General features: G+C 52.1%; 1 protein-coding gene across 2 annotated transcripts; it reads right to left on the reverse strand.

The window, feature by feature from the left end:
* Positions 1 to 28197: 28197 nt before the first annotated feature.
* MN1 (MN1 proto-oncogene, transcriptional regulator) lies at positions 28198 to 120134 on the reverse strand. Of its 2 annotated transcripts, none has more exons than XM_082065893.1 (2): positions 116544 to 120134; positions 28198 to 30060 (listed from the first exon to the last, which is right to left on the reverse strand). In XM_082065893.1, exons 1-2 carry the CDS (start codon positions 119971 to 119973, stop codon positions 29882 to 29884), a joined length of 3609 nt encoding a protein of 1202 aa, XP_081922019.1. In that variant the 5' UTR covers positions 119974 to 120134; the 3' UTR covers positions 28198 to 29881. The 2 variants fall into 2 exon arrangements, with proteins under 2 accessions (XP_081922019.1, XP_081922018.1); XM_082065892.1 differs by lacking the exon at positions 28198 to 30060 and adding an exon at positions 83266 to 88465.
* Between the last annotated feature and the right edge of the window lie 1762 nt (positions 120135 to 121896).

Genomic DNA, 121896 nt, shown 5'->3' on the forward strand with positions numbered 1-121896 from the left:
TACAAAAATACACACAGCACCCCACGCTGTGTAACCAGAGCACAAACCACTTCCACCGAGCGCAGCCCAGCGTTACAAATCACACCCGGCTGCACTTCCCAGGCAACAAACGCCAACAGCCAGCAGAGTGGCACAGGGACAGCCACAGGGATGGCCACCACCATGGGGACAGCCACCACCACAGGGACAGCCAGGCCAAGCCCGGCCCTGCCGCTCGCCGCCTGCTCACTCCCAGTGTCCTAGTTTAGAGAATTCCTGATGGACTGGCCATTTCTCCGCTTCCTTTCCCATTACCGCTGATTGCCAAAATATTTGTGCAGTGAGGGAATTCGCCTGCCGGAGCAGAAGGAGGGAGCTCGGCTCACACTGACCCCACGGCAGGAGTGGGGCTGGTCCCAGTGGGAATCCCAAGCTCCCCAGGGGGCACTTGGCCAGCTCTGCCCCCTGCATGGGGGTCCGGCCTCCCCGGGACAGCGGGAGCCGCCTGAAGCCACCAGAATGTTTCCACTTTCCCTGAGCGCACTAGGAAATTTCTGGAGAAAAACTATTTTAGCAAAATATGCTAAATGCCTCCAGATCGATGCCTGTGAGTAGGAAAAATCAAATAGCTTTGCCATCGTAAACCGCAGAAGGATGGCAAACAGAGGAGTCCAGGGAGCAGCGGGACAAACAGGAAAGACTTGGAAATTTCCAGGGTATTGTTTGAAACTCAAGACAGAACATTCTGATCTACTTTTACTGTTTTGATGTTACACTTCATGTTTTAAAACACTCTGTGCCTTTACAGAAACACTGCAAAGACGTCGAAAGAATTCAAACACACCAAATGCTCTTTATTTGGCTCTCCCCAGTTATTTCTGATTAGCAACATTTTCATCGGAACAGGAATGAGGCATTTAAAGGCAGATGTGCAGCGTCACTCCACCGGTTACACAGCCAGCACAAGGACAAGTGTCCAGCTGTCACAGGGGGGGCCCCGTGCCCAGGGACCCCCAGCACAGCAGCAACACACTGGGGCACATGTGTTTATGGGAACAAGCACCAACTTCCCAAAAGAATAGTGACTCATTTTCCATAGAAAGACCATGAGACAGGTTGGTTGTTGCTGGCTTGCGGGACGCCAGGAAGAAGAGACCCAGCACACCCACAGCTGGAGGGGATTTGGGGGTGCAAAGGCACTTTGAGGGACCAAGCAGCAGCCAGAACCTGCCCAGAGCATCACCCTGCCCGTAACTGGTCCTGCAACGCCCTGAGCTGCCCAGGGCTGCGGGCAACCCCCAGCAGCTCCCCAGCAGCCACCCCCCGGCTCACACACAAAATCTCATCCGCAGCACCATTTCCACAGCTCCTGCGCAGGGCTCTGTTTGTCCCTGCTGGCACACGGCTGGTCCCTGGCCCCGGCGAGGCTTTGAGCCCTCCAAGGGCTTCAGATCTGAGGACACCGTGGGTCATGGCTCTGTTGCAAACATGTGTCCTGGACACTTGTGATGATTTTGGCAACAGAAACGGCTTAAATATTTGTTCAAGAGTAGTGAGTGTCTTTGTCTGTCAAGCACAGAGAGACTTTTCTTCTGCGTCTGCTTAGCCATTTATACTTCTTTGTTGCTGCCAGTTGGAAGCTGCAGTTTGCAAACCAGGCCCTCCCAGAGCAGAATGAATTTTAATTCAGGCAGAGGAGGGTGTTGCCGAGCCCAAGCCCTCAGATTCAGTTTTACAATACATGCTCGCTGCTCTCTCCCCCAGCAGACCCTGATGGCAGGTTCACACTGACCTGGGTCCCAGCCGGGCTCTCCACCACCACCATTCCCACGCATCCAGCATTGTGAGTGCATAACATAAGCTTCACTCCTGGCTCAAATTTTAAACAAATGGACGTTTCACTGTGACAGCTAAGGGAGGCAGGTCAGACTTGTTCATCTATTGAGTTAGATAGTCATAGTGTTTGAAAGTATTATTACGGTCCCAGGAACATGCTCTAGTGGCACACCACCAGGTTCAGGGGAAAGGAGAGTGCAAAAATCCCCTAATGCGGTCACTGCACGTGTCCACCTCCCTGGGCTGGAGAAGAGAACACTAGGAAGGCAGAGGTGGCAGACAGGCCATCCTACAAGGCATCTCATCACAACATGCTTTACTATACTGGGGGAAAACACAGGCTTTTCAAAGACACACACAGCCCTGAAGACGACATCCCACCATCAACCAGCCAATGCTCCCTTTAAGTGACAATGTCACCGGATGAGCTTCTCCCGCAGCCACTGTGGGCAGGGAGGGCAGCAGGAGGCTGGAGCCAGGCAGGACACGACAATTATTTGTACATTCTACATTCTGGGCAGTTTTACTTTTTATTGTCTAGCCCTTGAAGCAGATATCTGTACTGTCAAAATATAAAATCTCCTAACAATAAAAATACTTTGCAGAGACATTCCTGTGCGAAACGCCCTGGCAGTTGCAGCGAGCTGAGGGTCAGACCTGTCCCCGGTCCCTCCCTGGAGCTGCACTGAGCGATTAGTCTCAAGTGAAAATCAACCACAGAAGTTCAGATTTTTTTTCCCTTCCACTTCCACAGATCACCTTCTGCTCCGAACATGGAAAACATATGGCAGACAGGTCCTATCCCCTGCCAAGAAATTCCTGCTTGATGAGATCTCTGTAGCTATCACTTAGGCTACATGGGCTTCCAGCAAGGGAGTTCACTTTCTGCTTCAGACAAACTCTCCAAGCAACCTGGGGAGGAAGAGCAGGGTCTGAGGTGCCAGAATTTGTGCTGTAGCTGTTGCATGTTGAGAGTAATCACCCTCAGAGGGAATATTGTTGTGCTCAGATCTCCCTCCCTGGGCCGGCAGCTGACGGAGGCTGTGGCGCTCGCCCTGCTCCACGCTGCTGCCAGCAACAAGGGACACCGCGGATGGAGGAGGGATCGGTGTTAAACCCACTTCTCCACCCCAAGGGAACGCACAGAGAGAGATTTCCCCTACTCCAGGGAGCTCACCCTGCAAAAAGCAAGTGGTTATCCCCATGCATGGTCCAGGCTTTGGAAATACTGAGAATTTTACCACCGCCGACCGGCAACAGTCACACAAGCAGCCAGGTTTGTAGAGAAATAAAACCCAAAATTCAGCTACATGTTGGGAGGCTTCACCTAAGTACTGGGCAAATCCATAAAATAAGCCTAAGACAGGGATGGTTGCAAGAGGGGGGAAAGTGTTATCCAAGCACCCCAAGTCATTTGGCCAGGACACAGGCCCCACATGGCTGGTCTCTGTGGAGCCCAAAGCCCGCAATGCCAGCGCTACCCCTGCATCAGCTCCTCCTGGGGTACAAGTAGCATTTCTCACGCTGGGTTTTCTCCTGAAACAAGTGCTGACGTGGGAAGAAGTGCTGTGGATGGAGTAATCACTGGCATGAGTGATTGCCTGGTGAAAAGGACAGGGTCTGATGCATGGAGAGGCTGGTATCAGGGGATCAGTGTCTCTGCACAGGTACCAGCTCTTATCTACACCTCTGTCTTGTCAGCAGGGTGCTGGTGATGTGCATCCATTTGTCAGCAAGAAAATGATTTGCAAATACAAGTGCTGGCAAGAAGAAATCATGAAGGAAAGTGGTAACAAATGAAGACACGGCCCCTCCTCAGCCACATCCTCGGCCTGAACCCGAGTCCTGCCTCGCTGTCGACAGCTCGGGCTGCCGGCACGGGGAGAGCAGAGCCAGGATGGGGACACCGCGGCAAGGTCAAGGAAGGGCTGCTGGTTCAGAGACCCGCAGTCTGAGGGGGATGCCCATGAGGTGAGATACTGGACCCCAGCTCCATTTCCCTTGGGGACACCCAGGACACCGAAACCAGCAGCAATGGCTCCCCAAGAGCAAAAGCAGAGGGAGCAGCGCCTGTCCCTCACAACAGCAATACTGGGGTCCAGCCCGAGGCCACACCAATAGCAACCAGTGCCCCAGCACCACCGAGCCCCTGCCCGCCACCCCTCCGCTGTCACCCTCAGACCTTCCAGTGACTCAGAGCTTTGCTGGACCACCCCATCCCCAGGGGCTGGGGATCCCCCCCTTGCTTTCTCAGGGATTATCTTGCATTCAGCTCCTTGGTGATGCGTTGCATTGGCTAGTGACCACTGAACCAGGAGAGTCACAGCTCTGCCTTCGCTGCCCGCAATACCCATCTCCATGTCATCTGCAGACACTACCAGCAAAGGTTTCTATCATCACTGTTAAATCACACATTAAATCACATCAGAATGCTCCTGGGGAGCGCTGCAGAGAGCAACACTGCCATTAATGACCATACTTTGAAATCTGTTATTAAGACAATTTTTAATCCACATAATATGTGCTATTAGCTACAGGTTCTATGGGCAAAATGTCAAACACCTTCAAAAAACTGAAACACACAGCACCAACTGCATTATGCTCCCTAACCAGGCTGACAATTTGATCGTACTGGACTATTCATACTTTTTCCCCATCAAGAGCTACCTGTCCCTGCCTTGCACAGTACTGCCAGATCAGCAAGGGAATGCATGCATGATGTCTGGCCACTGTTGTAATTAACTGCTTGTTCCTGCAAGGAACATTTTGTTTCTGCTCCCAGGCTGGTCTCTGCTTTCCCAAGTGGACAGGATCTCCCTGGGCTGTGGGGCTGTCACAGTCCCCATGTCCCCTCCTGCACAGTGTGCTGGCCATGGCTGTCAGGCAGCTGCGTGGAGCAGCCCTGGAGTGGCTGATGGCAGCGAGAACTTGGGCTGGTTTTGGGGGCTTGGGGGGCAGGACTGGGCGGCAGTTGCCCCCCACGCTGGCACGGGCCAGCGGCAGCTCTGGGGTGCCGCAGTGCCAGCCGCAGCCCCCTCCCCATCCCGGCAGGACCACGTTTGCTGAAGAGCTGGGAAGAAAATCAATGAACATGGTGCGGTCAAAACAGATTCCGGCAGAGCCTGCGCCATCCTGAAGTGAATATTACTTGGGACTAAATTGTTTTCCTTATCTAGCAGTTTGTCCTAAGGAGCTGGACTTAGCCTCCCAGCGAACCCAATAAGTCTTTCGGTTTGACTGGAAACTCCACATTTTTCCTTTTTAGAAAAATGTCACAGACATTCCTCCGTTTCATTACTCTCTGCTGCTTCTCCTTTCCCTCCTATTAAAGCTCCAGCAAGGGGAGGCTGAGCTGAGCGCCAGCCCGGAGCTGGACACTGGCCCAGACTGTCTGGACGTGGCTCAACAGTGGAAAGACCTATTGTTTTGCTTGGCAGCCTACTGGTATTTTTCCTTATGCCCAGAAAGGCTGCGCCAATTTACAGCCCGTGACCTGGGGAGGGGGAGGAAGAGCCAGACTTGCGTCCCACCCTTTTCCCCTCCAGTAATCTCAGTCCGTGGAGGCCCCGCACACCCTCCCACCGAGCAGGGAGCATCGTCCTGGAAATTAACTCCTATAGCCAGAGCAGCAGTCCTCCCCCAGGTATCCTGGGGTTTATCATTGGGCAGGGATCTGATCCTGAACATAACCCCAGGGAGAGGGTCCAGGTCACCTCCCCAGGCCCTTCCCATGCTCGCGGATGCCCTGGGGGATGGTTGGCACGTCCTGCTCCTGCCCGGACACGAATCCCCCCGGCGCAGCCCCCTGATGCTATCTCGGTGGGACGAGCAGGAAGCACGGGGCTGTGGGAAAACTAAACAAGGAAGCGAGCCGAGGTTTCTCACACCACCGAGCAGCTTTGCTCCCTTCTCACTGAAACCGCTGGGCACAAGTTCAGGTCAGGAATTGCCTTATCACAAATTGTTTCTTCCAGTCCTCGATACCATCAGCAGCTTCCACTGTCCTGCTCCTGCAGTGTCCCCGGGCTGAGCCGCAGCCCCGCGCTGGGGTGGCTGCAGAACGGCTCCCACGAGCCCCACATCTGCACAGGGACAAGGCTCGTCCCTAATTGTCACGTCCCGGTGTGCTGCAGGACCCCTTCCCACTCCATATGGGTTGTGTATCCAAGTCAGGGGATCTTCAGGCAGTTTCCTCAACAGAACCAGCACAAGAGCTCATCCCCTCCTCACCACCTGAGCCTGCACCATTGATCTGCCCAGCCAGCTGTCGGCAGCAGGAGCTGGGGGAGCTGACACATATATGCCAAGTCTGCCAATATCCCAAACCCCAGGAAAACTCTTTCTGGGGCATCAGAATGGGGAAAAACTCAACATTTCATCAAGGACTTGCTCCCAAACCCTCCAAGACTCTCCCCCACCCCAACTCATGAATCACCATTTACCTTCCTAAGGCAGAATCACTGCAGCGCTTTGGAAAACTATAAAGTCCTCCGCTTCAGCAACAAATCACCTCCCCCAGACTAGGGGAGGCTTCTAGGCCTGCCCCTTATTCATCAGGAGGGACAATGCTCAAAAAAGGGAAAAGTAAAGCAGAGGGCTCATTTAGTTCATGCATCCCTCCAGCTTTTCACATTAATTACTTCTCTTTCCTCCCAGGCCTCTGCTTTCCAAACGCTGTGCACCACAAGCCAGGCTGCGCTCTGGGGGCAGCACGGACGGCAAAGCCGTGTCCCCGCTGTCCTGCGGCTCACACCAGTAGCTGTTCACAAAATCTGGGTTTAAAGGTGAGCTGAAAAGCAAGAGTGAACCTGAGCTATGTCTAACTGCACGTGTTCCCGCCTTGTCCTGTCCCAGGCTCTCCCGGTGTCTCGTGCCTGTCGCAGCTCTTGGCAGGGTGTTCCCTGTGACCCACAGCATCTGTGCTTCTCTGGTCCTCTTGGATTTTTCAAGGACAGAGTGGGAGCAGATAATCCAGACTAGGGGATGGTAGGGCAATTGTATGAACAAAGCTTACCATGCAAGTGTTCTGTTTGATTTTATACTGGAAATGGTCCTGGATATAGCACATGCAAACTGACGACAGCAAAGCAGCACTGGCAGACAGAGCAGACTGCCCTGAGGCTTAAGATGAGGGCTGAGTCCGAATCTCTGCCTGTGGCTGCATCCAGCAACCACTCTGGTCCTCAGACGCTGCCTCCCAGTGCCGCGATCTTTGGGAACCTCTATCGGGGAACACTTTCTACAACACAAAGGCAAACGTGGCAGATCTTTCAAACCTGCCAAGTATTTACCAGGATGATGACAAACACCAATTATCACTCAGGTTCTGTGCTCCATCTACCATATTTCTACAAGCTGCACAAAAAACCCCAAACAGGCTCAGACAGACTTCCATGACCGCAGATATGGATGGAAAGGGAAGCCAAGCAACAACGGAGCTAATCAGAAAGGAAATGGCCCTTGTAACTCAGCCAAGTCAAACTCCGATTGTCTCTTGGATTTAAAGTGCTGCTGAAGCAGGAAAGCTTTTTAAGAGCACACGCAATAATTGTCTTGCAAATGGGACAGTGCTGGGCTTTCCTCCTCAGCTTTGGAAAAGACATAGCAGGACGCAATAGGTGGCTGTCAAGGTCACAGAGCGGTGATTCCGCACCCAGTAGAATGCTCATCTGTCACCTCAATAACGCAGGGTCCCTCCAGGGTCCCTGAAGCCCCTGCCCACAGTCCCCAAGCCCCAGCGACACGCTCCAGACAGGGCAGGACACACCAGCAGGTTGCGTGTCAGCTCTTGGGGGTTCCATCTCCCCCCGTTCGCTTCTGTCATTCTTTAAGAGGCGATTATTCATCCTTCTGGACTCTCCGTCATACCTCATGGCAGCAGGGCTGCAAAGCTGCTCTTGGCATCCCCATCTGTATTATTGCTGGCCAGGAACGCAGCTTCCAGTCTGGCCCCTGCCCCTGCCTGCGACTCCTGAGAGCGGAGGCTCCTGCTGGGGACTGCTCCAGCTGTGGTGCAGAAAGAACGGAGGGATTGTTTGTTCAAACCTTTCTATTGCCAGTTATTTTGATACCACGAGTCACCCCTGCGACAGGGAGGGAGAGGCCTCCCTTGCCCTTCAAAGGATATCCACGCTTTGTCGGGAGGTTGCTGGGTGCCAAAGCAGACCTCACGGAAAGCGAGCCGAGGGCTGCTCCTCTAATCAGGGAGGTCCTTCCTGACTCCTTTTCAAAGGATTTTCCAAGGAAACTGGATGTATTGGCAGCAATCTGGACAACTTGCATGAGAAATCTCACTGGCTTTGCAGGCAGACATCTCAGCAAGATGAAAGATGTCAGACACTTCTCGTCCTCATAGCAAATTCCCTTCCAATGATTCAGTTCTGCCTACAAGGTATGGACAAGCCCAGAAGAGTTGAGCACACTTCCAGCTGCAAGCCCCAAGTCTTTCATCACCATTGCAGGTGAAATTATACCTACAAACCCCCCACAGCTGTGGAGCTGCTCAGGGGACACTGCTGCCACACAAGCTCTGGTCCCAGGCAGCCCCTTGGGTGGCAAACAGTAGGCACCTGGGGGACCCAGGGATTGTCCCATCTGAGCTTCCCTGGGCAGCCACCGAGCCAAGCGAATGGGCCTGTGCAGGAGGGGACACAGGGAGCTAGCCCCGGGTGATGACAGGATTAAGCACTTTGAAACAGGGAAAGAAAAAGTCCCACCTTACACCAGGTTTGCAGCTGAAGCCTTGCTTTGCCACAGCGCTTGGTCTGCTCAGCGCAGGCAGGAGAGGAAGATGGGGGTGGCACTGAGCACCCAGCCCAGAGCCAGGAGCCCACCCTGCTGCGGGTGGTCTCCTCATCCAGCTCGCAATGTGGTGTTGCTCCCCAGGGAGCCCCCTGCTCAGTACAGTCCACGGCTGCACCGCACCCTCCGTGCACCGGCTCGGGGCCACAGGGCACAGACAGCACCCGGCTGCCTTCACCCATGGGGCAGGGGAAACCAGCCGGCTCCTGACACACCAGGCACTGGAACAGCCTACTGTGAGCTCCCTGTTCCTGCCACGCAAAGGGTTAAGGGCTGAGAGGAGAGCATCCAGGCAGAACACGGAGGAGGAAGAGGAGAGTGCGCATGCAGAACACCGAGGAGGAGAGCATTGGGAGCACGCAGGCAGAACACACGGCGCCGGGAGCGTGTCTGACCCTGCGCAGCCGCCAGTGACCCCGTGGTGCCGCGACCCCAGCACAGGGCAAGGCGCCGCCAGCACGAACATGCTCATTTGGTGTAATTGCTTCAGAAACGGGACAAATAAGGAAGCAGCAGAGAAGTCCATGACACCAGGTATGAGTACGCCTCAGCCTCACAGACCAGCTAACTCAACTACCAGCAACCTGCCCTGCAGCCAGGTGCTCAGACACCCCGAGGGAGATGTGTCTGGGGCTGGGCTCTCAACAGCCAAACCACACCATCCCATCTGCTGCAGCCGCCAAGGGGGCTCTCCCAGGGACCAGCTACCAGTTTGGCCAGTTACAAAGGATCTCATCCCCTTTGGAAGAGCCAACACCACAGAGTTTGCTCTCACCCACCAGCCGAGCTTTGCCCATCTCCAAGGGGTGAGACCCTTGCGCTGAGTAACCAGGATCTGCCCTGGCCTGACACCGAAGCACCATGTCCTGCTCAGGAGCCCCCCCAGGGCTGCGCTCCCCTAGGGCAGGTCTGACCGAGCGGGCTGAGCTGAGCGCTGGGCTCTTACACCTCCGTCACCTGCAAAACCAGCTCCCCTGCTCATCACCCCCAAGTAGCAGCTCCCTCAGGAACAAAGGATCTTGCTATTTGCATATGGGCAGCCCCAGTTTTTTGTCCAGCTGTTCTGGGAGGTCAGATGTAGCTTTCAGAAAAACAACTAGCACAGAGAAATGCTGTAAGTTTGTTCATATGTATATCTAGGAAAAATTGTGATTTTCAACATCAAAGATCAAATAATATTCTGGTTACAGCTAATTACACACCCCACAAATACATCAAAGGGAGCAGTGTTGTTCCAAGATCCTTTTTCTTTGATTTACAGTGTGCATTGAGGTTTCACGCCCAGCTTTATCATAGGCTGCATTATCTTCTTGCCATTATTTAAAGGTGATCTGCACAGGGTGTGACTTCAGTGTCTGGGGAGAAACACTGACGGGTGAACTCAGCCACCTACGTGGTACCACGCACAGGCCAGCCAGCTAATGGCTTTGAACGCCAACAAAAGATGTGCTTTCACAGGCTCCTCGAAATTTATGCCAGAAGGCATCAGTAGATCATACTGTCTCATTTCCAATATACCACAGGCTTTTCTGTTTTAACCAGTTTGCCCTGTATTAAGCCAAATAGCTTCTTCAGCCAAGACACCTTTCAGAGAAGCATTAATCTTGGTTTGAAGATGTCAGTTTGGAACATCTGCCACTTCCCTTGGACTTTCCTTCCAGCAGTTAATCCCCACCACTGTGGAAGTACTTACACCTCCCATTAAATCAACTCCGTCTGCTTTGTGATAAGCTGAGCAGCCCGAGCTTTGAGAGTTGCACCAAAAGATGTATTTCCACAGCAGATCCACCTGCCCGAGGCATTTTCCCCCAGACTCCTTCAACACTACTCTGGACTACGAGATGTCTAGATCTTCCCAGCCGGCACCAACCCTCAACTAGACATGAGCGGCAGCAGAACAGCACTGGCTGGCATCAGGCATTGGAGGACTCCGGGGCTGGAATGCAACACAAGGCCATGGGATGAGTTTCCTATGTCAGAGGCAGAACAGCGCTATGTGCAACCCTCGCTGTGCCCATTCCACAGGCGTGAAGACAGGCTGGTCAGAAAAACACACTCCTGCTCCCTCACCTCCCCACGGCGCTGGCACCAGCTCCATGCACCTCCCCCACAGCGGAGGGTCTGCCCTGCTCAGCCCCCTGGTGCAGCCACAAACCAGAGTGCAGAGCGAGAGATGGCTGAAGACCGAGGCAGGACCATGCACCCATCACATCGGGTGTTCCTAAGCTCACACCCAGTGGGCGATGAGCCGGGTCTGTGCGGTGGCCAGGCCGCTGGCCCCACACTGGGGCACACAGAGCCAGGGTGGCCACTGGCACCTTCTGCCCAGCTCCTGCCGCCCCGGCTCAGCAGCTCACACACAGTCCCACAGGAAGGGTGAACTGTTTGATTTAAAAGAATTATGAGGGCTCTGCAGAAATGATTTGTTACCTATTAAGGCGGAAGTCAATTAAGGCAATTGGTACAGGTTAAAGAAAAGATGGCCTAAGAAATTCCTAATTGAGAGAAAAAAAAATACAAAGAATGGCCTTTCAGAAGCCCTGCATTAACCAAAGGGACTGAGATGCTGTGAGGTTCCCTTGCATTTATGATCAGGAGGAACACAGAACTCCAGAGGCTTGCTGTCCAGATGAATGGCTAAAAGAAGGATATTGCATATCATCACTTGACTCTCGACTGCTTTAATTTTCCTCCATTTCCATTTTCTCCCATTCACTGTGTCAGCTCTATCTGGACTCTGACACTCATAGGTGAGTTTTCATGCACAAGCAACATATAACAGCACTCAACCTTTCACATCCACCCATCCAAACAACCAACATCCATCATTGCAATTCCAGACACACATTTATATCCAGCTCAGGAAACCCCCAAGCTAAAAATATTTGGAGGCTGGAAATATCCTCAGACATCAATCACGTCTGCTCGCCCAGGTCCCGCTCTGCCTGCGCGTGTTCCAGCGGCTGCTCTCAGCCCTCCCGCGGGAAGAAGCATCAGCCCCAGAGCCCTCCCGAGGAGCCTGAGGCTGCAGAGGCACCGGCCAGCGCTGGGAACAGGGCAGCAACAGCCAGAGAGTCGAACAGAGACAGAAAGGTGGAAGCACCGCTGGGGAGAGACATCCTGACCATACCCAGCAGAGCTGCGAGAAAGGCTGGAGAGCCCAGGGGTGTGGTGGGACCAGGACCCCAGAGAGGATCCCGCATATCAGAGGTGTCTGGAGCAGGACAGAAGCACAGGACAGCCGTGCAGAATGTCCCACGTGCCAGCAGAGCAACATTGCAAAGAAATCACTGCATGGTGCTGGATGAGCTCCTGGTGCAGCTCAGCCTCCACCCTGGGGAGGGTGACAATGCTGTCCACAAGCAACCAGGAGTTCCTCCATCCCCAGTGCCCGGGAGGAGGACAGCTATCCCACCCACCCCTCCAGAAGCAGCTGCCCTTGTCCCACCAGCATGATGCCAGGCTTCAGTGAGCAGCAAAGACATTTGTACCTCACCAACTGCTGTGTGAGCGGGTGGTTGCACCTTAAGCTCCCCTACCATCCCTCCAAACCACCTGCTGAACTCTCTCCCATCACCTGTGGCCTCCCGCTCCTGCCCTGAAGAGCTCTGCTCCACACCTGCCAGCACAGACACCCATTACAGGACCCACGGCCCTTTGCAGGAACCGCTCTCATGTGCCGCACACTTCAGATGCGGCTAAATCACTTGCATACTATGAAGGATGCCTTCCTTGGTGACATTTTTAACAGTGTTTTTAAGGAGCATATTTCCCAGCTGGAAATGAGAATCCATCAGGCAATAGCATATATCGTAGGTCCTGGTCAGTAAGTGGAAAGAATTGGGGTTTATGGCTCAATAAATCATAGAACTTTCAATTAGATGAGTAGCTTAATTACTCTGCTGGATTTAGCATCCTACCTCTTTTGTAAGATCATATTCTTTTAATGGCAACACAGCAGTTACACAAGAGTCTGACAAATTATGCTTCATTCCCTTCTATTCAGCATCCAAACTAAAGCAGATGGGACACTACATCTTAAATTCATGAAATTACTCTTAACATACAACTTCCTTTGACTTTCTGTAGATTATTCAAAATCAATGGCATCCCACGAAATTCCCTTTTCTGCTGGGCAGAGGATTTGCTTCACTTTTGTGATTCTCTCTAAAAAAATAAAAGCACACTGAATAGAAGTGATATATGCACGTACTTACGGGTATTGGCGTGCTTCAGTGGGACCGGACTGCTGATACTTAGAGTCCCACTCAGAGCAGCCAGAGACAACCTATAGCTAATATGCCCTATAACTAATCGTGCACATTTCAAACACCTGGAACCTCCTGCTACCAGTTTCTGGTGTAACTGGCCACCTCCTCCAGTTCAGAACCAGCACAGCACAGGCTGCCAGCTGTGTAGGCTGCTCTCAGTAACAATTCAGTTTTCAACATCTCCTCGGGACTGAGCTGTTCTCCAGTCCTGGCACTGCTGTGTCTCAGGGCAGGTTACTGCTACTGCCCATGGGGGGTGATCATTTCCTCTGTTATCCAGCATTATTTGCATGGGATCAAGACACTTTACAAGGTGTAAGTGGAGATATTAGAGACCTTCAAGAGATCAAACCACACATAACTTCAGCAGCCTTCAGAAAATAAAAATCTCTGCAAAGCATTAGCAAAGCTTGCATTCAGCACAGCAGAGACCAACGACATTCCCATGTCCAGAGGAAGGTGATCTACATTTCTGTCAGGGAATTTGCACATTTACAGATCGCCGCAGTGCTGGGCCCAAGAAGGAGAGGAACACGCTGGCTGCACAGCCCCCAGCAGCCCTCCCAAACACCGATGTGTCTGCCTGAGATGTTTGCCAACACACAAACTCATCATTTACACCCACGTAAATATTGCTAAAGAGCTGGAGATAAACAAACGCAGCTTTTGACACAAAATAGACCAGACACTTCTCATGCAGCCGAGTGCTAAAGGCCTGACAGGCAGCAAGCGGGAGCGGGACCCACCAGCAGAACCAGCCCAGCCACAGGCCAGAGCTTCAGCAGAACATCAACAAGGGGCTTGGGGAAAAGACAGACTGTCGGAAATTTTCCAGAAGGATCTGCTGGCTCTTTGAATCTATACAATTTTACTAGGGGAAAAGCTCTGGGTTGCAAGCAGCATCTCTGTGGGTCGGGGCAGCAGAGCACACCCTGGGCACAGGGAAGGGGTCCCTAGCAAATGCTGCTCCCTTCTACCCTGGAGTGTTCCCTGCACACTGCTGCCTGGTTTTATTTAACTGCTGATGGGTGCCAAGGACACACCACTGGCACAAACAAGGCTGCAAGGCCCCACTTGACTTTACATGCCCCACTCCGGGGTACTGGAGAGCTCTGGGCACATGGCAAAGCAAACAGCAAGAGCAATCTCCAGGAGACTGGCAAGGAACAGAGCACCTGAACCTGGGTAACACCAAAAGATGGTGAGCTGCAGGGATTTAAATCAGCTGGGAATGCTGACAGGCAGGTGCACAGTGCCTAGAGGAGCTCAGGCTTTGCATCTGGGTGTCCAGAACCACTTGCTGCACCTGAACATCTTGACCTGTGGTTGTGGCCCATCCCTCCACACCATCAGCCAAGAGGAGCAGCCCAAGAACATCTGGGGTGCATGAGCCACAGGGGAAGCTTTGGCAACCGGTGCAACATGCATGTTTACCTTATCTTCACTTCTGAAAACTCTGGGTTTTAATTAAAAGCCAGCCCTTCCCATATACTAAACACACTACTTGATGCATGAAGAGTGATGACCCTTCTTTCCTCACTTTCTTCCCATTGCACCTCATGAGTTATAGATCTTTCACACTCATAAAAGATAATCAACCTTCATGGGTGAAATAGCCTCTATTTATACCACAGCAGCAGCAGGATTGATAGACTGTGCAATTAAAACAGAAGCTGCAGCAGAAGGGCTGGGCACAATTCTATTCAAGGGACAATCCGGTATTTAGGTATTTTTATCTCTTGGGTAGAAGCCCAAGAGTCAAAGCTTTAATGCCAAAGCTCAGCCGTGCCACTCTCCGAGCATCAGCAAGGCGGGAGGTCAGCACCGGTCCCACGTTCCCGTGGGTTTTGTCACCGATGCATTGGCAGTGACCCCGTGTCCCTGTGCCCGCAGCTCCCTCCGCACAGCGCTCAGCGTTCGCCTGCAAACGCCCCGAGCTCCCGGGGGCTGCTCCCGGCGCCATGAAAACCCGAGGCTTTCTGCCTCATTTCCCACCCAGGGACGGGTTTTGCCAGCAGCAGGACACTCCACATGCTGCAAACACGTGTGGCCACGACAGCTGCTCCAGGTCCTTCCCGCGGCGTGTCCCCGGGTCCCCCCGCTGCCCGGGGGTTCCGGCCGCTCCCCCCATCCCCGGCATCTCCGCCGCGGGGGCATTATTTACCTTGCTAATTTCAGAGGGAGGCGTTTTAATTGCTTTAAATTACTGCTGGAAAAACTGGAGTGGTCAACAATCAATCAGGCTGATTTACCACCCCGTGCCCACCCGCTGCGAGCCGGCAATCAGCTGCCGCCACGAGATCTATTATTGATGAACTTTGCAGAGCTGCTAATTAGCTAAGAGCGCACGTCCCCAGCGTCGCTGCGCCGGCGGAGCAGCGGCGGGTGCCCCGGCACCGTGTTGGTCGCAGCTGCCCAGGACAGGGGGACCCACACGGCACAGGGGACAACCCGCCGAGGGGCTGCCACAAGCCAGCGCCGGCTCAGCCCCCCCGGCCGGGCTCCCAGCATTTCTCACCGCCATTAGCACATCATCCGAAAGAAATCTTCTTTTGAATTGGGCTGTGAGGCAGGAAAACCCCCTTTGCGCACCCGGCATTTATCTCCTGTACCATTACGTGGAACAGCATTAGTGTTACCAGGAACGCGTTAATTGCTGCTGGTGCGGGAGCTGCAGGGCTGGGGGCACCGGGGGCTGCTCTGCTCGGGCACTGCACCAGACCCCGCAGCGATGGGGACCGGGGCTGCTCACGGGTCACTCGGATCCGCGCCCGCTGGGTCGGAGCCCTCCTGTGACCGCGGGACACCCGGAGCATCCCCGGGGCCGGGTACCCGTTTCGAGTGGCAGCGGGGGACAGGCCAGCACAGGGGTGAGGGGCCGCAAGTTCCACCGCGCTGCTGGCCCCAGCGACGGGTCAACTTGGGAGGTGGGAGAGTGGAGAAGGCTGCACCTTCCCCAAAACACAGGGGACATCTGAGCGGGGGGGGGGGGGGGGGGGCGGGTAAAGCTGCCTGAGGAGCCAAGTCTGCGGGTACGGACATTTAATTTAAACAGAAGCAGCGAGGGAAGGGGGTGACATTGCAATTCTGCACGGGAAAACGTAGTTCCTATCCCCTGCCAGGAGCGTCTTGGTGGCAATGGGTGCTTGCGCGCCAGTCATCCATCAGCCACTGATCTCATCCTTGATTTTCATGGACATCTTTGATTTTTCATCATAAATTCTCCTTGTTCTTCACTGGAGACTGACAGGGATTTTAAGTACAGAATGAAATGGAGAATATTAAAGTGGCCGCTATTCTATTGTGCCTGTCAGTTGTTTCACTTTAAATGCTGTCCTTATTAATGATAACACCATAACACTTTCAGACCCTCAGCTAAGGCCTTCAAGGACGTTGATTAAATGCAGCTTCCCCTGTAAGACCTTCTCTTTTCCTCAGGTTCCCCCTCATTTCAAAGAAGAGGCAGCAGACACACAAGGGTACCGTCAGTGCCATTCAAGGTCACTGCCCAAGCTGCTGCCAGGGCCGCAAGGGGGGCGAGAGGCAGCGTGGGGGCAGCCAGGGCTCTGCAGCACTGGCTGTGTGTCCCCCAGCCGGTGGGATGGGGCAGCACATCCCTCCCACCCCACCACAGGGACAAGGACCTTACCCCAGAAAACTCCTCATGGGGCCAAGTCCTGACAGGAGCTCCTTGCTGTGATCCCGGGAGCCCAAGGAGCAGGTCCAGCCCCTGGGTGCAGCAGCTCTGCCCGTGGATGCCCAGGCAGCCCTGCCTGCAGCTCCATCCTTGCTGCCAGGGAGGCCAAAGGCAACAGCTCCCCTTCCACACCAGGGAGAAAGCTGCTTTATCATCCTCTCCTTCTCATAATCCCATCAAAGCACTCCTGCCCGGTGGCTCCTTCTCACCCGGGGTGCTGCTCGGTGCCTCTTCCGCAGGCACCCACACAGCACCTGTGCCAGCCACCTCTCTCTGGCGAACTCAGACGCAATTTTTTATCTCCAGACGTAAAGCAGCAGTGCCCTGCAGCTCCTCCACTAACAGGTGATTAAAAGTGCATAAAGATTTACTCATTTCCCCTTCCTGGTGTCAGTAAGCAACATGAAAAATAAATATTCCAAGCACTCAAATATTAAGACTCCAGATTCACAGAGGAAAATGACGACTCCAGGCTACGAGGCAGAGGTTTCCAGCCAGCTGCAGGAGGGGACGATTTGCTAATTCTGCTTCACAACCAGTTGCTTCATGCTGCTGCAACAGCCTCCATGCTTTTTTGTCAAAGATGCTCTACCCACCAGCTGTCAGCAAGGCAGAGCCGCTCCACGCCGGGGAGGGTCCCCAGCATGGGGCTGACCTGCTCTCCCATGGATCCTCCAGCCACCCACCACCTGCACAGACACTGTGATCTATCGGGGCACAAGCACCAGTGACTGAGCACTCTGCTCCTTCCGGGGACAGGGCTGGACATGGAGAGGTGCCCTCCCAGGCGAGGAGGTTTCTGGTCCAGGTGCAGGGGCCAAGAGGTCCCAGCTGCAGCCCCAGCCATGGCACAGGGCTGGGATACCCCCCAGGCTGCAGGCAGGTTGTTCTGGGTACAGGAGAAGAGCTCCAGTCTGTACATGGATGCTCACAGTTTGCACAGCATTCCTGACCTGCCTCCAGCACCACTCAGCTGTGCTCCACATCTCGCAGCCGGGCTGGGACCGAGGCAGCAAACAGCCACAGGTCCAGGAAAGAGAGGGAGATGTTGCACACATCACATTTACACCTGAAAGTTCAGTTGTTTATCCAAAACTGTGCAAACTTTGTAGGCCTGGAAAGGGGGCTGCAACGCTCATGCAACCACACGTGAGCCAGAAACAGCCCCACACCGGCTGACACCATCGCTCCCAGCAGTCAAACACTTGCATGGTTATGCCCAGAGCAAGGACGGTGTATAAAGCTGGAACAGAGGCAGGAGCAGGTCCATATGCTGAGCATCCCTGTGCCTCTAGAAAGGTACGGCCTTCTGGATGATGCTGCAGTGGCGTTTCGATGATCCTTGTGGGTCCCCTTCAACTCAGGACATTCTATGATTCTACGCTCCTATCACATGTGCCTGCACATCCAGGACACTCCTGGGAGGCTGGAGAAGGGGAATCCCATCCTGAATAGCACCTTCAGCCCATGCCCAGGTCTCGTGCTGTGCAGAACCGCCCTCTGTACAACCTCTATCCAAGGAGAATAAGCTGCAGGAGCCCCAGGTTTGATGTAAATCATTGCATCCATGACCACCACATTTGGTCTGTGTGCCACGTGCCAGGAAAAAGATGCAACCACCTGCTCCTCACTGCTGCCAGTTTGTTTTCAGCTTAAGAAAAATGCTGGTTGGTAGCCAAACACAGAGAGATCACCCAGAGACATGTTTCTGCTTCCCTGCTCCCCTTGGCCAGGTGGGTCACTCCAGCCCAAGGGACAGGATAAAACCCCACAGCACCCAGAGGTGGGGGTGCAGAGCTGCCAGTGCAGCCCCTCATGGGGAGACCCCCATTCAGTAGCCCCCTCCTGCAGCCAGGACACAGCACCCAATTCAGAGCTGACCCCAGCTGCTCATCATGAACCACCCAGCAGCACCGGTGATACACCCAACAACCGCACTAACCCCTCACAGTTTATCACCATCACTCTGTTAACCCCCATGAAAATTACATTTTCATTTGTCTATTGATTTTAAAATTTTCAATTCAGAACAAACTCACTTCTTACCAGCTTCCCCCTTATCAGTCTCCCAGCACAGCCACAGAGCAGCTCCCAGCACCTCCTGGGATTTGCCTTTTCCCACCCTGGCTCCTGCTTTATAACAACACACCCTGAAAGCAACACTGCACCATTTAGCACATTAGGGCTTCCTACTCCAGTAAGAACCCATTGGTTCCAGGGCACAGCTGCTGCCAATTACCACTACTTAACTGGCACATTAAACACATAGTAAGGAATTAGGAGTTTCGGTCTGCTCTCTACTTAACAATAACAAAGTCACTTGACCTTTTTTCAGCCACCACAATGGCTGTGTAAGTGACTGTTTGACAAATGTGCTTTGTAATGGTCTCTGTTCTTTTTCATGCGGCTGGTGGAACAGTTAATATCTTGACTCACATCATTAAGACAAGTGCTCGTGATTAATTTAAGATGTCAATTAATCACGCCGAATGGACTGGTTTGTCATCACTTCCTAATGGGAAGATGTTGATTTGTCCCACAGAATTCGCAATAGGAAGGCAGCTGAAACCCCTGCTCGGCTGTGAGCACCGCCAGGACGGGAGCAGCTGCGACACCAGCCCAGCGACACACAGCGAAAACACTTCCACACACCAGCGTTCCATTTTGTTCCCATTTTAAAAATCACACCTCACTGGGAAGAGCTTGTGTATTCCTTCCAAAGTGCCAGTATTGATTTTGACTGTCGACACCTTCTCCGGGTGGGTTCATGCTGAGCTGGAGGTCCCCTGGTCCCCTTTCCTCATCGGGATCCTTCCCAGAAAGACAGAGCCGAGCATCGCCCCTGCCCGGCCGTCCTCCTCTGTGCCCCTTCCAGCCCTTCCCAGGTCACCTCGCTGTCACTAGAGTGTGGAATCAAATGTGTTTCCAGCCACCTCTTGCAGGGTGCCAGGTCCCACATTCTCTGTGCTGGAAGCCTTTAGCTCAAGGGAGAGGTCCTTCCTTATGGCACCGAATGTCTTATTCCCATACACAGATGAATGAGTTCAGGTGGGATCTTCAGAAGTGCCCAAGCCTCATGAATATAAATGAGACTCGTGCTCCCAGGTCACACACTTGGAAATCTTGCCTGAAATCCTTGTGTTACACACATTCTCGTGAGGAGGATCCTGCCCGGCAGCTCGGGCTGCAGCCGCCCCAGTTCACACGAGAAGAGCCGGTGGGATACGGGGGACAAACGGCACAGCCTGTGCTTCAGACACCACGTATCGCTGTCAGGTCAGCGTTCACCCGAAGCCAAAGGAGTTCACATGTGCAATTTTTGTAGCCATGCTTTCTCTCACATGTATGAATATCTCTTCCTGTTTAAGGTGTCCAGTGCATACTGCACTCTAATTTTACGTTGTATTGTTTGGAGACAAAAAAAGCCAGGTCCAGTCTTTAGGAACCCCACACGTTCCTTCTTTCTAGCTTAGACAGCAAGGATTGGGAAAATCTTTGATTTTAGCCTGGCAAAGAAGACAATCAAATCTGTCCTTGGTGTCTTTTTATAGCAACAAGACATGTGCAGCGATGATTCAGAAATGTAGCTCCAAAAATCGCCTGTGCTGCTTTTTACTAGTTCCCCTGAGCTACACAGCGATCCTGTGCAGAACCCTCCTTGCTCGGAGCCCCCAGACCAGGAGCTGCTCTGGGCTTCGTTTGAAAAAAGTCAATGTGCAAGTGTGTGGAACTGTAGTGAAAGGGAAGGGAGCTGCCTCGTCACAGCACGGCGCTACAGCGCGGTGCTATAGCACTACGGCATGGTGCAATGGCACTATGGCATGGTGCTATGGCACAGCGCTACAGCACTATGGCACGGCACAGCGACAGCACACACCTGCCCCGTGCACCATGAGCCCTTCCCAGGTGCCCAAGCTGATTTTTTATCTTTGCCTTTTATAAATGACTCTGCTTTAAACTCCGTCCGAGAGCTGTGTGCTTGCTTTAACCAGCAGGAATTCCCTTTTTACACGTATTAGCAGCAGCAGGTCTCCTGTTTGGGTGTTCTCATGGATGGATGTGTTGATGAACTTTCACCCACAACTAGTTGTTAATATAACACAAACCCCTCTGCTGAGCCTGCTGATGGGATGTAGAATGTCAGGAGTGAGTGCTTCCCACAGACAACTAATCAACAAGTTTCCCAGAAGGAGGGAAAAAGCACCATTCTGATGGAAATAGGAAGCAGGGGCCAAGCGCTGCAGTTTCTTCTTGTTGCTGGAGGAACCGGCCTCGGGACCACACCACAGTGTGTTTGCATGTACTGTACCCCTGCCCTGAGTGGGCTCCTTGTCTGCGCTCCTGCACGCTGGGTTACAGCGAGGGTGCGTTACAGTGAGGACGTGTGTGTGTTACAGCGAGGATGTGTGTTAAAGCCGGGATGTGTGTTAAAGCCAGCGTTACCTCATAAAACCAATGTTATCCCATAAAGCCAGCATTATCTGGGTGGGGGGGCTTAAGGAGCTCCTGTGCTGGGAGGGCGGCAGGGCACGCAGCCCCTGCACACCCCCGGAGCCTCTGTCTCCTCTGGCACCAGCCTTTAACTTTTATTGACAATTAATAGCGCAGGAAGGAGCCCGGCCACCGAGGCAAAGAAAAACCCAGGGCTGTTTCACAGCACCATTGTTTAGATATTCCTGAAACAGCTAAACAAAACTGCCAGCTTCTTGCAGATATAAAGAAATACTTCAGACTTTTCAGCAGATCTGCTCTGCAAGACCATCCGTGACCAGATTCGCAGTCACTGACGTTGCCTAAGACCAAACTGCCGGGGAATCCTCCTCTCCCGATCACAGCGGGCACTGAGACTCAAGAGACAGCTAATGCCTGCAAACATCCTGCCTTACTCCAAGGGGCTATTTCCTTGGCTGCACTTTTCCAGGATGTTTCTGGGTCACTTGCCACCGTATGAGGCATTACCTGGACTCGTGTGAGCTGTGTCACCCCTAATCAGTCTCACACTGTGGCAATAGAGTCCAAGTGGAGACAGAATTTTTCTTCCACCTCGGAGTCTGTGAGCAAAAGGGCTGCTGGAGTGGGAGACTGAGCATCACCTGCCTCCGGCTCCCGTGCAGCTCCCAGCAATGCGTAAAACTCCAGGCTGTAAGTTCACAACACATATTAATCATGTAACAAAGAAGTCACTTGGGAGGTTAGAAAATAAAAGCAAGGATGGAAAAAAATAAACTGGAAGTGTGGTGCAGATGAAAAAGCCCACAGAAAGCGCACAGAGACATATAATTGGGCTCTATCACACTGCTTCAAGGTCTCGTAAAGCCAGCCATCAGAACAGCTTCATCTTTCCCTTTTCACTTGTTTTTTCACCCTGCAGCCTCACAGAGCAGTGGGGGCTGGCTGGCACCTCAGCCCCCGGCTGGGCTCGGCTCTGCCGGCCCCGCAGATTGTCGTGTGGGCGCTCGGCACGCTGCAGCTCTGAATGGAGACCTGGAGCACATGTGCTCCAGGGTTCCACCGGCTTGCTCCTTGCCTTGCTGCTGGCACCGCTGCATGGGCAGTGGCTGCACATGTGGCTCCCTGTCGTTGCTCCAAAACAGCTCTAACAGGATTTTGTCCTCACACCGACACGTGCAGCATCTGCTCTTCTTTAGCACCTCTGGAACGAGCCACGTTTCCCCGTGCAGGCAGGTATGTCTGCAGGAGCAGAACGGGCTCCTTGTACAGCTGAGGCCCATGAAATCCTGCTCTCCATCACAGCCTGTGACCGTGCTCCTCTTCCCAGAGCCACGGGAAACATGGACTCTTTTCCTACAAGTTCCCATGAAATCACAAAAATGCTGGGCGTGTGGGGGAAGGAAGGGCTGTCTTTCCCATCTATTCACTGCCTCCCATGGTGGAGGTTTTAAAACAACTGTCCCCTGTCCATGTGCAATTCATTGCCCACAGCCACAGGATGGGTCCTGCCTGACGGCTGGGCCATGGGGCGGCTGCGCTGGGTACCCCATGGTGTCAGGAGCCCATTTCTAATGGGGCGACCCCAAGTGAGTTGGATGAACTCTCCTGCACACACAAGACGAGCCCAGCTCAGCAGGAGCAGGCACAGCGCAGCCTGTGCGCGCTGGGATTTCTCCATGGCATTCGCTGGCCAAAGCTCCATGACAAAAACGTCAAATCTGGAATTTTAACCCATAACAAACCCATGAAATCTCAGCTGCATTTCCATGAAAACATACAGCCCCTTTCCTAGACATGCCTGGGGTCACGCTGCAGGAGGCCAGTGCCTCGGTGCCAGCACCTCCAGCAGAGTCACAGGGTTGTAGCAACTGGTGCCAATGGGGAAACTGGTCTTATTGGGCAGCCAGGTAGAGGTGGCACAGCCCTTCCCACCACTCAGAAATCTTCCCAAGGGTCATCTCCAGCCATCACGTACGTGCACACACAAATATGCATGTTGGTCCCTTTGTCGGCAGGAAAATTGTTTCTATTTGTACCAGCACAGAGGGGAACCATGAGGTGGGAAATGCTCTCCATCAGCACAGCCCCTACAGCAAACCCACTGCAGGAGATGGGCAGAGACCCTGCCCCAGCACAACGACACTCTGCACACCATCCTCTTGCACTGACAAGGAAGGATTTCGGCATGAAATCACAGATTGTGAGACTACGCCGCAGACAGCCGTGTAAAAACAAAATCTCCAATAATTAATTTTCTCCCATTAAAATTACTCTTGCAATTGATTCAAAAAAGCAAAGTTGTAGTAAGAAAAAATATTAACCTATTTATTATGTCTCAAGCCTCTTAGAATAAAAGTAATCGCATGTAATGAGCATCTGGAGAGCGCCCGGCGAGCGGCAGCAGCAGGAGAGCCCAGGCGTGCCCACCTCACCCATTTATGAGCCACTCCGCTTTTTTATTTACTCGTTTCCCTTCGCCAGAGGCTGGAGGTTCAGCCTGTCACCTCCGGCAGCGTCCAGGGAAGCAGCGGAGAGCGTGGCCCTGGGAAGAGGCAGCTCCGCGGCACCGCTCTGATCTAACCGGCAGTGACACGGCGGCTCGGGGTGCCCGTCTGCGCCCACCCCCTTCTTCGGTGCTTCTGGACATTTGATTTGCAGCGCTGCAACGAGAAGGAAAGCTGCAGCCTAACCCTGGCCGTGGTGGGCAGGCTGCAGGAGGCTCTTTTGTTGCCCAAAGCAGAGGAGCGCTAACCCCAGAGACCACCTCCTTATTCTGATCGGGGATCAACTGACCACTTGCTCCCGTTGGTTCCCCCTGAGACCAGCGGCCTCCAGCTCTGAATGCACAGCAGTCACTCCTCATTTCCAAATGCAAATCAGGTCTGTGAAAGGCCTTGCTTTGAAACCAATATTATTCCCTGGGGTCCCGACCCTCCCCGCCACATCCCTCACCCCAGCCTCTCTCTGACTCCGCGCTCTGCCTTCCCAAAGGAACAAAGGTTACGGGGAATAAAAGCAGAGCGATCGCCATCTGGGAATCATCAAGCAGGAGCCCGAGGGGAAGGAGCAGGCTGCGGAGACCCGGTTGACCCCCCGGCCCACCGCTGTGCGTGCCTCGGCCCCGCCGAACCCCGAGAGCCTGGCAAGGGCTGCAGGGACTTAGCGGTACCTGCTGGGGCACGGCACAAGGGGTACCACACCGAGCCGGCCATGGAGGCTGCACCACACCCGCACCTCGCCAAATGGGGCTGGAGGACAGCACGGTGCCGTTCACCTCCTTGCACCCCAGTGCAGCCGACCTGCACCCAGAGCCCGGCACAGGCAGCCCAGGGCAGCTGTGGGTGGCAGTGGCTGCAGCAGGACCAGAAAGTGCCCGGCAGCTCCGTCCTGCCCCAACCACATCACACAACCCGCTGCCAGCACCGCTGCAGCCCCGGCAGCTCGACAGGCTGCGCTCCTCAAGACACGCACCCTTGGTGCTGGGGGTCCCCTGGGTACGAGGGGACAGATCTGCGGGTGGTGGGGATGGGAACACAGGGACATCCCACAGTGTCCCCTCGCAGGCGGCCGTGCCCCTGAATGGGGCGGCTGCTCCTCCCGCCCATCAATCAATTAATCCCTTCTCTGTCCATTTCTGAGCCTGGAAATAAAACCTCCCAGTAAATCTCTGCCACAGCCGCTCTGTTTTGGTGGTGGAGGGCCCCGCATTCCTGACTTTCAGGCCGCAGCCACGTCTTCAAGAGCGGAGCCACAAGAGCTTTCTGATGGTTAATTGCTGGCACACTCTCACTGAAAACATGAAACACCCCCTGACAAGCCGTGTGATTTATTACTGCCCACTGCAAAACGGAACAAAATCAATTGGCTATTACCTCACTTAGCGAAGGCTTGTCACCGCCTGGGAGCAGGGTGTTAAAAATAAAAGCCAGGCACAGCCCGGCAGCGAGCCCCGCGCTGGGGCCGCTCCACCTGCTCCGCGGCAGATAACACCGGGGCTGCGCCGGAGACGGGCTCTGCTTTTCCTAATCATTGCCACACTGGTGCAACACCGGCTTAGTCCTGCTTCGCAGTTATTAATTATACAGACGTCATCATGAGCGCTGCATACAGTAAATTTCACAAGAGATGCAGAGCAATGACAATATTTGTTTATGACAGAAATGTATCCCGTAATTAATCAAATTCACACGATTCTTCCCTGCCCAGGCAGAGGGGACCCAGGAAGCCGCGCGGTGCCGGCCATGGCACCGGTGCTGGGAGCGGTGCCAGCCCGGCACGGGCAGGTCGTCTTTCCTGGCAGGTGGTGAACGGCCAGCGCCAGGGAAAGGGACCGTTCTGCGTGTCTGCATGCGACAGCCCTGGTTTTTCTTGGCTGTCAGCGTGTCTCGGAGAAGACAACCTCGGTGTGTCCAGCGCAGGCTGCTGAACACCCACGCTGTGCAATGCCGATGCCGCCCGCCTCCGCCTGGCATTTCCAACAAAAACCGGCAGCTTCCAAACACGCAGGGAAACCCACACGTTGCCCTAGAAAACCTACCAGACAGACGCACGCTCTAACAGAAACGCGCCTTTATTTCCCCGCTGCCAGGTCTTTTCCTCAGCAGGAAAAGGGAGGAAGCCAGAAATCGCGGCCACAGCAGCAGCCGAGGTCAGGGAGCGCTCGCCATCCGGGGCTGACACAGCTGGGGACGCTGCTGCTCACTTGGCAATTGCAATGGGTACAGTGAGAACATGTCTTTACCATCATTTAGTGCAGGGCCAGTGTCGGGGACATGTCCTGGTACACGTGGGCACAGCCTGTGGGGTGCTGGCCCTAACCAGCTGACGCACATTTGCAGGATATTTCACAAACTGAATGGTCCCTCTCTTTGCATTTCATCTCCTTTGTTTCATTCCCAAATCACTTACAGGCTCTTCCAGTCATAGTGGAGAGATGCTCCGCCCATGAAGCTCCGAACTGTGCAAAGCATAAAGAGGCTGCATTATTTATAGACTCCGGATAGATATTTCACACGCGGTCCGGCCCATTCCCAGCATTCCCTCCATTCACAGATCATTAAGTAGCACTTGCTGACATATAAGGCGATGCAAGTGGAGTGGTTAACTTTGAATATTGCCATCCAGCCCAGTGTTAAATGAGATTCAGGGAGTAATTGTCCAAAGAGAGGGGACAGCTTTTGCCCAGACAAATAGAGCTCAGCTCAGAGCATCCGCGAAAGCGCTCAGCAATAATGTTATCACAGGGGTGCTGGGCTGCACGACCCCCATGCTGTCCCACACTGCCCCGTCACCCCCGCAGTGCCTCACAGGGACACAAAGGCCACCCGGGGCCCATTAGCATCATTGTTGTGAGCCTGAAAGGGCTTTGCTCTGCACTGTGCTGGCCGCGGATCTTCCATGGGGAACAAAACCCTCCAGGATCTGGGGAGCAGCGCAGTGCGGAGCGGCCTGCCGGGCACACGCAGCGGGTCCGGGACACGCCGCACCCCAGCCTGCAGCCCGCAGCGGGTCCGGGACACGCCGCACCCCAGCCTGCAGCCAGGGACAACCCGCAGCACAGCGGCCTCCACCTCCGCGGGCAGTTTGGAGTAGCCGGGCAGAGACAATGGCAGGACGTGACTGTGGGGACATCTGTGTCTGATCCAGGAAACGTCCTGGCGTCAAAATAGAAGCACTGGGCTGTTAAAGAGAGAGAAAAAAAAAAAAAAAAGCGTGCACATGAAAAGATCTGGGATACATTCACAGACCCTAACAGGGCATTTTAGAAGAGGACAAGGATGAGATTCAGGTTCCCAGGTGGCCTTTAGGCAGGTATGATGGATTCATGTCCCCCCTTTAGTCCCCACTGCCAAAGGTTCGTCACAGAGTGGCATGGGGAGGGTTTGGTGTCAGCAGCAGAGCGTCTGCATCCCCATCCCCAGGGTGGTGGCACTGCCAGCCTGGCGTGGGCCTTCCAGGGCACAGCAGCCTTCTGCTCCCACTCACAGGGCGGCTCATTTACCTTCAGCTTGGGGACCACAGTGCTGCAGCACTTCCATTTCAGTCCATAGCACGGTGTGCTGCAGCGACAGGAACCCTGGGGCCAGTGGAAAATGGGGCGCTGAGCTCATGCATCTTATTTTAGCTCCCCATCCTTTCTGGAAGCTATCTCAGGCATGTTTTGGGAATACAGCAGGTATTTTTATGAGTGGGATTTGCAAGGGTATTTTCATCTTAGAGTTAGAGACAGCTGGGCCGGCCGCCAGGTTTAAGAAGCACAGAGGCAGAGGCAAGAAACATAAAACTAGCAAGAGGTAGGCTTCCTACTGGGGCTTATATTTAGCTGAGAGGAGCATTTGCAAATGTCCTGCTGGTGGTGCCTGTGCCAGACGGTCCCTCAGCCAGTCCAGAGGCCAACCTTGACCTGAGCTAGGAGAGGCACGGGGAACATGTCCCAGCCAATGGCACTTGTCTGGCCTGGCCCAGCTGGCACCGCCGAGACCCCAGCTGCCCTTCGGATCAACTGACACCGGCGCAGTGGCCGCGGTGGCAAGGCGGCCATGGTTGTGTGCTGGGGAGGGCTGAGCCACGGTCCCTGGCGCTGCCGAGGAGAACACGGGATGGGCAGAGCAGGCAGGAGCGGCTCGCCTCGGTGCCTCAGACAGCAAAGTGGCACTGCGCCGTGCCCCACGCGGGGGCTGTCGCGCAGAGCCAACCACGCGGGTCCCCTGTGCTGCCAGTCCCGTGGGGGACGACAGCTGACGGCCGAGGCTGCAGAGCCGGGTGAAGCGCGACCTTGCAGTGACACAGGCAGCGCCGGGGAACATGAGCCGAGCAGCTGCGCGGTGCTTGGCTGGGGGCTCAGGGGCCGGGGTGCTGGTGCCCAGAGCTGCTCCCGGCCACCCCGCCAAGACCCACAGCCAGCTCCCTTCAAAACAAAATGCCTTCCCGGGGAAAAAAAAAAGAGACAGCTTCAACCAAGAAATAGCCAAGGGCAGGTTTTGTTTTTAAAGCATTTTTATTTTGTTCAGTTTGAATTGAATTTTTATGTGATTTGTTTCACTGAAAATGGACATATTTTGAAATACCATGTGTTCCCTCCTCACTGCCCAGAGGGAGCTTGGCTGCTGACCCACAGCAGCGTGCTGGAGGGACAGGCCACAACCCCTTCCTTAGTGCCTTTACACCTTTTCTGAAGTAAAGACAGTCCTCAGAAAGGGAGAAGCCTCAAGCAAATACCCACTCCTCTCCTCTACCTGCACTGATTTTATTGCAGCTGGCAAAGAACAGGGACGATAGCTGGGGGACACAGAGTAAGAAAACCAAAATTTCCTTCCATTCTTAAGTGCAATGTCATGCTCACATCCACTGCAACCCACCACCTGCGTGGGGGTCTCAGGAGAGCACTCGCTGCATCTTCCCAAGAGCCTCCTGAGCAACCAGTACCTGCGAGACCGCAGTCCTGGCGTGGGACCGGCCAAGCCCCAGTTCCAGCATGGGTGCCTGTCCCTGCAGCACTCCCCGACACCTCCTGTGGCAGCTGCAAAACCAGGCACCCGCCTGCTGCACCGCTCAGCACCGCAGCCACGGCCACGCGGCATCGGGGACCTTGCCCCTCGAACACACCACACACGTGATGCTCCACCATTTTGGCGGCCACTCTCTGCACGTGAAATGGTGGCGGGCACAGCTGCACCGGCCGTGGCTGCCATCGCGTGCGGATCTACTGATTACATCCCAGTTGTCATGCCACTCAGTGAGAAGCGAAGCTAAATTAGAGCAACTAATTGCACCTCTCTTGAAACAATCAGGATGACAAATCAGTGGTAATCTCTTCAGTTCTAGAGGGAAGCTATTGCAGCTCGCTTACAAGGATTAATCAGCTTTTCATCAGTGTTATTATACCACCATGGCCTCAGGAGCAGCCCCGAGGCCACGCTGGCTGGGCTCACACAACCAGGACACCAAGGCTGGTGCAGAAGGCAGCACTGCGGCTGCTCCCTGCCAGCCCGTGCCCGCAGCAGCCAGGCTGCCGGCTGGGCAGCTGTCACAGCCTTTGCTCGGTGTGGCGGAGGTCCTGCCCAGCGCACCCGGTGCTGCACCATGCTGTGACAGAGGACCAGGGCTGGGCTCCCGGAGCCGCTACAGCTCTGTGCAGGCAGCCTGGGTGATGGCCAACCTGCAGGGGACACCAGGACAAAGAACAGCATGTGGCATGTCACAAGAGGGACACCAAGGCCACCTTGCCGTCACTGGACCCACCCTGACTGACTCTGCCAGCTCAGCCAAGGGCCCCGGGACCATGCGTTGCTGGGACCAGTTCTTGATACAACTCCATGGACAAGCTCACTTGCTTTTTGCAGACTCGTTTTCTTACTGTCGCAGGCCTTCTTCTGACATGACCCCCTCTGCCCAGCCAAGCAGGAACCAAATACACAAGCATGAGAGTGGAGAGGGGAGAGGCCATGGTGCTGCTGCAAAAGCTTTTTCATGCACTCAGACCAACAGCCCCCAGAGCCCTAGTTGAGAGGGCTGGAGCTCTCACGTAGCTCTGCTGTGCCCTGGAAAGACTCGGCGGAGGGCACGTGGCATTTCAGTGTCCTGTTTCAGTTTACACAACCACAGGTCACCGTGCAAGCAACCAGCTAATGGTATTCATGCAATAAAACTAGCCCTCCCAAAGCAGAACCAGCCCCCAGCACATCCCTACAAACCTATATACACCCCACCTCACTCCCTCCACCAGCACAACCATGGTGCACCTGCCTGTGGGCAAAGTCTGGATGAAATGTGTGTCCATCCTGCCCTCCATGGGGAGACTACCAGGTGTCCCGCCATCGGGCACGGTGCTGGCTCAGGTGCTGGCTCAGGTGCAGGCCAGCGTGGCTGCCAGGGAGCCAGCCCAGTGCCACAGCTCTGCAGGGGGACGTGCCCAGCTGTGCTGCAGCAGATGCTCCTTGGAGTCCTGGTGACAGTCAGCAGCAAGGTGCTGCATGGGGACACTTGCCAAAGGGGTGTCTGCGTGGCTCTGGGACAGACCACCACCTGCAAGAGATGGAGAGCAGATGAGATCAGCAAAGTTCAGCCGTGGTTACAGAAGCCCAGCTCGCAGCAGCTCCATTTGGCTTCAGACCCTGTCCTGGCTGGGTCAGGAGAGAGGCTGATGCACAGGGGCCTGGATTGGGGCCTCCTGCAGCATCTTCCACAGGAAAAGTATCAAATGAGCCCATTGCCAGGGCCTGTGCGGGGATCCCGAGGCGTGCATGGCACCACACCAGCACCCAGGGCAGGTTAGCACAGCTCTCCTGTCACAACCTTGTGCACAACAGCTCTGTGCCAGCTCAGCTACGTTACAGCACTTGGACTACACCAGAAAAACACAGTGATGCACTTGAGTTACATAGAGTTCCAGCTCTTGGAGGAGAAAGCGCTCCTGACGTTTCTCCACAGTGGGCTTTTCAGGGTATGTCATGAATGCTAAAACCATGGATGGAAAGTGTATGGGAAGGGGAAGCCAGGTGTCAGGGCCCTCCAAAACAGTTAAACTAAAACTGCTCAAAACATACAAGAAAATGGAAACCTGCCATACACGCCTGCAACCAAAAGAACTCTAGAACATATTTATATATCGTAAACATACACTAGGTAGCATATGTACTTATGATTTCACTTTTCCACTGGCATGTGTGTGTGCACACACCAAGTATAACATGTACACAGGCTACTACAGAGATATATTTTTTTTTCCCTCTGAATACCAAACCCTCTCCTACCTGAGTTTAATATTAGAGTTTGCCTTCCTGCTGCTGGGACCCTGATGCACACGGTTTACACTGTGGCACATTGAACTGCCCACAAAAGACAGCGTGACAGAGAAGCCGGTCAGAAAGCTGGATCTGCTCTGCTCCAGATGGATTCTCCGCAGATCCCCACTCACAGCTTTACTGGGGCCAAGTCAATTAGAAATGTCTGAAAGTCAAAGCATCACTCTCGCCTGTGATCTCAGGGAGTTTCCCAGTGTATTCTGTAATCAGGGCTCACAAACACAATCCTCCCCTCGTGTGCTGCTGTTGTTGCCCATAACAAAGACATTTCGGATCAAAGGAAAGGGTTAACCCCCATGCAGTCATCGCATTGAGTCTTGGAGGTCTGAGTGCTGCCAACTCCTGAAAAATGGCCACCAGGCAAGCTGCTGAGAATAATCAGAATAAGATTGGAAGGTGTCCACATCAATCAATCACTTGTTGACAGATGACTGGAAGCCCCCACTGTGACCGTGGACAGCTGACCAACTCTCGGCTTAAGCTGAAGTCTAACATTAGCCTGTTTGTTTCGTGTGGGTGGCTACTGCGTTATGACCTTAATAGTCAATCAATCTTGCAATGAGTAGTCTGTCTGGCAGAAACATTAATTATCCATACTATTCATGCATTGAAAAGCTTTATCTTCAAAAACTCAGCATCACTTAGGGAGGAATAACAGAATCCAGAGCAAGAAAAGAAGCTCAGACTCAGTTCCTAAGGGGGGAACCGGACAGCAGGGCCGAGCTCCTGGGTCCACTGCAGCCCCAGCCGCAGCCCAGGGCCGGGGACACTCGGGAAGGGACCGGCCTTGCTTTTATTCCTGGTACTGATTCAGGCAGCGCAGAGGCTGCTACTCCTGCACCAGCAACTGCTGGAGTCAGTGCCAAGAGGAAGACGAGGGGGAGAGATATAAAAGGACAACAAATACACATCAATTAAACCTTGCAAGCTGTTAGTCACACTAGTTAATAAGTTCTTTCTATCTGTAAAGTGCTCTTAGTGACAAATCCTTTAACTGGCACTCAGAGCGTTATTACAGCTTTCAAGATGCCTCTGTCTTTCATGTGCAGCTTCTTGTACACATGTGAGTGCTCCCCGTTGCGCAGTCTGTTTACACTAGTTGTGAGAAGACATCATCAAAGCAAACTGAAAGCAACACTAAATGCTTGAGAAAAACAGAATTCATTCACCGCTGCCTGTTCTGAAATCGCCTTTCAGTTTGCTTAGAGGCCGCGGTTGTGGCAAACCACAGCGGGGAGGAGACGGGAGCCAGGCCGGCACAGCCGGTGTTTGGCCACTGGAAGCAGCCGGCAGCACCGGGCAGGGACAGGAGCCCCTTCCCGCTGGTTGCGACACCTTGGTCACATCCCCAGTGACAAAAAGCGGGAGCTGCCCCCCCCTCCCACAGCCGGGGTGCAGAGTGCGGTGCTCTGTGTGCGGGTGTGCTCGGCACAGGACACGCAGCCCCACGCTGGGTGGTGGGAGCATCTCCCCAGGGAGCGGACAGCCCCCCACCTGCCGCTGCCATCCCCTTCACAGCCTCCTTCATTCCCCATCATCCACCTCTGGTCCTCCTGCGCTATTGCACCCTGGTGCTTTCATCCCAGCTGTCCCTGTGCCACGGGGACCTGGGGACAGGGCAGGCTTTCTTTCAGAGCTAAAACCAGACAGAGCTCTGAGCAAGGCGAAGGATGGAGATGAGATGCCATGCTCTGGGGATGCTCCTGGCAGCTCACCGCCCCGCAGCAGCCGCACAGTCCAGCACTCCAGCACAACATCGGGCAGAGGTGCGAGGAGCAGCACAGGGCAGAGCCACCGGAGGATGATGAGCTTGTGCAAGGACAACAGAAAGGCTCTGCAAGGATATCCCCTTCCCAACCTTCAAAATGCTCACACTGGAGAGGGGACCTGTCTCTTCTGCCCAAGACCAGGGGCTGCTCAGCAGGGTGAGGTTGCGGCAGCTTTCCAAGGACCAGCAGGTTCGGCGCCAGCCCCCAGTCCCATATTGTGGAGATCTGGCACAGGACTTTGCCACAGCAAAGCTGGAGCTGGTGAGTCAGGCTATGCCAGCAGCTCAGCAGTGCCGTGCCCTGCCAGCTCTGCTCAGCCACAACACGTTGGCTTGGCTGCCCACGCCAGCAGCTCCATATCTGTATTAAGCATCTGTGCACACTGATCACATCATTGCCGTGGCACAAGTAAGGCCACGCTAATGGCGAACAGGGCCTAGAGTTTCCCACCTCTCGTCACAGCTCCCCGTTCGCTCAGTGCCAGGACCCCGTGCCTGGCTCCACACGGTGTCCTCGCGCGGCTCCAGGGTCCCCAGGCCGAGCAGGGGGCGGCAGCCGCGGCGTGCGGGAGGCCTTAGGCTATCAGTTGCACGCAATAGCGTTCAATCTCCTGCCCCAGAAGGTCCTTGGTGCAAACTGGCCTCCTCCGGCTGGCTCAGGGCTTCACAGCCGGTGTCAAGTGGCAACTTTCTGGATTCTGACCTCATTGGAATTTGTTCCTCGGGGGGGACACGCTAGTCCATAAAGTTCCCATTAGTGCAAAAGCAGATGTAAGCACTTTGTTGGCAGAGTTGAGCAGCAGGGAACCCTGCAGTTGATCAGTTCTGCCTCGCTGGTCACTGCAGTCAACAGGAATTACTACAGAGGGTTTCTGTGCCCCCTCTCCCAAAGCCCACCCCTCTCCAAAAAGGAAGATTTAAAGAAACCAGCCAAGCTCAGGCACCGCTCCAATATAACGCAATAAATCTGCGCGCTGCATGCCGAAGGGAGCTGGCCCCATCCAGGAACAGCCAGCAGGAGAGCAGCGTGAATTTGTTTATTGTACAAAACAAATCTAACCGTGGGGACTGGACACTGCTCAAGGCGAGGAGCAAGGGGCTCCACACGGGACCATGGCGTGGGTGGGTGGCAGCTGGGACTGGCCTCTGCTGCTGCCCCCCGCCAGGACAGCAGACGCCCGGCACTTCCACAGCCAGGGAGCGTCACCTTCCCCTCCCCACGGTCACCAAGGACGCGAGGGGACGGCCAGGCCTGCCAGGACCCCGGCCACCCCACGGGATACGGGGGCTCCCTGCTCAGCCTCCACGCTCCCTCTCCATCACATTGCACCGAGCACCATCTGACCTGGTTCCAGCCAGTTTTCCTTCATGATTAACACTCTCCGGGCCCCTGCTCACCCTGTTATTCTCACCAAATTAAAGAGCAGTCCTGGATCCTCGTTAGATTTGCTCACATTTGAGCCGTGTCATGTGGTCAGTAGCCCATGGCAATACACTAAATTAAAGGCCTAATGCAGAATCCACCTACAAGCCTGACAACTAATGAATCGAGGGCTTCAGGCCCCAGAGGACCCGTGCAGGGATGAAGCCACTTCACACCGAGCCAGAGCAGAAGTGCAGTCCCTGGGCTGTCATTCAGAAATAAAGAGTTGTTTAATTTTATTCACCGCAGGACACAGAAACAACAGCATCTCTGTATCCAGCAGCTGGTTTGCCGCAGCGCCAGGCAGCGACGACCCCTCTCGGCGCCGATCCCCAGAGCGCGGTGCCTCCCGCCCATGCGCCGTAGGTGCCGACAAATAAACTCATGCTTGGTTCTGATGAACTGGGTTTGAGTTCCCAGCATGGAAAAGCTGACTCTCCTGTCTACGGTCAAAATGAATGCATCTGTCCACAGCAGCACCTTTGCCCCTCATCGGCCCCCGCGGCTCCCCGAACGGCAGGGCCGAGGTGCATGGCTGTCTATGGCACAGCACCCATGGGCACCAGCCAACACCGATCCAGGCTATGTGTGAGAAAAACAGACTGCAGCTCCCACTTCAGTCTTTTAGACCCCTCTCTCCATCCTCTGGCAGTGGCTGGGTGAGCACTGGCTGTAAACACCGGGGACAATACAGTGGCCATCAATTTTGCTGTGGAGCATTTCAGGTTGGAGCTGGCGTCTGGTAAGGTTCAGCCGGTTGCATCAGACAGCTCCGGCCCTGCAAAGGTCAGGGCTGTTTTGGTAAGGAAACGTTTGCTGAAGCCTTGCCCTTCCCCAGATGCCTGCTCTCAGCTCCACGCTTGCACACTCGTGCACACACACTCGCTCTGCTCCAGCCCACAGAAACGGGGAAGCCACACAAAGTGACGCTGCTTTGCACCACGACCACACGCGTGTCCCCAAGTCACGAACGCCACAGCAGCTGCGCAGCACTCCCAAGGCACAGAGCGGAACCTCCCGTTAGGGTTAGCGGTATTTTTTCAGTCTCTCTCACGCTGAAGCTGAGCAAGTCCCTCCACCAGTGAACAGCCAAGTGAGCCCAGTACAAAACCAGTGGTGAAAGACAACTCCTGTTCCCAGCCAACCCTTTGGTCCCCTCTGCATGCTGGCAGACTGGGAACTGCTGCTCCCCCAGCGTCCCCAAGCCCATTCACCACGGCTCCTGTGCTGGACCCACGGGTCAGCAGCCACTGCTGGAAATGGCCGTTTCCTAATTGCTGAGCAGACTCTGACGTCCAAAGATGCAAACGCAATTCTGCAACAGGCAGCTCTAATTCAGGTTCTTCATTGACAAAGGCAGCTGTTTATAGGACACTTACAAATGTGTGCACACCCTGGATGCAGGAAGGCTTTGTGTCTAAATACTGTCAGCACTATGACAACATTTTTATTACACTAGTAAATAATTTGTTTTGTTGCTGTTTAATTGGTAATCAATACAGTGCCTATGTTTAATTACATTCCCTATTTCAGAATGGTTGGGAACAGTTGGTCTTTTTTTCTCCCTACAGAGATTAGGGACTTTGCATTTAGGATTCTGGAGCATGGAGCCCGCCTATAGGAGAAAACAGACCCTTAAAAAAAACTGACACAATTAGCAGGATCATTATTAATTATAAAAAACCCACATGAGGAACGGTCAGAAGCACACTTACCCTTGGCCACCTGTAAGCAACCCATCATTCAGCTCAAACCAAATAACGCATAAGTAGTGACATACGTGTGGTGCTTGTGCAGGCACGTGTGTGTGCTCGGGCACCTCGGGCACAGCCAGAGGAAGCCCCATTTTGGGACATGAGAATGTGCGAGATCTGAACCATGTAACTCAGTGCACGAGTTATGGACAAACCCGCTCCTCGGCGGCAGAGCCCTCTCGCCAAGGGAAGCAGCAGCCGAGGGCACCGCGACACACCGGTGCTCGCTGCAGGCAGCGGCTCTGCTGCTCTGCCTGGGGGCAGGGACACGCGATCGAGCAGCGTGCGAACGGTGGGGATATAAATAACAATATCCTGCGCTGTCGCGGAGACAGCTGTGTGGTAACTCTTGCAATTACTTGCTTGTAAATGGCAACCTTTACATGTGCTTGACTAGTGACATCTTTACAGGCGCCATCTCTGGAGAGCTGCTGGTGCGGCGCGGCAGAGCTGCCTCCCAGCATGGTGCTGGTGCTCCGGCTGCCCCCAGGGCTGCCCAGCATGGGGGTCCGGCCACCCCATTCCACCGTGGGGGTCTCACTGCCCTGCTCTGCCGTGGGCAGCATCTCCAGCCCAAAGCCCCGGCAAGCCTTGGCCCAGGGGGCGGAGGTTTCGGGGCAGGCACGTGCTGCCACCACCAGCGTGTGTTTCAGATGGGATGCTCACAGATAAAAACCTCCCTCCACATCTCCCAAACACAGGCAGACCTGTGGCACAAGGAGGATGCAATGCACTCTGTGGCTGCTCTGAAACGCCCCAGCGCATCCCTGCAAAGTGACTGCCTGAGAACCCACCCCAGCAAGCACCGCGCTGCAGACACGGGACACACAAATCCACAGCCTTTAGGAGACAGGAGAATAGTCTTCAGTTACCCCAAAACACCACCCTGGGGGCTCTGCAGATGCCCGGTCGCTCGGAGCAGCCAGCGGCAGCTGGGAAGGAGCAGGCTGGGAAGCCGGTGACGGGCTGTGCCACGGGCAGGCGCGGTGATACCTCCTTATCCACTCTCCCACAGCCAATCCATCCCGCGTGGGAGGTTGGCGGAGCAAAGAGCAGCACTTGAGGCCGAGACGTGTTTATTTGATGCTGGTACACGGCCCACCCGCCCCGCATTTCTCCATCTGGACAAAGCATGACCACTTCTATAAAGCAATTTCTTTTCATCCCTAATGCAAAAGCTGCATTTTAGCATTATTTTTTTTTCCTAGACAGACTTCAATCTCATTAATTTTAAGACACTCTAAGCTCTCTTTAGTGGTCTCTAACACAATTCTCCTAACTTAAGATACACTAGATAGAAGTAGCCAATCCCATTCATAATTGTATATATGGCCAGCAATTCAAATTCACTTCCCTTGATTTAATGTCCTATTTGTATTCTATCAATAAATGAAGTTCTCGGGACCATACTTAAATGGAAGCAGCACTATGCTCTGATAGCCAAAGCCAGCAAAAAAAAAATTCATCACTAAACCAAAACGTCTTGTAGTATATGATTCCTTGACTTATTGTTCTCTCCTCTTCACTGCACTTGAATATTAAATGTTGTATTAATAGCTCACTCTTAATTATCCATGAGTAATGTACTACAGCCAGAAAATTAATGGAGGGAAGCACCACAAAAATGGAAAAAAATTCTCCCTATCCCCGATACATTTTCAAACAGCCTGTGATAGGAAGGGAGACACACACACTGCCTTGAACGTGGCCAGACAAAGGGCAGCGCTGGGGAGGGGGTCACACTGAGCCCTTGCGAACACAGGTCCTCGTCCTGGGAAGGAGATTAGGAACAGTGGTACAACAATGATGGTATAAACCACCCCAAGGGCAGCATGGCTTGGGGAATCTGCTCTTCCCTGGCAGCCTCTACAGCCCATTCTCAGCGCCAGGGCTCTCCAAGAACAGCAAGGGCTGGGCGCTCTGCAGGGCTCTGCTGTCTGGCACCCCCAGGGCTGCACGGTCGGTGTCCCCGAAAAGTGCTGCACCATGAAGCCAGGACATAGTGCTCCTGACACTGAGCGGGGATGCTGGGGACAGGCAGGGCCACCACAGCATCCACCTCCGCGGTGCTACCCTGGGGCTGCTCCAGAAGAGCGGAATGGTGAAACGTCTAATTAAATATGTGTCTCCCATTGCCGGAGCCCTGCAGCAGCCATGAATTATGCAGTGGCTCACTTATATGTCAGCAGGATCACAATATTGATGAGTTATCCTGTGTGTAATCTGATAAAAACCAAGATAAACTCAGCAAAAATTGAGTGTAATATGATCCTTTCCTTTCAATAAACAATTTCCAGTGCAGTGTCGGGAGTGTCTCCACATTCCCCTTTCCCCGGGCTCTCTCCTCACCTCGGCAGTGAGCGGCTCCCCGACACAGCCCAACACGGCACCGATAACCAGCCACGCTGGTGGCATCAACCTGGAAGCTGCGTGACAGCACGGGGTGTGTGTGAAACGCTACCTGTGGACACTGCCGTGGTGTGTGGAACTAGAGGCTGGTGCGCGCCGCAGCCTGTGCATTCCACAAGGTCTGCGTTTTGGCATTTAGATTAATGCTGGAGACAGGGAGGAAGAAGTTGCCATGTCTCACGCTGACTCCCTCCTCTCCGACTGCGCGAATGACGGATGGCAGAGCGCAACTCCCACTCGGGAACACTTTCCAGCACCCGCACAGACCCGACTCTGGCTCCCATGACAAGTCGACTGCTTTATAATCCCAGCCCAGATGCTTTTGGTACCCTGGGAACAGCCAGCAGCACAGGCTCCCGCCCTCAGCCCAAACACATCCCACAAGAAACACTATGAGGAGCGGGGAGACAGTCGGTGCTTCTGGTGACCAGCTGGAGCCAGCAGCAAAGGGGACTCCGGAGGCTGCTGGGAGCCCATACACCCACCACCAACCCAGCGCTGGTGGGTACTGGGAGAAGAGATGATTGGAAATAGGCTTGTTTGACCCTCTCCCAAGGGACGTTCACCACAGAGCACAAGAGCAAAGCTTCAGAAGCAGAGCGCCGCTATTTTTCTTTCAATATTTCAAATCAAGAGAAAGGCAGAAAAATGTAAAGAGAAAGAATCAAACTGGTGAGACAAGGGAAAGACCGGAGGAAGGTGATCTTCCCAGGAGAAACAAGAAACTGCAAAGACCGGTCAACCCTAATGACTTCAACGAATGCAAAGGCCCCAGTATCAGAGCACATCTCCAGCTCCCAGCTCATCTCTCCAGAGCTCTCTCCCGCACACAGGAGGGCAGCGGGGGGGTGAGCCCCAGCTGGAACCCCTCCCGACACCAGGGCACAGGTGGCTCCTGGGCTCTCCACGGCCACCAGCTCCTCAGCTCAGCCCCAGCCACTGCAGAAGGGATCTGGATCCAGATCTGGATCCAGCCTGTCCCCTGCCCTGAGGGCTGCTGCGCCCACGACGCGGGTGTCAGGAGCATCAGGCTGGCAGCAAGCTGGGGGGCTCCAGCTGGCCCAGCACCCTCACAGGGTCCCCAGCCCCACCAAGGAGCCCAGGGTGGGGACAGGAATGGTGCTGCCTGGAGACGCCTCATTTCACAGATGTGTCTGTCTGTGTGCAAGAGAGAAACTTTCACAGTTTTACTGCTCTTCAAATATTTTAATGCAAGCCATTTGGTGTCATATTTATAAAAAATGGATACCAGCATGAGCTACATGCACATTTGCAAACGTCTCTATATTAGTATAAATACAAGAAGCAGAAAAGCACAGTCTGACTCCTAATCCATATGGTTATTCCAAATAGATTGCATGGTCTTAAACTTTGGCTTATTAGACTGAATCTTACATATGGAAAGAATTAAAATGCTGGATTTACAGTGCAAGCTAATCAGAACATGTTTAACTTATGATGCCCCAGCAGACCCAGAAGGTCACAGCCTCCCAGACACCTGGCGTGGAACCCAATTCTGCTCTCACTGGTGTAACCCTCACCAAACCCTGGCGTTACGTGGGCTTTACTGTGGCGTGAGGGGCAGGATCCGACCTCAGCGCTCCAGTTCAAGCTGCAGAACGGAAATTCCTCATTTCCCGCTGACTAGTCCGTACACGCGCAGAGGCGACCGGGCCGAGCGTGCGCTGCGGCAGCACCGACCAACAGCGCCGGCTGTGCCGCCACCGGTCCTGTCAGAAAACACCATCAGCCGCTTGGAATACAAGGTCACTTCAGGGCTTTTACATTTGGGTGGGGTTTTGGGGGGTTGTTTTGCTTTGTTTTCCTGCAAACTAAAGAATTATCTTGATTTGCTTTCAAATACCTTGCCCCAAGATCACAAAAACTATTAAAAGCAAGGCATGACACCACTGTTAATGAAGCCAGGACTCACGGGAAGGTGGATATACATTATTTTCTTCTGCTAATTTAGTTCTGGACAAGGCCAAACTCATCCTGGGTGCTCGAATACCCACATTTCCAGCACCACAGGTATGAGCACACTGAACTCCTCTCCCAAAGAGCCTCCCTTGCAGCAGCCTGAGCCTCACCCCCGTTGTTTTTGCATGGATTTATTCCACTGATGTTGTTTCCATGTGAGTCAGTTGCCTTTTTATTGCTCCTCTAACTACAACTTTCTCCAAAGTTGTTGAATTTCTGGACTTGGAGCAATGACAAAAGAATACACTGATTCACCCGCTTTCACACTGCTCTGTCTGCTCTTGCTGTCTGACATCTCCCTACAGGGATCATTTCATACGTTGTCTCCAGCTTGCTTGTTTTTCCAGCATTCTTTTCTCTATGAAGAGCTAAATTGTTTGATTACGAGCACATTTTTAAGTAAAAGGCTCGGGGAGAAGCATTCCACCTCAGCTTCAAACTGGCCCTCTTCCAAAAGCTACCTTTGCTTCATCTCTTACATGTAAGGAAACCGTTTATTACCAGCTTGAACAAACAGGCTCGCTGCTAAAACGCTTCAGCAAGGCTGTCCTGAAACCGCGCAGTCTTCATGATGAGGTATTAACAACTGACGAGAAAATAAAGTCAATTTTTACAACCTGTCTGCACACACATCACACGGGGCTGAGAAAAAGCAGGGAAACTTTCACTCCAACGGGTCACTGTTTCCAAAGCCGGTGCGAAAGCATGAAGCTGATGGGCTTTGGAAGAGCTTCTCTGCTTCTCTGTTCGTACCAGCAGCATCTCCACTACAGAACTCGAGTTCTGAAGAGGAAAGAGAAATTAGAGAAGAGAAAGTTTTCACTGAGCACCTCTTATCCCCGCACTCTGGAATCTGCACGAAGCTGCCGAGTCTGGGAGCATTCGGCTCTGCCACAGGAGGTTATTTTCATCATCCTACTAAAAAAGTAAGATGTGGTTGCTAGTCCCTGGCCTTGCTTTGCTAAAGGAAAAAATGCAGGCTGTGTTGAGACGTATTGCTGTGGAAATCTTCTTAGAACTGTCTGTTTCTTTTTCTTACTCTGACCAAATTGAGGCAAAACTGACCTGCCAGACCATCTGAAAAGATAATTTATTGAGAAGAGCACTTTCAGTGATGCCAGCTAAGCTCCCGGTTCACCTGTGTCCCAATGGCACAGCTTCGGCCTGGGCACATCTGCTGTCTAGTTTTAATCGCCACCTCTGACAGTTACAGGAAACCCTGGAAACAGAACGGGCAAAGGGAAGCTCTGAAGGCACAGCCACAGTGGCAGAGCCTGGTGACCCTGTCCTGCCTCCAGAACCTGCCGAAAACCGCGCCTGAGCAGCAGCAGCAACTGCCCGGCTTCTCCCCATGGGTCTCCAGGCTCCCGAGCAAGTGCTGAGAGCGCAGCTGGAACCCAGAGGGTTTCCCCACCAGGGCTGTACTGCCAACCATGGTGGGAGCACCTCACCTTTGCCAGAACCATCGCCAGATTTTGCCGTCAAAAGATGCAGCGAAATTTACAAAGGCCATAGATGAATTACCACATTCCAGCCGTTCACTTCAGTACTGAAAGCAGTTCTGCAAATATCCACTAACTCTAGCATAACAAGCTCTTTCTCACTCCAGCCCCTCATTACTGAGGACCAGAAAAATACGAGGAGCACATTCTCCTTTCGGTTTTTAAGGAAATGATTAAATTGGGATCAACTTTTCATCTTTCCCACAAAAAAGTGCTCTGTCATCTCATGCCCATTCACCTACGCAAAGACAAGATGACATCCCTGGCTAAAGGCCGACAGTTCTGCACCTCCTTGTCACTTTTAACAAGAAAATAATCCTGCAGAAACACTTGAAAAACAAATCGGTGTTGACACTCCTCATCTGCTAGGTACATTTTATGAAAGGAAAGAAATACTGCATTAGCGTTTGACCTCCTCACCTTTTTGACATTGAAAGAGAATAAGCAGGGAGAGGCTCAGAGAAGCTGGTGCTGGAGTAACAAAATAATGAGCCCGGCAGTGCCCTGATGGCAGCACCGGGCAGGGCCGGGGCAGCTCGGGCACGGGAACCTGTGGGCCAGAGCTCGGAGGAGCCTTCGCCAGGAACCGCGGGAGCTGCCGGGGCACTGGGAGGCCCAGGGGCTGGTGCTGAACCACACGCTCCCTGTGCCACTCGCTTCTGGCAGCTCCGGCTGCACCAGCAGCACCTTGTAACCAGTGCCGGACCTGGCTCAGAAGAGCCCTGGAACCAGAGAGACAAACGCCCGCAGGGAGGTCCCGCTGCAGGGGCTGCGGCTCTGCCAGCTCAGCACCGCGCTGCCACCCGCCTGGCTCATTACAGAATGAGCTCAACCCACCAAGAGCTGCTTCTGCAGACAAGGGCATGAGAACTGGAGTCCCAGCCCGTAGAGCAGGATCACACAGGGCACCACCAAAAGCCTCTCAACCCTGCAAACCCCCGGGGCTCCGCACGTGGGCCGCAGTCCCTCTGTGTGGGTGAGCCCGTGTCCTTCCTGCAGGACCCTGCTCCATCCTCACGCCACAGCGCTGAGCGCACTCATGGGAACAGAGAGCTCTGTCCTGCTCTGACTGCTCGTGAACACCCTGCACGCTTCCAGCTTCTGATCCCCGCAGGAACCAGAGGGCTCCTCAGCTCCCAGCTGCTGCCTTCGCTCTGGGCACGCTGCATTTCACCAAATAAGTCACGCTAACCCCACCTCCTCTCCCCAAGCAGAGGCTACCAAGAAATAAAACTGAGCTTTGTCTTCTAAACAGCCAGACACTTTGCCACGAATGTGCTACCAGCACAGGCGCTTGCCCTTTGCACACACCATTCGGATGACTTTCCACGTACGCGGGCACCAGATGGTCTCACTGCTTCCCCAGTACGGCTGGGCAGGGTTTTGCACAAGTCCTTGCCTGTAGGAGGTGGGGGCACTCCGAGGAACGCGCAGAAATATTTTCCCACCGGTAGCTGTCGGCCTGAGCTAATGCAACATGACACGTATCTGGCGATGAACAATGCGCTGACATTCAGAGCCTGCTCGCCATGTCCCAGACCGCGCCGGTGCCACCGCAGCGTGATCGTGGGCAGGGGGATGCGCTTCCCCTCTGAGCTCGTTTTGAGCAGCCCTTTGAGGAGCCGGTGCTGGGGCAGACCTGGCGCTCCCTCTGCCAGACCGCTCTGTAACAGGCAGCGCGGTGCCCGTGGCAATGTCAGCAGGGAGCAGGGCAGAGCAAGGCAGCGCTGCCCCAACAAGGAGGCTCCTGCAGAGCCACTCTCATTAATGTCCAGAAACACTGGCAGCTTCACATCCTGCAAAGACAAACCAGCCCCTACCACATCTACTGTCATCCCTGGATAAGGTGCTGCTAAACACAGGAGGAGTTGGCCATGTGTGCCGCACATCCCCAGCCAAAAGACACCCCTCCCACCAACAGGTGACTGAGCAGCAGCTCCAGGAGCCACCATCACGACGTATGTGGCCAGGACAGCAGCTGGGGAACCTCGGGACAGCTGCAGGTGGGGAAGCACAGGGAGCAGGACAGGGAGTGTGGCTCGGGTGCCGAAACCCTGGTGCCCGCCCCTGCTCAGCTTACACAAGAGCGTTACACAACACGGCACCGCGGCAGGTTTCGTCAGGACAGGATGGGCACACCTCGAAACCCTGGAGCGGGCAGCGTGCTGGGCCAGCAAACCCACCACTGGTCACACCTGCCCCACTGACCCTTTCGGGTGGCTCCTGGGGGAAGGTGGCACAGCCCGGCATGGCACTCCTGAACGCCAGGACACCAGAGGAGCTCCTCCACCACATGCTGGGAAGAGGTTGATTTAACCCAAATCACAGGACCAGGGGAGCTCCTTCTCATTGGACAATGGTTTAACTTCCAGAGAATGTAAAATCATTTTTGTTTGACACCAGTTGGAGGGACGAGCACCACTTGACACAATCTGCAAATCTCAGCTCGGTGACCAAGGCAGCACTGTGGACACTAATTCTCTAGTTCTACTCTGAGCTGCTGCGAGAAGCAGCACTGCAAGGTGCTGCCACACCGCAGGTGTGAAGTTCTGGCCTCTGCCTCAACAAAATCCACCCAGTACATCCTAATGTGTAAAAAACCCAGCACCTACCACACCGTGGCCACACGGAGAAGGCTGCTGGGAAGGATGAGGTTTGAGTTTCTCCGTGGCCACTGAAATTTCCATTTTCTGCACCTGAGCAAGGATTTATTACAGGTTAGGCTTGGGAGTCCCTCTGCTTCTCAAGGAAGTATCAGGAAATAAAAGGGCAATTGCATTAGTCAGTCATCAGGAGTTCAGGGTTTCTGCTTGGTTTCAGATGACAGCAGGTAAAAAAATGGCTCAGCTGCCTGACCGCAGGCAGCGGCACCCGCAGAGCAGGACAGTCCCCTCCGCGTGCTGCACACACCGCACACGACACAGGGACAGCATGGAAACGCCTGTTCCCTGGTAACCAGCAAGCCCAAGTTCAGGTGGTTATATCGTCATCAAATTTCACAATCAAATTCCAGTTTTTCTTGCAACGCAATTAACCAAACACTATCCAGGCGCAAGACTAATCCCCAAAAACCTCACTAACATCCTCCCTTTGTCTTCCTCGTGCCACCCTCCACACAGCTCCCGGTTGGTGACCATACACCCAGTTCCACCCACAGTGCCATCTCCACTGATTTGTTTGTTATGTCACACAACAAGTCCTAGAAGGCCACTGCAAACTATTTCAACAAAAGCTGAGGTAGCCAAATCCAGCTTCTACTAGCCTCTTTTCCTCTTCTCCCCCCAGATATAAATTTTATACTTGAAACTACTAAAGTTGGCTGAAAATAATGATAACTGACAGATGCTGGGTTAAATAGGCCACAGTCTTTCCCTCAGGCCTAATTTAGACCGGATATCAAAATGATATAAAATATCATTGCTTGCCTTCACTCCATCAGGACATCTGCAGACAGACCAATATTAACTCTTTCCTAGGAGCGTTTTGTTTGCACTGTCACCTTGGAAGAAAAAGCATGTTTAATCTCACCTCCTCCAGCCCTAAAACCCAGCTCCAGGGGAGCTCCTCAGCAGACAATTAAGTTCAAGCTCAGCACCAGGTGTTGGGCACCTGAACCTTCAACTGAATCCAAGCACCTTGCCATGACACTGCCAAGGCGAGGTATTCAATGTACATAAGGCGGAAAATGGGCTTTTACACCTTTTTTCCAGACAGACGTTTTATCAATACACTTTTTTAAAGCAAACATCTCCATCACTGATTCCAGAACTAAAGTGTTGCTGTACCTCAGCAGAATGGACACTGCTGTGGGGCAGTCGCCCCCTGTGCCTCAACTAACCAGAATTAGACACCTAAAAATCTTTCCTCAGAAACAAGTAAGTCACCTCCAGCTCTGGTTGGAATTCATACAATCTGCTTTAATCAACACCTGGTCTGAAGTTAATCAGGATGGGGCCCCACCCTTAATACCAACATGCCAGCACCATTAACCCTCTTACCACTGTTCCCACACCAGCTGGGGAAGCCAGAGACCCATCATACAGCGATCCCATCTGCTCTGAGGAATGTCTCACCCAGGCACTCCTGCGAGGCAACACCACGTCTCATGTGGTAGGTGTTCCTGTTCTCATTTTCAGCATGACTCTCCAGATACCAGCAGCTACCGTAACTTCTGAACTTGAGGAAAAGCCTCTTCATGGTGAGCCCCCCAGGTGGTTAGAGGTATCACCTGCAAGAGATGCTGCTGGAGCTTTAATTTCTCAGCCCTTTACAGGGACAGCTGAGGGACACACACCGGGATAAAGCCCAGCCAGCACTGACCAACAGAGCTCCGCAGCTACAGGCAGCTAAGAGCGACTGTCCACCGGGTCACTGTGTCTTGCACAGATAAAACTCCACTCGTGGGCAGCAGCAAAGAGGTGCAAGCCCACAGCACCCTCCTGCAGCATCCAGAGGATTTCTTCTGAAACACTGTACGAATTCACCCCTTCCAGCTGCATCGAGATGCAGGGCAAGGCAAAGAGCTCATCTGAGCTCTTACAGAGGAGCAGAGAGACCACTGGGATCCCATACACTTCTGTGTGGCTTTAACCAGGATTAAGCAGCAGGTGAGTTTAGTGCAGGCGCTGTATGTGAATAGAGCAGCAGCCTTCACCCTGGCATCCAACAACCCACCCACAGCACCGCAGCAAACAGTACAACAGAACTCTCACTTCTGTACCTAAGGACACATGCAGCTCAGACAACTTACGACATGCAATTAGAGACTGTATTTTAATGAATATGCACAAGGGGGCAGAGTCAGAGCTGTGCACCTGAGGTTAAGTTTTGCATATTTTAACGTTTCAACACTTAGCAGTGCAGTCTTGCTTCATTAACCTGACCTTCTGCACCTTATTTCCTAGGAGGCCTGTTGGTTTTGTTTCTCTTAAAAGGAAGAAACGCATCAGGAAGTTTTCCTTTGTTTGTACCAGGCACTTGGGATCAGCCCGCAGCCGGGTCTGCCCGAGCTGCACGCAGCACCCCAGCCCTGCCAGGGACAACAGGCCCTTTCCTGCACAACATTGTCTGAAACATCTGACTAGAAACCCTCATTTTCAGTTGCATATAAATTTACCAAGAGTTAACTGATCAGACCCCCATTCTTCTTGGCAAACACATCAGCCGGGGTGAATGTATTGAAGATTTAATTCAGAACTACTTGGTTATTTCTGAGAAATATTTCCAAGGTAAACTCTCCATCTCTCCCACACTTCACAGAGCAGAAGTATATTCCCATTTTCAAAAAAAGGTTCAAGATCCAAGAGGACTCTAAGGATCCCTGCCAGGTTTAATACCAGCAATGGCCCTTTTCTGTCATCCCGTGACAAACTGCACAAACTTACCCACCTAGTCTTCAAAGAACTCTTTCCCCTTCCTTGCCAGCTCTCAGATTTTAAACTCCCTGAAGACCAAGCCCACTTGGAGACACCCAAAGCAAAGGACAAGCAGGGCTCGCCCCAAGCTGCTGGGAGCACGCCAAGCACTGCATCCTGGTGCATGGTGGCCAGGGAGCCATGGGGCTCTCAATGAAACACACATCTCGCCAAGATCGAAGAAGGCAGTGCTTTAAAGTGAAGCCCAGTCGAAAGCATATCAGTTCATCAGTTTTGAAATTATAAATGCTAAACTCAGCAAGAGGATAACTTGTGCTCTTGTAGACTGATAAAACTGTACTAAACATTAAGTAGTGCTAGAAGGACGTTATTTCTATGTTGCTAATGCAGCATTCCGAAGTTTGGAAACGCCAGAATTAGGGTTGCCTCTGCAACCTGAATTTGACCTCCTTTTTTGTTTGGATTGTGACAGACCTGGGTTACACCGGTTTTCCTCCGAGCAGCCGGGTGCAGCCAGTGCACCGGGTGCTGGAGCTGCTCCATGAATGATTCAGAGATGCAGAGCAGATTTACCTGGTGGAGCTGGAAGGTGCACGTATGGGAGAAAAATAAGGTTGTTTGGATAATGGAAGACCACGTGCCTTCCTTGAACGCTGTTTGCTGCACTCGCCACTGGTGCATTTTGAGCATGGTGCTACCAGCCAGGTTTGCGAGAGCCCCATGAGGCTGAGAGCGGGGATACCCCAAAGGCAGAGGGGGATGCACCGGGCTGGCAGCCACCAGGGAAGCGTCTGGTTCCCTGCAGAGCCAGTGGCTCCCCAGCCCCGCAGCAGCTCTGCCCCCAGCCCCACCGTGTCTGACCCACTTTGCAGGGCTGCGGGCAGGGGTTGAGCCCGCCAGCAGGCACAGCGGCGCATCGCACACTTAACTGGACACCGAACAAGGCCGACCTGTCAGCGTGTCAGCACGGGGACTCCTAATCCGAGTCTGTGTCAGGGACAGCCAACGGCCTAAATATAATTGCGGGGAGGCACATGCTCATGATCTGGCAGCAGAGATGCTGCTACTGATCTGACATGATGGAGCAGGGGAAGGCGGCAGCAGCCACCGGCACCGGCAGCCTGCAGCCCGTGGAGCTGCCGTCCACTGCCACCCCCATGCCAGCCCGCAGCCCCCACCACGGGCAGCCAGGGACGGGTCGCACCCCAGGCCCCTGCTATAATTAAGCTCTCTGCCTTTCAGAGGGCAGGGAAGCCAGGGATGCCACAGAAAAGGGGTTGCCTGTGGGCAGCCAAGCAGTATTTATACCTATTTTAAAGCAACAGTGGGGTGTGCAGTGCCCACCGCTCTGCCAGACGGAGCTCACGGCCGCCCATGCGGAGATGTCACATTAAAGAGCCAAAGCGTGTCAGAGCCCCCAACAACAGCTATGGTGGTTTTACTCACATTATCAATTATTACACTTTGAGATCTGGAAAAGAAAACAGCAAAGCTGTTTACTAGCATTGTCGAGTGATTGCACCTTTGCCCCATGACAGAATGTAAACTGTACAAGACCTCCATTCTCACGGCAAAACGCAGCCTCCCCAGAGACATCGTGTGAAAACCATGACCCAGGGCGAGCTGCAATGGGAGGGAGAGGCAAGATCAGTACCCCGGGTTGTCCTGACTCACGCAGATGGTTGCTGGGATTCCTAACACCCCCAAGCAGGAACATTTTGCCATCTTACCCTCCAAACGAGAAACCCAGTTTTCTGGAAGCAGTATTAACTGCAGCCAATTACTCCGATAGGCAGTGCAGGGAACAGGGCACTCCCCAGCCTCACGTCACAGGGCTCCGACCAGGGCAGGCTGAAGGGCGAACACAAAGCTGATGAGACAGCCCCAGCCGTGAAGGACACCACTGCCCAGCACCTTCCTGGCAGGAGAGCTCGGGGATGGATTTGTGCTCCCAACCTGGTGAGGCAGAGGCTCAGGTTGCACTAAAGCACAAAGAATAAATCTCGCCTGCAAAACGAAGCACTGTGCACTGCCCAGCGGGACGTGCCGCTGAGCTGACACATCACCACCAGCCTCAGACAGCACATCCATATGGCAGGCCAGTAGCGTGCATGTTCTTTCACTTACATTTCCCTAAAGTTTTGATATTACACCGGGAGCTGCAGCAAAGCAGTTTAATGCCTGGGCAGATCATGCAGCAGGATCATGGTGAGAGGGTTTTCCCCAGCAGCAGTACAAGCAGCAATGAGTGTCAGCATTACCCATGAACCAGGTTCTGCAAGGCTCAATCCAGAGGCAGCTGAGCAAACCCTCTTGCCTTGCTGCAGCCCATGGGCTCCCACCAGGAGCAGACAAGCCCACCAAAGCCGTGAGCGGATCGGGTGCCCATGACAGCGGCTGTTCCTGCCTCTCCAGCCCAGCCCCGCCGCTCACAGCCACAGCGGAACAGGTGCCGGTGTCCCGAGGGACAGGCCCAGAGCTCAGGCTGGGGGCAGAATCCCCCCCACAGCTGGGGGCTGTCACCCCCAGCTCGGCACAGCTCCCTGCTGCCCGTTCCCCCCGCCACGCACCGCTGGGACCGAGGAGCCACCTCTTCTCCTGGGCTGAGTGGTCTCTCCTCTGAGCAGACAGAAGAAGGCAACAAAACTATTTCATTTTTACTATTTGTATTTGACCTTTTTATATTGTTTGCTTTTTCCAGCATAATCTCTTAAGAACATGACTCTGATGATTTATAACAAAAGAATATCTCTATAGTGGGTGCCTTACAAGACCTCTCTCCTGCTGCTTTAGAGTGATTTACTTTTGGATTAGCCTCTGATAGAGAAGGGCTCGGCTGACGATTTGCCCTCGTATATCAGAAGGGAAATCCTTAAGACATCACTATAAAACAGCAGGAAAGAGCACCTGCCTGACTCATAAACTTATATGATGTGGTTTAGTCAGATAGGCCATCTGCTTCCCTTACATACCCATATGTCCTTCACTGTTCCTGCTACCTCGCTGTTAACTTCAGTGATTTTCCTCTTCACTTCGGTAAAGCTAAAATGAAGTGAAATGAATCGAATGATAAACTTTCATGCAGACGGGAACAAAGTGGCCACTGTCTCTGCCTTCTAGTTAATGCAATAAATAACAACACTGAAGTTGAGGAAACGCACGTCTTCTCTTAATTAGATCCATGTTATAAACTTAATGTGCCAAATCCTGCCCTAGCTTACACCCACATGCTCAACCAGCTCAGAAAAGGCCCATTCCTTAGGTATATCCTCGCCAAATGCAGGGTGTTGACAGCAGGAGCAGGGAACGTCCCCAGCCCCAGCTGCGCTGGAACCTCTGTCCCGTGACAGAGGGATGGTCGTCTGTCCAGCCAGGGTTTGCATCAACCATGGCTGGTCCCAACACTTAGGGAGCAAATACAAGAAACTGGACCCAGGAAATTGCTCCTTTCCCTGGGACAGGATAACATCCTTCTGCCTCACGTTTAGCTATTTAGGGACCAAACTAAACCATATATCAAACCATCATCACCAATAACCACAAATGGACTTTTGTCTTGTGAACTCACCCATTTCCCTTTTGAACCCATTTCTGCTTTGGCTTCTACAACAATCCATAACCATTATCTTCAGTAACACGGTTAAACGCCATGATATAAAAGGTACTTTGGTTTAAAAACTGCTGGCTAACTTCATTAGCTAGCCCTAGCTCTTGCACTCTAAGAAAGCAATTAATTGTGTTCTAATCAACCCATACCTCCCACACACAGCTCCACACGGCTGGCTGGCACCCCAGCACCAACACAATGCTCCTCTGGCCGGACAGGCTTCCCACCCAGCCTTCCCTGCACAGCAGCTGCTTCACGCACCTTCTTCTCTCACCCTCTTTGGAGATTTATTCTGCTTTTTCGCAAGACAAGGCTTGACTAGAACAGCACTCACTATATTTAAAATGGGCATGCAACAATCTCTGCAGCACCTTAACAAGACAACTAATTTTGTCTGGTCTGCCGTCCTTCGGCCATGCATCGCCACCAAACACTATGGTCATCTTGGAGGAGACAGTGGACAGATCCTGAGCGCAAGGCAGGTGCTGATCCTCCCGCAGTCCGGGCTGGTCACGCACCAGCTGGGCCAGCCTGGGGCTGAGGAAGGCGCTGGTGCAGTGGGACAGGACCGTGGCCAGCACTGCAGTCCACAGGCTGCTGCGGGAGGGGAACCCTCAAAAAGCACCCGGGAATCTGCACAAACCCTGTGGGGTTTCGGTGACCAGCCCCACACGAGGATGCAGGAGTTTACGAAGGGCTGGAAGCGAGCGGTGCTGGTGCGTGCTGCTGGGCTGGATCGTGCTGCACCCTGGGCAATCATTTCAAACGATAAATGCATTTGAAGCAATCATCATCTGCTGGCAGATAATGCATGGCCAGCAGAAGAGGCAGCGTTCCCCAGGCTGGATGCCTGCTCTGCCTGGCCCCTCGCCGAGGCAGGACCCGATGAGCTTTTCAGCCCATGTCTCCAGAGGGTCTGGCAGCAGAGCATCTGCAAACGGCTCCGGGAAGCAGCAAGTGCCCTGTGTGGAGGTGGCGGGAGCCGGTGGCGAGGGCAGGGCGCCCGTTCGTTCCACAAGGAGAGCACGTCTGCATCCCCCGGCTCAGCAGGAGCTGGGCTCCGCGAAAGGGGCTCACGCAGGCTCCTGCCTCCGGGGACATGGAGAAATCAACCCTTAACGCTCAGTGGGGATGAAAAGCCGCCTGGTATTTACGTTCCTTTTTAATGCTCGCCTCGCTTTTTAATTTCCCAAACCCGAGACTCTGGGAGTGCATTTTTTTTCCTCTGCAATGGGGTAAAGCAAGCAGAGGTTTTTCCAGCTCTCTGGAGAGCTGCCTATAGCCTACCACAGAGTGGATAAAACCTGCATAAAAAGACCACCCAAGGGACTGGGAAAAGAGGTCCCCATAGGAAAGAAAGAGGCATTTTGTTTAGAAAGGCTGAAGCGCAGACAATTACCCAAAGCAGAAAAACAACAGCATGAAATCTGCTGCTCGGCATTCCCCTCCGAGCGCCCTGAGCGGGGGCTCTGGCCGTGCCGAGGCCCGGGGAGCCACAGGAGCAGGTACAGCGAGCACAAGTGTGTGTGTGTGTGTGCACATGTGCACACTTCCCTGCCCAAACGCTTCACACCATGTACCCCCTTGGAGACCCTAAATTATTGCTCATTAACACTGTTGAGCAAACAGCCCCAGTCAAGCAGCTGATGCCTACAGACACACAGCTATTGCAACACTCAGAGCAAGTTCACCCGCAACGCGTCCTCCCCGTCTGCTCTTACACACCCAGCAACAACGCTCTTGCACAACCGTGAGGGTGACAACCATCCTGGGCACCGCGGGCCCCCGGTCCTGCCACGGTGACATGGCCACAGTCCTGCAGGGCGGGCAGGGGGAGCTGGGGCACAGAGCTCCCCTCCCTGCTGCCTCCAAGGACATCCTGCAATTCAAAGAAATTAAAAGTGGAAAAGGCACCACATTAACGTCCTTTATTTTTCATTTCTGACACAGATTGTTTTCTCCTCATTTCAAAGAATTTCAAGTTAATGTCTAGAGGGCAGAAAAAATCCATTTCCCAATACGCCTGCTGCAGCTTTTTCACCAATCGACTGCCCTTCCTGGTACAATCACTGTGACATTGATTTTTTTTTTTTTTTTTTTTTTTTTGCTAGAGCATCATCTGAAAATCTATCAATGCAAACAGCATCTTTGAAAAACATACCAGCAGTCCCACACAAGCTGGTTTTGGCACCCTTTAACCCCAGTGCTGCAGGAAAACCTCCACCTGGTACCTGTCCTAGGAGCATCCACTTGCCCCTCGGTGGGGCAGAGCCTGCAGCACACACTACCCAAGGTGACACGCATGCTAGGGACTGGGTTCTGGGGAGCCCAGCCATAACTGCCGCCTACTACTATGCTAAATAAACACTTCACTCAACAGTCTTGGCACTTATTAAGCACCTGGGAGAGAGACTGCCTCATGTTGTCCAAAACACTCTTAATTACTGTTTAATCAAGATCTCTTCCCCTCTAGAAAAAAAAAAAAAAAGGCAGCTAAACATTTGCATGTATTTTCCACTGCAATCACATTACACATCTCTGTGACAAGGAGGTTCTTGGCAGTGCTGAGGAAGAAGGCACTGCCTGTGCAGGAGCATCGCAGCTCAGCGTGCTAATCCAAATAGCCCTAGGTCTCCCTGCTTAGGTAAGGAGGGGAACCAGGAGGATTTCCTGGCACATGGACTAATGCTATCAAATGCTTCTTTTATTTGTTGTTGACAGATGTATAACAGTTGAAAAATCACTAAATAACCTTGTAATATCTTGATTTATGGATTATTCTTCCATACAAATAGCACATGGTAAGGACAACATGCATTCAGTTCCACGTTGTATCTCTGCTGGTACAGGAGCATTTGATTCCTGCTACAGAGCACCCGCAAACCCCAGGCAGCACCCGCTGAGCTGCAGCACCGCTCGGGGTGTCCAATCCCCGCTATCCCACTGGGTGAACGCACAAAACACTGCGTGGGCGTCCAAGCACAAATCTTTTTCCTTTTCGTAAACCAGCTCCTGGAGCTGGATTTTCTCCAGCGATTCCTGCACGCAGCTTTAGAAGCATGCCCAGCGCTGTGCAGCTGTGTTTCCAGAACCTGAAGACCCGAGGAGAGCCCATGGCAGCACAGTACCTCTCTCCTGAGCTTCCCAGTGGCAGAACCCACCTTTTCCTCCACTTTACATCCAGCCCAGGCTCAGCTCTTCCTTAAGATAAAGGGGATTTGTCTCAATTGATGTAACTGGCAGTCACAGTGCCCAATGAGCTCTGACAAAAATGAATTTACATCTGAGTAGCGTAAGGAAGAGAAGGGCCTTTGAACAGCATCACTGTGCAGCTTCGCACCAGGGGCCAGATCCTGAATGGGCTAGACGGGGCTTGGCCGGGGCTGCAGCACTGTCCCCATCACCACTAGAAACGTATCGAGCGGCACCATCTGAGCTCAGACACGCTGGGGCAGCAGGGATGTGCCAGGGCCCGAGTTCTGCACCTGAGGGTTATGTGGACTAAGTGACAATTATCCAGGAATCGCTGCTGGTGACAGATTATCAGTGGCACATGACTTTGCATTTTAACAGCTGGTAATCTTCCCGCTAAACCCAGAATATCAGATTAAATCACCAAGTGTGATCTTTTGAGTAAGGTAAAGCAGAGTTCTATGTTGATAGCAATTTAAACATCATTGCTGGTAAAATAATTCAAAGAAACCCAGTTGCAGTATTCCAATATAGACATCCATGCTTTGTGCAAAGGGGACATCTGTACTAGAGAGTGGACGAACTGGCTCCCCAGTACCTTTTATGCTGTCACTTCATTCAGAAGACCCAAAGCTCTTCATAATGTCAGGCTTTGGGAAAAAGGCAAGAGTTTTCAAAGGATCTGGGCACAGAGGCTTATTTCTCTAGGACACACAAGCAATACGTTGGTATAAGGACCTCAGGGTACACATTAAACACAGATTCATTTATCCACTTTAATGAATGACTGAATTTTTTCCTCCCCACCCACAGACAAGGGTCATCCTCATTCAGACAACAGGCACTCAGATACACACGTATCCAGCTTCACGCGACAACAGTCTGACCAGCAGCTGCGTGACTGAACCTCACCGCAGAGCACAGCCCCACAGCAGTACCCGAACACCAACTGAGCCTGAGTCAGCCCTCATACGCAAACCGAACTAGTCTAAGATTATCTCTGTTCTCAACCCATTTACCAAATAGAACTCGTGGTGAGCATGTGCTGACTCTTGATCTAGGGAACGCATCCAAGGAAAACAGCTGCCAGAGGCTTCACTGCGAATGAACGCCGTGTGCTAAAGGAGTCCCGCGCCCGGCACGGAGCTGCAAAGCTGGGAGGAGGTTTAAGTGGGGACAGATGAAAAGCCGACACTCGCTCCCTCCTGTGCCCCCCCTGAAGGAAGCCACAGATGGTCAGAAAGAACAAGGGCAGCAGTTTGCAGCAAACCCCAACCTAGAACAGTCCTCTGGAGTTTGTACAAACTTCTGCTGCTGCCCCTGGGGAAGCCTCTCAGCCCAGGAGCCCGTGGAGCACCAAGGCCTGCCCGACACCCCATACCACTGGTGCTGAGCCTCCCGTCTTGCCTGCACCCAGGGGAACCACCGACCAGCCTCCACAAGCACCAGCCCCACCAGAACCCCCCCAGCCCCAGGACTGCAGAGCTGCCACCAGCCCCTGAGCACAGCTCAAGGACAGCCCTGGCCCCTCTGTGCTGCTCTGCCTCTTAAATGAGACATATTTCACATCATTCCAGTTGTGAAATTAGCATCTGACTTCATTGATTTCTCCCTCCCCCACCCTCCAAAAAAATTCATTTTACCCAAGATTTTGAGAACCTACAGCAAGGAGACTGAAACCAGTTTGGGGTACACAAAAGAAAGGCCAGCAAGTACATCTGGATAAGTGTTAAAGATAATTAGTCATTTTCATATCCTCTTTCCACTCCTCTGGCTGGGAGCACCAGACACCATGCAAACAGCCTTTTTTGGAGTATTTTCTTGGCACACCGTGGTACCAAAGGTCTTCAGAGGAAGCTCTGAAAACATTCAGACCTGGGCTGTGATACCCGTGCATCTCATCAACACGCACAACCCCACCAAAAGCCAAAGTATAGTGTAGAAGACATACACGCATTTCCCGCTGAACCCACAAGAGGATTACTCCAGGCCTGTTTAGTGAAGCCCTAGCACAATAGTGTTGTAAGACCCTTAATCACGCTGTGCTTCAGCAGCATTCCTTGGCCCAGAAGAGCACACCAGCAGCCTGAGACATGAACACTGGCCAAGCTTTGTTTCCCTGTTCCTGTCTCCTGAGCCCATGCGGAACATCTGGTTGCCTTCTTCCAGTGCAGAGGGTGGGCATGGGTGGGTCCCCCTGGCAGAGCGAGCTGCCGCTTGCAGCACACCCCAGCAGCCCATTGATCAACACAAGATGAGGCAGACGAAGGACGTGCTTGGAGAGGTGCCTGCGAGACTTTTGCCATGCTGGCAGCAGAAGCAAGGGACGCAGGAATTAGGATCTGCATGAATGTCAGCACTGCAAAGAAAACCAGGATAATGCGAGATAAAATATGTTTGACCATGGCTTGCAGAGAAAGTAGCCACCCGTTCCCTTGTCTCCATGGACTACGGCAAGAACTGCGGCACTTCGCTGCAGGACGCTCGCAGGTCCCTGCCAGGACATGGGCATCTGCTCAGAGAGACTTGAACCACATCAAAGGGTCGGCCGCAGAAGGCACTTGGGCTCACGGCTGATTTGAATGGGAAGGCAGGGCCATAAATCAGGAGACAGCAACCCAAAACCTGCAGTCTCTGCTCGGTCTAAGAAAGGTTCAGGAGGTCTTGTCCACAGAAGTTTCAGGAAAACAACTGCCTGTGCAAACCATCCACCACGTGGGGCTCCCAGCACCCAGGCGGGCGAGGACACCCTCTTCCAGCAGGAACACGGCAGCGGCCAGGGCGCTCACTGTGTCTGGAGGGGCTGAAGCTCCAAGTTCATTCCTCTTCTTTGGGAGGTTAGGTAGTGCTCCCTCGACAGCAAGAGCACACGCTGTTCTGTGTCTCTGGGGAAAAGAAAGAAAGATTTCTAGAAAATAAGAGATCTTGATCCTAGGTTGTTCTACAAATAATTCATATAAAGAAACTCCAGATAGTCAGCCTGTCTGATTCGAAAGACAAGGCATAATTCAGAGAGAGGTTTGGGGCCTGCGAGATCCTGGCAGGATATACCAAGACCCAAAGCGATTCCAGACATGTGCATGCCCCTCAGGTTTCTGCTGAGGAGCTCGGGTGGTTCCCCTCCCACCTCTGCACACCACATCTACAGCGACATGACTGCAGAGCTGCTGGGATCGGGTATATGAACACAAAAGCCTGTCCATGAGGTGTGTGTGCTCGGGACAGAGATCTGACCCGCTGGCGCAGGCTGGTGATGGAAAGGCACGGCCATGGCACAGCTCTCCACCGACAGGACCGAGCAGCCTGCCCGGGTCCTCAGGGCAAGCGTCCTGCCAGCCAGTGACACGCTGGCCACAGGCTCAGCAGCTCCACGCAGCCGAGAGCCCAGCACAGAGGGAAGCCTGGATTAGCTCTTGGCACTGTAGGAACTGCGATAATAGCAGAAGCAGAGCAGCAGGCAGCAATTGTGGAGCCTGAGCAAAATCCCTTGTTTTCACTGGCTAGTTCTGGTTTCATGTTTCTGATCTTTTAAACATCAGGCACTCCCTGAGCCCAGCCAACAGCTCCCAGCGCAGCATTCCGCTCCCTGCCAGCAGCACGACCGCTGCCAAGAGGTTTCCTGCAAACCGCCAGCCCCAGGCTGGAGCCGGAGCCACAGCCCCACCGCGTACAGACCAGCAGCATCCCTGACGGCAGGAGCCGGCAGGCTCGGCTCCCCGGGGGAACACAGCACCATCCCACGCTCCTCCCGCCACGGCTCACCGCAGGCAAAGCCCCTTTTCCCAGCCTGTCTCTGCAAGCAAACCCACATGTATCGCAACCCAAGGCAGTTGAGGTGTGGGGACCACTCTGCGCTGGGGAGACACAAGACCAGTACAAACCAGTGCCAGCCACAAGCACTCATGCTCTGCTTTCAACCCAGGCACTTAACCACACTGTGTTTTCCTGGCTGCTAAGGCAGTCACTAGCACAGATCTGCCTGTCTCCATTCCAAAGGGGGAAAAGAGAAGGGAGCTTGTAGAAAATAAAATTACCTTCTACAGCCTGGAAAAAAATGGGTGCTACGGAACCACAGAAATGACGAGAGGTCATGTGGGCAGGTGAAGGGTTAACAGGTGGAAGTCAATGCCCCTCCCTGCCAGGCAGCCGATATTTCTATCAATAAATTATGCATCAGCATCTAGTAATAATGACCTAGCAGCCAGTGCTATTTAAAACAAACCAATCAATGTTATTAACGTAATCCCCAGGAGAAAACAAGACACCGTGCACAGAGCTGGGACAGGAGCAGATCAGGCCAAGGAGAAAGAGACCTTTGATGGGGAAAGCCACCGGCCGCAGGGGACAGAAAGGTCCCTGTGCTGAAAGGCTAGGCAGGGGCTCAGCCAGGCCGAGAGCACAGAATAGAAACCACCACCCGGACCCTGCGCCGCAGCCACCGCGGCTCCAGGAAGGACTGGCACCGAGCCCCAGCCTGGCTCACGTGCATGGCAGCTGCTGCGGCGCAACTCCGGCCTCCCCAAGCACCGAGGTGACCAGCCATGGCACAGCACCGGCTGCTGCATGTCCCAAGTGTCCTGATACATCAGCCGCCAGGCCTGGGCCTCTTCCGCAAGGACACAGGGCTCCCCTCAACACTGGGGCTGCACCCTGCGCTCCCCATCCTAGTTCTGCTCTTCCAGAGACACAAGGGTGCTCATCTCCATCAAGAGATGCTGATAAACAGCAGTCGTGCTGCAGGCGGTGGCTCAGGCGGTGACACGCCAGCTGGTGGGCAGAGGACAGCGAGGTGCAGAGTTCCCAGGAGCAGGCCGGGGCCAGGCAGGGGCAGCTGCCGGTGGTGCTGCGGTGCCGCGCTGCCCGCCCAGGACCGGCACTGCTCACCATGCAGACACCAGAACCGGGGACGGCAGGAGGGATGACAGGAGGGATGCCCCCACCACCCTCTCTGCTGGCCCCAGGAGCACAGTGCTGTGCACGAACACGAGGCCTCACCAGCCCATACATATAATACACTTCATGTGCATTCTCCATATTAATAAATGGGGAAAGAAGGAACCATAAATCTATGAACTGCCAATTTGCACAGGACTAGCTCTTTTACTGGCTACGCACTAGCACCTTTTACAGCCCATTAATTACCTTCTCTAATAAAGTTTGACAAAATGATAACTTGCCCATGAAAAGTGTTGTAATAAATACATTTTCTCTAACTTTGGACCATTCTTGCATGTCTGGCTCATAAACTCCTCCCACGGTTCAGTAACTTACAGCCTACCTGAACTTTTCAGCCAAGGAAAGGGCCCTGGCATGACAGCCCTGTGCATGGCAGCCAGCACAGGGGCACCAATGCCAACACCAGTGAGCAGGGACTGGTGCTGGGCTGGTGAGCACAGCCCCACCAGCCTGGGCTGAGCAGTGCAGAACAGGTCCCAGGCTTCACACTGCTCATCTGTCACAGCAGGAGCCCCTGCTCACCCAGCGGGTCCCAAGTAACCCATAAAACCTGTGCCCAGGGCACCCCCCTTCATTTCCCACTTGTGAGCTGAAGCGGGTCAGGGTCTCCAGAAGCCTGGAGTGCCCTCATCATCTCCAAAACAAACCTCTGAGTGCCCGTCTCCCACACATGAGCAGCACCCACTTCTCAGACCAGGCACCAAGAGGCACCATGTTTCTGAACCTCATGGCTCAGGGTGCTTGCTGCTCACAGTATTTCTTTATTCAAATAAAACCATGATTGAGGTCAGCAGAGAATACAATGGCCAAAGCTGGTCTTTCCTAATACAGAAACAGGAAGCAATAGGTATGTTTTAGTCTTTTAATAATTCCAATTTATAAACTGTTTAAAGACATTTATTATGATCCAGCAGAGCACTAAGAGACCTGACTCACCTCTTGACACAGAAATTCAGATCTCTTACATCTGAGCATTGCAGACGGGTTCCTGAGCTGACGGTCCGCACAGCTGGGCACCACCACCGCCACACACGGTCCCTCTGCCACCTCCACCAGCACAGCTCTCAGCTGTGTGGGACGCGGCAGGGCTGGCGGAGCCACCGCCGCCCACAGAGGACGGAGCCTCCGCCACCCCACCACGTGCCCACGCTGGGACCGGCCACACGTGCACGGTGCTGCAGCCCAGGCAGCCCGGCGTTTCTTTCCCTGTTTAATTAGTTGAGCGACTCTGCTCTGCCCAATAAAATCATCACCCCCCCTCAGCAGTGCCATGCCATGGAAATTTATGATCATAATTTAGAGGCTGAATTACCACTGTCAGTACCTGTGCCATATGAATTACTCAGTCATATTAAATTCAACTGTTGATTTTGCAGGGTTATATGAAGCGGGAACACTTAGAGCCAATGAAATAATGGAGGCGAAAGAGTTATGGTCAGGGAAGTTACATTAACCGTTCAAAGCGTCCTGCGCAGAGCCCACCTGCCTAGCCCCAGTCCACCTCCCGCAGCCACACAGGGACCCCCCGGGACCCTCGGAGCAGTGTTGGACCCCCGGCTGGTCCCCTCGGGGTACAATAGACCCCAGCCGGGGGTCTGGCCATGCATGGCTCCACTGTCATGGGATCAGAAGCAGGACCCACCCTTAAAGAGTTAAGGAATTTTTCTGGAGGCCTGCATTGGCACAAGTCCTTCCATTTTCGAAAACCCTGTTCCCTGAGGCACATGCTATGGTAAGACTTCCGTGTCCATGCACACACAGAATTTGCCAGTCTGTGCAGCCCCCACACTCAGGCACACCCAGCACAGCCGTGTCTGCACAGCCCCAGGGACCTCTAATCCCACCGCGACCATCGGATCCAGAACTGACCGGAGTTTCACAGGCAGACACTTCAGAAGAGTCACTCAGTCACCAGTCTGCTCTTCAAAATCAGATCAATTAATGTGAATTCCAGCCAGCCTAGACACACTCGCCCAAAAACCTCTCATCCTGGCTGCCCACCCTGACGGGCCAGCTCGCCTTGTGGGAAGATGAACCACCTGGAGCCCTGCAATGCCACAAACTGGGATTTGGCATTAGACACAAACAAAAACCTTTTGACTTGAAAGCCTAAATATAAAGCAAGCTGATGTTGGAGTGATGACTTTTACAGTTTGTCCGTCTTACAAGTGGGCATGATTTCTAACACAGAGATGAAAAGAGCAATGTGCATTTGTATGTGGAGCAAGTACTAAGCAACTGCTGCAGAAAAACGGTCCATCAACAAAAAGGGAGCATAAACATTCTCAGTTATATCCACTCACAAGCAGCTGAAGCTCTAGCTTGGAACGGTGGAGAATGAGGATATGTTTTCTCTCTTATTTACAGGCAAGCTTAATTTACAATTTACCGTGGTAGTGCAGCAGGGGAGAGCAGCCAAGCCAACCGCCCCACAGAGAGCGCAGCTCTGCGCTCCCGCTACCTGGAGGTGTTTGGCCTGGGTCCCTGGCCCTCGCCATCCCGGCTGTGCAGGGGGACACTGCCGTGCACCCCAGCCCACCGCTCGCCCACCACCCAGCCAGGGTGCCCGGGAAGCTGTGGGATCTCCAGTCTCCGCACTTCCAGAGGAAAAGTGTGACCCCCAAAGGGTCTGCACAGCAGGAGCACCCCAACCCGCACAGACCATCTCCTCTTGCACCCGCAGGAACGGCCCTGAGCCCGGGACACTTCGGTGTAACCCAGAGGGTCTTGGTACTGGCAAAATAATTTCCTTAAGTAAAATCATACAGAAGCCTTCCCACTGAGATTGCAAATTGTATATGCTATGAAGCTTCATTTTATACAGATCTCCAAACGTCCAGCCAAGGCTTCTCTAATCATGGAAAAAAGTGCATATAAAAATTCACATGCACGATTTCGATCAAGTGCATTTATCTGTATAGATGGCCCTCCTTTTGCCAAGATAATGTCAAAAACTCTACACAAATCATCACAATTTACACTCTCCTCCTCTTTAGTATAAGGCAGACTCTGCCAAATCAAGGGCTAATATATCACATTATTTCTAGTAATCCAAGGGCTGCCTCCTGCCACATGCTTTATGAAATACCTATGTCTTTGATTCATTGATTCGTGCCTCACCTTGTGGGTACAAAAGCTTTTCTCCCTTCTTGTACAACTTCCAGTTTAACACATTATGTGCTGTGTGGCTTGGCTGTTGCCAACCCTCTGCCAGGATTAACCCCTCCCATGCTAACATATGACCACATGTAGCATCGAAAGAGCTTGCCAAGGTTTTTTGTTTTTTTAGAAAATAAATGGGGGGGGTCTCCTTCTGGGGAGAGTACAAACACATTTCCCCACTGCCATAGCTGATGCAGTCAGTTACACACGTGAGGAAATTGCAGAGGTGATCACAGCTGGAGGGTGTCGCATCATCACGATGTCCAATCATCAAATCACAGTGTCCCCTCCGCTGCCACCGCGTGCCTGCTGCAGCCCTTCCCCACCCAGCACCTCTTGCTTTCTGCCTAGCGAGAGCATACAGACCTCAGTACAGAAATCCCTTCTGCTCTGGCCATGCAACACTGAGCATGGTAACAGCAGCTGTCACCAGAAACTCAATTTTTCTGTAAGCCTTCTCCAGTTTATCGATGTGCAGTCATTGAAGTTGCCTCCACGAAGCCAAAGAAAAACACTGAGCAAGAGCAACTTCCAGAGTCGCGCTGAAAAACAAGAACCAAATCCAGCCGACCTGAGCACCCCAGTCCCGCTCCGGAGGCTCTACAAGCATCTCCCCAGCCCCACCGCGGTGCCGGGCAGGGCATGGGCAGCACGAGGGCACAGACCGCACCGGCACACCGAGCACGTCACTGCCCGACACCCCATCCCTGTGCTCCCACCAACCCCATCTCCTGGGGAGGTGATGGGCTGCAGAGGGGGGCCCCGGTCACTTGGTAATAGACCCCCAGGAGCCCCACAGTCACAGGATGGATGGTCACAGCCAAAAGCATTTGGGAACGGGACCTAAAGGTTCTTTGGCCTCTGCCAGCAGGCTCTGCAGATGCGGTGCTCATGCTGTTGTGAAGCAGGGTCCCCTGCAAGAATCAGCCATGCCTTGGGATGGAGACAACTTAGTATTCCAGCTGTGCACCTCAGCACCACACAGGAGATGGAATCTGCATCAGTAAATACTGCTTTTGGAGCAAAAGTCCACAGAGAAGGTATCAAGAGGAAAAGCAAATGTGTACAGCAAACAGTAAGTGCACTGGAGAACACAACTGCAATACAAAGCATGTCCTTCTCCTTCTGAGGCCGGCTCCAGCATGACTAATTCTGTGCAAGGATGCCAGTCACTGAGAGACCTCAGACACCCTTCTTCTACAGCTCCGCAAACTAAAATAGAAGTATGACGCTGTCTCTGTCTTGTGAATCTGGTCCCTGCAGCCCCAGGTGCTCCTGTGTACTCCCCTCCTCACACAAACAGACCTGGCACTGCTCTTCATGCTGACTCAGCACTCACCCATCTTCAGTACAAGCACCCACCAGCCCTCGCGAATCCCCAGTCCCCATCCCAGGGCTGGGAACAGCTTCCCCTGTGCCCCAGGCACTCATAACAGCACATCCGAGCTTCTGGTCCTTCTCCAGGCTGCTGCTTAATCCCCAGCTTTTGGAGTGAAAAACATAGGGCGAGCAAGGGACAGATGCTGAGCTCAGTTCCTGGCAGGTATTTTGCACATTCTGTATGGAAAGCACCCTCTGTTGCTGGAAGGTTCCCACCCCTCCACCAGCTACACTCACGGCTGCTAGACATTTGCTGCCAAGAGTTCGCATCAGGCTCACAGCTTAAGCTTTGCCAGTCCAGCTCCCACAAGGTCTCACTGGCCCTTGTGAGGACTTGGCCACACAGAGTTACCAGACCAGCTGCCTCATCCACTGCCACAACCAGCAAGATCTGTTGCTTGTCCACATCTGTACTTGAGATGGCCCGGTGCCTTGGACCACTCCGGCATCTCCTGGCTCCCCCTGGGCTCATCACACCTGTGCTCAGCAGCTGGGGTAGCCCAGAGGATGGTGTCTCCCTGCTTACCCACCTGCACTGACAGCCTGTGTTTGCAGGGCCCTACCCAGCCACAGCCTGAGACATCATCCTTTTGTCAGGCAGAGGTGCCTGGGAGGCTACCAAGGGGCCGTTTTACATATCAATGACAAAGTACACGACAATGCAAGCTGCAGAAAAAGAGAGGGGAAGGATGTGAAGGCTGAGCATCCCCCAGCAGGCAAGGGAGGCTACAGCCAAATCCTTGGGAGGTGGGAAATGAATCCTTGCCCTCCTGAACTCCACCTGGCCTCCATGCAGCCCTCCTGCCCAGAGAAAGCTAAGGCAGCCTACCCTCTGAGAGGACAAGGGCTCCTAGGTATGATGAGCATCTCAGAGGACTTTCTGGCCATCGGCAGAGGCCCTTCCTTCCCACTGAAGAGTATGCACCATCCCATCTTCCCCAGCTCACCAGTGCTGGGCACAGCCCCACACACACCCCTCCTGGCTGCACCCTGCCCACCAGAAACCCCCACACCACGCTGGAGCCAGAGCTCAGCCGGTCCCCACATGTCCCTGTGCCTGGCCGGGACGTCCTGGCCAGCCGAGGGTACTGGGACACTGCGAGCTCCTCCACCTCACCAGGGCTGAACCAGCCACCAGCCCAATCCTCCTGCAGCCTCCCAGCCCTCCTCCTCTGCAGATCAGGCTGCAGCTGGCACCAGGGCTCCACACTAGCGGGTGAAGAGCAGAAAGCATGTCGGTACGGTCATTTCCTCAGGAAATAAGGCTGAAGAGTCCTCAATAGTTTCAACACCCCAGCACAACCCTCCTTGCTGTTAAGGACTTCAAGGGAAGGAAGCCAGGCCTGAGCCCAGGCACCACAAGCCACCCTTCTCACCTCCTGCTCTTTTACAGATGTCTTGGGTCCCTTTCAGCTAAAAATCTTTAAATGCAAGTTTCTCTCTGGCCTTCATAAAAGCGCTATAGCCCCTCACCTAACAGTTTGCTGGCAAGCTGCTTCCTTGTGCTTCTTGATCTAAACGCCCTCTTCCCATCCGCGGCCACGCAGCACCCTGGGGAGCACAGGGGCTGCTCGCTCTGAGCCCAAGGTGCAGACACTCCGGGACCGGCAGAGTGCACAAAGGATGCGCTCCGTCCACTTACAGTCTTTATCGAGGACATAACTTCAGATGTTTTCACAGATTAGAAAAAAGAGTATTTATTTTACAAGAAGCAAGTCTGAGGCCAAAAATCTTCCCTTCCATCTCATGTCCAGTAGCAAGGTCTCCTCTGCTCATTACAATCTTCAGTGTAACTTCTGCTCTGCAGCTCCTTTAATCACATCAGATATGGGAACAGAAAAATGTCATTGTTCCTTGGCCACGAACAATGCCATTCGTGGAGCCATGAGAAAGCGCAAGAAGGATATAAAAAAGGCGGGCTCTTGTCTCCCCGTAATCTCTTCTACAAACTGACAAAAGAGGGTTTTGTATAGAGAAAATTGTCACATACAGAAACAAAACAAAAATAGAGCATACGAGCTGGGACCACTTTTATCTGGAGAGGCACCACGGGGAGATATGCCAAATGTGATTCATTTTAACAAGTTTAGCCCTTGAGAGACAAGAGCAGAGCCCCGGTGAAGAATGAGGAGGTTAGCCAGGAGGGTCGGGGGCGAGCGGGGCTGGCGCGGCCGGGGAGGGCGAGCGGCCCTGCAGACTGCTGCTCCCCTTGTGACGGGGACACAGAGCTCCAGCACAGGACGAGCCTGAGGAAAACAACAGACTGGGGTGGGGATGGGGGTGTTCAGGGTCTTTTTACTGTTATTAACTTTGTTAGGTTAGCCTGTGTATTGGCTCGTTTACAGTGAAGTAATTAAAGTACATACACAGATGCAAAGGTTCTTGCTGTCCCATCCATAATGGGCAGCTAGCAACGATTAACTGCATAACCCTTTGGGGAGACTCTTCCCCTACAACAGCACCTGAGCAAACACCCCAGAGCTGCTGAGCAGCTGTTTGCAAAGCACCAGGAGGCTTTGGCAAAATATCATACACATGCACTCACATGTGTCTGGGACTGGCCCTCCTGCTCCCCAGGCGCTGCAGGTAGCAGAAAGACCCAGATCAATACAACTGCAAGACCCTTTGAATGAAATCAATGCAGCTGAACAAGCGTATAAGTCCCGGTGTCATCACATTATTTATTCCCCAAAGTCCCTATCCTGCTTCAGTCAGAGGAAGCGCTCAAATACATTCCCTCCCTTTGCTCTGCAGCATGCAAATAAATCAGAGGCTCAAGTTCTGCTTCCCGATCTATGACAGGATTACGAACCGCTGGCACCAAGCACCCTGCAAGCTGCTGCCATCAGTTGGGAAGCAGCAGAGGTAACAGGAGGACGGTGGCACTGGGGCTGTCACCAGAGCAGGTGAAGCCAGCATCCTTCCTGCAGGCAGCTCTGTGCCCCCTCTCCTCACCCATTCTCCTTCAGCTCTCCCCTGCCTCCCTGGATGTCGCTCTGTCCACCGCCTCCTTTCAAGCCATTGTTAGTTTAAGTGCTTTTTAAGAGATGGAATTTGTGCCCCAGGAGAAGGAGCTGCAGAGAAAGAGCTCCACAGTCCTGGTGGCCTCGCAGCACCAGCCAAATGTCACATCCCGGCCCAGCAGGCAGCGGCGTGGAGGCAACCAGGGCCGTCCCCCGCCGTGCCTCTGAAGAATGGGTGAGACGGGCACAGCCCCAGCGCCGGCGGGGAGCAGGGGCGGCCGCAGCGCCGATGAAACCGTGGGCATGACAGGAGCCGGGCACGCTGGGAGAGCCGCAGAGGTGCAGGGGCCAGCGCCGCCCCAGCCCTGCCCTGCGGTGCTGGCGAGAGCTCCGGGCAGCGCTCGCGCTCCTGGCCACCGGGACGGGCCACCCAGAGCAGCCACCAGCCCTGGCCATCCCTCGCCTCACCCGCAATGGCCCACACCAGGAAAGGACTGACAGGGCTCCATGGGGTGACCACAGGAGTGGGCACACACTCACTGCCCTTGACTCCAGCCCTGGTCCAAAGGGACAGAGCAGACCCTTCCAGAGCATCAGCTCCACCAGCTGGGATGGGAGATGCTGCAGAAGCCCAGAAACACCCACAGGTCCCCCCTTGCTCTGCTTTCACGTATCTTCAAACGCAGTTTAAGTGCCTTGTTATACAGTCATTACACTAGACCACAAACATTTTCCAGGTCCAGCAGTGCTGGGGAGCTGGTTCTCAACAACGATGGGCTGCACAAGCACTCCCCAGCAGGCTGTCCCTGAAGTCCCTTCCACCACATGGCAGCGACTCAGGCACCAAAGGCATTTTGAAGCAAGTTGTTTGGCTGGGACAAGGCAGGAGGGCTGTGCACGCACCGCTGTCCCCAAGCTGTCCCTTGCCAGCAGCTCCACTCCCCACCTAGCCTGGCACCCCAAGGACAGGGAGAGCAACCTGCGCACTTCCAGCTGGGTTTAAACTCATCTCCCAAAGGCTCTGAAGGTGACTTGTGCCCCAAAGCCTCCTGTACCAGTAGCACCACACTTACACTTCACACACATTTGCTTTTCTTGGGTTAATCCATATTCCCACCTATGAACAAGCAACAAATGTCTCGCTTTCTCGCTTGCCACCCTCACCTGATCAAGTTGGCCAAATCCCCAGTCAAAAGCCACATCGCAAATCAGGTTATTTGGGATTCCTAACCAATGCTATTAGCCAAATCCCTAACACTGTTAATTATGTTTCCTGTGACCAATTTACAAAGCAATTTTATTGATCTCACCCCTAGTCTGCAAATTACAGAGAAATTACCAGAATCAAAAAACATCCAGGAGGGAGATTTTCACCCCCGGTAGAGAGGGCCTGGCTGGTTCTCGCATAAAAAGCACGAAGGACAGGTTTGTCCACAGGCAACGGGTCCCACCAAGGCTGTTCCACCAGCCACAAAGGAGGCTACGAAACCAAGTCGGGCCAGCCAAGGAAATAACTCCAAATAAAAGGACCGATGAGAAAAACCACAGCAACTACACCTTCTCCGCCAAGGCACCAGCCACATCGCTGCAGGTCCGTCTCACCTCAACACCGCGCTCCCTGCCGTAAGTCTCCCTGGAAGAATGTCTGAATGTTGCCATTTTTGATTTGGGCAACAAAGTGGAGGTCTAAGGAGCAATATATTTTTTTAGTTCTGGCTATAGCTTGGAATTAATGATCTTCCCACAAGCATAAAGCTAACCTGAGGTAGAAGCAGCGTTTTCCGTTACCGCATGGAGAAAAATACCACAGAAAATATCATTTTAAGTACACAGTGCAGGTAGGTAGCCTGGGAACACCAGGGAAATTATAATTAGTTGTTCAGAACAATGTAAAAGTTTAATTTGAAACTGGGGACAAGTTTCCTCATTCCTCAACCAGGCAAATCCCCACTAGAACCCCCAGTGACCCTCTGGAGAAGCAGCCACACGGGCCGTGGCCGGGGTCAGCACTGCCCTTGCTCCACTTCATGCCCATCATGGCTCTGGGTGGCAGAGTGAAGGTCCGCGAGCACCCAGCTCCCACCAGCACCTGCCGGGAGCCGAGGTCAGCCCTAAAACCTAACATGCGTTTTCATGTCCTTTGCTCTGGTAGGAAAAGGCATTCTTGGTGATTAACTCTATCAAACTCTTGTGCGCATCGATCTCATTACAGCCAGAAAGCTCATTTAGACCTTCGACAACATGTGGAAATGAACAGCAACTCTGAACAGCACAGCCCACCAGCAGACCACAAATCCTCTTACTCTGAGGATACAGTTCATATTACAGCCAAGCAAGAAAGCTATCAAGTCACTTTAATTAATTCCCCTCCTCCAAAACACTTGTGTGCAGACTGGAAAGCTCACCTGCTCCCCCCCAGCACCTCCAGCTCAGAGCCTGGACCCCTGAGGGCCCTGCAGCATCAGGGGTCACGGTGTCCGGCTGCACTTGGCAAAGCATCACCAGCAAGTCGAGGGAGGGCAAGTGCTGGTACGTGGCTCACAGCCTGTCCCTGTGGCCACAGGGTGATGGGGCACAGGGGCACACTCACCCCGGTCTGTCACTGCCTTGGCACAGGGACTGTTCCAGGCTGGTGGGAACTCAAGGGACACAGGGGCTCCCCTACACGCCTTGCACTGGGGATGGCAGCAGGAATGTCCCAGAGCACATCGCACTGCAGGATGCCTGCAGAGGATCAGTCCTCCCTTCACTAAACTGTACAGAAATTTGCCTGCACAAAAGTGTGGGTTGTTTTTTGGGTTTGGTTAGTTGGTTTTTAATTTCCACATCTACTTACAACTGTGGGTAACAAAGTCCGCAAAACACCAGAGGACCACTCACCCAGACTTGGGGAAGACGAGCTCAACCAGAACAGGGGTAAAACAACCAGGACTGGCAAAGCACTATAGAACCAACCCCATGAGAAATGATAACACTGCCCAGTCTCAAAAATAAGTGTGTTTGGATGCTTCACTGAATGTACAGAAACAGAAAACCACTGGGCAAGAGAAGCCTTATGGAAGATGAAGGGATGGAAAACTGTCATGGGAACACAGAGGGAGAAACAGGCCAGGAATAGATGCAGGCTAGAGATCACCAGGAAGCTTCTAGCAACTACAAGACAGTGCCAGAGCCGAATGCCATTTTTGCTCCTTCCTTCCACAAAGAGACTGTGCAGAGGCTCCTGCAGAGCCCGACCCTGACACCTCCAGTTGTCCCGATCAGCAGCCCCGGTGCTGCCAGCGCCTGCACCGCCCAGCCCAACAGACCCAGGCCCTCCCCGCGTGTCCCGGCACCGACCCGCGCACTCTGACAGGGGAACCGCGGCAAGTGCTCACCTGTGCGGGTGTCCGCGCTGCACCCTCGCCCGGAGACCACCCCGCCGGACCCGCGGTGCCCGAGCGGCGAGGCCGGGGAGGAACCGCAGAAAAGCCACCCCGGACCTTATATAGCTGCTGGGGGCGGGGCCAGACGGGATTGGATAACGAGTAGCCAATGGTAGCTCAGGAACCCACGCCCACCTCCCAGGTGAAACCGTTCCCACGGGCCCGGGGCCAGGATCGGGACCGGGATTGGGACAGGGGTCGGGACCAGGATTTGGACTGGGATTGGGATCGGGACTGGAAGCAGGACCGGGATGGGGACAGGGGTCGGGACTGGGACTGTGATCTGGACCAGGATTTGGACTGGGACTGGGATTGGGATCGGGACTGGGATCGGGACCAGGATTTGGACTGGGATTGGGATCAGGACCTTAATGGGGACAGGGATTGGGATGGGGACAGGGATTGGAACTGGGACCAGGATTGGGATCAGGACAGGAGGTTCAGCGCTGCAACTTCATCAGTGGCAAGAGGCCCTGCCATGTGAGGCTCTGGAGCACGGCCGGAGGTGGGGACAAGGGCCCAGGGGGCTCCCCGGCCGCAGTGGGTGACACAGTGGTTGACACAGGCCGTAACCAGGCTCTGACCTCCATGGATGCCCCATCCACGGCAATAGCAGCAAAGCGCAAGCCCCCTGTGCAGCCCCGAGGAGCTCACCTTCACCTGACAGTGCAGCATCCAGAGCACAGCTGGACCGGGACTTTGGGCAAGGAAGAACGTGGAGCAGTGCTCAGGGCCAAGAGTGCTGGAAAACAGAAGCCATCTCAGAAGAGATAAACTCGGACACCTCTAGAGAATGTGAGGTGACTGGCAGCAGAACAGCCTAGAAGAAGACCTCAGTCCCATCAGTGCCTCCCTGAAAAACAGACCCCTTTGTTAGCACATTTATTTTATGGGTATCCACTAAATGCCATGCTTTAAGAACACAGACAGGGCAGACAGAAACCCCTGGGATTTCACAAAGGAGAATTTACACAGTAAATCTGTCTGTCTGGACATACAGACTGTGTTCAGCACCATAATACTCAAATTCCCAAGTGTGTCAAATTAATATCAACTGATCCCAAAAGGCTGACAGATACTGTACAGGAGGAAGCCTGGGAGATGTTTTGCCAGATTGTAGAAACAAAACATTCCTAAATAGCATGAAACATTTAAAAATCCTCATGGCTGCTAACATATTTGCAAAGCAGGAAAATTATGGCAGCCACTCTACTGCTTCCCTGCACACTCAGCCAGTTGGGTTTTCACTACAAATCCATTCAGCATCTCATTAGTGTCCATCACGAGGGCTCCAACACCAAGGCCAGATTCACTTAAGCGGTGTGAGCTTTGCACTGCGCTTCCTAATGCAGCTGGATTAATGGGAAAAATATCTTAGGGAACATCCTCACCAAACAGAGGAAAACCGTAACGTTGTCTGACAGTTCTTAGGCAGCAAAGCACAGATCCCCAAAGGGAGAGAAGTTCAAAGAATCTCAAGACCTGATGGGGCAGAGACTGCGTGAAAGACTGTTCATGACATGCATTCCTCTCTGCAAAAAGATCTCACAGCTTGAGCTGCAAGAACAGGAGGTGCATTTCTACTCTGCAGAGACGATTCCACATGAAAAGAAGATGGTATAATGTCAAACTCTCAGCACTGCAGAGCGAGAACAAAAGTAAGATGGAAAAAATACAAGTGTAAAAAAAAAATACAAGACCTAAATTACAGTAATCCGGTATGCTAGAAGTTCTTAAGAAAAGAAATTGGTGTTAGCTGAAGGACAAATATTTACTGTCATTAAGAAAGGCATTCAAAATACAGATGCAAGAGACAGACTGCTATCATTATGTTACAATCTACCTTTATCTTATGCTTTCTCAGAGCCACGAAAAGAACTCTGGGGGCTCGAGTCAGCTGTGTTAACCAAAAGAGATCCAGTTTTTAAAGTTGTTGTCTTGCCTCACTGGGCACCTTCTCATAAAACATGAAAAGAAATAATTAACTGTTAAAGTGGGAGGTTTGGAGCCTGAGCTCCCAGCTCCCCGCCTTCTGCAATGGCGCAGCAGCAAATGTCTGAGATGGCAGTGGCTCTTGGTGACAGGTACGTCACCCTCGTGCTTTGCTGCTTCATCGGGGCGAGAACAGCAGGGCTGGAGGGGCAGAAGGTTTTCTACGCTGTTCTTTGCCTTTCCCGTGACATTTGCAGGATGGTCTGGCTCTGACACCACACACCCGTATGCGCTTCTGGGAAACATCCAGCGCCGATCCCTCTTTTTCCTGGGGGCACCTTGCAGCTCAGAGCGGTCCCTCTCCACACCTGCAGGGTCCTGCTTTCCAGGTGGAAAATTCCTGGTTCAAAACAGGTGTTTTGGACGACTGGACCAGTTACTTTCTGTGCAGTGTGAACGTGCCTTTAGATCAAACAGGTCTCTGCAATTCGAAAGTGTGGAATGAGCCATGCCTATAGCAAATATGACAGCAAAATTCTGTCACATGAAGTAAACCCTGCAACGTTGTGCTTCTTCCTTAAGCACTGCAAGGTGGCACAGATGACAGGCACAAAATATGAGGGGAAAACAAAGCAGGGTTCAAAGCTCAATTTTAAACAAATTGTCTGGTTTGCCCACAGATCAATTTCACTAGCTTGGGCTAGCAGAGACAATGCTATGGCATTACAATTTGTTCTTCTAGTCTAAGAGGCTAGAGGTCTAAAAGAGTAAGTTAGGTTTTAGCCCATAAATTTAGCTTTATAAAGGACCAGCAATGGGAGCTCGTGCTGCAGTGCCTGGGAAGAGGGGAACCAAAGGATATTATTTCAAATTCTTCCTGTGAGGCTACAGCTTGTGAGGATGTATGTTATGGAAACTGGATGCTTCCAGAGCTCATATGATAATTAACATCATACCTGGAATTAAGATAATAAGCAGAATGCATAGCCCATTGGGAGTGCACTAGCTCCTCCAAGGCTGTTGATTAATGTCCCATTAAGTGCAATAAACAATACAATTACTCAATCCTCATACCTCAGAGGGGAAAAAAGCCATCCACACAATTAATAAAAGTTAACAGCTGCCATTATAACTTTCCCCAACACTGGGCCCCCAAGTTTACAAGGCAAAAACTTGCACCAACACATCAAGAACAAGGCAAACGTGCAATGGGGCTCAACTTCCCTGACCCCTGGCCGTCTTCCAGGTGAGGGTGACTTCTCCAAACGCTGCTCCATGGTGACCGCCAGTCACCAATGAAGGGACCACTCTCCAGAGTCACCCAGGAGCCAGCTGGTGCTCTAATGTGTAGAAGCTCAGGTGTCGGCTGGGCTTGCCCCTGCTACCCTCAGTGTTCCTAGGACTAACTTCTGTGGAGACCTTCAACCTGCGTGTGTAAATAGAAATAAAATCAAGCAGTGAGATGAATTCACACCAAACTGCCTGCCTACTGCCTGTTTAAATTGTGCTCACCTAACGGTTAGACACAGCTCACTCTAAATGATTAGACTTACCAAACCTCCAGGAAAATGTTGTGGTGGGAGCAGCTACCAGCCAATGCAAAGAAAAAAACAAACCCAGCTTTATTCTCTCTGGCTCTCACAATACAGCCAAGGCCCATTATGGTAACTTCCATGGCATTAGTGGATTTTGCAGGATCTAGTTACACAGCCCTTTCCTCCTTGTGCAGTGAACCAGAACCTTCCCACTGAATTCATCAAATTCCCTCCCAAGTGTCCCGCTCCTGGAAGGCACAAATTCCCACATTGCAGGAGGAGAGGTGCTGTGCCTGATCGCACGCTAAGATCAGACTGTGTGCTGTGTCGTTTCTTCACTGCTGCTTCCCAACCTCATCCAGAGCTACCTCGGGGAAACGAGAACCCGCAGCTCCAAACACGCAGACAGGCTGCCACAGCTCCTGAAACAGGCAGACGTTGTAAAATTAAAATCCGGTGCCCTATTTTGCCTTCTCCAAAACTAACACATGATATTCCGAGTATTGTCCTCTATGAAGGAAGAAGCAGGCATTAAGCTGGCGAGTGACGGACAGGCAGCCTGTGCACGCAGAGCGTGACGGCGCAGGGCGCTGCCGCACAGATAAGCCACGCAGGTGGGCCATTGCAGACCTGCGCACGCAATTTCCTTCGGTGAACGTGCAGCCTGGAGCTGTGTGCCTCCCACATTCTTCCCAGATGAGTTTCCTCTGCACTCTCTGGACCTTCTTATCAGCCCCATGATCCACCAGGTCTCACTGCGGGATGTGAGCCAGGCTGCTGTGTCCCTGCCCAAGGGACGCCCGGCAGAGGCAGCCGCGCAGGGTGTGAGCGCACCAAACCCGCTCTGGAGGTGCATTTCCATCGCTGGCATTTCCGTAGTGTCACGCTGGCAAAGAAAGGAGCGCGCTGGGGAAAGGCTGGCTCGGCAAGGGTGAGAAGGCAGCTCTGCTCCACCAGCCTTTCAGATACAGAGGTCGCGGGCTTGCAAGGGTCAGCAACCCCTCTTAATATGCACCAGAGCAGCAACAACAAAGACAAGCTGGGGAAAGGGAAGCGTTCCTGCGGAGTCCCATCTTCACTCTGGATACCGCGCCACAATGAAGTTATTTCAAACCGCCCATAGGTTAAGCTATGGCTTTCATCCCAATAGCACAGTTCCTGCTGAGCTCTGCCTGCAAAGGCACATCAAGCAGAGGCACTCCGATGACATCTAACCTCACCCAGCTCGCTGCAGCAGCCACCTTCCTCAGCCAGGCTGGTAATTTAGATAACAGAAGAGAGTGTGTCACATGCATAACATTTAATAAGACCAGAAGAAGGTCAGCAGCCATGTCTGAGCAGCACTTTAAAAGCTCCCATCTGATGTAAATGTTATCTTGGACATCAGCAGTGCCTGGTAAATAAAAAGACAAGTTCCACTTTCCAAAGCAAATTACATGAATGATGGTTGGCTTTGATGATGATTCCTAGGAGGAAACTCTCTATTATTTCCCCTCCATACACCTGGGCATTAACCAGAAAGCCAAGGTCACTTATTGCTTTCTCATTTGAAGAGTCTGGATTACATCTCCCTGAAATCATTACCACGTTGCGACAGAAGCCCAGGGAAGCACTTCCCTCCGCCGCGGTGCCGCCGCCAGCAGCACAGCCACCAGCAGCACAGCCACCAGCAGCACAGACACCAGCAGCACAGCCACCAGCGGCACAGCCACCAGCAGCACAGCCACCAGCGGCACAGCCACCAGCAGCACAGCCACCAGCAGCACAGCCACCAGCGGCACAGCCACCAGCGGCACAGCCACCAGCAGCCGTGGGGACGCGGTGGCAAACAGAGCACCTGACTGTCCCAGCAAAACGATCAAATTCTCTCTCTCAGATTTGTTGCTTGCATGATGTCTGGAACTCCTCCAGGTCTCGACACCACGTAACACCTGCACTTTAAAGCCTGGGTGTCAACAAGACTGCAGAGAACTGGCACCCATCAGCATTCCCTTTCCGAATCACGTTTCTCCAGAACCAAAGATGTGGCTGTCACCAGGACAGGTCACCTACCTGATTTCTTCCCTTGGGTTTCCATTGTGCATCGAGCACTGGAGAAACACAGCCAGTCCCCCCAGCCCCAACCCCTGCCAGACCACGGGGGGCAGCGCTCCTGCCCCCCACCCCTGCTCCACCGTCACCCACCTGGGCTCTGCCTTCGCTGCACGGTCTGGTCAGCAGCAAACGCTTCGTGTCACCCTCGTACCTTCCTGAGGCAGGCAGAGCTGCGGCAGCATATGAGGAGTTAAGCTTTTTCTTACAAAATGTGTAAAGATGTGGTCTGCACACTTGGTGAGCTGCAGCATTTGTGGGCCAAAACATTTTGCTGCATATTTCTGAAATTATTTGTCAGAAAAGAACGTCAATGACATAGAAAATGAGTTGCAGATGTAACCTTTTCAAGCATCAATAATAACTTAAGACATTTGAAACTAAATCTTAACTCGCAAGTGACTACATCACACGGGTAGTTTCTGAGGCGAGGGCGAGCAGATCAGCTGCAGAACTGTAACAGATCCCAGCAATGGTGCCCCCCTCCAGCTCTCCCACTTAGCAAAGAACAATTAAATTCTTGCATTTGCCAAAGCTGCTTCCCTTCCTGGGATCTTTTTTGCTGATTCCCAGGCTGCTCCTGGACCCAACTGGCACTCTGGGGTGGGAAAAGAGGCTTCCAGACCAGGTCCAGCAGCCAACTCCCCCATGGGCTGAAATTTGAATGGCCAGGGTGCTTTATCTGAGGTCCAACAGAAAGGCAAAGGCACTTTGCAAGAAAGGCGTTTTAGTACTGCCACAGCGGCCAGTCCACACTCCAGAATCTTTGGTTTGTGCCAACGTTGCTTCTCCAGCCACAAAAGGGTCGAGAACCCGCACCAGAACGCAGGACGGGCAGGACTGGCACCCTGCGGCAGCGCCGGCTCCGAGTCCGGTGGAACCGTCACTGCTATGGGTCCCCTGGCAGGGCCAGAGAGCCAGCGCTGCCACCACACTGATATTTCTGTAATGAATATCACCACTGTACCTCAGAGGCACATGCTTAAGGAATTTAACTACTTTAATACAATGGGCTCAAATTGCCAAAGAATGTTGGTGCATCAGTGTGAAACCAGAAATTCGGGGAGGGGGTGCTTTATCTGTCAAAGGCCAACATCAGGGGGCTGACAGAGCAGACAGTGGGAAGCTGGATTGCATTTGATACGCATCAGCCCATCAAACACAAACAGCCTTTAAAGTGCTGAAAGGCCAAGCCGGCCCCATTACCGGCTGCAACGGCCCCGCCGGGCTCTGACCGGGAACACCCTGAGCTGGACCCGTGTGGGTCTCCCAGCCTCATCTTGCACCATAAATCACAGGAAAAGGGATACTTCTTAACAGCCCAAATTAAGACAAAAAGCCCCCATTGCAAGGCCCGCGGTTACCTGTGCCACCCCCTGGCTCTGCGTTCCTCCGGAGTGGGGGTGCAGGATGCTCTGCCGGGGATGCCGGACAGACCCGCTGCAGCTGCGCCCAGATGGACCAGCGATCCACAGCAACCTGGCCGGTTACCACTGGTTAACGGCTGCTCGACACCAGCCTGCTCAGCACGGAGAGCAGCTCCCCACTCTGTGCCGCGGGCTGCCGGCACCAGCACACGCTGCCGGACCGGGAGAGCGGCCAGCCGTCACCAGTGCCTGAACAGCGCTGAGCCCAAGTCATTCCAGGGGGAAAAAAACAGACCACAGAACCAAAACAAAACACAAACCCTTGCCTTCAGATGAATCCTCAGACCTCCACCCTGAAATGAACTTTTCTGCAGCCCCCGCTGCCGAGCCCACCCAGCACCCAGGCCCTGGCTGCCCTGGGGCTTCTCCAAGGGGCTTCAGAGCCAAGAGGAATAAATACTGTAGCACCAACATGTAAAAATACAGGCTTCTCACACAAAGCAAAATCTAAAATAGTAAGTGAAGGAAAAGGAAGGGGGGGAACACGCCTGAGTGACCCTTCTTCGCCCCCGCCGGCGCAGCACAGCGTCACTCAGCCGAGCAGGGCGCACGGCAGATAATACCGGCTCTGCCGTCCCCCCCGCCCTGGCACCGAGACCCCACGCACCAGGGAACGCGGGGGAACAGATGGATTTTCCATGGGAAGGAGCTGCCGCTGCTCCTTCAGTCAGACATGTCAACCCCATGTGTGCAAAGCATTAAACCCACTCCCTGTGCCAGGAAAGGGTTTTGGGGATATTGAAAGGAAATGTCCCTCAGTCTGGCTCAAGCCAAACCAGCAACAACTCGCAGGCCCCCAGAGCCTGATCCCATCCTTTATACCCACCCAAACAACCAGGTTTTTCCTCTTCCAGGTGCTTCTTGTCAATGAGATGGAGCAATGGTAAAATATTAAATTGCACTGAAGCAGCAATAACCTCCCACCACAATGAGCTGCCCTCACTAGGGCTTGTAAGCAAGAGCCTTGATAAGGTGTGTGAAGTTTACACAGCAAACACGTTTAGGAGATTATCCACACACGGCACAAGCCACTGGGGTTATTTCAGGCCGAAGCCCGTGCCGAGCGCTGGGCTGCACTCAGAAAGATCTCAGAGCTGAGGGTATCAACCATTCATTAGGGAAACTGGCAATTCCTAATCTCACCACATCAAGAACAAGGAACCTTGAGGGTCCATGAATTGAGATAGTTTGATTTAGTTACAAATATAATATATAATACACATCTCTCTATCTTTATTAACCTTGGAAATTTAAATAGTTTTAAATGGACTGAAAAGCAGCCCCCACCCCATTTGCTCACAGTACTGCTGGGAGAGAAGGCCACAGCAGACAAGGTATTTGCTTGTAAGGCATTTCAGGCTTAGATCATAAACGAACAGCCCAGCTCACTCCTGTCCCTCAGCGATGGCTCAGAGGGGACACGGCTCTTCTGCACAAACACACTGGACAGACGAGTGCTGGGAAGAATGGAGAGCGACTCAAGCAAAAGGATGATCCAAGCACAGGAACAAACGGACATGAGCTGGCCCATGCACCCCTTGGCCAGGGCCACCGGCAGTGGGGAGGGGACCGGAGCATCGTCCAGCGGGAGCGGGGACACCAGCCCGGCAGCCACGATGTGCCGGTGGGTGACACCAGGGCCTGTGTGGGCACGAGGGGCAACAACTGCCAGAGGCTGAACATCCCGTTAGGAAGGAAGGAACAACCGAACAAGCCGCACTCCACAGCGCAGCGTGGCGCACAGACGGGAGGTGCCGGCGGTGCCCAGCGCCATCGCCGGAGTCCCACACGTGTTCACACCTCCGAGCACCCGCGCACTCCGCGCAACAACCGCCCTGAGCCTGTCCAGCCTTGTGGTTTCAGCCATACTGTAGAGATGCCTATTTACTTGGGAATCATATGTTTTCTGCCCTGGTCCTCACTGTATTCAGAACAGTTACTTAGCTTCAATAAGCCCCTTGTTAAAGCCTTTTCCCTTCTGTAATCTCATCAAACTAACCAAAAGGAGTTTGTTCTGAAATAGAGTCCCATTTTGTAACCTGGTTTCCTGTAGCAGATCTCCCCATGCGCGCTCGGCCCCTCCGCCACAAAAGGGCTCTGCTTGTCCTGGCGCTGACAAAACACCGCGTCTGTTTGGGTTAGTCAGCAGGGGGTTAATGAAAAGCCCGGCCCTGGGGACTCCCACCTTATCTGCAATCATGAATTTATTGAAGAATGTGTTAATGTGCTGGATTTTATTCATCAGGGGTCAGGGCTTTTCAAATTCTTCCTCCCAGCTCCCCCTCTTTCCATCCCTCCCCAGCAAGCTCACAATGCTGTTTAAACAAAGGACTCCCAACACAAAGAGCAAATTTACACAGTAAAGTTTTCTTGCAAGCCCAGAGCAGAGTCTGGAAGAATTCCAGCTTTATAAAGAGAAAAGCGAGTGGGGGGGAGGGAGGGGGAAGGGAGAGAGGGGCATTTTGCAGAGGATGAAAGGAAATCGAGAAAAGTTCCCACCTCCTGAAGCTCAGCACTGAATATTCTCCACCAGTTAACCCCCATGCACTGCAAACCCTTCAGGATGTTTCAGCAGGACCTGAGCCCTCACAACACCAAACTTTTCAACCTCGTTCAAGAAGGAGCCTGAAATTAGTGTTTTAACATCAAATTTAGGGTGATATTTCAACAGCTTCTTTGTGGATTAGTGACATCAGCCCCTACAAGGATGCGGCAAACATTAACCAGGGTTCATGGTTTTTCCGTCATGCCAGTGTTACAGGTGGCAATATAAGCAAGATACCACAGGAGATAACGAGGCTGAGCGATGGCTTATTGGCCTCACGGAGACCTCATGTCCATGGCCAAGTGAGAGCGGGCAGGAGCGTCTGTTCCCACCTCCCACCCCTGCACCACACACCAACCCAGGAGCCGAGGCCACCAGGGTCCCACCAGGCATGTCCCCACGTGTCCACCCAGCCGGCTGCCGATGCACAAACCCACCTCTGTCCGTGGGAACAGAGGTGTGATCCCAGGGCAGCCGGCATGGCCAGCGGGCTCTTTTCCTCTACAGCTGCAGATAAACAGCTGTTTGGTTGGCTGTTTTTATATATATATTTTTTTAACTAAAAGGTTAAGACCCTCCCACTGCTCTGTCAATTATAGTTGAGCTGGTCAGAGCTCTGGGAATTAGAGAACAGGGAACAATCCTGCGCTAATTAACCAAAGATGACCTAAATGATTTTCTTCAGGTCTTGTCACCTCCACTTTCTGCACTACCATTAATAAGCTCTGGCAACGTCCCAGAAAGCGGAAGAACTCAGAACAGACATCCCCCTTATTTCCACCTCTGCCCAGCAGGCACAGCATTATGGACTTCACCTGAGTAAAGAGTTTTCAGACATTTTACAAGCAAAATATATATGATGTTATTGGCCATAAAGCTAAAACTGCTGAGGAGGCTACAAACTCTGGTCACCAAACGGGAAAAGTAAATGCTTCAGGCACGTAGCTTGCAGACTTTGGGAAATACTCAATTCATATTAAAAGAAAACCATCATAATTTCATTTTCTGACAAGTTTCCCAGCCAAAAGCTTGTCACTGACCCAAATTTTCATTCCAGTGTTTATTTACTTTGGTTTGCAGGGAAAGCAATGCCTTCTGCCATGCTCTGATAAAACCAGTCTGTAGGCAGCACAAACAGCCTGGGAAAAGGGTTTAAACGACCCTGGGTCACACCGAGAAGCAGCGCCTGGTTCTGTCCGTCTACCTGCGGCTCTGACACACGTTCCAGCCGCGGCTCCACCGGCAAACAGCCGCTGACGCCCCATGGCCGAGCCAGTGCCGGAGCCGTGCGAGCGTCTGCCGGCGCTGTGCCGCGGAGCCGCCATGCCGGCCCAAAGCGCTCCGATCCGGCACACGGGATCCAGCTGCGCTGCCGATGGATCCCTGACTGACTGCTGAACATACAATACATATTTATAGGGTCTCCTCCGTGACAGGAATTTCAAAGCCTCATCCAGAAAATAACTCAAAGGACATCATTAAATCAGTTAAATGGCTTGGGAAATGAGACACGGCTACAGCCAGATTTCAACTCTCAGCAGAGTCTCGGGGCACAGGGAACAACGATGAGGAGAGCAAGAACTATAAAAGCTCTCTGACCGGCTACTTGCTTTTCTTTAGTGAATAAACTATAATCCCTGCTTAACACTGACACAGACCAGAAACGAGCCTCTGTGCACAGAGCACCGGGCACGGAGGCAAGTGTTTGGGGTAAGCACGCACCGTGCCAGCATCGCCAGAGGTCACAGACGTTACCAGATGACAAGTAAAGCCAGCACAAAGAGCAGGAAATCAAAGATCAATTAGTGTATTTTAATCCATTAACATGGTGCACAGGGAACAGCAAGCTCTGGCTTTTTGGGGCAGGAGCAGCTCAGGGGAGTGTTGCTGGGGCAGGAGGGGCAGCAGCAAGAGGAGCCTTTGCACGGGACATCTGGGTGCGGGAAACGGCCATCATGCACCAGGGGAGCTGGGGGAATCCAACCATCAGCACAGCTCATGGCCAGTTTTACTGGAAGAACTGGGGCGATAAAAGGAGCAGCTGCGTTGTGCATGAAGCTCAGTGTCCCCACCAAGAAGCTCCAGCCACAGGTGACAAGAATAGAAAGAGAAATGGTGACGAGAGGGCACACTGAGAAGAGCAGGATGGGCTGGAGAATCCTGAAAGCGCATTTGGGCAAAGCGGCTGAGATTGAAGCTGCACTGAACAGCTCAAATACCCGGCAGCACAGAGTCCTGATGGTCCTGACGTCTGGGGTCACCATCACGCACATGTCCCTTGGGATGGGCTGGAGAGCCGTCACGGGGAGCCAGGAGCACCAGGAGGTCCCTGCACCAAACCAGGTACTGGTCCCATGGCAGAACTGGTGGCTGCAGGGGGCGGGGGGAAGGTCTCATCTTCTGTGGGTTCCCACTGCGAAGAAGGAACCGCAGAGCTGCCAGGAACGCTGCTTGGATTTCTCTCTTGGGATTGAAAAGTCGTCCAAACTTAAAGAAACACCAATACTGAAAAAGTAATTCCAAGAATTTCAACGGTTTTGAGTTGAAAGCTGGGGAAAAACACGCACACTACACAGCAAAAGGCAAAAAGCTGTGAAAACAAGAAAGATAGTCCTTGTAAGGGTTGCATACAGAAAAATAGTAAGCAAGTTTTTTTATTTTTAAAGCTAGAATTATAAAGCGTCTAACATATAATTACTAGATTCATGAGAGAACATTTCAAAACAAAACAGCTCTTTCTAGCCAAAGTTAACAAATTTCCGTCTGTTACCTCTATACCAAGCAAACGTAACAAGAGGTGAGCTCACATCTTTAAAGCAGATTACACTTCTATATCTTGTTTTGTCCTTTCACAAATATTAAAAGTGTGGTTTGAAAATTAAGCAAAGCTTTCTCCCTCGACTGACTTGAGGTGGCTCTCAAACAGTTTCTTTTCTTTTTCCAGTTGTGCTTGCCATGCTACAAAGAAAAGCAGAGGGATCGGATGGAACACGATGTCTTGGTCTCTCATGTAGGTTTTGAGGCGTCGTGTGCGAGTTCCCGGACACCCAGCTCAGCGGGGCCGCTGGGGGGACGCGGACGCAGCTCATCCCATCGCGCTGTGCACCCAGCGCAGGCTCTGCTGCGGCTGAGCACCCCGGGACAAGTCCTGAGGCTGAGCTCCGTGTCTGCACTGCTGCACGTTTGAAAGACATAGAAGGTTGTTCCTTCAGTTCAAAAACATGTTTGAGCATTGACAGGACTATGGCACTTTTCTTTTTTTGCTTTGGAAAATACTGTGCAACATTTCTCCAGCACGACTCCTTGGAAAACTTGCATGAATGTGAAAGGATTAAGGCTTTGAAATTCAAGTAACGGAGATGAAGGGATTTTTAAGAATCTTAGTAGGAGCTCTAGCCTGTTTACTTTTTATTCATAAACTCAGCTCAAAAACCTTGCCAGAAGTAGTGCAGTGGAAGATCCAGCTCACAATAAGGCCAGATGTACCAACCTCCTCCAAGCCCAGAGAGAAGCCTCCTCTGGGGAGGCTGGGCCAGCCCCACTGAGCCCCAACTGCTGCAGACGGGGCAGCTCAGCAAACCCCAGGGATTTGCTGCCTGTTATATCAGAGGAGAAATGACTTTAGCTAAATCGACGTTTCCAATCGCTCCTGTTAGGTCCAAGCCTCGGGATCTCTGTGCCTGTCACTATCTGACCCAGGGACTGGGTGCGGGGGTGCACCCTGAGCTGGGGACACTGGACACAGGGAAAGGGAAAATGCAGAGCCCAGGAGGGTCCAGGACAACCTGACCCCCAGAAGGGACAACCTGCATCCCCACAGCTCCAGGAACAGCCCTTGGCCAGGGCGGCAGCTGCGGGTGGGGGTTCCCCAGACAACCAGAATTCAGCCTGCTCAGGGTGACATCCAAGGTTTACCTGTACGTGAAGAGCATCATTTCGCTTCTTCACACCTTCAGGGAAAAAGGGCTGGCTACAAAAATAACAAACACAGTATGAAATGTACAATAGCCACCATTAACATCATATTTATTGTTATTTAGTTGCTCAGTAAAACATATACAGATATGTACAATATGCATGAATACAGAAGACTGCACTTTACATATTAAAAAAAAAAAAGAAATATAACACTCAATTTCATGAGCTATTGTCACAGTCTTCCAACCAAGCATTTAAGAAATGAATTTAACAAGAACTGAAAAATTAAAAAAAAAAGAAAAAAGAAAAAGAAAAAAGAAAGAAGATTACAGGATTGCCTAACACACAGCAGAGTCAAGTTTTCATATTTTACATGTGCAATTACATTTTTCAGAAGAGTTTGCTATGCAGTACGGATTACCAGTGTTTTGATTTTTTTTTTCTTTTGCATGAACCAAATTTAGTACAAAGAAATAACATCCTTTTGCTTAAGGCTGTTTTAAAGCTGTAATATTCTTGGGTAGTGAATAGTGATAAAGTTATAACTGCTGGAAATCACAGCCTGCAGTTTCATCAGTCGGAATCTATGAGCGGATGGACTGAAACCAACAATTTTAATAGAGAATTTCTAAGAACAAAATTAGACTATTTCCTCCATTAGCCTTAAGCAATAAAGGAGAAACAATTCTATAAAAATGGGTTATGCTCTTATACACCATCCATTGAACAGCTGTGAATCTAGTAGCTGAGAAAACCTTACATTGCAGCTTAACAAAAACAACCAAACTTTAGAAGTTTTGGTTTTGTCTGCGTTTCCCCCCCAGCGTGGTCTCACCACACCCTCCTCCTCCTCCCCAGAGCCTCACAGCCACCCCGCGCTGGGGACAGCGGCCTCGGTGACCACAGACCATCTGGAACAGCCCCTCTGCGACACCTGGGATGTGACTGATGCTCATTCCCGTCCACCCGGGTCACACAATGAAATCCTCACCTCCCGGGTGAACGTCACCGCCACTGAGCAGAAACGAGTGTGACACCTCTCACTGCTGCTCTAGCCACCAAGCTGGAACAGCAGAGTAACCCTAGCAAAAAATGATCCGGAAAAATTCGCAACAGTATTTAATAAATAAGGCCTATTCTTTCCCTTTTCTTGGGCAAAGAGATCTTTTATCACTCCTCCCAATTTAAATGCAGGGAGATTATGTTTCTCAGTTTGCTACTTGTTGAAGACCAAGTGGAGAGTTTAACAAGCACCGAAGGAGTCAGCGAGCTGGGCCAGGTCAGCAATGCCCGGGCTCCCCGTACAGGGCACCTGGAGCTGGGGGGGAACCGAAAACGCGGGGCAAGGCAGGGACAAGTCTCCAAAACAAACAGGAAGGCACATTTTTAGCTGTTGTTCACAATACAAAGCAAATATTGTGCCTGTCTTAATGGCACATTCACCACAGGGCTTTTACTTCTTGGTACAACATCCCCCGTCTGGCTGCCCTGTAGGATGAGCAGGCGCGAGTTTAAGTTATTCTGGCTTTACCAACCATGTGGGGAACTTGCAGCTGATAGAATTTCACGGCTCAGCGACTGGGGCTGCGAGCAGAGCTCAGAGCCCAGTGCAGCTCAGCTCTGCACCGATGGGCGTTTGACCAAGCTGGGCTTGACACTGCCTGTGCCTCAGTTTCCCTCTCCACAAGAGTGCAGCTTACCTCCTGCACAACAGGCTTTTGCCTCCAGCTCTCAAACAAGCTTCGGTTGGAAGTATTGTTGTCCACAAAATCAAATCAGTTCAATTCTTACCATGTAGGGCTAAGCTGATGTTTTATATACGTTAAAAAAAAAAAAAAAAAAAAAAATCAGTGCATTCAATGACAAATTAATGGACAAAATAAGTACAATGAAATTACCACAGGCAACACAAGCTTTGCTTAGGCTCTAGCCTTCTGCATATGCTCTCAGTACCAAATACACGCATGAAGCAATGCTTGTCCCGGTCAGTCAAAAGTCCTGTTCCTGTTCTCATCTTTGGCAAAAAGCAAAGAAACCGTAACAGCGCAGATTGGTCCTGGTGTTGCTAACAGATGCCCTGAGTAGAGCTTGCATCGTGTCCTTTTGCTTGGCTGATAACATAGCTTAAATTAAGCAAGACCGAATGGATAGGAGGTTAGCAAAAGGATTGCACATGACCTTATCATTCAGCAAAACTACATGGACAGTAAGACCCAGAAGAAGCTCAACTATTTTTAACTCCTCATTATCTAACAACGTGTCCTCTCCTGCATGGCCCCATGGGCGCGGCAGTGCCGGGGATGCAGGAGCAGACCCGGCGTTGGCCGCGGCTCCGGCTCCTCACGCCACGCAGCTCGGCCGCTGCAGACACCTCCCTGCCCAGCACAGCCCGACCTCACTGCACGGGGTTCCACTGGCGTTTAAGGAGCAGCTTCCACTTTATCTTTCTATGAGCAAGTGAAAAAGTGAGTCCCTAGTGGATGAGAACAGCTCCAGGGAACAAGCACAACCACAGAGAGTTGACCAGAACAAAGCGGGGTGGGACCACCTGAGCCACGGCATTTCTACCAAAAGGAGTATTTCTCTTTAAACGCGATCTGAAGCGTTCAGTGCGGTGTTCACCAAGAGGTCTCTTCCTGGTAGCACAGGGTGTGTGCACCCCGACCTCAGGAAGCCTGAAAAACCTGATCTCTTGAATGCGGCAGGAAAAACTAAAAACGAAGAAGGAAGCCACCAGGGCTGCACTAGGTACAGGAATGCCGCCAGACCATGAACTCTGCCTAAATTTTCAGCCCTGAGTGCTGAAACACAGTACCGTGTGTCTGGGCATGTGTGTGGCTGGGGTTCCTCCACGGGCAGGAGCTGCTGGGACAGCGGGAGCCGCCGACAGAGCCCACGGCGGCAGCACTGGCCCCCGCAGCTCAGCAGCCCCAAGCGCTTTGCTAGACGGGATTTAAAGTTAAACACATATCAGGATAAACCAGGACTTAAGAAATCACAGGCAAAGAGGCATCTTCCAGAGTAGGGGCTGGCAATTATTATTCTACCAGGAGACAGGTATTTTATGGGGAGGGTGATGTGCTATCGCAGGTGCAGGAGGAGCTCGATGCTGCTGGCAGCTCACACACCTCCCGACGTACCAAATAGCCTTCTGCTCCCAACCAAGCGGGTGTGAGGCGGCTCCACAGCCAACTGCTCCAGGATGGGCAAAAATCCTCATCCTCGTGGCAGCTCCAGCTTCAATACAAAGCAAAACAATATTGACAATCAAGGTTCAAAACCCTTAAATTTATCCAAATTCAAGTCACTGACCAGACCCATAAGAGGAAATCAATCCATGCAGTTAATAAGAGCACATTCAAAGAACATTACCAAACACTGTGAATCTCTGAAGCCACACATGATCGAGAGTGAGGATTTCAGACCACCCTGTGCCACCGGCATTTTAGGCAGAAATTTCCTCTCCATTGGTGTGTACTGAGAACATTACTTCACAATAATTAAAGGCCCAGCACAATCCTCAAAGATAAAATACAAAGCAGTCTTCAAACTCCATCCCTTGAGGAGGGACACATTTTGTGAATTCATGACAGAAGTAATAAATAACCCTAGAGAGGCCGACCTTTATTTCACAGCTCAAACCTAAATCTCCAGTGATGTTATTAAGCTTCAGGGAGCAGAGGAAAGTGAGCTGGCTGGCACGGGGGGGACGGCTCATGCTCCCTGGACACAGAGGACACACAAATAATGGACAGCGTTACGTAAAACCACAGGAGTGTCGGATCATCCTGTCAGTCATGTTTTTATCTGGTTTGCGTCCAACTCTCTTCTCAAATTAGTATTATCTATCATGAGCAGGAAAGTACGGTTTTCCTTTTATTGTGTGCATCTAGTAACACTGTTCTTCAATGCATGGCAAAAACAGGGCCTTGAACAATTTCAGGGGGTCTAGTGGGGGTTCTCCCTGCCCTGACAGATTAGGGAAGGGTGACCCTGGGTGTACATCCCCCTGCTCAGGCTGTCCCCCGACCGCTGTCACCACACCAGGACAGCTGCAGCGGGAGCTGGGGCACTCCACAGGCACAGGATGCTGCATTTCACTTCAATCGATGGCATCTGCCTTCAGCTAAAAATGGGTGAGAAATGGGCAGGGGTGGCAGTGCTGCCTGGCAGGGCTGGGGACAGTGGGCACAGCTGGCACAGACCCAGCCTTAGCCGTGCCGCTGGCTCCCGCACCGGGACACCGCGCCACAGGACGGACACACCGGCGCTGCGCAGTGGCGCGGGGGGATGTTCTTCTCCAGCAGTGAAGTGGGAGCTGTGGGAGCATCACCAGGACCAGGACGTAAACTTCCCGTTAGACTTACTCAGAAAAACTTCTCTGTACCTTCCCTGGCTGGGTCTGCACCAGCCCATTGGTGACAGAGCTCTGGGCATCAGTGCGGCAAACACAGGAACCAGCATCGTCGCCTTGCAGAGGGAGGTGGAGAGCAAACAAGGCTGAACATTATTAGCAACAGAACATCATTTTCTCAGGAAAAGGCAGGCTCGTCACCTGAATATTCAACAGAGCATTAACTGTTTGGTTTGTATGTGACTGGCAAAAGCTGGGTGTCAATATAATATATAATATAATGATGACCATTTCACTTTAACCGGTGTTTATTCCTGAACTGTTGTTCTTCAGGATCACCATTGTAATAAGCACTGAACAAAGCAAAACAAAAATAAAGAAAAACAAAGCAAATGAAGAAGAAAAGGAGGAGGAGGAGGATCTTTGTCTTATTTTGACATACGTGACTTGGACATACGCTGAGATGAAAAAGGAAAAGGCCTCATCTACAAATGTATGCCAAGGTTACAGAATAATGGGAAAAAGTGGTCTAGCAGGAAAATCTTAAGCAAAAGTGTGCTAACTGCAGAAGGGTTAACACTGGTAACATACTGTGGCAGAAGATTAAAAAAAAGTTGAGGTTTACTTTAAATTAACCCTTTCCAGTCCGTATGCCACTAAGCAGGTACCAACCTAGAAAAATAGTCCACCTAGCAGTAGCGGCCCTTTGAAATTAAAAAGAGAAAAAAAATAATTTCTTTTGTTCAAGTCAGGGCAGCCACAAAAGTCCCAAATCTGTTGGAGATGTCCGAGTGCAGGGACCTCCACGTCGGCACCGCAGTCCGGCCCTTCGCCTCGCCCACGTCGTCCGTGCAGTGCACCGAGAGGCATTGCAGGTGGCTGCCCGTCTGCGCCGCGGCCGACGTCTTGCTCGGGGGAAGGTCGTGGGCTGGAAACGGTGCACAGAGAGAGCGTTAGGAGAGCCATGCAACGCCACCCCGCCACCTCACGCAGCCGCGGCCCCGCAATGCTGCACCTGCCTCTGCCACCGGCACCGGCTCCCGCACCGCGGCATCCCCGCTGTCCCCGGCGCAGCTCCCACTCCCACCCGAGCTGCTCTGCACAGTTCTCCATCGGGCCAGAAAACCACCACAAATACTCTCTTTCACGTGCGCTTGTTTTAAACCAGCAATCCGTTTGAACACTGGGGACGGGTACGTGATGGATGATGTGTGTCCTGCGCTGCAGCACAACTGGGATTCTTCACTTCTCGTGGACCCTTCACTATTTGAAATCAATACTGAAACTTCTCCACGCAGGAAACCTGTCCCCAACCATCCATGTCCTCTGGGTCGTTCCCATCGTTAGTCTCGTACAGGCACAGGCCTCCCTGTTCACCTCTTTACAGATTACCACAATAACATTTTTTCTTTTCATTTCTTAATTTTGGGACTTCGTATGATCTTTAACCACCACTAGTTTCTGTTAAGCACAGAAATGCAAAAGTTTAACTGAAACATCCTAAATTATGTCCCAGGCCTTATTCCTCTGGATTTTACAGTTGCTGTGAAGAGCAGCTAAAATTTTTCTTTCCGAAGTATACTACCATGTACACATGACTCGTTCCCACTGTCACTCCATTATTTTTCCTTGATTCAATTCTTAAAGCTTTCGAGTAATCTTCTCTGTTGCAAATACATTTTTCACAGAACCCCCCCCCGGAGCAGCTGCACCCCCAGAGCTGCCCAGGAGGGGCCTCAGCCCCTGCCCCGGGCAGAGGGCTTTCTGTGGGATAAAAACAGCTAGTGAAGAGAGGAACAGTGCAAGGCAAGACAAAGAAGCCAACAACATCTCGACAGGCAGCCTGCATTTCCGCTGCTCCACCATTTCGCTCATATTCCCCCAGAGCACAGACCCAGAGCAGATGTAACGCCTGACAGACCCCAAGCTCCCACCGTGCGGGGCTGAGGGTGATGCTGCAGCGTGCCGAAGATGCTAAAAAATGGCTGTGAATGTTTCACCTCCTCAAGACTTTTCTTCACATCATCTTTCTGATGTTCCACAAAGCCCAGCAGTGCAGGTTTGCCACACTTCATGGGGCAAGTTGTATTTGTTTCACTTAACCAGCTGCTACACCAGATACAAAGCAGGAACTGAACAGCTTGTTACACAACCACAGTGGTATTAAAAAATAATCTTCAACTAGTCTGGAAGTCACTTATTTAAACTGGAAAATTATTTTAATCCTTGATTATAGGATGTCAGAGATGCTCATATTCAAATCAGTATCATAACACCACACAGAGAAGCTAATTAGAACCCGGGGACATGACGCTATAAAGGATGGGAGCAGGCACGGGGCTGCAGAGCCGCGCTGCTGCCTGCTCAGCCGTGCGCTGCCTTAGTGCAACCATGTGCAAATTCCACACAAAGCTCCGTCACACACCTCAGCCCAGCACAGCCCGCTCCGGCTCCGCGTTTCTATATGACACCCTCGCTCGCCGCTCAAACAAAGAACCCAACATCAGCAGGTCACAGGTACTCGCGTCCCCTGGAATTGGCACTGGGTTGTTTTAGTCAGTTTAGTCAGAGTTCACCACATAACACACAAACGCATGTTTTCAGCTTCTGCTCCAGCGCTGGAACTTCTACCCATCTTTTTATATACAAAATGTTTAAAACTCAAATGGGATTGCATATAACTGAGAACAAGAAACTTCCTTTTTATTTGTGTTTTTTCACATCCCTTCCAAGGCACGCAGTGCCCAGTATTTTTTATTCTTAGGTCTCCCTGACTGTACAGGACATGCTGGTCTCAGCACAGGAAAAGCCAGCGCCTTGCGATTAGTCTTTGTGACAGCAGCGTTATTCCTCTCCCGCACAGAAAGAGGAAAGAGTCCCACTGCTGAGCTGCTGCTGCGAGGGGCCCGGGGTCTCTGGGGGTCTCGGTGTTTCTGCAGGGACCATCCACTGCTGGGCTGCCGGCACCAGTGGAGCACAGCGCAGCACAACCCCAGAGCGGGACCAGCACCCAGCCGGGGCTGGAGCTCACTGCATCGGCCCTGCAGGCACCACCGGCACCAGAACAGACCTGGTCCACAGCCAACCACAACCGAGGAAGCTCATACACCACAAGCATCTAAAGAATAAAAAAAAAATCTGTCTTATTTACTTGTATTATTTCTAAAAATGTTTTCTGTGAGTAAAACTCATTAGCGAACTACTGATGAAGGAATCAAGGCAAAATCTGTCTCACAGTGATGAACAGGATTCGAGGAAAACCCAAGCAAACAAGGTGACCTGATCCTAAGTTTGCGAAGTTAATGCTGATCGCCACTGTCCACACCAACCCAGCTCAACACCGCTGCGGGGGAGCTCGTGCTTTCTCAGTCTGTTGTTAAAGTGCACAGAACGTGATGCATTCAAATCCAAAGCAGAAAGAGGATGAGAGCTTGCCGCAAGGCTTGCATTGACACAAGTGTTCTCAAAACCAACCTGGAGGGAAATATGCAGTGCAATTAATTTTCTTCCAATATTTCTGCCTTGACAAAGCTATGATGCTTTTCTGAAAAAACCCGTTGTATCAAACACTTGAGCTGATTCTCTTGATGAGAATTATGTTCTTAAGGACCAGATACTGCCTGATGCTTGTCCAAAACAGTCACACTCTTTCCCCAGGCTTCCTCGCTGTCTCTCTGCCTCCTTCAAACCTCCTGCAGCTCACAGTCCTGAGGGGTATTGTTAGTAGAGGCTGCTGGGACTCAGCAGGTTAAAATGAGTCAGGTAACGCAAGATGGTGTCATCACATCATTGCCTCACAGTTGCCAAGTTTCAGATAAATCACTGTCAGTCATGAAGCACACCTAATTGAAAGCAAGGAAATTTCAGACAAGTTATGCTCAAACGGCACAACTGCCTCTATTAGCAACTACTGCAAGAAAGTTTTAAATGTTATTAATAAAAGCAATACCCTTGTAATAAGAGCCATTCTCCATACCCAAGATCTCAAGATGGTCTGGCTGAAGCCCTCCTCTCCAAACCAAAGGACGTAACACAACAGAACCTGGGACAGACGCAAGTAAACTACCCCGTTTGCAGGACAGTGTGTGCTGCTTGTTGAAGTGCAGATAAAACATCCCACGAAAGCACACGGTGTGTTCACGTGGATGGCATGAAACTGAAAGCAAAGCAACCTAAGACAAAAAGGAGTCTGAAAACGAAGGTGTCCTCACTCCCAATCTGTGCCCAATGCATGTCCGGGCCATGGCAGCCTCCGCGACTCTGCATGCGATGGTGGGTGCCCGGTCCCTGCAGAGCAAACCCAGCACAGCAGCACCTCCTCAACACCCACCAGGGGAAGCCGTGGTGGTCCCAAAAGCCAGTTACTGCACAGATCGAGCTTACATTTCCAGCACTGCAAGCTATTTCTTCCTTTTACCTTGATTATAGTGGCACATCCTATCATTATCCTGCCCGGAGCAGCAACCCACAGTCTGGATTTCAGAGGAAGATAAAGATGAGGAAAACCCAGCGCTGTGTGTCCCAGCCAACTGTGCAAAATTGCTCACAGCAGAGAAAATTCCTGCAATAATCGCTGAATGCCCTGGAAGTTAACATGAGGTTTGATTAATATTATTAGCTCAGCTTGCGCACAGGCACTTCCAAGAGCCAGCCACAACATCTGGAAGAGCTGGGTGGCTATGGCAAAGAAATATTTGCAAACACTCATTGGAACATGAAAGTGAATTAAGTCCAGCCATTTTCACAGTCCTTACGTGTTTGTGTTCAGCCAGTATTCCAACAAGTTTGTTTATTGAAGTTCAAACTGTATGTTTTAGGTAAATATTTCCAAGTATTTTCTGAATAGTTTGCTAAGATTCGTCAGTTACAACAACATACAAAAGCAATGGTAAGAATGGTATATCAAGCAGTTGGGACACAAACGCCAGGCTGCTCTCCTTTGCAGAGGCAGATGTGTACACAGACAGCTTCACACTCCCTAAAGACTGGAAAAGCTTTTTTTAAACAATAATATTAAAGTTTGCTTTTAGGTAAAAGCTCTACATGAAGCTTTTGAACAGGCTTTACCCACAGGAACACATTTCCATCTCTAAGTCCCAACCAAACCGGCCGACAGGCAGTGGCACACTCACCCAGCCCGGACCCTCTGCTTTGTTCTGCTCTACTTTGCGCAGGCACGCACGCCTCCAGAAGAAAAAGGGTTGGTTTGGTTGCTTACACTGTGCTAGTGGCAGCGTGGTTACCAACACGGGAGCCTCGGCACCCGCCGGCAGCCCGCAGCCAGGACACCGGGACAAGACAAGTTCTGCTCTGCCAAAAAACTGAGTACACACACCACGGACTCCTTTGCACGTCAGCCCAGGAATTGCATTTCTCACCAGTGAGACTGGATCCTGACTCTCTCAGTCCTGCAAACACCGTGAAGACACTTTCATTCCCTCCAGCTTCCTTCTCACTCCCTCGTTTTCCTCAGCCCACGTTAAGCTGCTATGCACGGCAAAGCCTCTTGCCTCATGTAGCACCTTCACACGCATTCTTTAAAAATGAACGTGTTCTCTTAACTGGGACAACCCCACCAAACACTACGCAAACCCAGATGTGCCCCAATTTTCAGATAAACTAATCCCATTACAAATGAGTTCACTTGCAATACAAGAATGTGTTACACGCATTGTCTGGGGAGAGAGAGTAATTGGGGGAGGGCTGGTGTGTAGTCAAGGCAACTGTGGATGCTACACAGAGGCACCCGGAGTTTCTGCTGCTCTTCAGGTGCTGCTCACACCATTCCTCTCATTTTTGCCAAAACCACCACCAAATGGAACAGGAGGCAGCGGCAAGGAGCGAGAGCACAGTCACAGTCTGGTAGGGGTCTGGTTGGGAATGGGTTCCACTCCACATTTCAGCTTTCCCGTGAGATTGAAGTGACACGCAGGAGGTGAAGATCCCTGGAACGGCTCCTGGCCCCAGGGCTCGTCCCTTACACTCCGTCACCCGCTGTGACAACGGCCCGGCCGCCCGCGCTGCCCAGGCCCGGCCGCCCGGCCCCGCCGCCGCCCTCGATGGCCAGCCGAGCGTGAAGCCCCTGCATCGCCACTCATCTCCTTAAGGCTGAATCAGATTTGGCCAAAACCACTACATTCCCTTATCAGAGATCTGTTTCCCCTCCACCATCTGATAACCGCTCTTAAAGGATGCATTAATAGGCTTCTGCTCACTCTGCGCCCGTTAAGCAGAGGCCGAGCTACCATAAGAGGGAATAGATTTGAGTAATGATCTCTTATGAGGCAGCAAACCTACATATAGTGTTTAAAATTATTCCCTTAGGACAAGATGTTTTTCACCAAATCTCCCACATGACAGTTTGACATATTGGTTCAGGCACATAGCTCTGCATTTGTACACACCACAGAATCATCTTTTTCAGTTTTCAAGAAAAATAAGGTCTGAAAACATTCCGTGTTTCCCTGCACACTGGACCTAGTCTCCACAGATTAATTTACTCCTAAAATTGTATTTTTTAAACACAACTAGTTCATTTACATTGATGAACAAATAAACCATCTCCTCCCTTACCGAGGCACCACTGACTAAATCCTGGACAAAGGCATTTTCTTGACCCAGGAGTAAAAGTAAATCTGTGTTTTGCATTTGCTTATAAACACAGACATGGCACCAGCTTTTTCCCCAGGACTTGCACCACTTCCAGTGTTCGTCACCTCTGGCAGCCTGTGCCTCGCTGGGGACTGGGTCTGTCTCTTCTGCTGTGAATGTCTCGGATGAAGCCGTCCCTGGCCTTGGACCCTGCAGCTCTGAGCACTCTGCTGGCGCTCCCTCTGCCCCATCTGCACCATTACTGAAACCTTCCTTTAACTCGGATTTTACTTATTTTGTGCAACTCACACATTTTCTAAAGCCCACTAAATGTTTAAAGGTGCTACGCTCATCAATATCAACAAAATCAAAGGAAAAGTCAGAAGTGTTTGTGGTTGTGAACAGTTGATGCCAAGGGCTCAATAAGCACAGCCAAAATGGGGAGCAGGCGATTCTCCTCTTTGCTGCCCAGGAGTGCTGTGCAGAGACACCCCAACTCAGGGGTATCAGCCACATCTCACTCATTAACATTTCCAGCAGTCATTTGGCTTGGTCAGCCCACAGATTTATTGCCAAGTGCTGAACCGCACTGTGAAAGCCTTTCTCCCAAAGGAGGGAACGCTCTTTAGTCAAAAGCACGTGTACAGCACTGAGCACTGTCCCACACCACCAATATATCCACAAACCAGGACTGAAGCACTTGACTTTGCCGCGTATAGAACAGACACCGCTCAACTGAAGGCACGGGAAGGAAAGGCACAGCCATCCCTGCTTGCTCAGTTGCGGAGCACAGCCTGTTTACCTTAATGGTGAGAGCTGCCCACTCCTCCATCAGCTCTGGCAACATCCTTAGATCCTCTTCCTCCACAGACAGCATGATTAATTGGAGGCGTCTGCGACTCTAAAGGGAGCATGTATCAGCCCATGCTGCAAAGATGTTTATTTTGCTTTCAGTGGTCTCAGAGCTGGGATGGAGCTCCATCGGCGCTTGCTGCTTGCTCAGAATTTAGATAACAGGAGACACAGAGTGCTTGCTGTGAATACATATTTTTCTTTTTTCTCCCCGACCTCTTTTCACGCTCCTGTTTTCATCACCAGGAGCGATGGAAGGATGCGCATGCCACGACAGGGAGGCTGCCCCAACCCACGGCAGCGTTACGGGTTTGTTGTTACGGCTGTAGGGCTCCAGCGACTGCAGCGTCCTACCCCACAGCTCCAGCAGCGAGCCAGGGCAGATATCCCCTGGGGACAAGCCCAGACTGTTAGCCACACGCTGGTGTCTGAAGAAGCTGGTGAAGACACCGTTAAGAAGGAAAAATGCAAACCCTATCAGCAAAAGAGGCAGCAGTCATCTTACACATAGCGTGACCTTGAAGATGCAGGATAAACAATGTGGGGATGAGCTGAACGACGGTGCCATTCTAAAAAACATGTTCCCTCTGCCCTGCCAGGAGGAGACAAGAAAGGGGGCACGCACGGTTCCCCACTTCGCTGCCCAGCAGGAGAGCAACACGCAGCCATGGCCTCACAGGAAAGTGTAAAACTGCCTATGCTGAATTATTTCTCTGGAAGTTACTGTTAAATTCCTGCTTTCCAACTCTGTGACTCTCTGAGAAGCAGCATAGGCCCCGTGTCCGAGAGGGAACGCCAGAAGCTCCATCCCTTGGGACAGCACCCGCTCCTGTACCCTGTCAGACAGCCACGGGGACAACAGACTGTTTTTAACTCACATCCTTCCTCTCTTCTGGCTACCTCCAGTTCCTCTTTTCAGTTATCACATTAACTCTCACACTGGCTTTACTGCAAAACATGCAAACCGCCGGGACGAGTTCTGCCTGCTCCTCCTGCGAAGAGGCTGATGTCGCGGTTTTGGTTCTCACAAAATAAAAGACCACCCTTGCAAAGCGGGTCCCGTCGCAACTACAGCACTGCAGGGCTGCTTTCTGCCGGCTGGACCTGCTTTCCCCGCTGGGCAAACCATGGCTCGTGTCCAACAGCCACGGAAAGATCGACTACCGACCACCAAACTTCCAACCGTGGTCTAAGCTGACCCAGCCCAAGGGCACGGCTCTGAACCGCCAGTCGGGCTCCCCAGTGCCATCACCAACACTGTGCACGGTATGAGAAGCTACAACTCTACCCAACTGAGGAAAACTGGCTTTAAAAATCAAACCAAACCAACTGCCACCAACAATCAAACTGTTTCTGGATGCTTTCAAGAGAAAACAAATGGGAGTCCAGCACTTGCAACCCATCCCAGCGCAGCCAACTCAACGCTCCCAAAGCCCACAAACTGCCATCCTAGAACAGTGGAGCCTCTGAGAGCTCCAAGCCATTTTTTGGGGCCTGTCCTCCTCCCTCCACAAAAAAAAGAGCACTGCTGCTCATCTCCAAAGGAGTCAACTGCCTAAACCCCACGCCTCCGCTCCATCGAATGTCCACTGGGTCCTTGGCCTGGGACAAACGGCTCCTCCCAGTGCTGTCCCCAGGGCTGTGGCCACCTCAGCCATGTCCACCTCAGCCATGTCCACCTCAGCCATGTCCACCTCAGCCATGTCCCTGCCTCTGCATCCAGCACGTAACGTGGAAAAGAGAACTCAGCAGTAGGAGTGAATATTGGCTGACTGATCCCATGTTTTCTCTGCTGGTGGCGTACATCACTCGCACTAACTAAACGCTTTGAGCCTATTTTCATTGAAGGTAACAACCCACACATCCATGATGAGTAAGGAAACGCTGGGTTTTGCACCCAATACTTTTAAATTTACTTTGTATGCACGCAAATTATCACATGGCAGCTTTACGCACAACTCTAGCCCATGTGAAATCCATCTCTCAACAGCCAAAACGCGTGAGCAAATAAAAGGTTTTTTATAAAATCCAAAGTGGAATTTTCTGCCAGCACAGAAGTCATATTAAATTGTTCAATACACCCTCATTTAACTAAAACCAGTTCCTGGACACTATCTAGTATCATTTCAGGACAGGCCAAAATTGAAAAAAGACACTACTTAAATGTTCTGCATTAAATTGCCGCCTTGACATGTAACAAGGGCCTAAGCCAACTATGGGTGACAAACGTCTGCCATCCCCACAGACCTGTGCTCACCCATGGGCGCTGCACTGGTGGCCACCACTGGTCCCCACTGCCGAGCTCAGACAGTGTCCCAGGCTATTGGCTTTATCGATCCCCAGGCTGGTTTTGCCCATTATATGATGGATTTAATGCACGTTAAATACTGAGAAATGGTTCAAGCTGGTCCAAGCTTTGCTCTGCCACTGCACCATCACCACCGGCTTCACTCTTCACCAGCGGATGATGCCCGAAAGAGCAATATTTACCCATCAATTCATTCTATAACCCATTGCATCATTCTGCTAAGTTTTGCGGCAGCTTGTTTCTTCTTGAGGACACACAGGTCAGAAGTACCAGTATCACCTTCAGCCTAACAGGAGTTCCAATGCACAGAGCAGGCCTCCAAAAATAGCACGAAAATGCCCACTCACACTGGCAAGGAAAGTGGGTGTATCATGGGGCTTGTAAAGGCAATGAATAGATGGTGATTATGCACTGAGCGCAAAAGAGGAGGGAGCATGTAAATTCCAGCTTTCTCTCGTCAGATTTGTGCAAGAGCTTCTACATAATTGCTGGGGAAAAAATAGAGATGACAACAATAAGTAGGATATTTATGCCCTGCATATTATAGATGGAAATCTCTATTTTCCTTAAATGAAGTGAAAACAGAATGAAAGAAGATTCCCTTCAAAGAACTTTGTTTGTGGTCGCTCAGTTTCAGGATGCAAATTAAATGAGTACTTGTTAGCCAAGTGTAAAAAAAAAGGCAATTTGTCTCTCAAATATTACCGGCCTCTTGTAAGGTGAAGGCTTGGATACAGCTGGACAAAGAGTTTTATGGGTCTAGTCGCCTTGTTCCCAAAGAAATCAACAGGAGCCATGTCCTCATGTCCCAAATCCAGACGCGCACCCAGCTTGAGTGCCAGGGCTGGGGACCAAGGGACCTCCGGCTGCTGTCCCTGTCCCCTCCCCAGCTCTGCCGGTGGCTCCTGGAGGTGCCTCTGCCCCATCTACAGCTCCTGGGTACCAGAGACCTTCGTACAGAACTGCCCCGGGCAAAGCCAGACCCTCCCAGGGCCACACACATCCCAGGCTCTCGCACACCAAGAAATGGTGATCGTGTACATTAATGCTCACGGTTAAACCCCACGAGTTCAAGGATATCCGTGCAAATATAACTGGAGTTCGCCAAAGGCTAAGAGTAAGCGAGAAAAAACGGCATCTAGGATCTTCAGCTCTTTAATCTCATTTATTTATAGCATTGCCTTGAAATACATCTCATTCCTCTTCAGGACACCTCCAACTGCAGTTTGGTGTCTGGAAAGTAGCAGCTGATATGAGGGGACCTTGGGAAATAGTCTCCCTAAAATCAAATGGAGCTCAATTCCACTGCTCACAAAGTAAGAGAAAAACAAGAGTGGGGACCCCAGAACAAAGCTGGATCTCCCCACGGCACCGCAGCGACGCGGGTCGGAGACGGACACCCCTCGCTTGCCTGCGCTGAGGAACACAGAAGGCAGATGTGTGACTCTCCAAAAACAATGGTTTTCAATTCATGGTTTGCAACTTCCTAAAAATTCATGGTCAAGTTCTAAAGAGTTCAAGAAAAGTAACCTAAAAAAGCAGAATTGTCAGGAAGCCTGAGTTCTCAAAGAAGGGTCAAGATCTCTGCTGGAAAACGTTGAAGTGTTTGCAAATCAGACTGATATCTGATGCTATCAACCCAAAATGCACTCTTTGGCTAAATTCTTGCTAGGTCTTTTCTGCTATAGAAAAATCCCAAATTCTGGTATACACAAAATTTTGGCTACGAAAAGAGAAGGAAATGTTGCTGTATAACGGGTTTGCAGTATTCACAAACATCCCACAAAGCAGCAGAAAGGTGTGGTGATTCAGCTGAGGGTCATAAACCTGATGGAGGACCAGGGTTGGTTTGAACAGCATGTTTTAGAATTAAATCTATCTGAAGGAAAAGCACAAAAAAAAAAATCATCAGAAGAAAAAATACACAACCATGTGAAAGAGGAACAGCAGCAAGAAAAATTCACCTTTAAAAAAGAGCCACACACAAAGAAACCTGGCTTTCTTCAGTATGTCTGTAAGTGCCACTATTAGGATGAGAAAAATATAAGCTCATCTTTTTCTTCCAATTGTCACATCACTGTGGAGAGTCTTCACAAAATTCTCAGAATAGCAACGAATCAGGAGCAAACAGCTGTTCAAGCAAGAAAGTCACGGGTAGACAGACTTTCACGGCTTCAACGAGAAATTAACTCTAAAGTTTCACAGGTCAGTAAATCAAAAAAATGGGCCAGCACAAGACAGAATGGACAGTCTCATCTTCAAACCCAAAGCTGAAAGACAGGCCTGTGTTCCCTTTCCAGCCAGACGCTCACGTGATTTATGACCCACAACAATTTCAATATCCCAGGAAAATGAAAAGGTGGCAGGCAATTAGCTCGCCCCGCGATGCTGGCAGCAGCGTGGGACCTGCCCTGCGGCACTGGGAGGTTCGCTCCTGTCCCACTCACAACCACAGCCGCTTGTCCCAGTGCTGGGAACCTGGCGTAGATTCCGTGGGTGCAGAAGCACAGACTGTCCTACCAGAGGGCAGGTCCTGGATTGCTGTAACATCATAAACAAAGCAGAGAGACTGTGATGCCCTGTGTAAGGACGCTGCTCACAAACATGACCCTGGGGTGACTGTCACCTTGTCCCCCCACCAGTCGTGCCCTGCAGTGAGGTCTGTCAGCTCAACGCGTGCAAGTCGCACACAAACACCTCACTACCCAGATAAAGCCAAATCTAAAGAATCTACCATGCAGCAGCATAAGGACCACCTTGTCACCTCCACCTGCAGCTGTCCCAGGCAGGGCCCTGTTTGCTCCTTGAGCTCTGTCAAACCAGGCGACACGTGGCTCTTTGGCACCCGTTTTGCTACCATAACGCAAATGCAAAGAAGGCACCACACAAACCAAATCCTCCACCCCACGCTGACCCACACGTTTCACTCTCACAGGCAGAGCGAGATGCAGGTGCTACAGCTCAAGTCATACAAACAACCCGCTCACCAAACCCCAGCTCTCGCTTCGCCACCAGCCAGGGCTGCGTGTAAACCACCGCACCGCACACAACATAGGGCCCACAAGATACTGAGTCAATTGGCTCCACATCAAAACTGCTTATTCTGAAGGCAAAGTCTGATCCTTATCTTCTGAACGGCAAACCCCAAGTCACGCCTCCACTCAAAAGCGTGTCTCGAAACAGCAGCATCATGCCCTTCCTAGATGAACACTTTGTTTACTGGAAAATGTGTGGAGAAATACAGGTATCCATAAAGCATTGCAACAAATTATGCTGTCCTTCGTCCTCTCAGAGGCTGAGATCCAGGCAGCCTCATCTCCAGCTGCACGGCTGCCAAGGCAGATGAGATGTTGGACCTGCTGAGCTCAGATAAGAGGGTGAGGGACATGGTGGCAGCAGCATCCGTCACCAACGAGACGTGTGCATGAGCAGAGGCTGAACGCCGTGTCTCAACGTACCCACCTCGCCTCCCGTTCTCCATGTCTTCTTCAGGAGAAGGCAGCTGTGCTGAAAGAGTTAATCCCGCCTGGAACAAACATATCTCCGGTTTCTCAGAAAGCCAAAGGCTGCAGGGAGCTGGGCTGCCTGCGCCTGCCTGCAGCCTGACCCCTGACATTTCCACTCGGCTTCTCCCTGCCATGGAAAACTTCACCGTACACAAACAAACAGGTTGGGAGGACAGATACGTGGAAGACAGAGGAGGAGAAAGGGAAAGATTTATCAGATTTCTTGTAATAGCCCTGATTAAATAATAGCAGCCACCACCAGACACGGGTGAGGGACTGGCGTTCATCAGTAAACCCTGACTACAGCAAGACATCTCTGTTTAATTGATCCTGAAAGGGTCCCTTCCCCCTTCAAGGTCCCAGGGAGGATTTGAGGATCTGCAAGTTTAAAGATACAGTGAGTCCTTTTTACCTCTTTCCCTTACAAAACATAAGGGCAGAAAGTGCCTGTTTAAAGCCACAGCCAGGATTTACAAACTCTACACAAAAGCTTCCATCACGTGAAACCACACAGGCAAACCCCACCAAGAGGGCATCTTTGATTTAGTTGTACTTAACCCTCTGAAGCAATACACCCATAAAGTAATGCATTTTTACAACCACCTGCTGGAAGCATGCACACACATAATCGTAACCAGATACAGATCTGCAGATTTTACCTGTTCTCAAAGAATATCCATTTTCCAAGGGAGAAATCTGCTCCGTGCTTGACGCAGTTCTAATTCTGCTCCATTTTCATCCAGTTTTCCCGTTACCCCGGTGGCATCTACATTACTCAGCAATGGAAGAGTCTGCACATACACATGGAGCAAGACGATTGCAGACACTCCTGTCCCTGGGCTTTCACTTCACGTGGGGAGGCTTGGGAGGACCTTCCAAGAAACCTTCCATTTCAGAAGGCCCATGCCCTTTGATCCAAGGAGAACATCATACTAGTGCTCAATTTAAGCCTTCAGCCACAAATAGCCACAAATCTGGCACATCCCTGCACCCCAAGCCCTTCCTCAGCAGCAGAGGGAAAGGAGCTTCACTGCCAGGTACCTTCATCACACCACCATGCTCAGGGACCTGCCACACACCAGCGAGCACCCATCCCAGCAGCAACAAAAACTCTTGTCCCTGGAACATGGACAGACCACCAGTACACAGCATATAAACCAGAAAACAGCTTCTGATGAAAGCAGCCTTGGCAAGTGTTTGCCAAGGCTTTGAACCAGGCCTCAACAGAGGGTAGGTCAGGGAAGGGCTGGCAGCAGAGCACTCATCCCTCAGCTCTGCCAGGCACCTTAAAAACCAGACAGCCAACCAACCATCCACCCACATAACCAGCAAGACAATTAGTCAACCAGCCAACCGGCCACCCACCTAACCAGCCAACCAACCAACCGACCACCCACCTAACCAGCCAACCAACCAACCGACCACCCACCTAACCAGCCAACCAACCAACCGACCACCCACCTAACCAGCCAACCAACCAACCGACCACCCACCTAACCAGTCAACCAACCAACCAAACATCCATCCACCCAACCAACCACCCACCTAACCAGCCACCCAACGAACCACCCACCTAACCAGCCAGCCAACCAAACATCCATCCACCCAATCAACCACCCACCTAACCAGTTAACCAACCAAACATCCATCCTCCCAAACAACGAGCCAATTAGCCAACCAACCACCCCCCCACCCCCCATCTCCCAAGCTCCTTCCAGCTCCCAGGAGGCCGTGGGGTGGCTGGGCCCCCTCCTGGCCCGGGGGAGCAGGGATGCTCAACAGCAGCCACCAGACCAGCATCACTAACCCAGCACCAGCCCGCACATTGTTCCACGTGGCTTTTCATTTTCACATATATTCTTTAAAAGCTGGCCATGAGAGTTCATCCTTTCCTCTCCTCCTTTTCAGTAACCATAAAAATGAGTGCTAATGCTTATTTAATCACTTATCTCCCCTCATTTTCTTTTCCAACATTTCTTTTCTAAAGCCTTCCCAGCTTCAGAGAATAGCTACACACAAAGTGGAAAAATCTAGTTTTTCACATTCTTTTTTTGGTAAAAGAATAAGCATTATTTCATTTTCTAAACCCCCTTTTCCATTCTTTTTTTTTTCAAAACTTGTCTAAAGCTGAATAAACCGGTGGTAGAATTACAGAGGTTTATTCTTTTTGCGTGGTACAAGTTGCAAAAACAGAGCATGAAACAGTGGAAGAAAATATCTGACATCATGATTTCTGGGACAATCAAAAGCAAAAAGAAGAGGAGGGAAACTGGGAAATTTCAAAAATCTAAGTTCAAATTGTGAAAGCAAGCTATATTTGACATCAGCTTTGTAAAACTCCCAGCAAAATAAAAAGCCAAACCCAGTTATTTTCTTGAAGATCTATACTCTTAAACACCTGTTTTCAACATAGTTTCTTTTTTAAAGAAGTACTGGGATGGGCGACGAACTGTGAGGAACTGAAAAATGTCTGTCTACCCAAAAAAATAAATCATTATGCAATGACAAGAGACAATTCAGTATATAATCAAAGACAGAATCCTGACATGTTCAAAGAGAAAATTATTGTAACAGCAGTGACTTTGAAGATGAGAAAGGGGTTTTTTTTTGATAGAAACAATGGCCATCAAGATTTTTCCTGTAGCAATCAGTGCTTAAATACACAACTGCATGAGCAGCGCGCCTGCCAGGTACACCGAGCTCCAATGGAAAAGCACTTGGTGTGACGCTGTACACGCCACCGCACATCTTCAAGTACCACAAATGAGAAAGACTGTAACTATTCAGAAATACTGCCTTCAAGAGTTACTTTGAGCAATCGTTTTTGTGGGATCTTAAAAATTTCATTCTATACGAAAACTCAAGAAGCAATGTCCCACTAATACAGAGCTTGCAAGTTACAAAAAACTGCACTGAAATATTTACATTTTCAACATTTGCTTTGAAGGAATTGCGTATTTGGCTGTAAAAGTCGTGATTTGCAAACTTCACTGAGCTGCTGTGATTCACAGAAAGTGAATCACAGAAGGGGAATTTTGTGACTGAATAAATAGCCATTATGTAACCGACCTAATGTGCAGTATAGTATTTTTCTGTTCTTTGATTGGAAGACTATCGGAAGACAACTGTAAGTAGTTAAAGCCTCACTGGCTATATAAATACCCCTTTCGAAAACAGAATTTGGATTAAGCTCAGTGTTTGTTAGGAGTAAGAGTCGGAAGGAAAACAAACGGATGCCAAATCTCTGAGTGAGGTATCGACAGGAATGGAAAGTCAGGGATGTGTACGAACCGGTAACTGTTTGCTGGGGGAGCTGGAGAACACATTTTGGATAATGAATTGCACAACTTGGTGATCCATTCCCCAGGAATCTGCAAGTCAGAGGGAGGGGGAATCCACTGGAGCCATTTGTCTCCTCACTAACGTGCCAGGAACAGCCACTAAACCCCAGTGCAGGACACCTGCCACAGCCCAGCCAGATTTTGGGTTCGACTAAGGTGTCCAAACAATACGCTTTCAGGCAGTATTACAGAGAAGAACACCAGAGTGTCTTCACAAGTATCAGAACTGCTGTGACAAAACAGGGCTTACATTTTTCCCGTATTTCATGTTTTGGAGGCTATCCTAAGCACAGAGTCCCTTGAAAATGAGTTTGGTACCAAAACGATACAAAAGGCTGCTCAGCATTATGGCCGAAGTAGTTTTTCTTTTTAACATGGAGACTTTGAGTTCTATCAAATCCTATCCATGTCTCCATCTTTACAAGTATTGCTTATACTTGGGAACCATTTTACTAATACTAGAAAACACCAAACAATTTATTTAATAAAAGCACCTTCCCCACTGCAACTCAGCCAGGAGCAGCTGCTTAAAGCAGGAATCTTTCTATAAGCCTACTCCCACACTACAGTTTTGTTCTCACCGTTATATTGAAACCCTTTTATTACAAAGGAAACCGTTAAGAAGCATGAATACAGGCTTTGGTTTTCTGCTGCCCAGGGCTGCGATGTCCCCTGCGATGCCCCCGTGCGCTCGACCAGGGAAGGGGCAGCACCGCTCCCCGCTTCTCCTTTTGGAGGATTTCTGGCAAAAACGACCCGGCAAGTGACATATTCACGTCTCCATCGCGTGGTGGCCACAGGCTGAGGAGCAGATTGGGGGCACGCACCAGACACCACCCCATCCAAAAGCACAAGTGTGAGATCGGGCTGTGAGTGGTGCCCGGGGACGCACACCCGGCCAAGGGACAAACTGTGACACGTACACCCGGGCGAGGGACAAACTGTGACACTGACCTTCGAACCCAACGTCCTTTTTCTATAAAGCACCCAGACAGCCCACAGCGGCCATTCCGGAGAGATTTAACTAACGGGGGGAAAGCGAAGAGGATAAAGACGGATCAATTTTTGCTCTAAAATTTTAAATGAAACACTCCTGTTTTGGAAAGAATTTCATTAAGGTGAAAATATAGAAGTACCCATTTCAGAAGAATGTGCTATTAATTCTTAGCAGTGTATATGGAAGGGAAAATTGCATTTTTATCTAAATGTTGTTTTCTGCATAACTCATTTACAGTATTCTTTTACAGTTCAGTAATGGGAACCTTTCACATTTCTATTTGGGCCAGATCACTGTGGAAACCAGAAGCAGTGTTCAACAGGATTTCAAATGTAGCCCCTTAAAACAGATTCCAAGAGAAGCTCCCCAGAAAGGAGGAGAAAGGCCCATACAACACATCTCAAAAGATGGGAGGAAAAGGAAAGAAAAAACCCCCTCCATCTTCAAGATGTAAGTCACATTTTTGAAGAGGAGAGGAAAAAGGATGCGGTTTAGTCTTTTTCCTAAGGGACAGGGAAAGGTTTGATCTCCCCAGTCTTCCTTGGGTGAAGCAGGAGCAGCTCCTCTTCAGTGCAGTACAGAGTCCCAAACACAGACAAACACCCAAACGGTGCCGCATTATCACTTTGAAAAACTGCACTGGGATATTCTGAGCTATAACAGTTGCTATTACGTACAATGAAATAAAATGTAGGCTATGAAAACCTATTTTTATCATCATAAGCAAATGCTCATTTCTCACTACAAATAGTTTCCTAACATTTGAAACTGAATATAATCTAAACAATCATTTCCAACAATTGGCACTGTGATCCAAGCTTGCCTGATATATTGCCATCAGGCAACGAGAACGAAGTCACGTAAAGCCAAGGCAGACTCGGAACTGACTGAACCACGTTTTACCAGGTTTGCTTAACCTAGTGCTAATAAAGGCAAACAAAACTCAACGTTGTTAAAAATTTGAATTTTATCATCAAATATCTCAAACTCAAGCAAACACAAACTAAAATAATATCCTGGCCTTGTGTTTAATAAGCAAATCAACTCATTCTCCAAATAAAGTAGCAGGACTCACAGAAGTTCGAGCTGTATATTGGCTAAGCATTGTTCATTTGACATTCTTCACCTCTTTTCCCCCCCCCTGTGTTGGGTTTTATTAGCTTACTTCTGAAAGTTAGTATAACAAAGAAACGTATCGTTCAAAACAGATGTTTAAAGTGCAGCAGTTATGGAAATACAATTGGACAATGACTAGTTTTTATTCTCTTTACCTAGCCATACTCCTCACTGCAAAGCAGTAATTACAGGAATCTACTTCTGTTTTAAGCTTTACACTAAGCTCTTTCCAAATTTAAGGCCAGCAACCAACCCTTCATTATGTTTAATAGGTAGACATAAAACCGAAATGGTATCACAATCTCTCCAACTGTGTGTTTCTCCAGCTCCCGGAGCTCACACTTGGCTGGCACAAGGACGAGATTTTTAATGTATTCATATCTGTAACTCAAATCTCTCAGCATCGTTGGTGTAAACGACTGTAGAAAAAGCTACACGTAATACAGGAGCACTTGGGTAACTATTTGGAGTAAAACCTCATTGCTTTGTTAACCCCCATTTTTTCCAAAGGGTGGTTTGTCAGCCCTTACCAGCCCCCCCAGCCCATTTGGCAGAGTCCAGGACCCTCTGGGAGCCCCCGGGACCCCCGGGAAAACCCCCAGGACCCTCATGGCTGCAGGTGGCAAATTCAGTTCAGTTCCCATGAGGACCTCAGCTGAAATAAGTAAAATCAGGACGCAGGACTAACTGGATTAATCTGCCGGACGCATCCCTGTATCGTGTAATATGGAACACTGCTTTACACACACAACTTTAAACACTTTTAAGATCACCCAAGTAACCAAGGCCACCCCAACCTGCGGGTGGCTTTTCAGATGACAGACCCTGCGCAGCTTTACAGCCGTCTTGTTCATACCCATCTGCAGCTACGGCGAATTTACAGACCATGGCATGGAACTTCCCATTGAGAGCAAATAATAATAATAAGAATAAAAAAAGACACCACAGAATGAACAAACCTTTTGCTAGTCTCTCTTTTTTTTTGGTGATTTGCCTATCTGAAAATAGCTAGGACGGGATTTTAATTATACTGAAACAGCCTCTTTTTTCCTCTGCCTCTACAGTGCCGGCGTGGTAAAGAGAGCGCAGGGAGCTGGGATGCTAGCTGCATCTCCCAGCATAAAAAGAACAGCATGTGCCTATATTTAGAGGTAGAGAAGGGAACTACAGGAAAAAAACAAAAGAGAATCATACTGATTTTATCTTCAGAAAAGCGCTTGTGTTTTTGGTTTGTTTAAATCGAGAATGTGTTGCAAGTGTTTGACCCCATATCCAGCAACAATAAAATCTGTTCCATCATAAAATACCAGCTGCTTTGCACTTTGGATGATAATACTATTTTTAAAGCACTTCAGAATTATTGTCTCATAGATTGTGTTAATTATGATTACTGGAGAATTCCTTTTTTTTTGTAGAATACAAACAATAGGCACATTTACTATTTTCTTGCTGTATTTGGGCTGAAATTTTGCCTCGTCTTCAGACCATGCAAAGTAAGTTTTTCGGCCTAATATTTTGACACCAATAAAAACGAGAAAACCAAGTTGAGTCAGATGAAAAGAGCTCAACCCTGGCGGTGAGGACCCTCCTGTCCCTCCCCTGGCCCGCAGCAGAAGCCCACCCGTGGTGACACTTCCCTCCCCCAGCATCTGCTGAGGGTAAACCCACCTCGCATCAAACTACTTCCGCAGCACTTCAGTTTCTTTCCCTGTTGCTCAGACTGAGAAATTAATTTAGAAATTCACCCACACAGCAGATCAGAAGTACCAAAACTGGCTTTCGGATGGTTGTTTTTTTCCAGGAGAGGAGAAGCGCTGCAGCGGGGCGGCAGTCTGGCTGCACCATCCCCACCTGATGTGCCAGAGGAAGAAGTAATCAACACTAAAATGAGATTCCCGGTGGGACAAGACACCCTCGGCTCTTCCTTCCCCTTTCCATGCACATCCCAGCCACCGCAGCCAGACACAGGACCCTTCGATGCAGCACACCAGCCTTCGCTGGGCACCCAAACTCGTCCCCAGGGTCCCCTGTGGCTCTGCCAGCGCAGACCCTCCCGCACCCTGTGCTCCGGACCTCGGCAGCCCTGATGCCCCAGCAGCTGCGCGGCCACACGTCTATTTCGCCTCCTTTGGACTGTAAATCTTTAGCAAGCGGGAACATCTTCTGGGTTTCTAAAGCACTGCGTCAATTTATGGTGCAATAAATACGATATTAAATAATAAAAATAATAATAGAGTGGGACCTGAATACGGACTCCACCGCCATCTAAATGAAACGTAAGCCCATAAGCGCAATGGCAATGACTTGACCGACTGTGCCACCTAGCCAGGGGATAGGAACGCTCGTGCTGATGCTCCCTCTCCGCCCGTTCGCACCCACAGACAACCGGAGCATCACCCCACAGGGCACGGGAGGGCAGGGGAGGTTGGTCCCGGTCCCCAGGGACCTGGCCCTGCTCGCACTGCGACCCACAAACACCCTCCAACCACGGCATCCTCTGCTGCCCGACTGCTCCACCAAACGCTTCCCAACGTCAGTGTAGGTAACACCCCAAAAAAAACAAAAATAATTAGATTTTTCTAGGAAAGAGATCCTAAAATTCTGACCAGGTAATAACCCCAATCCAGTCTTCATTTCCTATGTTAATAGATCAATTTACATCTTTCTAGCAAAATGGTTTCAGGCTACATTTAAAAAAAGAAAGTCATGCCTTTCTTCTTAAACTGCATTTTGGGAGAGGATTAAGAGGAAGGAGGAAGGATATGACTGTTTCCAGGGTATTTAGTGCACTTGCTTCACACAGCAAATTAATATTCTCAATTTTAAATCAGGAGTATAGTCTTAATTAGGGTATGAAATGTTTTAAAATTTTCTTCACTTTACAAATGGCTGCTTTTTCAATTAACTGTGCTTCCTCAGCCTCGGGATGATCTTTCTATTAGCAATACAAATGCTTTCTAATATTTTGTGAATACTAATTCACAAAACTAATTAAATGCAGACTCAACTTGAAAACATACATTTTACGACAAAAAAATGCTGCGTCCCAACTGCTGATGGGCTTTTCTGTGATCAACAGCATCAAGTCCTAAAGGCCCGGTGGTCAGAACTGAAGGTATATGAGTTAAAAGAAAGAAAGGTAGTGACTCAGTTTACTCATTTAGCTTTTTAAATGCTCCAAACGTGGACCGGGTAAAGAAGAGATAAATAGATACCCCAAAGTTGAGGCGAGTGGGCTCTGCGGCAGGGAACAGCGCAGCCCCTCAGCTCACACACACGTTGTTTGTGCTTAAACTCAAATAAACTCTATTTATTTTAATGTTAAAAAAAAACAGCCCACAACTATCAAAGCAGCACTTAAACGCAACCAGATTTCTGCTTACCAAACCAAAAAACGCTTCTTTAGACAAATCTTAAAAGCTAATAAAAACTTAGGCGGCGCAGCGTCATGCACTGTTTTTTTACGTTAAAATACTAAACAGACACAAATAGATTTCCTAAAATTGAAAACAAACAGGCATGAGTTGCACTGAAGGCTCCCAGCCGAAGTTAAGCGTGCAGATGGAAACGGTTCATCTTCAGGAATTCCATATATTTGTATCTTGGGGAGGGAAATGGTAGGATGCAATAAAGCAGTTATCGTCTACGCAGGGGTAAGACAAAACTTGACTTGAAAAGGGCCAGCATGGATCAGAGCCGACCCCATGGGAAAGGGATGCGCTCCAGGTTTGGGGCACAAGCCCAGAACAGAAACACTCTCTGGTAAGGCTCGTTCAGCCACAAAAAATAAGTACAGGAGAGAAGACAACTGGAAAAGCAGTAACCACGACATCTTTTGCACCAGTATATAGATTAAAAGTGCAACACTAAGAGGGTGCATCTCCAGATCATCAAGCCTTACAACTTAGTATCTCAACTAAGGCAAATGCATCCCCGCACACATTCGCTTTTGCCATTTGCCAGGAGATGAGCAGAACGTGAAGACTTGGAAGAGAGGGAGTCGGGGGGAGACGAGGAGAAGGGGTGCTGAGGGGGGAGCAGCAAAGCAATATCACCTCAGATGTTCTCTTTGAAGTATTACGAAAGTCAGCTTGTAAAAATTAATGGATTAGACCTCCAGCTGTTCAATTCTCAGCTTTAAATTTAAAAGGTATTTGACTTCGGAGCATTGGCACATAATCCATAAAATATATTTAAATTTGTATTAAAAAAAATAAATTTTGCATTAAAAAAGGTCACTAGTAATTAATAATGTTTTAACTGCCCCAACACAGAGGTGTTTTGCAAAGGAAAAGCAGCTAACTACAAAGAATATAATTATTTTTACATAAGCTGGTCATGTTATCACTATGTGCAAACTGGGTCTATCTACAGAATACCAAACCCTCAGATCTACATTTTAAAAGCTGAGAAATGTAACCCAGATCAGGAAAGTCAGGGGTGGACCATGAATTTCCTGGAAGATTCCACAGCTTCACCTATTTAATTTCCACAGGGTTCCCTGTCCTGTGTCCCTTACCCAAGAACCGATGCCGAGGAAGTGCACAAGCAAGCCACGTTCTAAATATACCTCGTTAACGGAAGCTCTTTTTAAAACGCCCCTCAAATAAATGAAACAAGAATAATTATGTACTTAAGAAAAAAAAAAAAAATCGATCTTGAAAATGCCCTGCAAACTATAAGCCTGTACTTAGAGGTGTAAACTTTGTGCTTTCCAAGGGCTAATATTTTTCACTGGAGAAGCCCAGGGGTCTGGCAGCTGGCGCGGGAGCAGCGGCCGCGATGGGCAGGGGGTGCCCGATGCGGTATCTGCGTCCCCTGCCTGCGAAACGCTCCGGCCGAAACGCGCCACAGACCGTCTGTTTTCCACTAGCGACAAAACAGGGAAGGATCCCACTAACCACAATTTGACTGGTCTCTTGTGGCATTCTCAGCGTGCTCTAGGAATTACGTAACTGGACTGTTTATGGTATTTCAGTAAATTTAGCATTAAAAAATCATCTGTGTCAGGCCACCTGAAGATTCGTTTTAGAGCTGGCTTTACACTTTCTGTGCGTACTGTACTCACGCTTGTATTTAATAGAAGCACACAAGAAACCACAGACTAAAAACGTACAGTAATTTGTCTACTACTAAAATTTTATATGGCCACATAAAGACATTCTGCTGTACCAAAACCTCTCCCTGGTACAGAACAGTGTAGAAGCTGGGAGCCAGCTGTTACAAATAAAAGCAGCCTATACACTTTTAGGTTAGACCTTTGTTTAATGCCTTATCCTTTGCTCTATACCAGTAACAACAAATTGTATCTGTAGGTATTGCTGATTAATAACATTTTTTAGCAAAAAATTACTTGCAGTTTTATGGCAGAGAATTCCACTAGGTCATTGGTAAAAAAACAGGTATTGCACATTAAAAATTAAGAGCAGACATGGTGTAATACATCACAGATCAGCATAAATCTATGCTGTCAACTAAGCTCATATATAAATATTAAGTCTAATTCATTTCCTTTTACATCATACATAAAGATCTGAAGCACATTCACATACCACTTTCGAGAAATAATCCCCCAAAGTCTGTCTCATGCACAAACCAACCCAGTTAAAACTGACCTCACAACGAAACGTGCCATTATTAAATAAAAGACTTTGGTAAAAGAAAGCGTCACGGCACAGACCAGATTTGTGATCTGTATTAATTAAAATACAGCTAGATTGTCCACTACAATGAAGGGAACAGGTAAATCTAAAGACCAAATATTAATAGGCAGATGGATAGATGGATGGATGGAAAGGCAGAGTGGCTGTGGTAGTTACCGAAATGCCAATAAATTCACACACTTTCCGCGTTAAATATCTTAGTGCATCACAGCAGCAATAGCAGATCCTGTTGAAAACTCTGTCCCTTGCCTTCTCCAATATCTGCCATAAAGGTCTACAAACACACTACTGCAGAACGTTTATAAAACAAAGGAAAACGTTTCTAAACACGACCACTTTCTAGTAGAAAATATTTTAACTGATAGTAGGTCAAAGTAAACAATAGAGCGTTACTGTCATTCACATGAAGCCAAGGCAAGCAGGGGCAACTTTTACTTTTTTTTCTTTTTTAAACAGGTCAGAAGAGTTTAAAAGACCATATTAAACCCAAATCCAATGCACACTGAACTCTCCCCTATGATATGCAATGGGAGCATTTCTTCCTCATAAATCTGCATGCTAATCCAGATCATTTATTAAAGATGTGTATTTCATATCAGTGGAGTGTATCACGTAGCTCTTGGCAAAGGCAACAGCATTTTTTTCACTCTTAAAATTCCTCGCGTAAGTTTAAACAGCCCTTTCAAGCAAACAAAGCAGCGTCAGGACTCGGAGCCGTGGCTGCGAGGTGCGCTGAGCGTCGGCACCGAGCTCCCTCCACAGCCCCCGGAGCAGCACAAACCCGCTCCAGCTCACGCGTTGCTCTCTGTGATATTTTCGTGGTTTAAATACCTCACAAGAGGTCCGACAAACTCGGTCTTGGTAAACAAACCCAGTCCCCTGGTAAAGCCTCTAAAAGAATTCAGCAGTACGTAAAATAAAGGCAAGCAGCAGAACATACTAGGAAGAGAAAGAAAACAAAGGCTCCTAGGCACATCTGGACCGAATTTGACCTTTGTTAATGTATTTGGTAGTAATTTACAGCCGCTACATACTGCTTCATCAAGAGTTTTGGCCCGCTGGCTCATTCAAACGATAGGTTTTGGTGTTAGGATGAAAACATTAAAAAAGATTAAAAGGCGCTGCGCGGCACTGCATGTGCCTGTCAGCTCGGACCCACGAGCCCAATGGCCACCGAGTCACTCATGTTTTCCCATTTTTTCCAGTCAACACCCGCATGGTTCTAGGTGACATACTGACATCTTCACCTGACATCTGCAGTACGGGACCTTCAAAATTTCAATTAAAAACTAACCCCAAAACCCTACCAGCACTTAATTACTGCGTTTCTAGAGAATACTAATCAGCATTTCACTGAAGGGGAAATTGTTCTGGTTTAGTCAAACCAGGCAAAGCAAAGCCCCATTAAACTGGCCCTGTTTTTTTAAGTTAATTTGATCTGGCCACTCTTTGTTAGCTGGAGCTGCGGTGTTGGAAGTCAACACGACATCTCTAGAGTCAGTATTATTATATCTCACTCCCAGCTGTAGCTGCACGACAGAGGAAGACGTGAAATTCTAGAAAGTATTTTGAGGGGGGCAAAAACACAATCAGCCACTTCACATAAGATGTATAAGAGAAAACTCCTTACGGAAAATCGCGTTTCAACCAAGAGCCACATCCAGCCAGCATTAATAATGTTCAGTTCAGAAACGAGATGCGAACACAGGCACAGAACTAAAGGCTATCACTAAACGATGTAGGTGTGTACGCGTCACACGGGCACCCACAGCACAGGTGTCTGAAATAACATTCTCTGCTCCCGTCCACCTTTACACCTCACAGCTCACACACACTGCGTGACATTAGCAAAACATTTTAATGCCATTACGAGAAAAACAGAGATGAGCTCTAAGGAATCTGTCCAGCCATTAAATCAATCCCAACAAGTTTCCCCCTGTAATCTGGGTACTAACGGGGCATTTGAGCAGCTCCTGATTCTGCTGTGTTCGGGTTGCTGCCCGTTCCAGAGCTGCCCCCCCGGCCGGCGGCGCAGCCGGAGCCAGCGCTCCCGGCAGCGGCACAGACCGCGCTGCGCCGAGGGACGGAGCCCTGGCCACGGCTGTGCCACAACAGCGTAAATCCCCCCACGCTCTCCTGCCCGCGGCGGCAGGTGCGGCGGGGCAGCCCACACCGTGTGCCGAGGGGACGCGGGTCCGGCCCCCACCCTCGGTAATCCCGCACAGCGCCAGGAAACGTGAGCATCCCAGCGCGGCGGTACGCGCGCCCAGGAGCTGTTCGGAATTCCAAGGAGCGCTGTCTGAAGCCTGCGTGCCCGCCCTGCGCCCGCACACCGGGGAACTGCCGGAGCGAACGCCACGGACGCAAACCCCAATCGACTAAAAAGGTTTAAAAACTCAGCCAGCGGACAAATGGAGCCTTTTCTTAAACGCAGTTTCAAACACTCAATGGTATGGCAATGTACAGTTAAATTACTTCTACTAACCAAGGAGAAGAGCCTGTTTTGTCTCCCCTATTGTATCTTTATCCCTTCCAACAACAGTTAAAGTAAATCTCTGCTGGTCTATATGAATTTCCTCATCTGAAGAACCAGCCCATTCAAATCCTTTGAGTGACTAAAGTGTGAAACAAAATGAGTGCCTCTGTGCATTGTGTTAAACTGGTTTGCTATTTTATGTTAAGCCTCTGAAATACTAAAACATATCCTTATATAGGAACACTGATTAAATGGTTTTCCTTCCAAGTGACGAACTCTTTTAACAGCAACATTGTGGTTATTGCGACCAGAAAGCAATTACTTATTTCACTAGATGTTACTAAGAATAGCGGTGATCAAAGTGAACGTAGGAGTGCTGTTAAAGACGCTAAAGAAAACATCGCTCCATATGACACACATACACAAAATACACATAGTTTTAATCCAAATTACACTTTTAATAAATGTGCTGTTCAGGATTAAATCACTTCTTAGGTTTTTTTTTAATCCATGAAATTAGGATGTATGGAATAAGTTACTCTTTTAAAATCCGTTCCTAAACACAGCACGGTGTGTAGATCTTCAGTTCTGTATGCGTGTGAGTGTGCACACGTAACGGGAGAGTGTGTGTGTGTTGTGAGAGAACATATATATGTGTTCGAATCTGCCAAGGTAGAAGTGACAGGAACTGTGATTTGTGCTAACTAGCTATTGATCCAGTCAGATCTAGATGTTGTGTACAAGAAACAATAAAAGAGAAGGGGCCAGGAAGGATGCTGTGTGCAACTCCATTTAAAAATGGAAAAGAAGGGCCCCAAACAAACCAATTTATGTCCTTGCCTGGGTGAAGCATGGAGAATGCTGATGGGCTTTCTAGAGTCTGCTGTGCATGCTAAACACTCCCGCTCGAAATGAGAGTCTCCGGCGCTGGGCATTAACCATGAACAAAGAGACAAGCCGTGGGGGCGAGGATTCACGCTTCAGAAAGCCAAAGCTGGAAACCCAACCAGAACTGGAGGTAGGAAATCGCCCAGTTTTCAAACCACCTCAGCTCCCTTTTCATTTTCCCGACACCTTTCTTAGCAAAATTACTAAACACAGAGTACCATACAAAGTCAGTCTGTAGAACCAGATGTAATGGAAACAATTTTGAACTACGCCAGCGGTACCAAAACATCAGCTTCCCCAGGCATGAATAATGAGTTTATATGGTGTAAATTACACACGTGTACTTTTAGCACAAAAAAAAATTGCCTGCACGCACTCATACAGCAGGTACATGCACGTGCATCTATTGTAATATTCACACACATGGTCGGGCAGCTTGGAAAATATGGCTTTGATAAGATAAAATAGAAACCAATTGAATCTATAATCATCTTTATCTTAAACAGCTTTTATAATAGAGGGCTTTCCGTTAAAATATTTTTTTCCTGAGCTTGGGGAATTATGATGCCCTCCAGACATGAGGAAGGATCAAAAATGACAACTAATGTAGAAATTAAACATCTGTCAACTAAACAAGTTTTACACCACTAGACCCAGAGCCTTATTTTAAATTGCCTTTCTATTAAAGGGGAAACAAAAAAAAAAAACACGTTAAGAGCCTTTCAGTAGGCACCATTAGTAGGCTCTTAATTAGCAGGGAAATACCCCGAATTTGAGAGACAGCACCACTAATAAATCTGTGTTTTCACAGTATAGGAAGATCTCTGTAACAGTTTGGGGAAACGGCTGGAAGGCTGAGCCGGCACAGGGCTCTGTGGGAGACCCCCCCTCAGCACCCCATGCCTGCATCCCCCCCTCAGCACCCCAGGACCGGGCGCGCGGCTGGGGCTCCACCGTGAGCCCCCCGCCCAGCAGCCCTGGGACCCCCGCCAGCCCGGGCTGCCGCAGCCAGCGGCAGCTGCTCCCCTGGAGGCACCATGGGGATGGCGGTCCCGTGGGGTCGGCCGGGCTGCAGGAGCTTTGTCCCTGTCACCGGCCACCCCGGCGGAGCCACCCGGCATTCCACAGCGGGAAGGCGCCTGGCACCCACCGTGATCCTGCGGACCAGTGTGCACCCAGCATCCCAGGGCCAGAGCCCTGCCACCTCCCCTTCCCCAAGCAGCCCTCTGTCCCCACGGGGGACAGCACCCACGCAAGACAACAGATACCTTCTTTGCTGGGGTTCGCGGGCTTGGGCTTCTCCCAGGGCGCCATGGGCTTGTCCTCCTCCTGCCCCTCCATCAGGGCCTTCTCGCCAGGCAGGTACCAGGTGGAGTTGTGCTCCGCCATCAGGGAGTCCAGGTCGATGGTGCTCATGGTGCCCTTGACGCCCTCTGAGCAGCAGCTGCCCAGGTCACTGTCCCCGTTCTGCCCCGCGCACTCCCCCTTCTTGCTCTTCAGCCCCAAGGGCTGGTCTTCCGAGATGCTGAACTGCTGCCGCTGGAGCTGGATCTGCGCCTGCAGGATCTCCAGGGGGTGGATCTCGTCCTGGGCAGAGGTGCTCGTGGGGGTCCGCACCTGCTCCATGCCCGGCGTGCTGGGGTGGGCGCCTGCCGTGGTGCTGAGCCCGTAGCTGTCAGGGGTCGAGGTAGACGTACTGAGGAGGCCAAGGGCCAGGGGCTTCTGTCCGTTGAGAAGTGTGTGCTCCCCACGGGGCAGCTTGGGCGAGCCGCCCAGCAGCGGGCTGCGGGTGGGCTTGGAGGTGGCATTGTCAGAGCTGGAGGACACCTCGTCCTCGTTGCCATAGCTGGTGCTGACCTCATCGGGAAAGTCCACGTGCGGGGAGCTGCCGTCCGACTTGGTCACGCTCTGGATGCCGCTGTCCAGGGAGGACATCAGGTCGGGCTGCTCGCCCAGCAGCAGCTCACCGCCCTTGCCCCAAGAGGGTGAGGTCAGGGGCTTGTCATGGGGGGTGCCCCCGCCACGCTCCGTGCCCGCAGCCCCCGGCGGGCCCCCCGCCGCCAGCACTGCCGGTTGCCCAGGGCTGACGCCGGCCCCTCCGCCCTCCGCGGTCGAGAACTTCTCGAAGAAGGTGCCGGGGCTGACATGCCCGCTGTCCCGTTTCCGACGGCCCCGCCCCCGCCCGCCGCCGGTCTTCCCCTCGCCGCCAGCCGCCGGCTCCAGCGCGTAGCCGGGCGAGAGGCTGCTCTCGGCCGGCAGCAGCGGGGCCACACTGGCCGCCTTGCCCGTGCCACCCCCGCCCGCGGGCGGCCCTGCTGGGAAGTAGTCCGGGGCAGCGGGTGGCGGCGGGTCGGGCTCAGCCTGGCTGAGCTTGCGTTTGGCCTCAGCCGGGCTCTTCTTGTTGAAGGTGACGTTGAGGTTTGGGGCGCCCAGGCTGGCAATCATGTTCTGGCAGGCGGTGGAGAGGGCGGCCAAGCAGCTCTGCCCAAAGACGTTGTCCTTGCTGGCCGGCTTGCTGAAGGAGCCCAGCGAGAGAGCACCCAGCTTGCTGGCGGTGGGCCGTGGCGGCGGCGGCGGGGGGAACTCGGGCGGGGGCGGTGGGTAGGCGCCCGGCGAGGCGCTGAGGGCGGGTGCGGCCCCGTGGGCTGCCGGCTGCCGCGCTGCTGCCGTGAAGGGGAAGCCAGGCTGGGTGGCAAAGTCAGCAGGGCCGCGGCGCTCGGCAGGGGCGCTGGGCAGCGCCACGCCACCGCCCGGCGACTGCAGCTGCGAGAGGCCGCCCATGGCAGGCGCGAAAGGCGGGTGGACACCGGGCGATGACAGGGCCTGCGCCGGCCCCTCACCTGCCATCCGCAGCGGCTCCTGCAGCCCCAGCCCGCCGGCGCCCGGCCGGAACAGCATGGCAGCACCACCCGGCTGCAGGCCCAGCTCGTGGGGGGCTGCCTCTGCCGGCAGCCCCGGTGCTGCCATGCGCCGCGGCAGCAGCTCCCCAGGCGGCGGTGGCCCCGTGAACCAGGCGCCGTCGGGGGCCAGGTGTGGTGCGGGCGGATCGAAGCTGCGGCCGCTGCCGCCAGCCTCCCGCTCGAAGGCGGGTGGTGGCAAGCCACCGGGCGGGCCCACCTCACCGTGGTGCCCCAGCTGCTGCAGGCTGGGCGGCCGCAGGCGCTGCTGGCTACGCGAGGCCATCTGCTTCATCACCAGGGCCGCGTTCTGGCGCTGCGCCAGCGCCGGGTGCTCGGGGCCGCCGTGCGGCAGTGGCGCCCCAAAGGCCTCGGGTGCTGGCGGGGTGAACTCGCCCGGCAGGCCAGGATAGGCCGTCGGGGAGAGGTGGCTCTCCATGGCGGGGCCATGCATGCCACTGCCCCAGGAGGCGCAGCGCTCGACGTTGGGGTTGCCGGGGAAGTCGAACCGCGGCCTCTTGGCGACGCTCACGTAGGGGGCATCGAAGTGCTGCAGTCTTTGATTTGGTGGCTGTTGCGGAGGAGGGTGCTGCATATTAAACACGGGGTCGGTGTAGGGATGCATATTCCTGTTCTCCAGTCTGTGAATAGGGTATTCAAACTGTGCATGCTGGTTCTGCATTATGGGCCCATTGTCCTGCAGGTTGGGGTTGGGAGCATTGGCTTCTGTTTGCTGTTGCCTAGGGATGGCTGGCGGGCAGGAGTTCTGTCTGGCCAGCAAGCCCGGCGGCTGCTGTGGCGGCTGCGGTGGCTGCTGCTGCTGCATCAGTGGGTGCCTGGCGTTGGCCCCCGGCTCCAGGCTGGTGGACATCTTCCGTGTTCCCCCGAAGCGCTCGAAGAAGACGCTGTGCTGCTGCGGCGGGTGCGCCTTGGCCACAGCCATGCCCGGTGCCCGGGACAGGGTGGGTGCCCCTGCGAAGCTGCCGCCCGATGGCACCTGCCTAGCACCGCCGTAGTGCGGCAGCTGCCCCTCGGGCTCCGACGGGGAGAAGACAGGCAGCTCGAAGTGGCCGGCGGGGCCGTCGCCGGGGTAATTGTATTCCAGCGAGTCCACGCCACCCTGCGCAGGGAGCCGCCGCTGCTCCAGGCCGTGGGGCTCGGAGGAGCCGGTCGCCGGCAGCCCATGGAAGGAGGCGGCGCGGTTGGGGGACTGGTCGAGGGGCAGGCAGGGCGCCGGCACGGCGTGGCTGGAAGCGCCGGCGCTGTGGTGCTGGAAGTCGGGCAGGTTCCCGGGACGCTGCTGCCCGAAGCCCTCGCCGCCCTGGCTCTCGGCCATGTGCTCGTAGCCGTCGGCGAACGCCGTCTGTCCGCCCAGCGCGCCGCTGTAGCCCAAGAGCCGGCCGCCGTGCACGCAAGAGGCGCCGGGGTCGGGCCCAAAGTTGCCGCCGAAGTGCGGGGGGTGCTGGTGGGGGTGATGAGAGCCGCCGTGGCCGCCGTGCGGCTGCTGCCCGCCGAAGAAGCCGTGCACTGGCGGCTGCATGCCGCCGCCGTGCAGCTCGGCGGGGCCGCGGCCAGGGAAGCCGTAGGCGTCCCCGGCCAGGCTCATGTTCATGCCCAGGAGGGGCGGCTCGCCCAGCGCGCCAAGGGCCGGGTCCACCGCCGCCGCCGCCGGGCCGCCGCCGGGGAAGGCCGGCGCCTTGAAGTGCGCGCTCATGCTCAGTCCGGGCTGGCCGAAGCCCCGCTCCGCCTGCCCGCCGCTCCGGCTGCTGCTCTGCGGCTCGAACTGCTCCAGCCCGAACATGCTGCGCGGCTCCTCAGAAGGGCATGGCCGCTCCGCGCCGCTCCGCCGTCCCGCTCCCCGCCGCGCCGGCCGCCGCTCGGCCGCCCCGCTCACATCCTGCCGCGCCGCCGGCACCGGCCGCCCGCCCGCGCTCACCCCGGCGGCTCGCCGCTCGCTGCCGCCCGCCGCCGGCCGCGCTGCGCTGCCCGAGAGCCGACGGGGCGGCGCGCCGCCGCTCACAGGCTCCGGCGCCCGGGAGCTGCGCGCCGCATCGCCGGCCCGCCGTGCGCTGCCCGCGGCTCGCAGGGCTCTGGCGGCGGCGGGGCCGGGGCGGCGGGGCCGGCGCTGCGTGCGGGCGCTGGGAGGGCTGCGCCGCGCTCCCCTGCGCGCTCCCTCGCTCTCACCCGGCGCTGACGGAGCAGCAACAAGTTTTGCATTTCAGCGATGAATTTCAGCCATCGGGGCTGCGCCAATGAGCGCCGCGCGGCCCGGGGCGGGGCTCGCCGTTAAGGTGGCTCCGCCGCGCCGCCCGGCCCCGCCCGCCCCGCGGCCCAGCGGGGCTCGCTCCGGCCCGGGGCGGGTCGCTCTCCGTGGCCGGCGGCGCAGCTGCTCTCCGGGGCGCACGGAGCGCGGGCGGCCGAGGAGCCGCGCGGAGTCCCGGGGTGCAGGGGGCGGGCGCCCGAGGCGGGGGGTACCCGCTCTGGAACGGACCGGCGGGGCCGGGGGACCCTCGCTGCCCGCCAGGCACGGCAAGTCCCGCTCTCCCAGCCAACTGCCCGACTGGACGAAGCCCGCCCGGCGGTCGGGTGCGGGGAGAAGGCTGCCGGCGACCCCGCCGTCCCGCAGCGCCCGCGAACCCCGAGCCGGTCCCCGAGCGGCGGCTCCTTCGGGAGAGCTGGGCGGCCTAACTCCCGGGCGTCAGCCGGAGCGGGGATGTCAGAGCCCAGCCTCCCTGGTGGCAGAAACATCCATCAGGTGCGGCGGGTTTAGAACAGCCGGCAGGATAAGGCACTTCAGGTGTTCACGACTCGCACATGTCAATAGTTTAAAAAAATAAAAATGAAAATTACTCCCACAAAAAAAATGAGATCTATAAATAAGCGACCGAGAAGTATTTGTATATGGCAGGAGAGTTTTAAAGGGATTTTTTTCTGCAGAATCAGGATGCCGCGCTGTGATTAAATATTGATTTTGTGTAATTAGTTTTCATGTGAACTATCCTCCTTGCTGATGGCTTGGAGATTTCAGAACTAGAGAAGAAATGGAATTGGACATGGAAATTATTACTTAGCAAAGTGACAAGGGGGGGCGCGGGGTGCGGGGCTGGCACCAGGGCAGAAAATGAAGTACTCGCGGACAGCGGCACAAAGGGATGAAGTGAAAGTCTCGTTCGCTACGGCAACGGCGGCCACGGGAAGAGGGACCCGCCGGCCCCTGCGCCCGTGTCCCCACAGAGCGGCAGCGCTCCGGACCGACAGGGGCCCGCCCGGCCGCGGCCCCGCACCCCGCCGGGGCTCCGGGACGCCGCCGCTCCGGGGCTCCCCCCGCGCTCTCTCTGCGCCTGCGTGCGCGCCGTCGGAGCCGGCTCTTCCGAACGGGCACAGCGCCCCCTGGCGCCGCCGCTGCCGCCCCCCGCACCGGTCCCGCAGGCGGCGGGGCCGTGTCCCCGATCCGTGTTCCCGGGCCGTGCCGCCGGCGCTCGGAGCTCCCTGAGACGGGCTTCGGGACAGCCCCCTCGGGCCCCCTCCCGCCCCCCGTGCTGCCCCGGCGGGCACAGAACGGCTCCAGGCGCAGGGACGAGCGCCGTTCCCTTGGGGCGACACGCATCAGGGCATTGGGGTAATTAATACAATTAACGCCACCTATAAACCAGAGCTCTGTGCACCTCAAGAGGTCCTTGCCATGGTTGTTGGAGTTGCTGGACAGGGAAATCCTGCTGGTCGC

The sequence above is a fragment of the Streptopelia decaocto genome, assembly GCF_964273445.1.
Source record: "Streptopelia decaocto genome assembly, chromosome: 15".
NCBI lineage: Eukaryota > Metazoa > Chordata > Aves > Columbiformes > Columbidae > Streptopelia > Streptopelia decaocto.

Coding starts and splice junctions, on each gene's coding strand:
- MN1 (XM_082065892.1), bottom strand. CDS start 119,973: ATGTTCGGGCTGGAGCAGTTCGAGCCGCAGAGCAGCAGCCGGAGCGGC. Junction 88,466..116,543: donor CGCGAACCCCAGCAAAGAAG/GTATCTGTTGTC, acceptor CACCGTTTCCAG/CCCACGACCTTCCCCCGAGC.